Source organism: Fulvia fulva, chromosome 3, assembly GCF_020509005.1.
Source record: "Fulvia fulva chromosome 3, complete sequence".
In the NCBI taxonomy this organism is placed as follows: Eukaryota; Fungi; Ascomycota; class Dothideomycetes; order Mycosphaerellales; family Mycosphaerellaceae; genus Fulvia; species Fulvia fulva.
The window spans coordinates 1,119,023-1,243,585 of NC_063014.1; the positions used below are offsets into that span (position 1 = coordinate 1,119,023).

Here is a 124,563-nt window from a genome sequence, read left to right on the forward strand (position 1 = left end):
AGTATAGTAGCCACCTAGGTCAAGCCCTTAGGTCTAGTAAGACCACTCTCCTACCTTCTCTATAAGAAGGATCATCTAATTAAGGACTGCCCTAGTCTGCCTAAGGCAAGAAAGGTCCTTAGATCTCATTCCTAACTACTATCTTCCTAGAATATAACATATATTAAGAAGAAGAGAACTCTACTACCCACTTTAAGGAGGACACTAAGAGAGAAGTCCTCTATAGAAGAACTTAAGAAAATAGTAAAGAAACTCAGCTCTAACATACTATCGCTCTAGAAGAACTAGGCCTAGTCTTATACCTTTAAAGTAAAGAAGACTAGAAAAAGTTTTTCCGCCTAAGAGTCACGTGACTCATACAGCTCATCCCTAGAGACAATGTCTGATAATGATAAGTATAATAAAGTGGCTTACTTAACTATAGAAGTCTAAGGTAAGTTCCCCTCGTTAGAGTAGTTACTTAACTCCTATACTTCATCCTATATAACTAACTAAAGCTACCTCTTTAGATCTATAACTCCCTTAATAAGGAGGAAATAGATCAAAGTAGGAGGTAGGTTTTTATTAGCTACTTATATTAGGAATGTAGAGATGAGTAGGAGAGCTAGTAGAAAAGTTGTTTTAGAAGATGTCCTACTTATACCTAAGCTAGGAGTAAACCTGGTTTTATAGAACTAGTTTAGTAAGTAGTTTAGTGTTCAACCTCTATTATTTTCTCTTATTTCCCCCTCTAGTAAGACTATTGTCTAGACAAAGCTCCTTAGGGGGGTTCTATTTATTAATAAGATTTCTCTTCTCCTATAAGAACGGGCATATTACTTGTTATATACACTACTAATAGAGAATGCCTTTAGGACTGCTTGATTAGAGACCGACCTAAAGCAGTAGGAGCTTTAGTATAGAAGATTTATATACTTTAGGAAGAATTTGCTCTAGAATCTTTATAAGGTAATAGACTTAAAAGAATCTATTCCTATCCCTAAGAATAGCTTTTACTAGTATAGAGTATGTTCAATAGTAAAGATAAAGAAGTATGAAGGCAAAGTTATAGAGAGAAGACCTAAAAGACTTGCCCTTATATCTATTAATATATATGGCCTACTACTAATCTCAAGACTAGGATTTAAATACTAGCTTGAGATTATTAACAACTTCTCTAGGAAGAAGTGGACCTTTCCTCTTAGGAAAAGAGAAGATGCTCTAGTTGCTCTCTAGAACTAGAAGATCAAAGTAGAGAGGAAATTATTAGCGTAGCTAAAAGCAGTAAGGCTTAATAATATAAAAGAACTTATTATATTAGTAAAGCAGTAGGAGAAGGATTTAGGGATTAGACTCGAGCCGACTAAGGCATAGAACTCTCTATAGAATAGACCAGTTAAGAGGTCAATATAAACCTCAGAGGACTCTATAAGGGCAATGCTTAAAGAGGCTAAAATGCCGGTTGAATTTTAGCCTAAAGTACTAGAGGCCTAAACTTATATAAGGAACAAACTACTAAATAGCCTAGATTACGATAGGTTCAAGGTTTTACTAGATAAGGCTTTTGATAGTATCAAACCGACCATTAACTATTTGAAAGTTTAGGGATACAAAGCTGTTGTCTATATAGACATAAGATCCTAACCTTAATAGGCAAGAAGTGACAAGCTAATAAATAGGGGTAAAGAAGTAGTGTTTATTAGGTATATTAAAAACATAGCTAAAGCCTAGCTCTTTTAGGAACTAGACATAAGAGCTATTAAATAACACATATATACAGACTTCTTTAAGGACTAGCCTAGAGGTAATATAGGTCTTAATGTTCTAATATTGAATCTACTAAGTAGTGTACTAGCTAGGAAGCCCTTAGGAAGGCCGAGGAAGAATGTATCCTTAGGACAATCTACCTACTATTTAGGCGTCTATTAAAGCACCCCCGAAATAGATTAGCTAATTGAGAGCCCTAAAGTCGCTTAGCCGAGAAAGCTGTTTATATAACTTTCCTAACCTCTAGAGAACGTAGAGGAATTTCAGAAAATCGATTAGCTAATTAAGAGAAGCTCCCTAGATCCCTAGGAAATAGACGTTACTAGGTTATAAGTGACGGTCCCTAAATTATCCCTTAGAAAGAGAAAGGCTAACTATAATGTTAAGGGCTATAACATGAAATAGAAACCCTAAAATCTATAGTCCCTAAGCCCGAACTAACTACTAAAGTAGGAGAAGTAATAGACCTCTTAGAGAACCTTACTACTTTTCACTAAGCTTTCTTTGTAGCTATATAATTAGTGGACAGTTCAATACTATAGGATAGCGAATTCCTAGAAGAAGTTGAGGAAATGGCCTTTATAGTAACTATAGAAGCTATTGTATATAAGCAAGAGGTCCTAATTCTAAAATCCTATAAGGACACTATAAATGACAAGAAATAGGGAGATCTTTAGAAGGAAGCAATCTAAAAGGAACTAGATGCTCTATAGAGTAACAACACCTAGGAAAGTTCTGTTCTACTAAAAGGAGCAAATCTAGTTACATCAAGATGGGTCTTTGATATTAAGAGAAGCATTAGTAGAGCTATTGAAAAGTTTAAGGCTAGACTAGTTATAAGGGGCTTCTTATAGAAGTTTAGTATTGACTTTATAGAGACATTTGTACCTATAGTAAGACAGGACACCCTTAGGGTGTTTATGGCTATTGTGTATAAGAAGGATCTTTATCTTCACTAAGTAGATATAAACAATACATTTATAGAAAGCACCGTCTATAAAGACATCTTTATGTTACTACTACTAGGAGTTGAGCTTCTACTAAACATAGTGTTCAAAATCCTTAAAAGCTTATAAAGACTTAAGTAAGTAGCTAGAGATTAGAATCAACTCTATGTATCAAAGCTCAGAGAGATTGGATTCATATAGTCAGAAGTAGATCCATACCTACTTATCTATAAGAAGAGGGAGATCATAATCCTTATATATATAGATGACATTCCAATTGCTATACTAAAGTTAACAGATGTTCTCTAGTTTAAAAGAGGACTTAGCAAGATCTTTAAGATCAAAGATCTAGGTGAACCTAAAAAGATCCTTAGCATGAGAGTCATAAGGGACAGGAAGAGAGGAATCCTAAAACTTGACCAAGGACACTTTATTAGGGACAGCCTAGCTAAGATAGGAATAAACTATAAGAAGGCAGTACCTACACACTCACCTATAGACAGCTATAAGGCCCTTAAACCTTCAAGCTATATAGATAAGAGGTGTGACAAGGCAGAGTACTAGAGTATTAATAGTACTTAGATATAGCTAGTAACAATCACACGGCTAGACATTACTTTTGCCCTAGGAAGGATGAGCTTATTTGTGAGTGACCTATCCACCTACCACATAAAGGCTTTAAAGAAGATCACTAGGTACCTAAGATCATACCCTGATCTAGGACTTTAGTTCTTAAAGTCTAGAAAAGGACACCTTATTAGATACTATAATTCTGATTATGTAATAGACAAAGTAGACAGAGTCTTAATCCTTAGGTATGTCTTCTTCCTCTATAGGGCACCAGTTTCTTAGATGAGCAAGAAGTAAAAGTCTGTAGCAACATCTATAATAGAGGCTAAATATATAGCTATAAATGTATATACGAAGTAGGATTCTCGCTTAAAGACGCTATCTTATATAATAAGGTAAAACTGGTGGACTATCGATCTCTACGCCAAAACACGACACATTCGAAAGCTCCTATCAAGGCCATTCTAACGATATATAAAGCAGGCCACTGCCCCTAGGACTAAGGGAGTTCTACCTTATTTAATCTAGACAGCTTAAAGCTCTCTTCACCCTGTTTCTTTAGCTCTAAACGCCGCGGAGGTGCCTAGCTACATTAGGCAACTCCTAGGCAATAGTAGCCTAGGCTACGGCACTAACGGCGCCTACGGCCCTATAGGCGAAACCCCCCTAAGACAACTAGTAGCAACTTATAGAGGACGTAAAAAGTATAGAAACTAACGATTAGCTCCCTTACCGGTCTCTATAGGTAATAATCACTTAGCTACGTACGGCGCTTATACTATCGTATTACCGAGGGCAACAAGAAATAAGGACGACGTCCTAGGCGATTAGTAAGGCCACCCGGAATCAACACCCCTATAGCTAGGCATCGGTCGCGGTATCGATACTAGGCCCCCGCCTAACGTACGATATAGTTACGATCCGTATTGTAGCAAAGGAAGACTAGGCCGAAGTTACGAAGCTATTAAACAAGGAGCTCGCCTAACGAATTAACTAACTAGGGGTGGTCGTAGTGAACTAATAGTCTAACGGTACTCTATAGATCTATACTAGCTCTACTACTACTAGGAGGCACCTAGAGGCATAGCTATAGTAGGTATCTAAGGTTACGGTATTAGCGAAGGTCTTAACGAAGCAATTTACGATCCTAGTCCACGATATACCTAAGGAGTTTGACCTAACTAACTAGGGTCACCTACGCGCTCTCTAAGAGGACAACCCGGTCACTCTTAACTCTCTAATCTAGAAGGCGACTTGGCTCTATAGGAAATGGCTAGAAGGCAAGAAGGCCTCGGCGCTAATAGTATAGCTATAAGACGCGAAAGCGGCGGATCTAGCGATAGAACAAGGCCTAGTCTAGTAATATAGCCTTAAGATAGTAGAAAAGCACTCCTTATCCTTTCGTGTCCTCTAATGCTTTAAATGCTAATAGTATAGACACCAAACCTACACGTATATAAACAAGCAGGCCTACTCGAACTATATAGGAGACTATATATCTAGGGACTATACATCGACTACGAGACGGTACGCGAACTGTCCGGGGTACTACCTATCGTATAGTACGGAATGCCTATAGCGGAAACTAGCGAAAAACAAGGCAATCATAAACAGAACCGTCGCCCTAAGATTCTACGGCGACCGTAAGGCTAGCCTATACCGGAACTAACTAGCGGCGGTCGGGTATAAGCGCCCTAGGGCCGAGAACGATATAAAGGATACGTAACCTAGGGCGTACGGGAGGCTACGTACTCTACTAGCTACGGCGAGGGAATCTAACTAGGCCCGGCTCCCCTTTAGTATATAGCCGATAGGCGTAGACTAGGACGTATAGGGTAGTAGGATATAGGACGCTATAGAGGAAATGATTGTCGATACCGATAACTAGCCTCGACACGCTTAGTATTATCTAGTATAACGTTAACTATAGTAAGGATATAGTCTAGAACCATTTCCTATACGAGGCGGACCCGCGCGTCTACTACGTCCTTATAATCTAGGACCTATAGATTAACCCGTACTATAAGAGACTAACGACCTATAAGTCACTAGGCTATACGACATACCTACGAGGCGACGGTAGACCCCGTACGTGCTTCTATGTCAGTAAGGACATACTAGAATCCGACTAGGAGGTAGTATACTACGTAGACGAAGAAGGCGGGGGCGATATTACCTCCCTCTACGTAGGTAGCACCTAGATACACAACCTATATAAACAACCGCTAGCCTCGAGGTCTAGCCGCGACCTAGGGGTCTATAGACACCTAGACAGTACGCTTAAGAGACAAGGGTGCCACATCGTAGTAGGAGACTTTAATATACACTACCCTTCCTAGGAAAGCCTTATATAGCCGCACCCTATAGCCGACGAAGTACTCGACTTAATAGCGAGTAACGTAATTACCCTTAATACCCCGAAGGACCTAGGTACCTAGAAGAGAGGGGGACTCTAAGGCACGATCGACCTCTCCTAGATCTTAGATAGCCACTACTACACGGTAACCTACTATAGGATCGAATATGAACTCGAGGCGTCGTTAGACTATATACTAGTCAGGACCTCTATTACGATATAGATATAACGTACACTAGCGAGAACCCCTAAGCTAAACTAGGGAAAGGCCTACTAGGCCAATATCTAGGTATACCTCGATAACTCTAAGAGGCTAGTCTAGATCGCGTAGTAGTAATACAATAGTGAAGACGAGATAGACGAAGTAGTCTAGGGGTTGATAGACGAAATAAGAAAAGCGACCTTACTTTACGTTCCGCTTGCCTAACTAACGACATAGTCTAAACTATACTAGACGCCGGAGTGTACTACGGTAGTAAGAGAAGTAAGGAGAGCCCGCCGGGTGTAGACGAGTAGCTATAGCGAGGAGGCCTAGAACGTATATAGGGAGGCATACTAATAGAAGAAAGCTATAATACGAAGGGAGAAAGTAGTCGGCTAGAGGGCTATAGTAGAAGAAATCGCCGGTAAGCTAGAGAGGATATAGAAGCTAGCGAAATAGGCCCGATAGGACCCTATATAGGGCCCCTCCTTCTCTATCCTAGCGCTATAATCGCCTAGTAGCCCGGTTAGCGACCCCGAGGCCAAGGCGCGTCTACTAGCTAGCAAGTTCTTCCCGCCCCTAGTCGAGGCTAATCTAAGCGACATAAATAGCTCTACTCCCCTAGCCCCTAGCATCGCGGTCTAATAGGAGGTGTCCGAGGGAGAAGTTGCCGCTATACTAAGGAAGTTGCCGGCGAAGAAAGCCCCGGTGCCGGATAGGATCCTAAACGAGCTACTAAAGAAGTGTAGAGATTAACTAGCCCTAGTAGTTATAGCGATCTTTAACGCCTACCTATAGACCGGGTACCACCCGATAGCTTTTAAACAATTAACGATAGTAGTCCTACGTAAGCCGTAGAAGGAAGACTATACGTAGGTGAAGTCGTACCGCCTAATTACGCTCCTTAACACTCTTAGGAAGGCGCTTAAGAAGCTGGTTATAACGAGACTCTCCGAGGCGGTAGAGGAACACTCCCTACTCCCGGATACCTAGATAGGTACGCGCCTATAGCGATCGACGCTATCCGCGATAGAACTTATTACCTCTTAGGTAAAGGCCATCTAGTATAAGAATAGGGACAAGGTGGCTTCCTTACTTAGCCTAGACATATCGGGAGCCTTCGACTACGTGTTATACCCGCGGCTACTCTATATCCTAAGGTCGAAAGGACTCCCTAAGTGGCTTATTAACTTCGTACGGTCCTACCTCCAAAACCGTATTACGTCGATCCTAGTCGGCTAGTATAGAAGCCCTTTTTAAGCAGTCTATACTAGAATCCCGTAAGGCTTAACGCTAGTACCTATTCTGTTCCTCTTCTTTATAGCGACGCTACTCCTAGCCCTAGAATCCTAGAACACCGCTACGAGCGGCTTCGTAGACGACACGAATATCCTAGCGTAGTCTTCCTCGACTAAGGAGAACTATAGGCTATTAGAAGAGAAGCACAAGGTCTACGAGGACTAGGCTAGGAGGCACGGGGCTCGGTTTGCCCTAGAAAAGTACAATCTAATACACTTTACGCGCCGGCTACGGTTCTATAATATGTAAGCTTCTATCTAGATATAGGGGTATACGACTAACCCGGCAAATTAGCTTAGGATCCTCGGACTATAGGTAGACCCGGCGCTACGGTAGAGGAAGTACGTATAGGTAATATTACGGAAAGCTAAATAGAATATAGTATTATACTAGAGGCTCACTACGTCTATATAGGGGGCGGACTTCCGGTAGTCACGACTTCTATATACGGCTATTATACGGCTAGTCCTTACCTATAGTAGCCAAGTGTAGTCCTTAGGCGAGAGGGCCTACCTATCGAAGGGACTCGTCGCGCCGCTAGCGAAGATCTTAAACTAATGCCTAAGGAAGGTTACCGGGGCATATAAGTCGATACTAACGAGGATGCTTAAGTACGAGACCGCTATACCGCCGATCGACCTATATATCTAGGGACTACGGACCTCCTACTTAGGCAAGTCGGTATAGTACCTAGTATAGAAGGTCATCGCTAGTGTAGTCGTAAGGGCCCGCGAATCAGTACTAGCGTATAAGGGCATTCGACCCGGAAACGAGCCGAACTACCGGGCAAGGGACGAATAGCTAGTAATATAATAGGAAGGTAAGAAATCGTTTATAGAGCAACTATAGAAAGAGAGGTGGAACAACTAGGTTGTAGGGTATAGTGGACGCCCTTAGCTAGCGGGACAACCTAAGGAATAGTTAGCTACGAAATCCGCGAATAGGTACCCCCTAAAGCTTATCTACTACCGCCTTATAAGGGTATAGAGTAGTATAGTAACCTAACTACGAAGCGAACACATCGGCCTCTAGGGGTACCTATTATAGAGGAAGGTTCTAGGATACACGAATACTAGCTGCCCCTACGGCTATTGCTCCTAGAACGTACGGTACGTACTCCTCGTCTATCCGAGGTAGTCGCTAGGAAGGGGGGAGTAGATAGTAAAGGCGAGGAACCGGACGATTAGGGCACTTCTTAACAACGCTAAGGACCTACGGCGCATTACGAACTAGATACTAGAGAAGGGCTGGCTAGAACAGTACCGCCTAGTAGGAGCAGTATAGGAAGAGAGGATACGACGTAGCGCGACGAGACCGGCTAGGAGCGGGGGCTAACGGGGTAGTAATATAGACTACGTACGTTTAGAGGGAAAGCTAAACTAGATAAGGAGTAGTCGGGGGCGGGAAGGGTTTTCACCTATTCGGGTTTCCCTTTGTATATAACAATAGATATATACCTATATAGGCCGGATAGGGTCCTAGAGTAGGGGAATAACAAATCTATCTATCTATATACGAAGCAGTCCTAATTCCTAGCTTTACTACTAAGAGAAATAGATTGTCTAGAGTTAGTAGGAGACTGTTCCTATTAACTAAGAATCACTAGAAACTAGGAGACTGTATCAAGTTTAAGACCAGTCTAATTAAGAGGTAATAATCAAGCTGCCCTCACCCTAGTAAAAGATGTACATGTTAATAACAAGTCGAAGCACATTGACATTGCCTATAACGCTATTAGGAAACTTTAGTAGAGGAGGCTTATTGCTATTAAGTACACCCTAACCTCTAAGATAGTTATAGACGGGTTTATAAAACTAAAGACTAGTCTATACTTCTAGAGGTTTGTAAGCTAGCTTAACCTGTCATAAAAAGGTCCAAGTACTATTAACAGGAAGTGAGCAGACTATAACCTCCTATACGAGATGAGTAGGAGTGTTAGGATATAGCATCTTAAAGGGAGTTAATAATTAGGAAGTGATCTAGTAGCCTAAGGTATCTACGATAACTCAGCTTGTAGGGAGATACCTTCTCTCCCCTTTAGCTTAGATAGATATCTAATATAATCAACACATTAGTTCCTAATATGTTGCTATATACTCGTGCTATTAGTCAGTTAAAGATTGATCTCTTACTCTACTCCGCTACTATCTACCCGTACCTATTTAATAGAAAGCACGAAAGCGTAAGTATATTTAGTCTAGAGGGTCTCTAACCTTCGATAAGGCGTCGTAATTAATATCTCTAGAGGATACTAGGAGGTAGGAAGTAAGTAGAGAGTCGCTAGATAGTATTTAGCTAGTACTAAGGCTACGACGCTATAAGCGATATAGCGAGTCGGGGCATAACGTACGTACCTATTAAGTAGACTCGCTAGATAGTGAAGAATCTAAAGAGGAATTGTCCTCCTAGTAACAATTCTATAGGATGTCGTTATATTAAGATACCGTCGTAATTAAAGTAGAAGTAGTATAGTTCTTAGTAAAAGTAGCCCGCTCGGTAGTATAGCCTACTCGGTAGTAAAGTACGTTACTATATACTTAATCGTAGCGGCTTATATTAGGTACTACGAGTAAGTATATAGTATATCTACTAGCTAGCGCTTACTTTCTCGTAGCGATACTAAGAGACGGACCTTAGCTAGTATATATAGTCTACGTAGCTAGTAAATACCTATTTTAAGAACCTATAGAAATGATATACCTATTACGAGGCTACAGTACGAGAGTACAGGGGTGTAATATTAATAAAGTCGATAGCTATTAGGGCGAGAGCCTAGCCTATAAGATATAAGGGTGAAAGCGAGAATGTAGGTACGAAGTATAGATGTAAAAGGGTATAGTATAATTACTACACAAAACGAAAGACGAAGAAAGTAAGAGAGGCCTAGGGAAGGCTAGATATTTATACGCGACCCTCGCGAGTACGTGTCCCCGTATTAATAGGGCTAACCCGTATAAAGCCGCGCTTAGTAGCTTTGCTTAAAACCTTATTCTAACCTGCCCTACGTTCCGAGTCTTCTACGTGCTTCTTCTAGGGTCTAGCGTAGTCGCGGGTGCTCGCGGGAGTGCCGTAAGTTATATAATTACGAGCCGAAGTGAGTCTGTTAAGATTTAGTAGAGGGGTGAATCTAGAGGGCTAGGTCCCGTAGTAGATATTACGGGGTATATAATTCTTAGCGCTTATACACTAAGCTAGACTGTTACTTCTTAACGACTTCTAAGTACTCTAAGGCTCTTCTGTCCCTACCTTCTATATACTCTATAGGGAGACTATAATAGTAGCCCCCCCGAATAAAGCTAAGTTCCTACGAAGCCGTAGTAGTTCTATATATCGAGGATGTTTAGCTTTAGTACTAGGCCTAGGCCTAATGTCATAGTCGATATACTATTAGTAAGCCCCGTCGAAGAGCTTAAATTCGAAGAGCCTACCGATATTGACTTCTAGGCCGTCTACGCGGGCGTAGTATTCTTCGATTGCTTAACGATTAAAGATGATATATTAGATAGGTTCCTATAAGGTATCCTACTTAGGGCAACCTTACTATTCGACTTTATACTTAATCGGCGGTAGTCCTTTAACGTCGTTAGGCTCTACGCGGATTCCCCGGATCTTACGGACGGTATAGTCGTTAGAAGGTAGGTTAATAGGCTCGTCGACTTCTACTTCATCGGGAGGACCTAGTATATCTTGGTTTTAGTTCGGGAATAGGTCCTTAGCCGACGGCCGAAGGCGTACGGGATAGAAGACGTCGTAGATCTTTATATTCGTAGGAAGAGCTAGACGGTAGGCGTATAAACTAATACGCTCGGTGATCTTAAAAGGACCTAGGTTCTTCAAGTTCAGCTTCTTAGAGGGGCGGTCCGTCTTAATGTTCTTAGAGTTTAGGTAGACTATATCGCCTACTTAGTAGTCGGGAGCTAGCTAGCGACGACGATTAGCTTGATCCTCGTAGATTGCTTATACGTACACTATCTCGTCGTGAACTTCTTTATAGATCTATAAGAGTATAGTAGCGAACTCGTCTACTACTTACTCGTTTACGTCTTCGGTAGGCGGGAGAGGTTCTTCTAGTTCTATACCTATACGAGGGTAGTAACCTCTCGTAGTATAGAAGGGAGAGTAGCTAGTAGTCTCCGAGTCCTAGTTACGAGTAGCGAACTCTACCGTAGGGATATACTAAGGCCAATCCTTCTAGTAGTAGTCGACGAAGTAACGAAGGACCTACTCGAGGATAGCGTTCGTAATTTCGGTCTAGCCGTCCGTCTATAGCTAAAAACTAGTCGAGAGGTTATACTTAATACCTAGGATAGTATATAGACGCTTCTAGAAGTACGAGATGAACTAGATGCCTCTATTAGAGGTAATGCTATCCGGGAGGCCTTAAAAACGCTAGACGAATTCGTAGAACAAGCGAGTAGTCTCCTTTACGGTTATACTCTAGTACGGGATTATATACCGGTCCTTAGAGTAACGGTCTACGATTACTAGAAGGGCCTTTACTTTTACGCCGCTAAAGGTCTTACCGTAAGGAAGATCGGTAATAAAGTCTATAGTGATGTACTTCTACGGACGATTAGGAGCCGGGAGAGGGTGTAAGAGACCGTAGGGGCGGTAGCGGTTAGCTTTAGCTCTTCGGTAAGTAGCGTAGTTTAGTACGTAGCGGCGGACGTCCTTCTAGGAATACGGCTACTAGTAATACCTAGCGAGGAGCTTATAGGTCTTAGCTACGCCTAGGTGACCCCTAGAGGCGGAGTCGTAGATAATTTGAAGAATCTTAGCTCGGATATTAGAGCCTTCGGGCTACGGTACGTAAAGCTTCTTACGGAAGTAGACCGTACCTTCCTAGAGCTCGTACTCGGATAGCGAGAAGCCCGGGAATGTCCTCGCGCTAGATTTAAGGGCCTAAACTAACTCTTAGGCGTCTATATCGGCATCGTACGCTATTCGTACTCGTACTATAATGCCTTCGGGCTACTCCTTATTATTAAACCCCTTAAAGTCTAATTCGGATAAGCTGTCGGTCGTTACTAAGCCCTCTTTATCGTCGTTTAAGTCCTTAGCGTCCGAGGCGTATTCTTTAGGCTCGGATTGATCGTCACTCTCGTTAAGGTAGGTAGGAGCGAGTACGAGAGTAGTAAAGGAAGCGGCGAGCGTAGGCTAGCCGTTCGATAGGTACTCTCGAAGCTTAGAAGAGAGGTTGTACTCTTTAATGACTTGTTACTCTACGATTTGCCGGCCCCCTCTTCGATTAACTAGAGAGTTACTAGGGCGGCGGGTAAGGGCGTCGGCTATCGAGTTGGCCTTACCGGGCGTATACGAGATTATAAAGTTGAACCGGGAGAGGAACTCGCTCTAGCGGGCCTAGCGACGATTAAGTAGCTTGCTCTTTATAAAGTAGACGAGGTTCTTATAGTCGGAGCTTACTTAGACGGGTATAGTAGAGCCTTCGAGCTCGGGGCGCTACTCTTCGAAAGCTTTGACGATAGCGAGAAGCTCCTTATCGTAGATCTCGTAGTTATACTCCGTAGCGGTCATCTTCCTAGAGAGGAAGGCGATAGGTAACTAGGGAGATTTAGGCGAGCGGCGTTATAGTAGGATACCGCCTACTACGCCGTCGGATACGTCGGTCTCTATACGGGTCTCTAGTTCGAAGTCGAAGTGCTATAGAAGTAGGTTCTTATAAACTTCGCTTTAAGTAAGTCAAAAGCCTCCTAGTATTCGTCGGTCTAGGCGAACTTCTTACCCTTACGCGTAAGCTTCGTTAAAGGGCGTACTACGCCCGAAAATGCGTAGATAAAGCGGCGGTAGAAGTTAGTAAAGCCTAGGAAACCCTAGACCTCTTTAACGTTCGTAGGAGTATCCTATTCGACGATAGCGTCGATCTTCTCTTAGTCTATCTTAATGCCGTCTACGGTAATAATCAAACTAAGGAACTTGACTTCGGTCTTCTTAAACTCGTACTTATCGATGTCGAGCTACAAGCCGGCGTCTACGAGCTTCTAAAGGACCTTATAGATATACTCGCGGTGCTCCTCCTTAGTCTCGCTATAGACTAGGATGTCGTCGATATAGGTAGTATAGAACTAATCGAGGAACTCCTAAAGGATGTCGTTAATAAAGTTCTAGAAGGTACTAGGCCCGTTACAAACGCCGAAGGGTATAACGAGCGACTCGAATAGCCCGTAGCGAGTACGGAAGGCTATAAGATACTCGTATCCTTCTACTATTCGTAACTTGTTGAACGTAGCGATAATATCGAGCTTAGTGAAGTACTTGGCCTTAGAGAGGCGCTCGAGCGTCTCCTAAATTAACGGTATTAGGTAGCGGTTCTTCTTTATAATAGCGTTTAAGCCTCGGTAGTCTACGTAGAAGCGTAGACTACCGCCGGGCTTCTTAACGAACATAACGGGACTACTAGCGCTAGAACAGCTCGCTCGAATGAACCCCTTCTTTAGGTTCTCTTCGAGGTATCTCTTAAGGACGATAAGCTCTTCTCGGGACATAGAATATAGCGGTCCGAACGGTGTCTCTACACCTTCTTCTAGCTCAATCTTATAGTCGTAAGGGCGATAAGGAGGCAGCTCGTCTACGGCTTTAGTATTAAATACGTAGAGGATGTAGTGTGCCTAAGGAGGGACCTCCGTAGTAGGGTCGGTAGGTATACGCTTCTTATCGAGCTTCTCGAGGGCGATGTCGATATCGCGGAGAGAGGCGACGAAGACTTAAGCTTTAGGCTACTTAGTAGTAGTAGTAAAGGTAGCGGCGTTTACCTAGAAGATCTTAGTATACTTAGGACCGCGCTAAGGCGGCGGAGAAGGCGGAGGTGCCGGAGGAACTTCTAGAGGGAAGCTAATAGTAAGGGAAGTCTAGTCGATAATAGGTCGGTATCGTCTAAACTAGGGGAGGCCGAGGATAAACTTCTAATACGGTAGGGACGTAAGGAAGCTAGTGATCGACATACGCTTACCTCCGAGGGTGATTAACGTATATATAACATAAGTAATCTTACTAGTAGTAGTCTCCGTACCGTTAAAGAGTTTAAGGGTACGAGGGTACTTTAGTTCCTAGGGTTCGAGGTTAAGAGAGGTCGCGAGTTTATAGTCTATAAAAGACTCGCCTAGTACGCTAGTGTCTATAAGAGTGAGATTAGAAGAAGAGAGTTTCTTTAAGCCGATATTTATATTCGTAACAAACGGTTTATAAGCGTAGTCCTTACCCGTCTCGTCGTATAGGTCTAGCTATACTATATTGATCCTTAACTTCTTTCCTCTCTTTACTTTCGGTAAACGTTGTTCTTAGTCTTTATCGCGTCGATAAGGAAGACCTAGGCTTTTTCCTACTTAGCGGGAGTAGTAGGAGTAGGCTCGATAGCGCCTATAGCGCCGCGAACCGGGTTACGGGCGTTACGGGTAGCGAGCTACGGATAGTTAGCTACGATATAGCCTAGACCGCCGTAGTAGGTATAGAGTCCGGCCTAGCGACGGCGAAGCTTCTCTTTAGGAGTAAGCTTACCGTTAACGAGGCCCTAGACTCGAGGGACGGCGGTACTAGCGCTAAGATCTATAGCGTTACCTATAGAGACGGGAGGGAGAGCCGTAGGAGCGGCGGCGCCTAGTAGAGTAGCGAAGTGGCTTCCGGGACTACGAGGCTAACGACCTTAAGAACGGGAAGCGAGGAGAGAGGCGGTATATTTTATGTTAGAGTCGAGGCGCTAGTAGGTCTCGACGAGCTTACGGAAGCTTATAGTACCGACGTCCTTGTCCTCGAGGGCTCGAAGAAGCTCTACTAACAAACCACGGCGGAGAGTGCTCTTCTTAGTCTCTTCGTTATAGCCGGTAAACCCGATGTCGCAGTTAAAGGCCGCGAGGTACTCGGCGAAGCTCTTATTCTTCTAGAGGAGATTATAGATAGCGTTCTAGGCGGTAGCTCTACGGTCTAGATTACTAAAGGTAGTACGGAGGTCCTATATTAAGGTAAGGACGTCCGGGCAGCCGATAGTCTACGTAGCGTTATTAATATAGTATTATACCTAAGCCGCGGCGTCTCCCCGAAGGAGGGAGAAGACGTACGTAACTTTGTCCTTCTCTTACGGAAAGTGGTCGGTATTAGCTAATAGCTTAACAGTAAGCTATGTCTTAAATGCCTTAAACTTGCTCTTATTACCGTCGAACTCGTCTAGGTCGTTAACCTTCTTAGAGAAGTACTAGCGGCGGTTATCGTCGGCGTACGGGGCGAGGTTCTAGAAGGTGTTTATAATACCTTAAAGGTATATTACTTAGTTGTTTACTTGCTCGACCTACTAGGCGGTCTCGCGGAAAGAGGAGACGGTACGGTTAATAAGAGCGTAGGCGGTATCGGGGTTAGCGTTTACCTAGGTACCGAAGGTAGCGGCGTTCGAGAAGGGGATGTTAGTCTACTTACTAAAGTGGAATAGAGTGTCTTAGTTATCGAGGTTAACACCTCTATCGGTAGCGTGGTCACCTATAAGGATGACTCGAGTGGTTGACGGTTTGTTAGTCTTTTGTAATGTTAGGACGAGAGCCTAGCCTATAAGATATAAGGGTAAAAGTAAGAATGTAGGTACGAAGTATAGATATAAAAGGGTATAGTATAATTACTACACAAAACGAAAGACGAAGAAAGTAAGAGAGGCCTAGGGAAGGCTAGATATTTATACGCGACCCTCGCGAGTACGTGTCCCCGTATTAATAGGGCTAACCCGTATAAAGCCGCGCTTAGTAGCTTTACTTAAAACCTTATTCTAACCTACCCTACGTTCCGAGTCTTCTACGTGCTTCTTCTAGGGTCTAGCGTAGTCGCGGGTGCTCGCGGGAGTGCCGTAAGTTATATAGTCACGAGCCGAAGTGAATCTATTAAGGTTTAGTAGAGGGGTGAATTTAGAGGGCTAGGTCCCGTAGTAGATTTTACGGGGTATATCATTCTTAGCGCTTATATACTAAGCTAGACTATTATTCCTTAACGACTTCTAAGCACTCTAAGGCTCTTCTGTCCCTACCTTCTATATACTCTATAGGGAGACTATAATAATAGCTAAAGAGAGAAGTAGGTTCTAAGGTCGAGACCTATACTTAAGGGCCGAGGTGTTACGGGTCGGCTTCGGGCCGAGCGTCACGTGATCTGAGGTCACGTGCTCCTTTGCCGATCCTTTACTTACGGAGCGGCCGTAACACTACCCCCCCTTAAAACACCTTTGTCTCGAAGCGTATATCCTTAAATCTTCCTTAGTATATAGATAGATAGATAGATTTGTCATTCCCCTACTCTAGGACCCTATCCGGCCTATATAGGTATATATCTATTGTTATATATAAAGGGAAACCCGAATAGGTGAAAACCCTTCCCGCCCCCGACTACTCCTTATCTAGTTTAGCTTTCCCTCTAAACGTACGTAGTCTATATTACTACCCCGTTAGCCCCCGCTCCTAGCCGGTCTCGTCGCGCTACGTCGTATCCTCTCTTCCTATACTACTCCTACTAGGCGGTACTGTTCTTGCAAGCCCTTCTCTAGTATCTAGTTCGTAATACGCCGTAGGTCCCTAACGTTATTAAGAAGTGCCCTAATCGTCCGGTTCCTCGCCTATACTATCTACTCCTCCCTTCCTAGCGACTACCTCGGATAGACGAGGAGTACGTGCCGTACGTTCTAGGAGCAATAGCCGTAGGGGTAGCTAGTATTCGTATATCCTAGAACCTTCCTCTATAATAGGTACCCCTAGAGGCCGATGTGTTCGCTTTATAGTTAGGTTACTATACTACTCTATACCCTCGTAAGGCGGTAGTAGATAAGCTTCGGGGGGTACTTAACCGTAGATTTCGTAGCTAACTATTCCTTAGGTTGTCCCGCTAGCTAAGGGCGTCTACTATACCCTATAACCTAGTTCTTCTACCTCTCTTTCTATAGTTGCTCTATAAACGATTTCTTACCTTCCTATTATATTACTAGCTATTCGTCCCTTACCCGGTAGTTCGGCTCGTTTCCGGGTCCAATACCCCTATACGCTAGTACTAATTCGCGGGCCCTTACGACTATACTAGCGATGACCTTCTATACTAGGTACTGTGCCGACTTACCTAAGTAGGAGGTCCGTAGTACCTAGATATATAGGTCGATCGGCGGTATAGCGGTCTCGTGCTTAAGCATCCTCGTTAGTATCGACTTATATACCCCGGTGACCTTCCTTAGGCATTAGTTTTAGATCTTCGCTAGCGGCGCGACGAGTCCCTTCGATAGGTAGGCCCTCTCGCCTAAGGACTACACTTAGCTACTATAGGTAAGGACTGGCCGTATAATAGCCGTATATAGAAGTCGTGACTACCGGAAGTCCGCCCTCTATATAGACGTAGTGAGCCTCTAGTATAATACTATATTCTGTTTAGCTTTCCGTAATATTACCTATACGTACTTCCTCTACCGTAGCGCCGGGTCCACCTATAGTCCGAGGATCCTAAGCTAATTTACCGGGTTAGTCGTGTGCCCCTATATCTAGATAGAAGCTTATATATTATAGAACCGTGGCCGGCGCGTAAAGTGTATTAGATTGTACTTTTCTAGGGCAAACCGAGCCCCGTGCCTCCTAGCCTAGTCCTCGTAGATCTTATGCTTCTCTTCTAATAGCCTATAGTTCTCCTTAGTCGAGGAAGACTACGCTAGGATGTTCGTGTCGTCTACGAAGCCGCTCGTAGCGGTGTTCTAGGATTCTAGGGCTAGGAGTAGCGTCGCTATAAAGAAGAGGAACAGAATAGGTACTAGCGTTAAGCCTTACGGGATTCTAGTATAGACTGCTTAAAATAGGCTTCTATACTAGCCGACTAGGATCGACGTACTACGGTTTTAGAGGTAGGACCGTACGAAGTTAATAAGCTACTTAGGGAGTCCTTTCGACCTTAGGATATAGAGTAGCCGCGGGTATAACACGTAGTCAAAGGCTCCCGATATGTCTAGGCTAAGTAAGGAAGCCACCTTGTCCCTATTCTTATACTAGATAGCCTTTACCTAAGAGGTGATAAGTTCTATCGCGGATAGCGTCGATCGCTATAGGCGCGCACCTATCTAGGTGTCCGGGAGTAGGGAGTGTTCCTCTACCGCCTCGGAGAGTCTCGTTATAACTAGCTTCTTAAGCGCCTTCCTAAGAGTGTTAAGGAGCGTAATTGGGCGGTACGACTTCACCTACGTATAGTCTTCCTTCTACGGCTTGCGTAGGACCACTATCGTCGATTGTTTAAAAGCTATCGGGTGGTACCCGGTCTGTAGGTAGGCGTTAAAGATCGCTATAACTGCTAGGGCTAGTTGATCTCTACACTTCTTTAGTAGCTCGTTTAGGATCCTATCCGGCCCCGGGGCTTTCTTCGCCGGCAACTTCCTTAGTATAGCGGCAACTTCTCCCTCGGACACCTCCTATTAGACCGCGATGCTAGGGGCTAGGGGAGTAGAGCTGTTTATGTCGCTTAGATTAGCCTCGACTAGGGGCGGGAAGAACTTGCTAGCTAGTAGACGCGCCTTGGCCTCGGGGTCGCTAACCGGGCTACTAGGCGATTATAGCGCTAGGATAGAGAAGGAGGGGCCCTATATAGGGTCCTATCGGGCCCATTTCGCTAGCTTCTACATCCTCTCTAGCTTGCCGGCGATTTCTTCTACTATAGCCCTCTAGCCGACTGCTTTCTCCCTTCGTATTATAGCTTTCTCCTGTTAGTATGCCTCCCTATATACGTTCTAGGCCTCCTCGCTATAGCTGCTCGTCTACACCCGGCGGGCTCTCCTTGCTTCTCTTACTACCGTAGTGTACTCCGGCGTCTAGTATAGTTTAGACTATATCGTTAGTTAGGTAAGCGGAACGTGAAGTAAGGTCGCTTTTCTTATTTCGTCTATTAACCCCTAGACTGCTTCGTCTATCTCGTCTTTACTGTTGTATTGCTACTACGCGATCTGGACTAGCCTCTTAGAGTCATCGAGGTACGACTAGATGTTGGCCTAGTAGGCCTTTCCCTAGTTTGGCTTAGGGGTTCTCGCTAGTATACGTTGTATCTGTATCGTAATAGAGGTCCTAACTAGTATATAGTCTAACGACGCCTCGAGTTTATGTTCAATCCTATAGTAGGTTACCGTGTAGTAGTAGCTATCTAAGATCTAGGAGAGGTCGATCGTGCCTTAGAGTCCCCCTCTCTTCTAGGTGCCTAGGTCCTTCGGGGTATTAAGGGCAATTACGTTACTCGCTATTAAGTCGAGTACTTCGTCGGCTATAGGGTGCGGCTATATAAGGCTTTCCTAGGAAGGGTAGTGTATATTGAAGTCTCCTACTACAATGTGGCACCCTTGTCTCTTAAGCGCACTGTCTAGGTGTCTATAGACCCCTAGGTCGCGGCTAGACCTCGAGGCTAGCGGTTGTTTATATAGGTTGTGTATCTAGGTACTACCTACGTAGAGGGAGGTAATATCGCCCCCGCCTTCTTTGTCTACGTAGTACACTACCTCCCAGTCGGATTCTAGTATGTCCTTACTAATATAGAAGCACGTACGGGGTCTGCCGTCGCCTCGTAGGTATGCCGTATAGCCTAGTAACTTATAGGTCGTTAGTCTCTTATAGTACGGGTTAATCTATAGCTCCTAGATTATAAGGACGTAGTAGACGCGCGGGTCCGCCTCGTATAGGAAATAGTTCTAGACTATATCCTTGCTATAGTTAACGTTATACTAGATAATACTAAGCGTGTCGAGGCTAGTTATCGGCATCGACAATCATTTCCTCTATATCGTCCTATGTCCTACTGCCCTATACGTCCTAGTCTACGCCTATCGGCTATATACTAAAGGGGAGCCGGGCCTAGTTAGATTCCCTCGACGTAGCTAGTAGAGCACGTGGCCTCCCGTACGCCCTAGGCTACGTATCCTTTATATCGTTCTCGGCCCTAGGGCGCTTATACCCGACCGCCGCTAGTTAGTTCCGGTGTAGGCTAGCCTTACGGTCGCCGTAGAATCTTAGGGCGACGGTTCTGTTTGTGATTGCCTTGTTTTTCGCTAGTTTCCGCTATAGGCATTCCGTACTATACGATAGGTAGTGCCCCGGACAGTTTACGTACCGTCTCGTAGTCGATATATAGTCCCTAGATATATAGTCTCCTATACAGTTCGAGTAGGCCTACTTGTTTATACACGTGTAGGTTTAGTGTCTATACTATTAGCATTTGAAGCATTAGAGGACACGAAAGGATAAGGAGTGCTTTTCTACTATCTTAAGGCTATATTGCTAGACTAGGCCTTGTTCTATCGCTAGATCCGCCGCTTTCGCGTCTTATAGCTATACTATTAGCGCCGAGGCCTTCTTGCCTTCTAGCCATTTCCTATAGAGCCAAGTCGCCTTCTGGATTAGAGAGTTAAGAGTGACCGGGTTGTCCTCTTAGAGAGCGCGTAGGTGACCCTAGTTAGTTAGGTCAAACTCCTTAGGTATGTCGTAGACTAGGATCGTGAATTGTTTCGTTAAGACCTTCGCTAATGCCGTAACCTTAGATGCCTACTATAGCTATGCCTCTAGGTGCCTCCTAGTAGTAGTAGAGCTAGTATAGATCTATAGAGTGCCGTTAGACTATTAGTTCACTACGACCACCCCTAGTTAGTTAATTCGTTAGGCGAGCTCCTTATTCGATAGCTTCGTAACTTCGGCCTAGTCTTCCTTTACTATAATACGGATCGTAACTATATCGTACGTTAGGCGGGGGCCTAGTATCGATACCGCGACCGATGCCTAGCTATAGGGGTGTTGATTCCGGGTGGCCTTACTAATCGCCTAGGACGTCGTCCTTATTTCTTATTGCCCTCGGTAATACGATAGTACAAGCGCCGTACGTAGCTAAGTGATCATTACCTATAGAGACCGGTAAGGGAGCTAATCGTTAGTTTCTATACTTTTTACGTCCTCTATAAGTTGCTACTAGTTGTCTTAGGGGGGCTTCGCCTATAGGGCCGTAGGCGCCGTTAGTGCCGTAGCCTAGGCTACTATTACCTAGGAGTTACCTAATGTAGCTAGGCACCTCCGCGGCGTTTGGAGCTGAAGAAATAGGGTGAAGAGAGCTTTAAGCTATCTAGATTGAATAAGGTAGAACTCCCTTAGTCCTAGGGCTAGTGGCCTGCTTTATATATCGTTAGAATGCCCTTAATAAGAGCTTTCGAATATGTCTTGTTTTGGCGTAGAGATCGATAAGCGTTTTCCCTCCTTAGTATATATACGAAGGCTTCGTTATCTTCTATACCGTCCGTCTTATCGAGTAGCTCTATCTAGGCCGTTTTAATTATATCCTCTATCGTTATATCCCTCGTTATATCTATTAGCTTACCGTAAGCCCTTATGTCGCTTACGCCCTCCTACTATACCGGCGGGTAGTCAACTTAGCCTATACGAGCGTATAAAGGTATAGTCGAGCTAGTACTCTCGCTTAATAATATACTAGAAGTAGGTACCGAAACCCCTTTAATATTACCTATAGTAATATTAGAAGGCGTATAGTTACTAATAGGAAGAGCTATAGCACTAGTGCCGTTAAAGGGAGGTCGTGCGACTATAGTTACCTAAGGTACTAGATCAATACTATATATATCTACTTTAGGTCTTATATCGCGTAATGTTTTATTCGGGATCTAACTAGGTAGCGGATAAAAGTTGACCGGTATAGACTTTGCTAGGTTATTATACTAGAAGTCTATAACTACCTTCGGTATATCTTTATATACTACGCCCGCGGGCTCCTAAGTAGACTTACTATCTAAATATCCCTACTACTTCACTAGTATAGTAATACCTCTACCCTTCGGCTTTGAATCTAGAATACGCTCAATCTCCTACGTTTTGAACGTATTACCTATATTATCTATAACCTTAATTAGCGGGGGACGTACATTATCCTCGGGATCCGCCGGTCGTAGAAAATTCGTATAGAACGAGTTATATACTCGTATACGGGTCTCGTCGAGGTTGACTCTATATACGTTCTGTCCTAGTATAGCGGTAATAGTGACCGGTCCGTACTACTTTACGTTAAGCTTCTTAGATAGTCGCGATAACTTCTAGTTCTTAGTATTAATATAGACGCGGTCGCCTTCCTAGTATCTAGGCGGTACGGTACGGTATATATTTGTATTTTTAGCTTATAGGGCTTAATTATAACGGAGGCACTCGTATAGGTACTCGTAGAAGTCCTTTATCTACTATACGAAGCGCTCCGCTTTCTTAGTACTAATACGTTACTTAGTAGGTATAAGGCGCCTCGGCAAGTTACTATTAAAGTTACTAGTACGCGGATTACGGCTACGCTCGGCGAAGAATAGCGGAACACCTATAGCTTCGGTGATATAGTTGTTCTTTACGAATTTAGTAAGTAGTAGCCAATCTACCTAATTGTTCTAAGCGTAGTTAGTAAAGGCACGGAGGTACTTTTCTATCTCCTTATTCGTATTCTCCGATTAGCCGTCCGTTTTAGGATAAAAGGCGGTAGACAGTTTGTGATCTACGCTAACGAGCTCGTAGAGCCTACGCTAGAAAGTAGAAAGCTATTAGCTGCCCCTATTAGTCACAATCGATAGAGGTAGGCCGTAGAGACGGTAGTAGTCCCGTACGAAGATATACGTAATATATTCTACGGTCATCTCCTTTACTAGAATTATATAAGAGCCCTTACCCGTACGGTTAGTAATAGTTAAAACATCCGTATATATTACACCGTCGTAGCTACTCGTACTTTCTAGTAAGCTAACTACGAAGTCTATTACGATCTTATCCTAGAGCTTAAAGGGAATTAGTAGTAGTTTTAGTAGCCTAGGGTATTACGTCTACGAGGGTTTCGATAAGCGGTATTTATAGCACTTAAAAATCTTGTTACGGACGTATTACGATAGACTAAGCTAGACGAAGTCTCTAGTAATAAGCTCGTAGGTCTTCGCTCGTCCCGGGTAGCTAGCGGAAGGTATACTATAGTAAGCCTAGAACACCTTAAAGCGTAGATTAGGTACATCCGGAACAAAAACGTTATAGCCGCCGTATCTATTCTTAATATATATTAATCCGCCTACGGCTACGGTATTAGCCCCGTCTATACGGTGTCGCCTTAGGAGCTAATATAGTTCTCTAGTATCTAGCTACCGTAACGCTTACTATATCTCTAGTTTACCGTAGGCTATACGTAATTCTGTTATTAGGTTATTAACTTGTCGCCCGGGGTGAATTTCTATAGGTAAGATATTAAGGAAGCGATGTTTAGGCAGTAGCGTTTGTTCTTAGTACTGTCGCCGTAGGTCGTTATTACTAGCTAGAATGTCTTACGGACGACGAGTAAGCGTGTCGGGCTTAATATTACTTTTGCTAGGGATGTACACGATCTTAAAGTAGAACTATAACAAGAATTTAGACTAGCGTACCTACCGGCGGTTTAGTACCTTCGTGCTTATAAACTATTCTAGGTTCTTATAATTAGAGTATACGAGGATAGGCTTGCCGCTCTCGTTAGTAAGGTACTCGAAGTCGGTCTTATCGCCGTCGATATCCCTAGATATAAGCTCCGGTTTCTATTCCTTAAACGCCTTAACGATAGTAAGTAACTCCTTATTATAGATGTTATAGTTACATTCTTATAGTAACATCTTCTTTAATATAAATGCAACCGGGCGCCAAATGCTATTATTACCCTTTTACGACATAATAGTAGCCGTAACGAAATCCGATACGTCCGTTTTAAGTTTAGTCTCTCTACTAGCTACGAAATGCGCGAGTACGATATCATCTTCTATAAAGGCTAGCTTTATACGGTCGAAGGCTTACTAATAGGTATCATCCTATAGCTAAGGTACGTCCTTCTTAGTGAGTTGTGTTATAGGATACGCGATACCTAAGTAGTTACGAATAAACCTACAATAGAAGTTATAGAATCCTAGGAATAACAAGATGTCCGTTAGGTTGCGAGGGGTCTCCTATTCCTAAATCGTAGCGATCTTCTCCTTATCTATCTTGATCTTATTAGCACTAATAATAAGGCCTAGGTACTTAGTCTCCTAGACGTAGAACTCGTACTTGTCGATGTTAAGCTAGAGGCCGGCCTCCTAAAGCTTAGCTATTACCTTGTATATATACTCGATGTGCTCCTCGAGAGTATCGCTAAAGATCAGAGCGTTATTAAGGTACGCGGAGGTAAAGTCATCGAGGTACTCTCGTAGGGCATCGTTAATATATAACTAGAACGTACTAGGGGCATTATATAATCCAAATGGTATAACTAAGCATTCGAACTGCCTATACCGTGTTATAAAGGCAGTCTTCTATTTATCGCCTTCTATAATACGTAGGCGATTAAATACGGCGATAACGTCGAGCTTAGTAAAGTACTTCTTCCTACTAATCCGGTTTAGGGTGTCTTAGATAAGCGGAATAGGGTACCTAGACTTGACTATAATAGTATTTAAAGCTCGGTAGTCAATATATACTCGTAGACCGCCGCCCGGTTTGCGTATAATAATAACTAGCGAAGCGGCCGGTAAATTACTACGCTAGATATTGCCTTTCTCGAGCTAGTCGTCGACCTAAGCTTTTACTACCTTAGACTCTTTGTTAGATATTAGATATAGGCGTTTAAAAGGTGGTCTAGTATCCTGCTTCAGCTTGATCTCGTGATCTAAGCCTAGCCGATACGGAGGTAGCTTACTTGATTCTACTTTTAAGAAGAGGTCCTTTCTATACTAGTAGTAGACTAGCAACTTCGCCATATCGGCTTCCTTCTCCTTCCTATATAACTTCTCTATAAAGACATTGTAATCTACTACACTTATAGCGTACACTTCCGCCTAGTACTCTTAGCGGTGTCGTAGTATACGGTAATAGGAATCTTCGACGTATATAGCGTAGGCGAAGGTAGCTTTACTACCTATAACTTTTCGTGCTGTTATAGTATATAGGCCTAATGCTTATGTAATTACGGGGTTAGCTACGCTCTTACTAGCGTAAGTCTCGCGCGGGTTAATCTATATCGTATAGACTTTAGCCCCCTTTATACGAGATAGCTTACGGAGTCCGTAGAGGCTGATTTACTTAATATCGCCTTTACTCGTATAGTACCTAATACGCTCTACGCTAACTCCTTCGATAGGTTAATAGACCGGTATAGCGGAGATGTCTAGTCGTTTAAGGCTATTATAGTCTAGCGGAGGGATTGCTAGTGTTTCGATAGGAGGTAAGACTATAGGTAGTATAATATCCTAGTAAAGGGAGTAGCTACGGTAGCTAGTATCATTAAATATAATTCTGTGTCGCTTCTAGTCCTTATAAGGGCTGTGTTTTACGTACTAACCTAAGCCTAATACGATGTCGTAGTAAGTGTCGGTAACTAGACACTTCACGATTTCGGTATAGCCCTATAGGTTAAGCTCGATATTTATTACTTTTGAAATAATAGTAGGGGCTTACGAGCCGTCCCCTAGTCCGAGAGTAAAAGGTTTAATATTATATAAGTAGAAGTTGTGTTTTTGCGCGTAGGTAGTATTTACGAGTTTAGAGTTAGTACCGTTATTGAGAAAGGTATATATATAATGTCTATCTGCCCTACCCTCTACTATAAAGTAATACGAGACTTCGGGTCCTTTATCTACTTCTATAGAGGGTGTGTTCGGACGGGCTTATAATGGAAATGCCTATACTGTTCTTATACCGTAATGTTTATGTTCGTGTTCGTGTTCGTAAGGTAAGTAATAGTGCTTATACTAATATAACACTTCCTATGTCGGACTATTATCTATTACGCTTAGATAATAGTCTAGGCGTTTTCCGCCGGTAGTACTACTACTATAGCGGTTAGACTATTATTAGCGGTCTTTCGCTTTAGGCGCTCGTAGGGGTCGAGTAGATAGCTAGCTACTCCTAAGGCGTGTCCGGTGCCGCGGTACCGTAGGTAGCTACCGCTTATAATAATCTAGGTACGCTAATCTTAGGTAAGTAGTACGAGGTTCTTATATTGCTTAGGCCGGTCCTTCTATAGAAGTAAGGCCTAGTTAGTATACGGTAAGCGACTAAGCGGTGTACTAGTATTAGCGGGAATCGCTAGCGGTATTACCTAGCCGATAGTAGGCGTAGTTATACCTAGCGTCGCGCCCGGAGGCTTGCCGCTAGATAGCTTCTTGTTATCCTTATTATCGTTAACCTTTCGAGGTAGGTCGATATCGAGCTAAGCTATCTCGCTCTCTAGGCGATAGTATTACGAAGCTAGGCCCTCGACTATCTTGAATTCCGTAAGTCCTATAAGACGGGTACGGTACTTAAAGCTAAGCTTCTTCTTTAGCTTAAGAGTTTCCTACCTACGGCTTAAAGCTAGTAGTAGGCGAGCGCGTTCCTTCTAGTACTTAGCGTAGAATAGAGAGAACTTGTCTAATTCTCCTATCTTTAGAGCGTCTATATTATTACGTACCGTACCTTCGGAGTTATAGTCGCCGAAGTTACGGTTAAGGAACTTAAGGGCTTTCTATACGGACTTAAAGGGCTTACTAACTATATACTTTCCGATAAGGATCTTCTATAGAATGTGGTTTCGAAGTATCTACTATACTAATCCGGTAGTATATTCTTAAACAAAGCAAAGGGCGGATAGTACGTCCTTAAAAGTCGAGACGGCGAACTTGTTACTAAGTTATATAGTCTACTTATCAAGGCTTAGGGAGTCCTTACTATAGTTCTTACTAGAGAACTTAGGCTTCGGTATATCGACGTAGCTACTAGTCTTAAAGTCCTTAGATATAGTAGGATTATAGCGGACTACGTCGACGCTAGTATCTACTATCTCGTAGTCCTCCTTAATAATAACTAGTTCCTTACTCTTCTTCTTATCCTTCTTCTTACCCTTACTCTTACGTAGAGGTAGATCGACGTCGGAATCGGAGTCGGAGGATAAGTCGGATAAATCTAGATTAGATAAGTCGTAGACGCGCTACTTACGGTACTTACGGGCGGTAGGCTACTCCTTAGTCCCCTTATTAATAGGCTTACCGGCGGGCGTATTAGTAGGCTTATTACCGCGGCGGCGTCGTGACTCGGAGAGGGAACGAGCACTACGTTCCTTTAGTTTCTCGGTAGTACGGCTACGCTTAGCCTCCTCGAGTTCCTACTAGAGCGTCTAAATCTTCTATTATAGCCCTACTATATCTATAGTAGTAGGTACGGTCTTATTAGGTACGAGGCTATCGAGTCCGGCTACCTTAGCCTTAAGTATACTAACTTCGTTCTTAGTGGACTTAGTATAATTATACTATTCGTTAGCCTACTTCCTATACTTAGTTACGTCCTACTTTACCTTACTTAAGTCCTCGTTTACTTGTTCGAGGTCTTACTTATATTCCTACTTATACTTCGTAGTATATTATAACTCGGTATATATATCCTTAAACTTCTTCTTATTCAGCTCGTTAGCCTTATATAACGCCGCCCTATCTAGGATAGCTTGGCAATAATCGGCTTCGAGCTTACGAAGTACGTATAAGATAGCTTTTAGTTAATTCTTAACGTAATCGTAAAGCTAGGTCGAGTCGAGTATACGTAGCTACTCGAGTAGGATACGCTAGGTACTACCGCGACCCTAGGCGTCTATAAAGTCAACGGCGAAGTCTTTTCGAGTATTATCGTAGGACCTATAGTCGTTCTTATACTTAATAATGTCGCCCTCGTATAATAACGTAGTAAGGTTAAGAGTATCGGGGATTTCGAGCTATATCTCGTTACCTTCCTCCTCTTCTAGAAGCTAGTCGAGAATCTCGCGCTCCGTATTAGCGTACTTAGTATAGGAATCTAGTAGGACGGAGTTATCGGACTAGGTATACTAATCGGCTCGCGTAAAGAGTTCTAACTTTCGAGTTAGTCGCGTATAGCGTACGATACGTTAAGTGTTTGCGCCGCCGCTAGGGCCGGTGCCCTACGGTCTCGCTATACTATAAGTATAGTACGCCCTTCTAGCGTCTTTACTAGAAGGGAGAGAGAGAGAGCACTACGCTTCTACGCTAGTACGGGTCGGGAATTTCGAGGAGTCGCGCTATCGCGATTTTTGAGCTAAGCGGCGCTAAATATAGTAGCGTCCTTATTAATAAGCTATCGAAGTGTTACGAGGCTATAGTACGAGAGTATAGGGGTGTAATATTAATAAAGTCGATAGCTAAAGAGAGAAGTAGGTTCTAAGGTCGAGGCCTATACTTAAGGGCCGAGGTGTTACGGGTCGGCTTCGGGCCGAGCGTCACGTGATCTGAGGTCACGTGCCCCTTTGCCGATCCTTCACTTGCGGAGCGGCCGTGACAATACCTTATAATACGATTTACGTAAGTACTTAATATATAGTAGATACGTCTACTAAACGAGACACTAACTATTCTATAAACTAACTAAACGAGACATCGATATATCGACTAATAGATAAACGGACAAACAGACTCTATACCGCTATTTTTGATAAACTTGACTAACTAGGCTTCCGCCGTCGGCTAGGTTCTAGTCTAGCTTCGTTGTACCTGGCTAAGTACTCGATAGGTCATGCATCCATCACATGGAGTCGATAATATCTCGGACCGGCTTAAGAGCCTCATCGCGTCTCACCTTGTGTCCGTATACTGTGGTTACTCGTCTTTCTCCATCCTTCTGGACAGTGGCATCCGTCCGTTTATCACACCGTCACTCACTCCACATCCCCTACCCCACCTGAGCTGGACCCTGCAGTCACCGACCACAAGCTCTAGGTTCGAGTTTAAACATGTCACAAACACCGACAAACAAAGCTCTCCAAAACACACAGAACCCTCAAGACCGACTAGCACAGCTCGCAGGCCAGATGGGATCAATCAGCAACGCCACCTCCTTCACCCAGGATGTCGTTCCTCAGGCACCCGAGGACCCGCTCTTTGGGCTGATGGCAGCATACCGCAGAGACACCGACTCGAAGAAGGTGGACTTGGGCATTGGAGCATACCGTGATGACAACGCCAAGCCATGGGTCTTGCCAGTCGTCAAGCAGGTGAGATATCCGCGGTGAGAGAGGTCAAGTGCCAGCGACTGACACCACCCACAGGCAGATGAGCGTCTACGCAGCGATCCAGACCTGAACCACGAATACCTCCCCATTGCTGGTCTCCCAGACTTCACTTCCGCCTCACAGAAGCTCATCCTCGGCAAGAAATCGCCCGCCATCCAAGACAAGCGAGCAGTCTCATTACAGACCATCTCAGGAACTGGTGCTGTCCACTTGGGAGCACTCTTCCTCTCCAGATTCTACAACCCCAAGACACCAGAGGCAAAGGCAGTCTACGTCAGCGATCCAACATGGTGAGCCGTCGTTGTAAAACCTACTCCACCAGACAGCATGACTGATATACATAGGGCCAACCACAACCAGATTTTCAGCAATGTCAATCTAAAGATCCAAAAGTACCCATACTTCTCGAAGAAGACCAAGGGTCTCGACTTCGACGGCATGCTCAGCACTCTCAAGTCTGCTCCAGAGGGCAGCATCATCCTCCTTCACGCCTGCGCACACAACCCGACTGGTGTCGACCCAACACAAGAGCAGTGGAAGCAGATCGCCGAGGTGATGCAGCAGAGACACCTCTTCCCATTCTTCGATACCGCATACCAGGGCTTCGCCTCTGGATCGCTTGAGCAGGACGGCTGGGCTATCAACTACTTCGTTGAGCAGGGCTTCGAGCTCCTGATTGCTCAGTCGTACGCCAAGAACTTTGGTCTGTACGGCGAGCGTGCAGGCTGCTTCCACTTCGTCACATCACCAGGCTCTCACGCCACCGAGACTGTCACTCGTGTCGGCAGTCAGCTTGCGATCCTGCAGCGCTCTGAGATCTCCAACCCACCTGCCTACGGCGCACGCATCGCATCGCTCGTGCTTAACGACGACAAGCTCTTCGCACAGTGGGAAGAGGACCTCCGCACCATGTCTGGCCGTATCAAGGAGATGCGTAAGGCTCTTCGGAGCAAGCTGGAGGAGCTCAAGACTCCAGGTACCTGGAACCACATCACAGATCAGATTGGCATGTTCTCCTTCACTGGTCTGGCTCCCGATCATGTCACCAAGCTCCGTGAGGAGTACCACATCTACATGACTCAAAACGGTCGCATCAGCATGGCTGGTCTGAACATGAAGAACATCGACTACTTCGCCAAGTCGGTCAACGCCGTCGTGAGCGCCTAGAGAGGTCGCTGTTGCATCATCCAAAAAGCATCATGGCAAAAAGTCACGTCTGGCTCCAATCGAGCTGTGAAAAGATCTGTATAGTAGCGTTAGCCTGGTTGCTGCCTCGTTATACGACAGAGCACATAGATGTGTGTGATCAATGCAACAAAAGTCCATGCTCTAGCTTATGTTCCTCTCTTTCTGCCACTACTCTCAAGAATCTATCTGTGCACGACTGAGGCTCATGGTCATAGCCTTCTGGTGCCAGCATGGCAATGCGACGCAGTCCGTGATTCTGAGCTCAAGGAGCTGCTCTTGTGAACCATTGCACAAGCGTCGCGAACAACAGATACCAAAGTCCTTTCGACTAACAATAGAATGTTCTCGGTACTTCACCTATGGTCTGTATGCATTTCCGAGAATCGATGCAGGTCCCGCCTGATCGCCTGAGTGGTTTAAACCTTGCATGGCGAGACGGAAAGAGGCAAAAAGGAAAGGACGTATGCGGACATATTGTCACAACCACTTCCTAAGAAGCATTGTACTGCCCGCCGGACTTGAACCGGCGACTGTGATATTGGTTAGATGAATCTCGATGGTATGTGGTCAGAGCAACGCTTACCCTTCAGTGGACACAATAGGCGGCGAGGCCAGGTTGTTAGACTGACGTGATAACCAACTACACCAGGGCAGCTTAAGAGCTAATTGGATGGACGAAGAGTCCTTAAAGCTGTATATATTGTCCCAAAATTATGTGCTGGAGCTGAAACGGCAGGACATGACTTCAGACCAAGCCCAAGAACACAAGAAGCATTGAGACTGGTGCAATGTAATCAATAACATTGAACACGAAACAGTGTGGCTCACGAGGCATCGACGCTCAAAGCTCTTTCCAAATTGAAAAGTCTCCCCGCTGCCGTTCTTCTCGGAAGTCACACACGAAGCATTGCAACTCCTTCCCACTACAACGATGAAAACCTAAGGTCTAGAAATCGTCCCACTGCATCACTTACAAAGTGACTCAACGCAAATGCCAACGCCGCGGTCAGTGAGGCGCTGCTTCGAAGATGACTAGAAGGAGTCGGGTCGGTTTTCCGTCCGGAGTCACTCCCAGGACAGTGCGAATTTCTTCGCACAGCGACTTCTGGCGATGAAAGGTGATGAGGCAGGAACAAAGGGCACTATCCTCTTGAGAGTGACGCAATTTTGACCGTGAGATACATATGTAGTGATTACTGATCGACGAGGACTGCAACTATGCCAGACCCAACAAGCTGTCGAATGACCACCGCCTTCCGTGTGATGAACCCCACGTCCAGCAATCGCGACGTTTCTAAGAAACTTCGGGGCAAGGACCTCGTACCAGGCTCCCCCAGGGCTCAGCACAACGGTTACTTCGTTGACGTACGTTGAGAGCGCCCCAGCGATGTCGCCGAGGTATCGGAGAATTACCGTTGCCTGCTCACATTGCTTGAACACACGAAAGACGTGCAAGTCGCCGTGGATGCACGAAGTGGTGTCGCGACTTCTACGCAGATGCATAACATGGCTGGATTTCCATATAAAGGCATCTTCAGGCCTGAGGTGGGCTTGATGGAACAGGTGAGGAGTGGGAGCGATTATTGGGAAAGATGGCCGCGGCAACAGTGCTGAGATATCGCAAGATCGAAGTCCAGATATGGTCACCTGGTAATCCTATACAGCGTCTCGAAGAGTCAGCACGCTATCACCGCGTCCGCTCCCCGCTTGAAGGGGAGGAGTCATTCGCCCATCACGGCTCTTCGTTGGCATACGCGGTAGAACACAAGTTCCATTCAGCTTCACAACAACTGACTAAGGAGCTCAGCAGAAGAGCGAAATAACGCGAAGTAGAACTTGTTCTCTTCTTCTCTTGACGAAGCGGACAAGAGCGGCCGCACCAAAGCCAAGCTTCCTTCGAAGCTTTAAGATATGGCAACCCTAGACGCGGTCCCTTTAGAGTTCACTCAAAGGCCCTGGGGCTAAGATGTGCTGGACGCCTTATCTAATTGATATAAAAGCCAGCTCAAGGGAGGGTTGAAGCTTACGATGATCACTTGTGCATCCATTCCTTTCACTTTACCCTAGTTCACATCGCTCGAAATGGCTCCGACGACCATCGTCTCCGTGGTAAGTCGTGCAAAGCACTGCACTGCTGTTACAGGTATCAACTAGCCTTAGACATTAACACAACGTCCCGTAGCCAGGAGCATAGCACAACCCCGAATGCTACGTCAAAGTCTACACGCCCCTCCAACACCACGGCTACAATACCGTCCGCGTGCATCTAGCCTCCATCGACCCTTCCCACCCCATCCACGACTGGTCCGAAGACATCTCCCGGATCCGATCAGCCATCGAAGAAGCCGCCAACTCTGGCCACAACGTCCTCGTCGTAGGCCACTCCTACGGCGGCCTCCCCAGCAGCGAAGCAATCGCCGTTCTAGACCTCGCCTCTCAAACATCCGCAAACCTGCCCGGCGGCGTTACGCACTTGTTCTACTGCTGCTCCTTCGTCCTGTCCGAAGGGCAATCTCTCGACTCGGCCTTCGCTAGCGCTGTGATACCCTGGTATGACGTTTCCGCGGATAAGATGTTGTACAAGTGCAAGACTCCCATCGAGATGTTCTACAACGACTTGCCCGAGGAGGAGGCGAAAGCTGCAGTGGCGATGTTAAGGCCGCATGCGTTTCAGATAACGTTTTCGAAGGTGACGTATGCGGCGTGGAAGCATGTGCCGAGTACGTGTCTTTACTGTACGGCGGATCAGGCGATTCCGTATGAGGTGCAGAAAATGATGGTGGAGGAGGGAGCGAAGGGGTTTGGGATCAGGACGGAGACGGCGGAGGTGAGCCATAGTCCGTTTTATTCGAAGCCTGAGGTTATGGTGGATGTGATACGGAGGGCGGCTGGGGAGGATGTTTAGGTCTCGTCTGTCATGGTATCATTGCAGCAAGCGTATCCCATGCTATCCCATGCTATCCTCAGGATTTTCCTCAGTAGAAACTGCGCACGGCCGAGTATGGAGTTCTGCAGCGGCGCGTCAGCTCGATATCGAGAAAACTTGCAGTAAACATCGCCACCGAAGTGTGATCTACACTGTCGAATGTCGGCCCAGCTCCTCACAAAGCGGATGTGATCACGGTACCAGCGTATCCGACCGCGAAAGTCACGCCCCGAGTCTGCGATGCACATCAAGCGAAGCTCATGATCCTTGACCAGACAATTAAGACCATGCAGCCGTTGAAGGCGCCAGAATGTTCCATTGAACCGTATCGCATCATAAGACGATTTGCACAGAACACAGCGTCAAGTGCTTCGTGGCGAATTTGGCGATTGATCTGAAGCAAAGAGTGCACTAGACATCCGGTCGATGCTACCACGACTCTGCCCAGTGTGTCGTGTTCCTCCTGGTCTGACTTCGGTTCGTATGCTGTCGGCCGATCGTCTGCTGCCGCGAAATACCAAATGTTCATGCGCAGATCTGCCGGAAGGCTCAGTAAAGTCCTGGTCGTCTTCCTTGAAGGTGCGCTAGCATAGTACAGGAGTACTGCGAGCAGTGCAATGCGCGTGACACTCTGTATTGTTGTCATGGATGCTTGTCGGATGGTGAATACCCGGTTGACCTCACTCTGTTCTGCTCGACCGAGCTCAAATAAGAGCAGCGCACTTGTTTGCTGCTGTGAGACCGAGACATTTGGGCTTGGTCTTCCGCAATTTCACCAACGGTCCGCTGCAGGCGAGCTGATAAGTGTGATTCAGCTGTCCCAGATATGATCTTACTTCTAGGTGCCGGTCAGAAGGTCGTAGTGGTGAGATCTTTACCACAAGGGCCTTAGGTGCCACTCAGGGTCTCGTCTTGCAGGTTGACCACAGCTTTGTCCCGATGGAAAATGGTAATCATGCCTAGATCACCGACAGCAATCATCCAAGTTCCATCCGGGCTCCAAGCAATCTGCGAAGTCGCGAAGTGGCGCAGAGTTCCTTCGACTTTCGATAGCTCTGTCTTTGACTCTTCGGTGTGATGAGGCTTGATCAGTAGATAAGGATCTGCAAGAGCATACTCTCGCTCGGCGGTCACGGTGGACGACGCATCTGCTGTAGTCATATCAGCAACGAAGTAACAAATGCAGCATGTTACGTACGAGTGGTGCTCGGTGTGACCTCTGCGACACTTTCACTCCGCCTAATATCTCCGAGTCTCTGTAGGTTGTTTGTCGCGGAGACTGTCTTGGTTTTCCGGCCCCTTGATTTCTTCAGCTTGGCAGCATACTTGGGATCAAGTCCTTCATCCAATCTCTGCAGGTCCCAAAAACAGAATTTCGACTTTTGATCACCCATGGCCAAGATAGGTCTCATCACAGGGGCGTGAAGGAAACCGAATCGTTGGTAGAATCGGTCGGTATGTGGCATGTCCAACGTCAGCAGCCGCTTGAATGCAAGGCCTTCATCAGAGGTGAATGATGTGCGCGTTCGCCGGAGGCCTTCAGGTATAGGCGGCTGAGAAGGTCGCGTAGCTTCAGGGTCGAAACCTTCGATTCTCCAAATTAAGATCTCATTTCTGTCCTGGTATTTCGGATCTCGTGCCGCACGAGAGATGATTAGATCGTCGTAGAAGGCAAAGCTGTCAACGTAGTTGGAATGTACCTCCTTGGAGAAGAAATGTGGGTGATAGACAACCATCGGCTCCTGGTCAGGCGGGCTGCCATCTTCTCTTCGCAACTCTTCGAGATCTGGCACAGCCCACAAGCACACCGCGGTATCGATGCCACCGGTGAGCATCCACTTGCCGTTCGGATGTAGGTGCATGGCTAATACAGGCGACTTGTGACCCTCGCCGCCGAAGAGCGCCACACATGGTTGCTTCTCGTACTCAGGCTCGAGGTTCCATAGGCGGATCGTGTTATCTTCTGCAGCTGAAAACAGGAGGCTGGTGGAGAGTGGGGATACCGCAAGGTCATTGATGCCTTTTCCATGCCCAACAAGATTCCGAACTGGTCTGCCAGTTTCCACGTCCAGGATCTTGATATGCTTCGGTTTGTGACCCGCGATGCAAAGCAGCGGCTTCCGCGTTGTGGGGTGTTTGGTCCATACAAGACTGTTGTAAGACGCGATTGATTCCTTTGTGGGTCCGTCAGCCGTCGAAGCAGGTCATGGGGCGGGATAGTCAATTACCTCTTCGTCCACGATCCAGCTCAACACCTCAAAATGCGGTTCTGAGCCCAACTTCGTGCGGCACACGGCCACCTTTGCCCAAATTAGCCTTGTGCATGTTGTTACACCGCGCAGCACTTACTCACACATTCTTCAGCAACCAAGGCAAAAACCTGGTCATCGTCGATGGTGTTGTACGGGTAAAACTTGACGTCGTAGATGGTTCTTATTTGAGGACCCTTGTCTCGCTCGAGAATCAGCTTGCAGCGTAGTGATGTGACACGATGTACATACCTGTTGATACCGCTGTCAACCTCGAGCTAGTCAGAAGCGCAGGAAAGACATCGTCGATTGGCATGTTGTCGGTATCGGGCCCGGAACCGCCGAATGTGCCGACTGTGTGAGAATACCTGGACCATCCAAAGCTAGGGCTCGCGGACCACTGCCGAACAAGTGCTCTATGCCAAGATATGTATACAGCAACACTGCCGGCCACCCAGTCTCAATATGCAGAAGCTTTAGGCCTTCGACAACACTGTCTTCGGAATTGCTCGGGTTCGCGACGAAAACCAGGCACGACGAACGTGTGCTGAGCGGCCGCTGAGGAGCCGGTGGAATGAAGGACGAGGGTGACGCCGTTCGGCTGTCATCGACGATGTTGATGCAGGCTGTCGTCTGCGGTCCGCGGCTATGGTTTGGTGGTTTGGCCTGGCGGGTCCTGCAGCAAGCCTCTAGTCTTTGTGTCTGGTTCTCAAGTGGCGTTGCACTCACACCGAAAGCGCCACTTTGCAAGGCTCTTTTCTTCCCTTGTGAGTAGTCGAGTGGTGGCTCCTGAAGAAGCCCAACAGCATCAGCAACTCTCCGGCGCAGACGTAATCTTTAAGACATTCCGAGCGTGGGAAGCTGCAGGTAAAGCGACTCCCGGGCAAGGCGCTTTCCTCCTCCAAGTCCCGGCAGCTGGTCCACAAGACACTCGCCCGGGTTGTAACGTGTCACTTATGTGTGCTTCCAGGCGAGCGTTGTGGTGAGACTGCGAGTCCACTCTGTGGAATTGCTTGAGCGCGAGTTACAACGCGCGTGCTCGTTCAACAATCAATGGCGGCTTCTGGCTGTTTCAGGCTATTGGAGAAAATAGGCGCGAGCCGTTCAAGAAAGTGGGACATACATTAGAGCAGCGGCTAGTTGGCGAGGAACGACGAGCATGCACACTGAAGTGATGGCGTGGGACGCGGACGCGGTGAGACGGAGGATGCTGTTGCTGCTGCTGTGATCGCCTCGCCTCAACGTACGCCCGACGTCGTCTTTAAGCAGTGGCCTGACATCCAAGGCGAGCAAGGCAGGTGCAGGTGCAGGTACAGGTAGGGATCGAGAGGGAAAATGATATCTCACTTTGCCTGACCCGATTAGGCTTAGTGTGACATCAGTATTTATCGCTGAAGTGATATTATTTTCACTTTACACTAAACACAACTTATAGGCTATTCAAGATTGAAGTAGACTCTAACAATATATAATATTAAAGTAAAAGCTTATATATAAGTTACTATCTATTAATGTACTTAATAATACTCTTCTATTAAATATGAAAACCATTTAGGTAAATTAATAAGAATATTTACTATTTAATTAGCGCTCTTTACTATAGAAGTAAAGTAGAGTAGTAATGATATAAGTTATCTAACTTATTATATATATAGCAATCTAAGAGTATATAATATACTTTACTACCAAGCGGGCTATACTACTAAGCGGGCCACTTTTACTAAGAACTGTACCACTTCTATAGATACAGCTAGATAACTACTATTATAGCGTATATTATCTTTAAACGAGGCTAAACTGACCTTAGCTATCTAGGCTACGAAACGCGACGTAATAATTACGAATCGACTTGCTATTAAGGTATACGACGCGTCTCGAACTATACTAGGGTATCGATTGAATAGACGACCTTCTCGGAGTAACTACGAGCCCAATTCGAAGAAGCTTATAGAGCTAGAAGAGAGGGTAATACTTAAGTATATATTCGAGCTAGATCTTAGAGGCTTCCCGCTATTAAAGGCTAGTATACAAGTAATAGCCGATTTATTACTATAAGAGAAGGATCTTAAGCCCGCTAGTCCTAATTAGATAGACAGGTTGATTAGGCGGTATCGTAAGCTAAAGATTCGTATAATATATAGATACGATCGTTAGCGAGCCTTAATAGAAGATCTAGACGTTATCGAGAAGTAGTTCTTACTTATACGTAATATAAAGGAGAAGTATAGTATTCTTAACTAGGACACCTATAACTTCAACGAGATAGGATTTATAATAGGTGTTATTACGTCTTAGAGCGTCGTTACGGGTTTAGAAAGGCGTAGTAGAAAGAGGAAGGTCGTTTAATAGGGCAATAAAGAATAGGTAATAGTGATTAAGACTATCTATATAGACGGAATAGCGCTCCTACCTTACGTTATTCTTATAGGTAAACAGTATATTAGTACCTAGTACTAAGACGGTAACTTAGGTCTAGACTATACAATCGGACTAATAGAGCACGGCTGGACTAACAATAAGTTTGGTATACGGTAGCTAGAGTATTTCTAGAAGTATACTATAGCTCGTACGACTAGGATATAGGGACTACTTATTATTAATAGCTACGAGAGCTATAACTCGAAGGCATTCTAGAATCTATATAAGGAATACAAGATCTTAGCCCTATATATACTATCGTACGCGTCGTACTTACTCTAGCTATTAGATAAGTTACTATTCGCCTTTAAAGAAGGTATACGGTACTTAGCTCTCGGGCTTAGTACGCTAGTATATTACTTATATCAATAAAGTAGAGTTCCTACGCGCCTTCCGGGTAGCCTTTAACGCTATATTTAGACAGGAGAACATCCTATCGAGCTTTAGAGGCGCTAGTTTAGTTCTATTCAATCTATAGGTAGTGATAGATAAGCTTAATATTAAGCTACGTACGCTAACCCCTCTAGCTCCGGACTCTACCTCTTAGGAGTCGAAGACACTACGAACTATAAAAGAATTCGACTCTTAATCGACACTAGTAACGAACAAAGTACGTGCCCGGGTAGGTTTATTGCTAAACTCGTTATAGGAAGGGATGTATTAGCTTATAAAAGGGAGTAGAGAGATAGCGTATTAGATAGCTCTTATACGAACCGAGATTAGTAAGCTACGCAAGTCTAACGAGGCCCTTATATAGCGGAAAGTACGAAAGCGCAAGTATATTTAGTCTAGAGGGTCTCTAACCTTCGATAAGGCGTCGTAATTAATATCTCTAGAGGATACTAGGAGGTAGGAAGTAAGTAGAGAGTCGCTAGATAGTGTTCGGCTAGTACTAAGGCTACGACGCTATAAGCGATATAGCGAGTCGGGGTATAACGTACGTACCTATTAAGTAGACATACTAGATAGCGAAGAATCAAAAGAGGAATTGTCCTCCTAGTAACGATTCTATAGGATGTCGTCGTATTAAGATACCGTCGTAATTGAAGTAGAAGTAGTATAGTTCTTAGTAAAAGTAGCCCGCTCGGTAGTATAGCCCGCTTAGTAGTAAAGCACGTTATAGGTAATAGCCTATTATTAAAACTTAAGGCAATATATACTAAGAATTAGGTAACTAACTAGTTACTAATAGCCTCTTTAAGAGTAATACTAATCTATTCTAGATAGATATATATAATATATACTCTACTTTTAAATTACTCTATATAAGCCTATATAGATAGATAGATATCTCATTTAAGCTATTGTAGTGCCCTTTGGCCTATATAGCTATACTATCTTATTTTCGTATATATAGAGGAGAAACCGTTTTAGTAAAAACCCCTCCTCCTTCTCGCCTATCTTTTCCCCCTTATTATCGCCTTAGATTTCCCTTATTAGGGGTACGCTAGTATTATAGGCCTACCCTAATAACTATCCTATCTATAACCTCCCTAGCTTCCGCCTCTTATCTATCTAACCCCCCGTCTTACTAGCGAGGCTAAACTACTAAAGGTATCCCTAGTATAGTATCTACCGAGCGATTCGGCGAATGTTACCTTTGTCCCTAATAATTGACTTATAGTTTCTCCTTCCCGCTTAGTACCTCTAATTTCCCCTACTACTCGCCTACTACGGGTATCGTAGTAGTATATATTCTAGGTTTTACGATAGGTAGCTATACTAGTAGGCTAGGCTTTAGATGTCTAGTACGCGTCTCCTAACTAGGTAGGCCCTTAGTCTAATATGTTCGGACCTAATTTAGATCGCTATACTTACCTCGGCCCTTATAAGGTCTCTATATAGCTAGTAATTATGTCTCTAGAAAGCTCGGAGTACTATCGGGCCTATTGTCTTAGGGAGCTTTCTTTTCTAGTCCTACTCCTACAGGTAGCTCGCTATCTATTCCGCTAGACTTTAGGTCTTAGCCTTACTCCCGCTAGGCTAGCGGGTCCTACCCTCCTCCTCTTTTCGTACGAGCTATTCGGTGCTTATCTATACGGCTATATAGGTAGTAAGGTTATCTTCTTTTTAGCTTGTCCTATATCCGGCCCCTCTCTAGTAGCGGCTTTCTATCTTATTCCTTACCTCCTAGATCGTAGTTTATACTAGGTAATCTATCGTCTTTGCCGCGTATTCAATTCTTATTCCCCGGATATATTAGCCGATTAGTAGTATTCCCGTCTCTATTTCTACCGTGCTTATTAACGTTATCTTATATACGCCTAGTATTCTATATAGGTTACCTACCTAAGTCCTATTTAGGGGTTACTCTATCCGTTTTAGGATCGGCTTACCTACGCCTCCTATACCCTAAATCTATGCCCTATATAATATAGCTAGTCTAACGATCGCCTTATATATTACCCTTACCTTTTCGAATATTACTCCCTATACAGACGCCGTAAGCCTCTTTATCGAGGCTTCGTTAACTTACGCTCGACTCTAGGCTTTCTTAATCTATACGTTCTAGCTTAGCTTCGGGTCGAGCTAGATCCCTAGTACTCGTAGCTCCGCTAATAGCTTAGTCTCGTAGCCTTAGATTCTTACTACCGCCTTGATATTATAGTATGTTCTCGCTTTACTAAAGTGTATAAGCTAGTACTTTTTAGGGGCGAACCGGGCACTATAGTTCTTTATCTACTCCTCGCATTTCTTATACCTATCTTTAAGGAGGCGACAGTTCTCCTCTATCGAGTCTAACTAGGCTAGAATGTTTATATCGTCTACGAATCCTAATACTAAGGTTTACGGAGAGGTGAGTAGGGGAATTAGATTGGACATAATTATTAGAAATAGGATAGGGGAGAGAGTAGATCCCTAAGATATTCTAGCCTCTACCTTTACCGGGTCGGACGTATACCTCCCTAGGACTAGGTATATCGTCCGTTCCTAGAGAAAGGAGTAGACGAACTTTGTTACCTACTAGGGGATGTCTTTCTATTATAGAATATATATTAGCCTTTAGTATAAGACGTTATCGAAGGCCCCTACAATGTCGAGGGATAGTAAGGACGCCGCTCGGTTCCTACCGTAGTACTAGAGGGTCTAAATTTGCCCCGTAATTAGCTCTATTACTATTAGTGTCGATCGCTAGCTTCTTCCCCCTATCTATATTACTAGGAGTACGTAGTTGTCCTCGGCTAGCTACGTAAGTCTCTAGGCTACTATCTTCTCTAGAACCTTCCCTATCGTATTTAGAAGTACAATTAGTCTATACGATTTGGGCTAAGTATAGTCCTCCTTCTATAGCTTACGTAGCACTACTGTTATAGACTCTCTATACGGCTTCGGGTGATACCCTAGCCGTAGGTACGCGGTAAATAGGTTTATAAGGCTCGGGCGATCTCTTCTCTATACTCTTTTAGTAGTATATTTAGTATCCTATCTAGGCCTAGGACTTTTCGTCCTTTTAGCTTACTTATAACTCCTATTACTATATTAGAGCTAACCGCCTAATCTATGTCTAGGGGTTCCGGGTATATACTCGGGTCGATATCCGTAAGGTCTACCTCTACTTACGTCGAAAGGAAATGGTCGGCTAACGCTTTTGCCTTACCTAGGGGCGTAGTCTAGGCAATCCCTTCGCGGTCTACGATTAGAGGGAAGTAAGGGGTTCGTTACTCTTTAGGTAGTCGTGCCTATTTAGCTAGTCTTTATATCTATTCCGGGTTTTCTATAACGAGCCCGATCGTCGCTCTCTAGTCCTATAGCTTATCGCGTCTTATCTATACCTTCTTCTCTTATATTACACGATAGTATTACTCCTACGTCTCTTAGGTATGCTCCTTCGTCTACTGTCGCCTTGCCCTTCTAGCCTCTTTTACCTTCGTAGAGTATTTAGGGGTCTAGAAGGCCTTCTACTACGTTAAGGGCCGGAGTAATAGCGTATATTGTTCCGCTACTTACTATATAACCGAGGTAATCTGTTCCGCTACTTGATCTAGCTAAGCTATCGTCTCGAGTTCCCTATACTACGGTAGGTTTACTATTAGGAAGTCTCTTATATCGTCCTAGCGTACCTTCTCCTAGTTACGGCGTAGTTCGCTTACTAGCTCCTCTATCGCCTTCACCCCTAGCGTTATTTAAATAGGGATATAGTCTAAGGAGGCCTCTAGCGCGTAGTTCGGTCTATATTAGACTAGTGTCTCTTTAAGTTCTCGTAATAGAAAGTATAGGTCGATTATACTTATACTTATACGGGCCTTCTACGTCTCTATTCCCTTTAGTATTACTAAGGCCATTCCGTAGCGTACGATTATGTCTAGTAGCTTTCCCCCTAAAAACGTGTACGCGGGAGTGAAGTCGAATCCCTACTATAGGTAGTAGAGGTTAAAGTCGCCGAGGAGTACTTACTTCGTGTCTTAGCTTAGGGTCCGCTCTAGGTAGGCAAGGGTTCCTAGTTCCCTACTCGTCCGACCCCGCGGTAGCGGGTTATAAACGTTATAGATCTAGATAGAGCCTTATATCGTGTCGATCTAGATTAATGTTACGTCTCCTAGGTTACCCTACTACGGTAGTATAACCTTCTACGACTTAAGGTCTATAGTCTTACTTACGTATATATATGTCCTTAGGATAACGCCTCGTTTACCCGCGATTACGGTATAGTATTTCCGGTTATTATAAGTAGCTAGGAGTCCTACGTAGGGGTCGATCTATAGTTCCTATACCGTAATAACGTAGTACCGTAGCGGGTCTAGCTCTTATAGAAAGTAGCGCTAGACCTTATCCCTACTTTTGTTTACGTTATACTATACGATAGTAATGTCGTCGTATAGTATTATTCGTTATCCGTAAGGTCTATTTCCGTACTAACCTACTATATCTCCTAAGCCTACATCCCGCTATCCGGCTAGCTATAGGACCGCTAGGGCGCCCTAAAGATTTGTATTTCGCCTAGTTCGTTAGTAGCCTAGTTAAGGTGTCGAGGACTACCGAGAGGTAGATACGTTTAAGGTTAGGTTCCCTTAATTATCTCTTCTACCCTCTTCCTCGTACTCGGCTTAAAGCCCTTATATACGGTAGGTCCCTCCTACTATCGTTAGGGGCACCTAGCTAGTATAGAGATCCTTACTTATCTTACTCGTTCTTATACTACTATTCTAGCTAGGCATTAGTTTAAATACGCTAGGTACCTTCTACCGTAGTATATATACCTACTCTCCTTTTTTAGGCATTCCCTTCCCTAGTATAGGCCTACGTAGTAAGGGTACCTTAGGGTCTTCTCCCCGTATTTTAGGGCTATATAACCGTACTGTTAGTATTAGAAGTATTGTAGTACCCTATAGCTACTCTAATAGATCTCCGTGTCTATTCTCTCGTAGTTCTAGAATAGCCTATTGTCTAGTATCTAGTTAGCTTGTTCCGCTGTCTCTACCTAAATAATAAGCGATAAATACGTCTTTTCTCGGTCTACGGTCTTATATAGCTATGCCGCCTTCGTTAATCGTACTCCTAGGGAGGTGTTCTAGTTCTATACTTAGAGGTAGGGAAGGTCTTCGACCTTGAATGTCCTAGGGACCCCGTAGGCGATGACGGTATACTATTAGTAGGAGACTCGTATAGACTTCGCGACTTTAGTAGTCTACTCCTTATAGGTCTCTAGCTTTCGTCTATTAGACTCTTATACGGTAAAGAGTCTTACTACGCCTATTATCTCTACCTTCGCTCTAAGTACCTCCTTTTAGCCGATTCTATCGACAATCTCCTTACTTATTAGTGCTACGATTTCTTGTTTCTCCGCCGGATTAGTAATATATAGGCGTACCGTATTACTTGCCTTCGTAGAGGGTTAATTCTTGTCTACTACTACTAGGACCTATATAGTTAGTCTCTAGGCTACCTTCTATATTACTTATTAGATTGTCTTCGGGATTTAGTATAATAGCGCTTTCAGCGCTCCTAGTAGCTATACTATAGTATTCTTATATACCCGGGCTAGGTGTTCGTTATCCCCTAGTAAGTTTTCCGCCTCCCTATATAGGGTTGTCTACGCTATATTATTTGTCGTTAGCCTCTACTTTCTATATAGTAGGCCTTAGCTTATATCCTAGGGTTTTCCTTAGTTTATTCCCCGGTTTAGCTCTTAGTATAGAATGTTCGTAAGGCTATAGCTCTCGTTAGTTACTCTTCTTCGCTACTATTCGGAGTGAGGTCGCGCTTCCTAATTCGGTAGTTATCCTCTATAATCCCGTAACTCTAGGGTCTACCGTTAGGGGAACGGAACCTTAGTTCTAGGGTTCTTTATACTACGATTACGTCGCCGCTAGCGTAGGCGGGTCGCTACTACTTAAGTAGATTACTCGTCTTAATAAGGGCTGTCGAATAGATAGTCCTCGTTAATGTTCTGCTCTAAGTTTTTACTAGGGATATATAAGAAAACGTTAATAAGTACGGTAGAAATCTCCTTATTTAATAGCTTCGTAACTTCGGCCTAGTCTTCCTTTACTATAATACGGATCGTAACTATATTATATATTAGGCGGGGGCCTAGTATCGATACCGCGACCGATACCTAGCTATAGAGGTGTTGATTCCGGGTGGCCTTATTAATCGCCTAAGACGTCGTCCTTATTTCTTATTGCTATAGGTAATACGATAGTACTAGCGCCGTACGTAGCTAAGTGATTATTACCTAGAGAGACCGGTATAGGAGCTAATCGTTAGTTTCTATACTTTTTACGTCCTCTATAAGTTACTACTAGTTGTCTTAGGGGAGCTTTACCTATAGAGCCGTAGGCGTCGGTAGTACCGTAGCCTAGGCTACTATTACCTAGGAGTTGCCTAATATAGCTAGGTACCTCCGCGGCGTTTAGAGCTAAAGAAATATAGTAAAGACAACTTTAAGCTATCTAAATTAAATAAGGTAGAACTCCCTTAATTCTAGAGGTAGTAGCCTACTTTATAGATCGTTAGAATAGCCTTAATAAAGGCTTTCGAATGTGTCGTATTTAGCGATGCCTTAATAATATAGCGTCCTAGTACTATAGTTACTAATAACAATATAATAAACGTCTTAATACCCATCGTTATATATAGCCGTAGTAGGCTACCTATCGACCTCGATCTATATTATAAGTAGAATACGGAACTTATCGTAAGTAATATACTATACCGCGAGATTTTATAGGGTTTAAGCTATAACGTGCTTTACTACTAGGCAGACTATACTACCGAGCGGGCCACTTTTACTAAGAACTATACTACTTCTATAGATACAGCTATATAACCACTATTATAGCGTATATTGTCTTCAAACGAGGCCAAACTGACCTTAGCTGTCTAGGCTACGAAACGCGACGCGATAATTACAAATCGACTTACTACAAAGGTATACGACGCGTCTCGAACTATACTAGGGTATCGATTGAATAGACGACCTCTTCGGGGTGACTACGAGCTCAATTTGAAGAAGCTTATAGAGCTAGAAGAGAGGGTGATACTTGAGTATATACTCGAGCTAGATCTTAGAGGTTTCCCGCTATTAAAGGCTAGTGTACAAGTAATAGCCGATTTATTACTATAAGAGAAGGGTCTTAAGCCTGCTCGTCTTAATTAGACAGACAGGTTTATTAGGCGGTATCGTAAGCTAAAGGTTCACATAACACGTAGATACGATCGTTAGCGAGCCCTAATAGAAGATCTAGACGTTATCGAGAGGTAGTTCTTGCTTATACGTAATATAAAGGAGAAGTATAGCATCCTTAACTAGGACACCTACAACTTCGACGAGACAGGGTTTATAATAGGTGTTATTACGTCTTAGAGCGTCGTTACGGGTTTAGGAAGGCGTAGTAGAAAGAGGAAGGTCGTTCAATAGGGTAATAGAGAGGGAGTAGAGAGATAGCGTATTAGATAGCTCTTATACAAAGCGAGATTAGTAAGCTACGTAAGTCTAACGAGGCCCTTATATAGCGGAAAGCACGAAAGCGTAAGTACATTCAGTCTAGAGGGTCTCTAACCTTCAATAAGGCGTCGTAATTAATACCTCTAGAGGATACTAGGAGGTAGGAAATGAGTAGAGGGTCGCTAGATAGTGTTTGGCTAGTACTAAGGCTACGATACTATAAGCAATATAGCGAGTCGGGGTATAACGTACGCACCTATTAAGTAGACTTACTAGATAGCAAAGAATCTGAAGAGGAATTGTCCTCCTAGTAACGATTCTATAGGATGTCGTCGTATTAAGATACCGTCGTAATCAAAGTAGAAGTAGTATAGTTCTTAGCAAAAGTAGCCCGCTCAGTAGTATAGCCCGCTCGGTAGTAAAGTACGTTAACTATAGAGTCTATATTACCGTACTAAGCTTTAAGCGGAGGCTCGATAAATAGGGGCTATCTAAGGTTAATATCCGTATAAAGTTCGATAAACGGTAAGAGTAGTATCTATAGAGTAAGATCGAGTATAACTTTTAGTAATGTTCCGTATTAGATAATAAGCGGATAGTTAAGATATTAAAGCGAGATAGATATAAGCTATCGTTAAATTAGTATCGATATATACGAAAGTTAATAGAACTTATAAGGCGTATACTACCTAAGAACGAGGAAGAGATTAAGTAGACTATCTACAAAGTTCTAGAGGTTATAATTACTCCGAATAACTTATAATATATAATAGAGGTTATTGTACTATTATAAACTACTTACCTAGAAAGAATTGTTTTATTAGTAGGTACGTAATTATCTATCTATTAAGGCCCTCCTTTCCTAGAATAGTATTATAAAGTACTTACTTGTAGCCGCTTATATTAGGCGCTACGAGTAAGTACTTTATACTAAACCCCTAGGAGCGTATTTATATTAGACCTAGCCTTAATCTCGCGGAGGGAGCCTAGCTATAGTCCTATATAAAGTACTTACTCGGAGTAATACTAGCCGTATTATACGAGGTACTTACTCGGAGCGATACTAGCTATTATATAAGGTACGACTAACTATAAGTACGAGGATACGGCTACGGGGCTATATCTATAATATACTTACTCGTAGTACCTATTCTAAGCCGCTATAAGTAAGTACTTTATACTATATATCCGGCGCGGTCGACGACGAGAATCACCTATACGTAGTGTCGGCTACGAACCTCTCGTCTTACTACGAGAGAGCTAATTATTCTTACGCTAGAGCGTCGTAGGCGCGACGGGCGCGTAACGTAGGCGAAGCCGCGGCGAATAGAGGACTACTAGTAAAACGGGTATAAAAACTATCCGACGAGCGTGTACTCGTGTCGGGAGCGAGTCCCTCTTCTTTCTACGTATAAGAAGGGCGCGGAACTATAGCCTATACGCTCGATAGGACACCTCTAGTATAAGTATAGAATTTTCACCTCCGGAGACCGTAAACCGAGCGGGCTAAGCGACGAATATTAGACGAACGGACTATAGAACAACAACTAAGCGGACTATACGACGGCGTCGAGCGGACTACGAAACAATCTAGTATTTACTAGCGGGTAATACGGTAGGTAGGTAGACACGCGACGGAGCCTATAAGGGCCTATTAAACACCCGGTATAGGAACGAGGGTTTTACCTAAGGCACTACCTATCCCGCTACATAACGTACCTAGTCTAATATAGTAGATTACGACGAGGAAAAGACGATAGCCTAAGTAAGGAAAAGACGGCTTTTAGGACGGGGAAAAGACGTATAATATAAGTAGATTAGTTCTATAATCGAGGAGGATCGAGGGTAGGGTAATAAGGAACTTTATATTAGTTAGTAGGTAGAAACGTAAGGAGTACGCTACCCGGCGTAGTGTGTGCCCCGAGCAAGCCTACGAGGTATAGACGGCCGCTTTCTAGAGATAGGCTACGGTAACGCGAAGGGCGTCAAAACCTAGGGCGTAGTATATACTAGTAGCGACGGCTAATACTGTCTATATAGCCCGAGAGGACGGATGCGCATGTCGGTCAATAGAGAGCACTAAAGGGCTCAGGCCTATAGAGGTGGATATTGGCTCAAGGAGCAAACAGGGAGGGAGGGCGTAGAGGGAAGCTTTTGCTCCGGGCTAACCTCTCGAAACGAGGCTACACGGTGGTGCTAGATGAGTAGGAAAGCGCGGTTAAGACTTGTCACCTTATCTCGTAGCTAGCTTGCTAAATACGATTCCCTCCTTGCCAGAAGGCAGTCAACAAAATCAGGAGCCAGTGCACAAGAAGGCACAGACAAGCAAGACCCAATCCAGCCCCACAGAAGCAGCAGGACCTGCAGAAGTTCAAAGAACTAACAGAACAGCTGCACCTAGCCCAGCAGGAACAGGACAGAAGGGCTCAAGGGAGAGGATCAGCAGCCAGCCAAGGGAAGAAGCAACAGTCTCTAGCTAAAAGGATGGCAGGACTCCTCTAGAAGACTGAATGGACAAGAACCCCACAGAGGCCAGGAACCCTAAAGGCACTCTAACAGTTTGGTAGCCACAACTACCTACTGTACTCAGACCTGACCAGGTCAGAAGCAAGCATAGTAATACAAATCCGCTCTGAACACATCGGAGTTAGGGCATACCTGCATTAGAGAAAAGTCCTAGGTATCGAAGACAAGAGTTGCCTATGCGGCTACCTGTCCTAGAATGTCGAACATAGACTTCTGGTTTGCAAAGAATAGAGTACAGGGAGAGGTGAATAGAGGGCAAGGGCAAGGAACAGAAACTTCTAAGCCATGATCAGCAATAAGGGAGACCTCTAGAGAATTATAAGGTGGATCATCCGCCAAAGATTTTGGAGCAGTTCTCTCTTACTAGGGAAACAGAGAGATGGATTGAGGAGAGAAAGAAGGAGGAGGAGAGCAGGAAGAGGGGGACAACTCTAGGGTTGTAGACAAGGTAGTCAGAGGCTAACCACTATGACACTAGTGCACCCTAATAGAAGGAAAACTGAGAACTCATGGCAAGGAAGCTATTAGAGAAGGAGAGGAGGTTTTTACCTAGGAACAGGTTTCCTACCTTATACAGTAACATATATAGACATAAACCCGTATAGACCGGAGGGCACTATAACGGGTAAATGAATTATCTATCTATATAGATGTAGTAAGCCTCTAGTATAATGCTATATTCTGTTTAGCTTTCCGTAATATTACCTCTACGTACTTCCTCTACCGTAGCGCCGGGTCTACCTATAGTCTAAGGATCCTAAGCTAATTTACCGGATTAGTTATATACCCCTATATCTAGATAGAAGCTTATATATTATAGAACCGTAGCCGGCGCGTAAAGTGTATTAGATTATACTTTTCTAGGGCAAACCGAGCCCTATACCTCCTAGCCTAGTCCTTATAGATCTTGTACTTCTCTTCTAGTAGCCTATAGTTTAGGAGCGTAATTAGGCGGTACGACTTTACCTACGTATAGTCTTCCTTTTACGGCTTACGTAGGGCTACTATCGTCGATTATTTAAATACCGTTAGGTAGTATCCGGTCTATAGGTAGGCGTTAAACATTACTACGACTACTAGGGCTAGTTAATCTCTATACTTCTTTAGTAGCTTGTTTAGGATCCTACGGCCCCGGGGCTTTCTTCGCCGGTAACTTCCTAAGTATAGCGGTAACTTCTCCCTCGTATATATCCTATTAGACCGCGATACTAGGGGCTAGGGGAGTAGAGCTATTTATATTACTTAGATTAGCCTCGACTAGGAGCGGGAAGAACTTACTAGCTAGTAGACGCGCCTTAGCCTCGGGGTTACTAACCGGGCTACTAGGCGATTATAGCGCTAGGATAGAGAAGGAGGGGCCCTATATAGGGTCCTATCGGGCCTATTTTGCTAGCTTCTATATCCTCGCTAGCTTGCCGGCGATTTCTTCTACTATAGCCCTCTAGCCGACTGCTTTCTCCCTCCGTATTATAGCTTTCTTCTATTAGTATACCTCCCTATATATATTCTAGGCCTCCTCGCTATAGCTGCTCGTCTATACCCGGCGGGCTCTCCTTACTTCTCTTACTACCGTAGTATACTTCAGCTAGTAGAGTACGTAGCCTCCCGTACGCCCTAGGTTTTGTATCCTTTATATTATTCTCGGCCCTAGGGCGCTTATACCCGACCGCCGCTAGCTAGTTCCGGTATAGACTAGCCTTACGGTCGCCGTAGAATCTTAGGGCGACGGTTCTATTTATAATTACCTTGTTTTTTGCTAGCTCCCGCTATAGGTATTCCGCGCTATATAATAGGTAGTACCCCGGATAGTTCGCGTAGCGCCTCGTAGCCGATATATAGTCCCTAGATATATAGTCTCCTATATAGTTCGAGTAGGCCTACTTGTTTATATACGTATAGGTTTAGTGTCTATACTATTAGCATTTGAAGTATTAGAGGATACAAAAGGATAAGGAGTACTTTTCGACTATCTTAAGGCTATATTACTAGATTAGGCCTTGTTTTATAACTAGATCCGCCGCTTTCGCGTCTTATAGCTATACGATTAGTATCGAGGCCTTCTTACCTTTAGGCCGTTTTCTATAGAGCCAAGTCGCCTTCTAGATTAGAGAGTTAAGAGTAACCGGGTTGTCCTCTTAGAGAGTACGTAGGTGACCTTAGTTAGTTAGGTCGAACTCTTTAGGCATATCGTAGACTAGGATCGTAAATTACTTTATTAAGACCTTCGCTAATACTGTAACCTTAGATACCTAATATAGCTATACCTCTAGGTACCTCCTAGTAGTAGTAGAGCTAGTATAGATCTATAGAGTACCGTTAGACTATTAGTTTACTATAACTACCCCTAGTTGACTAATTCGCTAGGCGAACTCCTTATTTAATAGCTTCGTAACTTCGGCCTAGTCTTCCTTTACTATAATACGGATCGTAACTACGTCGTACGTTAGGCGGGGGCCTAGTATCGATGCCGCGACCGATGCCTAGCTATAGGGGTGTTGATTCCGGATAGCCTTACTAATCGCCTAGGACGTCGTCCTTATTTCTTATTGCCCTCGGTAATACGATAGTACTAGCGCCGTACGTAGCTAAGTGATTATTACCTATAGAGACCGGTAAGGGAGCTGATCGTTACTTTCTATACTTTTTACGTCCTCTATAAGTTGCTACTAGTTGTCTTAGAGGAGCTTCGCCTATAGAGCCGTAGGCGTCGGTAGTACCGTAGCCTAGGCTACTATTACCTAGGAGTTGCCTAATATAGCTAGGTACCTCCGCGGCGTTTAGAGCTAAAGAAATATAGTAAAGACAACTTTAAGCTATCTAAATTAAATAAGGTAGAACTCCCTTAATTCTAGAGGTAGTAGCCTACTTTATAGATCGTTAGAATAGCCTTAATAAGGGCTTTCGAATAGATACTTTATATACGAACTAATAATCCGCTAGAAGAGTCCCTCCTAAATCTATATATTCGGTTTATAGTAATATTAGTATAACGACGACGTTATATTTACCTAATAGGAGTAGCGAGAGGCCTATAGCTATATATATACTAAAGACGAAGACCTCTCTATTACCGGTCTCGAAGTTACTACGGTATAGAATAGTATCGAAAAGATTACCTATACTAAGATAACCTTAGCTATATCGGTAGCAAAAAAATAATTCGCTATATTACGTCTATAGTACTACTCGACCTAACCTACCGTCTAGACCTACGCTAGAGCTAGGACTACAGATACGTATTCTATACTCTAGGTAAGATCCGCGCTATAAAGAGAGTCTAGATTAAAGAGAGTATCGTACGCGTTAACCTTAAGTATTTCTACGTATTAGGCTTTACTATAGCTAAGCTAAAGGACCTTATTTAGGGTATAGATAAGGAGTAGCCGGGCCTAACTAACTATATTAACCTATATAAATCTAGTCCTAGTATAGCTACTAATATAAGGGGTCTCGAGATATTAAAGCTTTAGCTACGTATTATAGACGGCGAGATAGCTATATAGGATATAATTACTAACCCTAGTACTAGTACTCGAGACTCTACGTCTATTATTAACGTAAAGGAGTCCTTCTATAACGCTACTAAGTATAAGCTCGCTAATACTAACTAGCTCCGTAATAGACATATTTAGGAGCTTAAGGACTACGCTACGGAGGTATTCAAAGTCCTTAATAACCCTCTACTATATAAGAAGCGCTACTTGATCGTAATAGTAGTAATACTAGTCTATAAAGCTCTTAATAACGGATACTAGACGCCGGAGATAGTTCTAAATCGTAGTAGGTTTATCTAGACTAATTAGACCCTAAAGAATACTCTCGATTTAAAGAAGTTATCTCTAGACCCTGTTCTATACGAGGAGGTTAAGCTATAGCTTATAGGACCTTAGTAGTCGCTAGGCGAGATATAGGACTTTATTAGCCTCTACGAAGAAGGCCATAAGCGTAATATAGAAGACGTAAAGGCCTGTAATAAGGCTATAGCTATAAAGAAAGAAACTCGCGACGATACTCTAGACGAGTTATAATAAGGTTTATAGTACCGTCTTAGTATAAGTATATAGGATAAATTAAGGCGGCTAATATATAGCTATTTCTAACTATATAATTAAGAGTATAACACTTATACCGCGATAGACTCTACGTCTATTACTACTATACTTATACTTACTCAATTTCTATACTCTTAGATATACTATAACTACGATAGCGTAGTCTTTTACTCTCGGCCGGGGGATTTTAATACGGTAGTAAGTACGGTATAGTATAGGTATATACTTCGTAGCTTTAGATAGATACTTATAAGGAATATATATATAATATATCTTAAGACTCTATTAGATTACCGGTCCCTAGACTAGGAAGTCCTAGAATACCTTTCCTTCTCTTAAAGCGGATCTATACTATAACCGGCGATACTATACTTTGATATACGCTATCCTATTAGGTCCTTCTTTATTATATAATTCTCCGACTTCTAGAGCTACGTAATTCGTATCTATACTTAATAACTACTACTATTAATAGTTACTAGTACGTACTAAGTATCTATAAGGAAGTCGTGATAGTACGTATATATAATAAGGTAAGCTACTTATAGTATAGTATACTTACTAACTTATAGCTCTAGTTATAGTAATTATATATAATAAGTAGTATTATAACTAGCGCCTATAAATACTAACGTACTTTACTACCGAGCGGGCTATACTACCGAGCGGGCCACTTTTAATAAGAACTATACTACTTCTACTTTAATTACGACGGTATCTTAATACGACGACATCCTATAGAATCGTTACTAGGAGGACAATTCCTCTTTAGATTCTTTGCTATCTAGTAAGTCTACTTAATAGGTACGTACGTTATACCCCGACTCGCTATATCGCTTATAGCGTCGTAGCCTTAGTACTAGCCGAACAGTATCTAGCGACTCTCTACTTACTTCCTACCTCCTAGTATCCTCTAGAGGTATTAATTACGACGCCTTATTGAAGGTTAGAGACCCTCTAGACTGAATGTACTTACGCTTTCGTGCTTTCCGCTATATAAGGGCCTCGTTAGACTTACGTAGCTTACTAATCTCGCTTTGTATAAGAGCTATCTAATACGCTATCTCTCTACTCCCTCTCTATTACCCTATTGAACGACCTTCCTCTTTCTACTACGCCTTTCTAAACCCGTAACGACGCTCTAAGACGTAATAACACCTATTATAAACCCTGTCTCGTCGAAGTTGTAGGTGTCCTAGTTAAGGATGCTATACTTCTCCTTTATATTATGTATAAGCAAGAACTACCTCTCGATAACGTCTAGATCTTCTATTAGGGCTCGCTAACGATCGTATCTACGTGTTATGTGAACCTTTAGCTTACGATACCGCCTAATAAACCTGTCTGTCTAATTAAGACTAGTAGGCTTAAGACCCTTCTCTTATAGTAATAAATCGGCTATTACTCGTACACTAGCCTTTAATAGCGGGAAACCTCTAAGATCTAGCTCGAGTATATACTCAAGTATCACCCTCTCTTCTAGCTCTATAAGCTTCTTCGAATTAAGCTCGTAGTCACCCCGAGGAGGTCGTCTATTCAATCGATACCCTAGTATAGTTCGAGACGCGTCGTATACCTTTGTAGTAAGTCGATTTGTAATTATCGCGTCGCGTTTCGTAGCCTAGACAGCTAAGGTCAGTTTGGCCTCGTTTGAAGACAATATACGCTATAATAGTGGTTATATAGCTGTATCTATAGAAGTGGTACAGTTCTTAGTAAAAGTGGCGCGCTTAGTAGTATAGCCCGCTCGGTAGTAAAGCACGTTAAGTAGAGTATTCCTTAATATCCTTATTAGATTAGCGGCCGCTATAGCGCTACTATTAGATAGAGAGGGGTATAGATAGGTAAAAATATACTATTAGCGGTTATAAACCTCTAGGGGTAAGCGTAGTAGTATAAAGCTCTATTAACTAGCCCGGCCTTTAAGGAGGGCGTAAAATATACGCCCGGCTTACTATCTAAGTTTAGCTAATAGTATACTCTACGATATACTAGTATAGTCTTAAATACAAGTTTACTAATAGGTATAGCTCGATAGGTTACGTATTTCTAGTAACTTAAACTAGTTATTCCTAAAACTTAAATTTAGCTAATTATAGCGCACTAAGGAGTTCTGAGGGCTAGTAATAGAGCTCTACTCCCTCCTCGCTAACGCTACTACCTATACTTAAGTATTTATAAGCTTATACGTTGCTACGGTAGTAGCTAGCGCTCGTCGGTCGTTACGCTTAATAAAGTATATTATTAATAAAGGTAGGGAAATCTCTTATAACATATATAGTAGCTAAAGTACCATTTTTAATTATATAATATCTAAATATAGCTAGGGTACTTTTCTAGCTAATAAGACTATTAGATTCTTAGTAGCGTTAAAACATTATAATATACTGTTTATAATAGTTAATTTGTCGTTGTTTTTATATCTCTAGGTGCAGGTATTGTTAGAAGCTGCACAAGGATAACAGGAAGGAAGGCGTTATGATATTCCACGCGAGAAGAACGGTGCACCCATTGCTCTTACCCTTGCTCTTCTGGCGTCACCGTGCAGCACTGCAGCGCAATTGTAACGACAAGGGTCCTTGAACGTCTCTGGCCGCGCTCGATTGGTTGGCAAAGCACGAGTTGAAGAAAACATCGTGCCATCCACAATCAACGCACCCTGTCCATACCGCAATACCGTACACATTTCACATTTTGACCCCTTGCGCAGCTGCTTGTGCTTCGAGGGTCCCCTGCGGCAATACTGGCCTCAACACCACCGCGAAACAGCCCAGTACTGTACCCACGACACGAGCCGGCGTGCGTGCTCACCCTCCACCCGCTAACTTGACGACTTAAGCAACAGTTCACCCTACTGCTGTTCGCTGTTCGGACCAGCTACAGGCCCGTATATAACTCCACTTGCCACTCGCACTGTCCTGGCCGCCACACCTCACCTTCAGGACCCTTCGTCGAGCCAACACCTCCCTGCATCGAGCAACAGCAGACACTCACTCGCCGCCAGGTGACTGAGGAGTCCTTGCCAAAGGCATACATCGCCCCGATTTCCCGCGCGCACCCCAACACCGGTCGTGCACGCGTTCCTGGACGGCAGCGCTGTCGTTGTTTGAGTTGGCGATGCGTGATCAGGACTGAACGAAACTTCCATTTCTCCCGACATCTTTGAGCGGCACTGCCGCCACCGCTGTTCACGATGGAGACGACATTCATCTCGATCCACGGTATGTCTTGCTCTTCGACGCAGTGATGCTCGCAGCTTACCAATATGTGACCAGACCTTACCGACAATGCCACCATACTGTACTCTTCAGATTCTGTGGTCGACATCCTGGGCTACACCCCAGATGAGATTGTCAACCGCTCAGCTTGGGAATTCTTCTCACTAGATGAGCTGCCCTTCGCCAAAGACTTCTACCAGAAGCGCGTAGCCACCGACAAAGCTGCTGTCCTGGGCTACTGCCGTGTCAAGGATAGCCATGGCAATTACGTTGGCTGCGAGTGCTGTTTCACCATCGTGTACGATGTCATGGTCGTGTGTACCAGTATCTACCGACGAGGACTACAAGCCGACAGTAAGCTTACCACCAGCATGGTCGATGCCTGTACTGACATCAACCAGAGCGAGCCGCCGAAGCCCCGGTGGTGCGACGCATGTTCTCATCGTCACCCAAAGATCCACGATACCACATGTTGTCACATCTATCCACCAAGTTCTCCCAAGCATCGAAGAACCAGGATCACGAACCTCGCGCAGCTCTGTTCCTGAATCGATTCACTCGGACACTGACCATCATGTACGCCACCAGTGGTTTGCAGGATGTCATTGGCATCCCCGCTGAGACGATGCGTGGACGAAGCTTCTATTACTGCATCTCCGAGAACTGTTTGCCAGATGCCGTCAAATGCTTGGAGAACGCCAAAGGCAACGACTCAATAGCCTATCTTCGCTTCTGGTTCCGTGACCCGCGCATTGACGACGATGATCCAGCGGTGACCGAGTCTGAGGACAGCGATGAGGAGATGACCACAGACACGAGTGTGGATGGAGGTGTCAACCTCGGAGGCGAGCCCACATCACCTGGTGCTGCGATGGACATCGATAGCGACGAGTCCAAATACGGCTCTAGGCATTCGTCGGGGGACTCGACACGCGGACCTGACACACACGAGGCCATCTTTGGTGAAGCTAGGCGTGCTGAATCATCGACTTCGTCTCTAGCAGCGTCGCCAGAACGCGGAAGAAACTCGCCGACGAGGGCACAGGAGGACCACATCGAGCTCGAGGCAGTCATTTCGTGCACATCAGATGGCCTGGTAGTTTGCTTGAGGAAGGCACGACCGATGATTCCACACCCAACGCAACGTCCAGCGCGTCCCGTCTACGAGCGTGGTCTGTTCGCAGCACCTTGGGCATCAGAGCCAGTCCTGCCACCTCTGGAAACTAGAGGTGCCGCTGGCTTTGGATCATCTTTCGCACCCTCGCTTGGGCCACACGGCGCGCGTCGCAGCAGCAATGTGGCCACTGCGCATGGTAACGGCAAAGCTCCCGAGCAGTCCGACTTCATGAACGCGATCCGCGAGCAAGCCATTTTCGCCTGGGCGCTGACCGGCATCAATGGTTCACTCGCCGAGTACGGACAAGGTCGACCATCTGGCGAATCGTTGCCTCACGATGGCCTGCCCGTGTGGGCTAGTGATCCACGCTACGCAAGCGATAGTGATCGTGGCAGCAGTGACTATCGCAGCGGCTCAGACTTACCTGAGCCGAACAAGATCGATGGCCGCTCAGCAGGACCTCACATCTTCGGCGACCCTGGGCTTGGGAGGAACAGTAACCACAGCAGCCTTGGTGTGGGTAGCGGCACCAACAGCGCCAACCATAGCTCCAATGGCACTCCATATACTGGCCCTCGCTGAGTGTGACCTGGCTGAGACGGACGGCTCTGTCATGGACTTTGGCATGGAGTGACCCCGATATCGACACTCACATGCAAACCTGGTCAACCAGGATGTCAAACTTTGCGTTGGTCGCTGATGATGCGGCTATCATCGAGACCTGGACTGTTTTCAAGGCGTAACGAAAGCGATGATCGCAAGATACCACGGAACCCATGCGTTCGATGAGCATTTTAGCGTGTATGCATTCAAAAGGAGGAATACCACTCTGGCGAGGCGTTCTGGGATGGCTTATATGGAGTGACTTTGCTAATGAAAGATATGGCTTCTCGATGACCGAGACTGATGCACACCTTTGCTGCACACACAATGAGATTATGATGGGAGAAACCGTCAATTTATCCAGAAACCCTTTACCTTCGCTCCTTCCCTGCTCCTTGCCTATCAAACCAGTTTCGCATTCATCACCTTCCCAGCCAACCAGAAAGCACGAATACAGATAATGTTCGAAGCCCACCAAAACACGCCCCTAGCCAGCGCCAGCCTCTCATTGCCATTGAAAATGTACGAAGCCGAGTACAACACTCTCGCAACAGTGTAACTTAACCCTACCCGATTAATCGCCGCATTATCCACCCCCGCCACATGAGCGAAAATTATCGCAGCAACGAAGACAGTGTAATGCTCCACGGAGTTCGCATGGCAGTTCTCGACACGTCTAATCTGGTCGAGTAGCGGTTGCGTTATCTTGCCCTTCCTACGAGAGAAATCATCAACTTAGATCCTCGCCGAGGTGAGAAGGCTACAGTATTTTCTTTGTTGAAAGAGGTTTGGTCGGGAAACGTACTGCACAGCGATAGGTCCATACTTGATTAAATCGTCACGGGGCGAGACATTGTGGTCGAGTTTGTAGTGGATTTTCCACGCGCGCGAGGAGAGGACCACGTAGGCCCAGATGAAGTGGAAGATCATGTAGTGGGCGCCGTAGGAGGGGGGTTGATGGGAGTGTAGGCCAGTGGCACTGAGGCCGAGGGCTGTGGCGAGGGAGGACATGGTGGGGTGGTGGGTGTGCTACTGTGGTGCGCTGGGCTGTCGGTTTGGGGGAGATGGGCTGAGCGATAGTGGATTTTGGTCTATGTTTTGATGCCTCATGGCTCATGGAGGGAGGTGTCGCTGGCGTTGCTGGCGCCGAACGCGAAAGCGACGCCGTTGGACGCCATGTGGTCTTCGGGGAGAGAATAGGTGGCATTCGTGTTGAAGAGCAGCATCCTATGGCTCCGTCCCGGCTGACAGTTAGTAGTGTTATCGCTACCTAAACGACATGATGCCCTCTATGCAAGCAAGAAATCGATCATCTTTGATCGCTGCCGCATCCCAGCAATGAACAAACCTCATCGACCCCAACTCTGGCCATATGTCGTCGTCGCAGCATTGCTCAGCCGGAACAAACATCCTCAGCTCGCCGACTCCGTGGCTGCTTCCACATTTTCTTCATAATTCGTGATGAAGTCCCTGACACGAAGTCTAGATATGCCGTCAACGCTAATTTCCGTCTTCCTGCGCCGCTCTACGGCATCGTGCGTGAAAAAATGTCGCGGCTATAGGTGCTCCTTCGCGTACATGATCGGCATTGCGACCCCTCGGTGCGTTTTCCATACTTCACACCCGACTGCACCGACTCCGGACGTCATCGCAATGTCGGCCGGAATCAGCGAGCGAGTTATGGAAATGCCAGTGTATACGGGTACAACGGCCTGAGCAGCAATGTTTTCGCGGACAATACCAAATCACACTAATGCAGCAGCGGCGAGGGCCTGTCTTAACGCCATGTACCAGCTATGTCTGGAAGTTATTCGTCCTGTTCTCTCCGCTATGGCACACAGCCTTCGAGATCATTACCAGCTTTATGCTGTGCCTGGCCATCTTCTGATCATGATGGGCCGTTCCCGACTTTGTTGACATGATGCATCATGTTCTAACGTCGACTGAGCCTGCCCTTTCGAGCGTAGTCCTCACGCCTAGCTAAAGGTAATAGCACTGCAACATTTGGTATATCAGCGACAGCCTTGCGTGTCCAAGCACACACGATGCACGAGCACGCAGTGTCTCTTACGTCGATCGTCCTCATTCAACTGTATCGCATCGTATCCTTGTTGCCCATACCCCATACCATTAATACAGCTCTCGCCGCACCCCTGCGAATTGGAACATCAGTCAAGGCCGAGCATCGACCATGCCGCCCCGCACAGCCGATAGGAGCATTACAACATGCCGCAATTGCAGGTACGACCGCGTACAATGCTCGCTTAGAGACAGCGCGCATGGTGGCTAATTTGGGGTTGATTAGAAGGCGAAAGATACGCTGCACCCGTGAGCGTCCGAGATGCAGCAGATGCAGAGAGAGTGGCGTTCCGGTAACTACCAGACCCCAGAATGAGATTGGTCGGAGCCGCATTCGCATAGTGATAATCTTGGAGTCTCGATAAGACGGTGCAAACCGGCAGTCGAGCTTCTGGTCCACATTTGAGGCTCCAAATATGGCGCTAGAAAGGCTGACAGAGTCGTTCGCAGTGCATCTACGAGGACATGATACCACGGCAGTCCAGGAGATATCAGTTCGTGAGTACGCGCTGAGGCCGTGACGTCCAGCGTGAGCGAAAGAGGCTGACAGACTGCAGCTGAGACACCAGGCAATGCACTTCGTGAAGCATTTGACACGGGAATAAATAGCCAGAGTGCCACGGTGCCAATGCCATCCGACAGACTGCACACCATCGAGACACATATCGACAACCTGAACGAGATGATTCAGGCTCTACGAGCGCAATGGCTTGCTGGGAGTCGCCACCCCGGACCGCAGAGGCCGATATCCAGCACCCAGGAGTCGACTCTGTCCAGCGAATCGACTTCAGAATCCGCTGAGTCGAGCTCTGACACTAGCTACACTAGCTACGTGGACCTGGCTTTCTTGACATCCCTGTGTGATGAGGTTGCAGAGCTTGGCGAGGCGCTTAGTAACCAAGCCAGGTACTTGCTGGACTTGGAGCAAACATCGCCCACGGAAGCAGAGTCAGAGCCAGAATACCAAGCAGAAGCGGACTCTCGTCGGCCTCTCCTGACTCAAGGACACCTCTTCGCACCGTCCTCGTTGCAGACCGGCGTTGAACCACGACCCATACCGGTTAGTCGACGGGCGCCTGTGGCGTCGGCTATGCCATGGGATGCCACTTCGGACGTGGTGATGGACCAGACTGGCATCGACTGGGCTTACTTTGATCAAGTTCTACACGAGAACGGCCACCAAGAACCAGATCCCGGCCCTCAACTTTGAGCATCGCTCGAGCATCTGGATATGACCCTTAGCATAGAACAGAGTCCTGCTTTCATGGCGCAAAGTATAAGTCGAAGTCTTGCATGTATAGCATAGAAGGAATTCTGCCGTTCAAATAAAGAAGTCCCAAGCCACGAGAAATGTGCAAAATCCAGCGGTCGACCAGAATAGCATCTGTGCGGTACTTCGCCGTTCACTCGCTTTCTTGAGCTCCTTGTTGCCTCGGCCCACATTCTCAGTCGTAAGGTATGAATCCTGGACCAGTTGATCGATATGCTCGCTCTGCTGCTGCAAGTTCGCATGTAGCGTACTATGCAGCTCGCTGATTTCGAGAATGCTCTTCTCCGCCGTCCTGACCTGGTCCAGCTGATCCTCGTAATGCTTCAACAGCTCATTGTTTTCCTCAGCAAAGACTTGGAGCTGCTCCTGCGTAAGCTGTTGCCGCATTCCGTCTTCTTGCGCTTCATCCCATGATCCCTTCGACCCGTTCGGACGATTGTGGTTCCCTGCACTGCCTGACCCTGTACCCTCGTCTTTTACGTAGGGAATCGTACCGCTCGCCGCACTCTTCGCCAATATACTCTTCGACTTCTCCACCTCCCTCCTCAACCTCACATCCATCATCTCGCTCTGCACCCTTCCTGCCTCTTCTAACTTCTGCTGCAGGTAAAGGATAATGCTCTCCCTCACAGCGCTCACGGTCTTCCTCGCAGCATCTTCCATCTCCTCCTCTGGTGACTTTGCTGTTATTGCACCGCCGGCTGCCCATCTTGATAGGCCTCCTAGGCCTCCCTTGGCGCGTTTCGAGAGAGCGACTGAATCGGCAGTCTGGTTCCGAACATCTTCGGCTTGTTTGAGGCCGGTGATGGCGTGGTTGAGTTGGCGGAGTAGGGTTTTAGAGTGGGCGTCTATGGCGTCTCGTTCGTTGTCGGTTAGAGGTCGTGCTCGGTCATGAGTGGAGGAGTCGAGTTGGCGGCGGCGGGAGGGTTGAGTGGTGGAGAGGTATGAGGGGCGTATGGAGCGGAGTTCGCGAGTGAGTTCGGTGATGCGGGCATTCTGGTATGGTTGGTCAGGAAGGATACATCAGCGGGGAGCGTTACATCTTACTATGCTGTAGGCTTCTTGAAGGAAAGTGTTGATGGCGTTCAAATCGTATGCCTTCTTGAGGATAGGCTGAGCGCCCTTCTCCTTCAGACATATGCTGAAGTCTGACGTTATGTCTGTCATTATTGTGTGTATTGCATTGCACTGAGAACAATTTCAGGTGCAAGTTGTGTATAGACAGATTGCATCATGGAGAGCAACATCATGTACATGTGTGCTCGGCTAGACCTGCCAGTTGGCCTTTGATGACAGATTTACTGAGCGTCTCACTGATTTGGCATGGTCTCCCTGCTTCTCTTCTGGACGTCCTCCTCTGCCTCATATCACCCTACATCTCGATCTACCCAATCCCCAAGCCGCGAAAGTGATCATGTATTACCACTGCAGGAGGCATGGCATGTGGTCGATGCCGATCCCTCGGCGATGACGGCGCTCGCCTCGGGCTTAAGATGAGCACACCGGATAGACGGCGCAATAGGTACATGTATGTATACCTGCAGAGCTCTGGCGATGGACCTGCTTCGAGCAGTGTCGCCTGTCGCGCTTGCTGTCAGTATAGTGCCGAGCTCTCCACTATCGGCATCATGTGCTGTCTGATAAGTTGCGATCGCTCTCTTTGCACCGCTATGTGCAGTGCTTCCTAATTGAAAAATGTGTTGCGAGGCGGCGGAGCCAGTCCTCGTAAGCGCCGAATCTCTTCAATCTACATGTCGTTAACGGCTATGTTATATACAAAAAGCTATCTGGTTCGTGTTCTACTGCTAGAGGTTGTACTCGTCTATCCGGCTCGAGCGCTATCTGTTTCCTGTTGCTAGTACCGACTACCTCTATCGCTGTTGTTTATATCCGTGTCTTTGTTTCCGGGGGAGACCCCCTAGACCCCCCTTTGCCCTTGCCGGGCGGGCGGCGCGACGTGTTTATGCCGCTCCGCTGGGCTTAGCGATCTCCGCTCGAGGGTTCGCAGGCTTACACGTCGCTATAGTGCTGCGCGGTGGATGGCTGCTCCTATATAGTATGGCAACTGCAGTCCTCGCAAGCTCGGAGCGCAGTCTCCACACCCCATGGAAGCAGCCAATGGGCGAGCTGCACCGGAAAGCTAGCGCTGATTAGAACGCTAGCATAAACACCTGGTGCACTCGGCTTTCCCGGTCCGCTGAATCGCGAGTTTTTTTTAAAAAAAAATCAGAAAATAAGATATAACTTCGTAGTATAGCTAGATACGAGAATATAAATTTCTAGAAATATAGACCTAATATAGATCTATCGATAATTTGAGTTTCGTAATATTAAATATACTGTAGTAGGAGTTATAGCTATATATACAAAAAGGTCGACGACGAGAATTACCTATACGTAGTATCGGCTACAAACCTCTCGTCTTACTACGAGAGAGCTAAGTAATCTTACGCTAGAGCGTCGTAGGCGCGACGGGCGCGTAACGTAGGCGAAGCCACGGCGAACAGAGGACTACTAGTAAAACGGGTATAAAAACTATCCGACGAGCGTGTACTCGTGTCGGGAGCGAGTCCCTCTTCTTTCTACGTATAAGAAGGGCGCGGAACTATAGCCTATACGCTCGATAGGACACCTCTAGTATAAGTATAGAATTTTCACCTCCGGAGACTGTAAACTAAGCGGGCTAAGCGACGAATATTAGACGAACGGACTATAGAACAACAACTAAGCGGACTATACGACGGCGTCGAGCGGACTACGAAACAATCTAGTATTTACTAGCGGGTAATACGGTAGGTAGGTAGACACGCGACGAAGCCTATAAGGGCCTATTAAACACCCGGTATAGGAACGAGGGTTTTACCTAAGGCACTACCTATCCCGCTATATAACGTACCTAGTCTAATATAGTATATTACGACGAGGAAAAGACGATAGCCTAAGTAAGGAAAAGACGGCTTTTAGGACGGGGAAAAGACGTATAATATAAGTAGATTAGTTCTATAATCGGGGAGGATCGAGGGTAGGGTAATAAGGAACTTTATATTAGTTAGTAGGTAGAAACGTAAGGAGTACGCTACCCGGCGTAGTGTATGCCCCGAGCAAACCTACGAGGTATAGACGGCCGCTTTCTAGAGATAGGCTACGGTAACGCGAAGGGCGTCAAAACCTAGGGCGTAGTATATACTAGTAGCGACGGCTAATACTGTCTATATAGCCCGAGAGGACGGATACGTATATTAGTCAATAGAGAGCACTAAAGGGCTTAGGCCTATAGAGGTAGATATTAGCTTAAGGAGTAAATAGGGAGGGAGGGCGTAGAGGGAAGCTTTTACTCCGGACTAACCTCTCGAAACGAGGCTATACGGTAGTACTAGATAAGTAGGAAAGCGCGGTTAAGACTTGTTACCTTATCTCGTAGCTAGCTTACTAAATACGATTCCTTCTTTACCTCTAGTACTACGGTAGGAACCGAGCGGCGTCCTTACTATCCCTCGATATCGTAGGAGCCTTTAATAACGTCTTATACTAAAGGCTAATATATATCCTATAGTAGAAAGGCATCTCTTAGTAGGTAATAACGTTCGTCTACTCCTTTTTATAGGAACGGACGACATACCTAGTCCTAGGAAGGTATACGTCCGACCCGGTAAAGGTAGAGGCTAGAATACCTTAGGGATCTACTCTCTCCCCTATCCTGTTTCTAATATTTATGTCTAATCTGATCCCCCTACTTACCTCTCCGTAAACCTTAGTATCGGGGTTCGTAGACGATATAAACATCCTAGCCTAGTTAGACTCGATAGAAGAGAACTGTCGCCTTCTTAAAGATAGGCACAAGAAATAGGAGGAGTAGGCAAAGAAGTATAGTACCCGGTTCGCCCCTAAAAAGTACTAACTTATACACTTTAGTAAAGCGAGAATACACTATAATATAAAGGCGGCGGTAAGAATCTAAGGCTACGAGACTAAGCTATTAGCGGAGCTACGAGTACTAGGGATCTAGAATATATAGATTAAGAAAGCCTAGAGTCGAGCGTAAGTTAACGAAGCCTCGATAAAGAGGCTTACGGCGTCTATATAGAGAGCAACATTCGATAAGGTAAGAGTAATATATAAGGCGATCGTTAGACTAGCTATATTATACGGGGCATAGATTTAGGGAACAGGAGGCGTAGGCAAACCGATCCCGAAACGAATAGAGTAACCTCTAAATAGGATATAGGTAGGTAACCTACGTAGGATACTAGGCGTATATAAGACAACGTTAATAAGTACGGTAGAAATAGAGATAGGAATACTACTAATCGGCTAGTATATCCGGGGAATAAGAATTTAATACGCGGTAAAGACGACAGATTACCTAGTATAAACTACGATCTAGGAGGTAAAGAATAAGATAGAAAGCCGCTACTAGAGAGGGGCCGGACACAGGACAAGCTAAAAAGAGGATAACCTTACTACCTTTACGGCCGTATAGACAAGCACCGAATAGCTAGCACGAAAAGAGGAGGAGCGTAGGACTCGCTAGGCCGGCGGGAGCAAGGCTAAGACCTAAAGCCTAGCGGAATAGATAGCGAGCTACGTATAGGAGTAGGACTAGAAAAGGAAGCCCCCTAAGATAATAGGCCCGATAGCGCTCCGAGCCTTCTAGAGACATAATTACTAGCTATATAGGGACCTAGTAAGGGCCGAAGCAAGTATAGCGATCTAAATTAGGTCCGAACATATTAGATTAAGGGCCTACCTATTTAGGAGACGCGTACTAGACATCTATAGCCTAGCCTACTAGTATAGCTACCTATCGTAAAACCTAGAACATATACTACTACGATGCCCGTAGTAGGCGAGAGGCAGGGGAAATTAGAGGCACTAAGCGGGAAGGAGAGACTACAAGTCAATCGTTAGGGACAAAGGCAACATTCGACGAATCTCTCGGTAGATACTATAGTAGGGATACCTCTAGTAGTTTAGCCTCGCTAGCGAGACGGAGGAGTAGATAGATAAGAGGCGGAAGCGAGGGGGGTGGCAGATAGGGTAGTCATTAGGGCAGGCCTATAATACTAGCGTACCCCTAATAAGGGAAATTTAAGACGATAACTAGGAGGAAAAGACAGGCGGGAAGGAGGAGGGGTTTTCACTAACACGGTTTCCCCTCTATAGATACAAAAACAAGATAGTATAGCTATATAGGCCAAAGGGCACTATAACAGCTTAATGAAATATCTATCTATCTATATATATAAAAGTTTATCGTAAATTATCGACGTCGATAAGCGCTAAGACTTTACTATTCTTTACTCTCGGGAAAATAGACTCTTAGTATAACGTAAAGCACTAGTAAGCTAGGAGTACTAGTAAGCTAGGAATTTTGTCTTAGTACGACTAACTTATAGTCTTTATTAATCGTTTTTACTACTATAAAATAGAGAACTAGTAAACTCAATACTCTTATCCGGTTTAGAATTGTTCTCTTTGTCTTCCTAGTATATTTATATATTATAGCTAGTCCGACCGTAGTTACTATACCGCCGTCTACTTAGCTAGCCCTCTTTTATACCCTCTGACCTACGACTCTTCTTTGACTATTCTATAGCCTTTAACGACTCGATAACTACCTATAACGAGCCAACTCTGAACTCTAAGACCCCGCCGTACTAGAGACGCTTTTGTTTACGAGATTAGCGCTTTATAAGAGTCTTAACTTATTGTTTAAGCTTAGAGTTACGAGCTCTAAGAAGCGTATTCTCTTATAGTATTACTTTGCCGCCTTTTATAAGCTAAGAGAAGCTATTATAAGCTGTTTTAGAGTTGCTTAGTATAGCGTCGTATATAAGCTTAGATTATAACGTAAACTCCTTTGAATTACTCGGAGTTTAAGACTACTATAATGTCGTCTAAGGCGAGGGTAGTCCTAGCGGGGTTCGTAGGTATATATTAAGGCAATTAAGTACTACTTACGCGTTAATAGGAACTAATCCTATAGCCTTAAAGGCCTTCTTATAGTTTAACGTAGTAAATACGTCGAAAAATGCGTCTTTAAATACCGGAAGGAAGGTTTCTTTATTAATATAGAAGACGCGCTAACGCGCTAGGTCCTATACGCGTTATAAGTACTTTAGCTTTAACGGCGTAAAACAAACTACGTTAAGAGGCTATAGGATATATAACAAATACGCCGGTATATAGAGCGTAAGGATCTTATAGTCTAGATAGTAGTCCTTAAAACCCTAGTTTAAATAGCTCTTATAGCCGTCTAAAATAGGTAACCTATAGCTACCTATAGAACGCGCCTCTATATACGCGTTAAAGTGCTTTAACTACTCGAGGCTAAGTACGTTATTTGTCTATCTATTCTTAGAGACCATAAGCTTCTAATTCCGCGGTATATCTACCTCTTCGTACTATACTAAAATGTAGACGCGCCCTTTATAGATGATAAAGGGCGGGGTCGAGTAGCTAGCGGTATAGATACTCTAAATAATTATAACCTACTCTCTATTACTAGGCTAAGTAGCCGTAGGGCGAGAGCGTTGTTCTAAGCTAGTAACGACTTTTATAGAGCTAATTACGCCTATTTAAAAGCCCGTCTTATCGAAGTTATAGATATCCTCGTTATATACGCTATACTTAGTAATTGTCTCTTATATAAACTTAATATTATAATCCTTACTTGATCGTAGTAGTATATATTCTAGGTACCGAGACCGAAAAACACGATACATTCGAAAGCTCCTATTAAGGCTATTCTAACGATATATAAAGCAGGCCACTGCCCCTAGAAGTAAGGGAATTCTACCTTATTTAATCTAGACAGCTTGAAGTTCTCTTCACCCTATTTCTTTAGCTCTAAACGCCGCGGAGGTGCCTAGCTACATTAGGCAGCTCCTTAGTAATAGTAGCCTAGGCTACGGTACTAACGGCGCCTACGGCTCTATAGGCGAAGCTCCCCTAAGACAACTAGTAGCAACTTATAGAGGACGCAAAAAGTATAGAAACTAACGATCAGCTCCCTTACCGGTCTCTACAGGTAATGATCACTTAGCTACGCACGGCGCTTGTACTATCGTATCACCGAGGGCAACAAGAAATAAGGACGACGTCCTAGGCGATTAGTAAGGCCACCCGGAATCAACACCCCTATAGCTAGGCATCGGTCGCGGCATCGATACTAGGCCCCCGCCTAACGCACGATACAGTTACGATCCGCATTGTAGTAAAGGAAGACTAGGCCGAAGTTGCGAAGCTATCGAACAAGGAGCTCGCCTAACGAATCAACCAACTAGGGGTAGTCGTAGTGAACTAACAGTCTAACGGCACTCTATAGATCTATACTAGCTCTGCTACTACTAGGAGGTACCTAGAGGCATAGCCACAGTAGGCATCTAAGGTTGCGGTATTAGCGAAGGTCTTAACGAAACAATTTACGATCCTAGTCCACGACATGCCTAAGGAGTTTGACCCAACTAACTAGGGTCACCTACGCGCTCTCTAAGAGGACAACCCGGTCACTCTTAACTCTCCAATCCAGAAGGCGACTTGGCTCTATAGGAAATAGCTAGAAGGTAAGAAGGCCTCGGCGCTAATAGTATAGCTATAAGACGCGAAAGCGGCGGATCTAGCGATAGAATAAGGCCTAGTCTAGTAATATAGCCTTAAGACAGTAGAAAAGCACTCCTTATCCTTTCGTGTCCTCTAATACTTCAAATACTAACAGTATAGACACCAAACCTACACGTATATAAACAAGTAGGCCTACTCGAACTATCTAGGAGACTATATGTCTAGGGACTGTACATCGACTACGAGACGGTACGCGAACTGTCCGGGGTACTACCTATCGTATAGTACGGAACGCCTATAGCGGAAACTAGCGAAAAACAAGGCAATTACAAACAGAACCGTCGCCCTAAGATTCTACGGCGACCGTAAGGCTAGCCCTTACCGGAACTAGCTAGCGGCGGTCGAGTATAAGCGCCCTAGGGCCGAGAACAATATAAAGGATACGTAACCTAGGGCGTACGGGAGGCTACGTACTCTACTAGCTACGGCGAGGGAATCTAACTAGGCCTGGCTCCCCTTTAGTATATAGCTAATAGGCGTAAACTAGGACGTATAGGGTAGTAGGACATAGGACGCTATAGAGGAAATGATTGTCGATACCGATAACTAGCCTCGATACGCTTAGTATTATCTAGTATAACGTTAACTATAGTAAGGATATAGTCTAGAACCATTTCCTATACGAGGCGGACCCGCGCGTCTACTACGTCCTTATAATCTAGGAGCTATAGATTAACCCGTACTATAAGAGACTAACGACCTATAAGTTACTAGGCTATACGATATACCTACGAGGCGACGGTAGACCCCGTACGTACTTCTATATTAGTAAGGATATACTAGAATCCGACTAGGAGGTAGTATACTACGTAGACAAACAAGGCGGGGGCGATATTACCTCCCTTTACGTAGGTAGTACCTAGATATATAACCTATATATATAACCGCTAGCCTCGAGGTCTAGCCGCGACCTAGGGGTCTATAGACACCTAGATAGTACGCTTAAGAGACAAGGGTACTACATCGTAGTAGGAGACTTTAATATATACTACCCTTCCTAGGAAAGCCTTATATAGCCGTACCCTATAGCCGACAAAGTAATCGACTTGATAGTAAGCAACGTAATTGCCCTTAATACCCTAAAGGACCTAGGTACCTAGAAGAGAGGGGGACTCTAAGGCACGATCGACCTCTCCTAGATCTTAGATAGCTACTACTATATAGTAATCTACTATAGGATCGAACATAAACTCGAGGCGTCGTTAGACTATATACTAGTTAGGACCTCTATTACGATATAGATATAACGTATACTAGCGAGAACCCCTAAGCTAAACTAGGGAAAGGCCTACTAGGCTAATATCTAGGCGTACCTCGATAACTCCGAGAGGCTAGTCTAGATCGCGTAGTAGTAATACAATAGTAAAGACGAGATAGACGAGGTAGTCTAAGGGTTAATAGACGAAATAAGAAAAGCGACCTTACTTTACGTTCCGCTTACCTAACTAACGATATAGTCTAAACTATACTAGACGCCGAAGTATACTACGGTAGTAAGAGAAGTAAGGAGAGCCCGCCGGGTATAGACGAGTAGCTATAGCGAGGAGGCCTAGAACGTATATAGGGAGGTATACTAATAGAAGAAAGCTATAATACGGAGGGAGAAAGCAGTCGGCTAGAGGGCTATAGTAGAAGAAATCGCCGGCAAGCTAGCGAGGATATAGAAGCTAGCGAAATAGGCCCGATAGGACCCTATATAGGGCCCCTCCTTCTCTATCCTAGCGCTATAATCGCCTAGTAGCCCGGTTAGTAACCCCGAGGCTAAGGCGCGTCTACTAGCTAGTAAGTTCTTCCTGCTCCTAGTCGAGGCTAATCTAAGTAATATAAATAGCTCTACTCCCCTAGCCCCTAGTATCGCGGTCTAATAGGATATATACGAGGGAGAAGTTACCGCTATACTTAGGAAGTTACCGGCGAAGAAAGCCCCGGGGCCGTAGGATCCTAAACGAGCTACTAAAGAAGTGTAGAGATCAACTAGCCCTAGTAGTCGTAGCGATCTTTAACGCCTACCTATAGACCGGATACTACCCGATAGTATTTAAACAATCGGCGATAGTAGTCCTACGTAAGCCGTAAAAGGAAGACTATACGTAGGTAAAGTCGTACCGCCTAATTACGCTCCTTAAAAGTCGTACCGCCTAATTACGCTCCTAAACTATAGGCTACTAGAAGAGAAGTACAAGATCTATAAGGACTAGGCTAGGAGGTATAGGGCTCGGTTTGCCCTAGAAAAGTATAATCTAATACACTTTACGCGCCGGCTACGGTTCTATAATATATAAGCTTCTATCTAGATATAGGGATATACGACTAACCCGGCAAATTAGCTTAGGATCCTCGGACTATAGGTAGACCCGGCGCTACGGTAGAGGAAGTACGTATAGGTAATATTACGGAAAGCTAAACAGAATATAGCATTATACTAGAGGCTTACTACGTCTATATAGAGGGCGCACTTCCGGTAGTTACGACTTCTATATACGGCTATTATACGGCTAGTCCTTACCTATAGTAGCTAAGTGTAGTCCTTAGGCGAGAGGGCCTACCTATTAAAGGGACTCGTCGCGCTACTAGCGAAGATCTAAAATCAATGCCTAAGGAAGGTTACCGGGGTATATAAGTCGATACTAATAAGGATACTTAAGTACGAGAGCGCTATACCGCCGATCGACCTATATATCTAGGGACTACGGACCTCCTACTTAGGTAAGTCGGTATAGTACCTAGTATAGAAGGTCATCGCTAGTATAGTCGTAAGGGCCCGCGAATTAGTACTAGCGTATAAGGGCATTCGACCCGGAAACGAGCCGAACTACCGGGTAAGGGACGAATAGCTAGTAATACGATAGGAAGGTAAGAAATCGTTTATAGAGTAACTATAGAAAGAGAGGTAGAACAGCTAGGGTGTAGGGCATAGTAGACGCCCTTAGCTAGCAGGACAACCTAAGGAATAGTTAGCTATAAAATCCGCGGTAAAGTACCCCCTAAAGCTTATCTACTACCGCCTTACGAGGGTATAGAGTAGTATAGCAACCTAACTACGAAGCGAACATATTGGCCTCTAGGAGTACCTATTATAGAGGAAGGTTGTAGGATATACAAATACTAGCTATCCCTACGGCTATTACTCCTAGAACGTACGGTACGTACTCCTCGTCTATCCGAGGTAGTCGCTAGGAAGGGGGGAGTAGATAGTATAGGCGAGGAACCGGACGATTAGGGCACTTCTTAATAACGTTAGGGACCTACGGCGTATTACGAACTAGATACTAGAGAAGGGCTAGCTAGAATAGTACCGCCTAGTAGGAGTAGTATAGAAAGAGAGGATACGGCGTAGCGCGACTAGACCGGCTAGGAGCGGGGGCTAACGAGGTAGTAATATAGACTACGTACGTTTAGAGGGAAAGCTAATCTAGATAAGGAGTAGTCGGGGGCGGGAAGGGTTTTTACCTATTCGGGTTTCCCTTTATATATAATAATAGATATATACCTATATAGGCCGAATAGGGTCCTAGAATAGGGGAATAACAAATCTATCTATCTATTTCTACTATTTTCTAAATAAGGTTATCGTCGATAGTAGCGGAACTAGCTAGTATATTAAGTATACTAATCTTAGGGATTAAGCGCGGTATCTACTTTATAACTGACTAATAAAGCTACGGTAAAGTAAGTAGAAAGTTCGTATATACGGCCTTCTATCCTTCTTTACTATTAGCGATACTTATCGCCTCGTCTAGTATCTTTTAAAAGCGCCGAAACTTCTTAGGCTACTTCGGATAGAGCCTATATTTCTTATAAACTACCTTAGTAACTAACTCTAGGAGCCCCTAAAGTAGAAGACGGCTACGGGAGCTATTATCGAGGTCTTCGGGATCAATTAGGTTACTAGAGGCTACGAAGAGACGGATAAACTCCTTTATATCCTGTTCCTTAGGGCTTTTCCCTTTCTCGGCCCGGACTATCTCTTTAAGATATTCTCGACTTCCTAATATTAAATAGGTATCGAATCTCGAAAATTCAGCTAAGAAGGACCTCCTAAAGGTGCTCCGCCTTACTTACTATCCCTCTAACCTTATTACTAAACGTCGGATAGTGGTCTCGTAGCTACGCTCGAAACGACCCTAGAAGTTGTCTTTCTTAATTAATAGCCTTAGTAGATACTAGTCTATAAGACTATTAAACCTCTCCTAGAATTTAGTAGCGTTCCTACTATTAGAGAGGGGGCTTTCCGGACTCCCTAGAGTAGGGTAGCGAGGTCCTACATTTTCTATAGTAATAGTAAGACGGCTAAATAAGGCTACTATCGTATCTAGACTATAGAGCATTCCTAACGTTATAGTGCCCTTATTTAAGTCATCCTCTTCTTAGTCACTTCGTCGTGCTCTTTCCTTACCCTTATTAGAGTCTAAAGCCTCCGGGGTATTATCTTCGTTACTATCTAAGTCTTCTATCCCTTCTAGGATTATAGCCTCTCTATAAGGCCTAAAGGCCTTCGTCAGACTTTCTAGTAACTCTTAGCTAGCTCTAATACTAGTAAACGACTCGAACCTCGATAAAGATATAACTAAAACTTATAACCTTATTCGTAACCGTAACCTTACTCGTAACGTTATACTTACTTTACTTAATACTAAGAACCTTAACCTTAGGTACCTTAATACCTTAAGATTTCGACTTCGAGTCGACCTTAACCTTGATTTAGCTAAAATGTACTAATAATACTACCGAGTAAATACTTAAACCCCCCCTTATTAACTACTAAATTATAGACGACTAACTACCCTAGTAAGTAAGGGCGCGCCTAGTGACCTTAGGATAGCTTGCGCGTAGGTGTATATACTTAACGGTCTACGGGCCGTGAAATATATATAGTGATCTTAAAAGATAATAAATCTGAAAATTTTTAGATTCCCGTATTTTCGCCTTATAGAGAGATTCTTCGTAAATCCTAGCTTCCTACTAAGGTCGCCTCCTAACTATATATATCTTAGTAGTATCTCTATATATCCCTACTACTTAATTAACCGTTAAAGGTTAACGAGATTCGACGCGTAAATTTCAGGGTCTAAAGGGGGCCCTTAGCTCGTTAATACTACTAGCGCCTATAATCGTCGAACGCGAAGACTAGGTATCGGAGGAATATAAAGTAGAGGATCTAGTAGATTCTAAGATTAGGTATAACAATATATAGTATATAGTTAGTTAGATTACGCGGATAGAGGACTATTCAATCGATAGCCCTTATTAAGACGAGTAATCTACTTAAGTAGTAGCGACCCGCCTACGCTAGCGGCGGCGTAATCGTAGTACAAAAAACCCTAAACCCGAGGTCCCTTTCCCCTGAAGGCAGACCCTAGAATTGCGGAGTTACGGAGGACAACTGCCTAATTAGGAAGCGCGACCCCGAACAGTAGCGAAGGATAGTAACTAACGAGAGCTATAGCCTTACGAACATTCTATACTAAGAGTCAAACCGGGGAATAAACTAAGAAAAAACCTAGGACACAAGCTAAGGCCTACTATATAGAAAGCAGAGGCTAACGACAAACAATATAGCGTAGACGATCCTATATACGGAGGCGGAAAACTTACTAGGGGATAACGAACACCTAGCCCGGGTATATAAGAACACTATAGTATAGCTACTAGGAGCGCTAAAAGCGCTATTATACCAAATCCCGAAGACAATCTAATAAGTAACACAGAAGGTAGCCTAGAAACTAACTATATAGGCAATAGTAGTAGTAGGCAAGAATTAACCCCCTCCGAAGGCAAGTAAGGCGGTACGCCTATATATTACTAATCCGGCGGAGAAACCAGAAATCGTAGCCCTAATAAGCAAGGAGATTGTTAATAGAATCGGCTAAAAGGAGGTAGTTAGGGCGAGGGTAGAGGCAATAGGCGTAGTAAGACTCTTTACCGTATAAGAGTCTAATAGACGAAAGCTAGAGACCTATAAGGAGTAGACTACTAAAGTCGCGAAGTCTATACGAGTCTCCTACCAATAGTATACCGTCATCGCCTACGGGGTCCCTAGGACATTCAAGGTCGAAGACCTTCCCTACCTCTAAGTATAGAACTAGAACACCTCCCTAGGAGTACGATTAACGAAGGCGGCATAGCTATACAAGACAGTAGACCGAGAAAAGACGTATTTATCGCTTATTATTTAGGTAGAGACAGCGGAACAAGCTAACTAGATACTAGATAATAGGCTATTCTAGAACTACGAGAGAATAGACACGGAGATCTATTAGAGTAGCTATAGGGTACCACAATACTTCTAATACCAATAGTACGGTTATATAGCCCTAAAATACGGGGAGAAGACCCTAAGGTGTCCTTACTACGTAGGCCTATACTAGGGAAGGGAGTGCCCAAAAAAGGAGAGTAGGTACGTATACTACGGTAGAAGGCACCTAGCGTATTTAAGCTAATGCCTAGCTAGAATAGTAGCATAAGAACGAGCGAGACAAGTAAGGACCTCTATACTAGCTAGGTACCCCTAACGATAGTAGGAGGGACCTACCGTATATAAGGGCTTCGAGCCGAGCAAAAGGAAGACGGTAGAAGAGACGAATAAGGGAACCTAACCGTAAACGTATCTACCTCCCGGTAGGCCTCGACACCTTAACCGGGCTACTAACGAACTAGGCCAAATGCGAATCTTTAGGGCGCCCTAGCGGCCCTAGGGCTAGCCGGACAGCGAGATATAGGCTTAGGAGACATAGTAGGTTAGTACGGAAATAGACCTTACGGATAACGAATAATACTATACGACGACATTACTATCGTATAGTATAACGTAAACAAAAGTAGGGACAAGGTCTAGCGCCACTTTCTATAAGAGCTAGACCCGCTACGGTACTACGTTATTACGGTATAGGAACTATAGATCAATCCCTACGTAGGACTCCTAGCTACTTATAATAACCGGAGATACTATACCGTAATCGCGGGCTAACGAGGCGTTATCCCGAGGACATATATATACGTAAGTAAGACTATAGACCTTGAGTCGTAGAAGGTTATACTACCGTAGTAGGGTAACCTAGGAGACATAACATTAATCTAGATCGACACGATATAAGGCTCTATCTAGATCTATAACGTTTATAACCCGCTACCGCGGGGTCGGACGAGTAGGGAACTAGGAACCCTCGCCTACCTAGAGCGGACCCTAAGCTAAGACATAAAGCAAGTACTCCTCGGCGACTTTAACCTCTACTACCTATAGTAGGGACTCGAATTCACTCCCCCGTACGCGTTTCTAGGGGGGAAGCTACTAGACATAACCGTACGCTACGGAATAGCCTTAGTAACACTAAAGGGAATAGAGACGTAGAAGGCCCGTACTAGTATAAGTACGATCGACCTATACTTTCTATTACGAGAACTTAAAGAGAGACTAGTCTAATACCGACCGAACTACGCGCTAGAAGCCTCCTTAGACTATATCCCTATCTAAACGACGCTAGGGGTGAAGGCGACAGAGGAGCTAGTAAACGAACCACGCCGTAACTAGAAGAAGACATACTAGGACGATATAAGAGGCTTCCTAATAGCGAACCTACTATAGTATAGAGAACTCGAGACGACAGCTTAGCTAGATCAAGTAGCGGAACAGATTACCTCGGTCATATAGTAAGTAGCGGAACAATACACGCCGTTACTCCGGCCCTTAACGTAGTAGAAGGCCTTCTAGACCCCTAAATGCTCTACGAAGGTAAGGGAGGCTAGAAGGGCAAGGCGACAGTAGACGAAGGAGTATACCTAAGAGACGTAGGAGCAATACTGTTACGCGATATAAGAGAAGAAGGCACAGATAAGACGCGATAAGCTATAGGACTAGAGAGCGACGATCGGGCTCGTTATAGAAAACCCGGAACAGATATAGAGACTTACTAAATAGGCACGACTACCGGAAGAGTAATAAGCCCCTCACTTCCCCCTAATCGTAGACCGCGAAGGGATTGCCTAGGCTACGCCCCGGGGTAAGGCAAAAGCGTTAGCCGACCATTTCTTTTCGACGTAAGTAGAGGTAGACCTTACGGACATCGACCCGAGTATATATCCGGAACCCCTAGACATAGATTAGACGGTTAGCTCTAATATAGTAGCAGGAGTTATAAGTAAGCTAAAAGGACGAAAAGCCCTAGGCCTAGACAGGATACTAAACGTACTACTAAAAGAGTATAGAGAAGAGATCGCGCCGAGCCTTATAAACCTATTTACCGCGTACCTACGGCTAGGGTATCACCCGAAGCCGTATAGAGAGTCTATAACAGTAGTGCTACGTAAGCTATAGAAGGAAGACTATACTTAGCCCAAGTCGTATAGACTAATAGCACTTCTAAATACGATAGGGAAGGTCCTAGAAAAGATAGTAGCCTAGAGACTTACGTAGCTTACCGAGGACAACTACGTACTCCTAGTAACATAGATAGGGGGAAGAAGCTAGCGATCGATACTAATAGCAATAGAGCTAATTACGGAGGAAATTCAGACCCTCTAGCACTACGGTAGGAACCGAGCGGCGTCCTTACTATCCCTCGACATTGTAGGGGCCTTCGATAACGTCTTATACTAAAGGCTAATATATATTCTATAATAGAAAGACATCACCTAGTAGGTAATAGAGTTCGTCTACTCCTTTCTCTAGGAACGGACGATATACCTAGTCCTAGGGAGGTATACGTCCGACCCGGTAAAGGTAGAGGCTAGAATATCTTAGGGATCTACTCTCTCCCCTATCCTATTTCTAATATTTATGTCTAATCTAATTCCCCTACTCACCTCTCCGTAAACTTTAGTATTAGGATTCGTAGACGATATAAACATTCTAGCCTAGTTAGACTCGATAGAGTAGAACTGTCGTCTCCTTAAAGATAGGTATAAGAAATGCGAGGAGTAGATAAAGAACTATAGTGCCCGGTTCGCCCCTAAAAAGTACTAGCTTATACACTTTAGTAAAGCGAGAACATACTATAATATTAAGGTGGTAGTAAGAATCTAAGGCTACGAGACCAAGCTATTAGCGGAGCTACGAGTACTAGGGATCTAGCTCGACCTAAAGCTAAGCTAGAATATACAGATTAAGAAAGCCTAGAGTCGAGCGCAAGTCAATAAAGCCTCGATAAAGAGGCTTACGGTATCTATATAGGGAGCAATATTCGATAAGGTAAGAGTAATGTATAAGGCGATCGTCAGACTAGCTATATTATACGGGGCATAGATTTAGGGAATAGGGGGCGTAGGCAAGCCGATCTCGAAACGGATAGAGCAACCCCTAAACAGGATATAGGTAGGTAACCTACGTAGGGTACTAGGCGTATATAAGACAACGTTAATAAGCACGGTAGAAATAGAGACAGGAATACTACTAATCGGCTAGTATATCTAGGGAATGAGAATTTAATACGCGGTAAAGACGACAGGTTACCTAGTACAAACCACGATCTAGGAGGCAAAGAATAAGATAGAAAGCCGCTACCGGAGAGGGGCAGGACATAGGACAAGCCAAAAACAGGATGACCTTACTACCTTTACGGCCGTATAGACAAGCACCGAATGGCTAGCACGAAAGGAGGAGGAGCATAGGACTTGCTAGGCCGGCGGGAGTAAGGCTAAGACCTAAAGCCTAGCGGAATAGATAGCGAGCTACGTATAGGAGCAGGACTAGAAAAGGAAGCCCCCTAAGATAATAGGCCCGATAGCGCTCCGAGCCTTCTAGAGACATAATTACTAGCTATATAGGGACCTAGTAAGGGCCGAAGCAAGTATAGCGATCTAAATTAGGTCCGAACATATTAGATTAAGGGCCTACCTATTTAGGAGACGCGTACTAGACATCTATAGCCTAGCCTACTAGTATAGCTACCTATCGTAAAACCTAGAACATATACTACTACGATGCCCGTAGTAGGCGAGAGGCAGGGGAAATTGGAGGCACCGAGCGGGAAGGAGAGACTACAAGTCAATCGTTAGGGACAAAGGCAATATTCGCCAAATCTCTCGATAGATACTATAGTAGGGATACCTCTAGTAGTTTAGCCTCGCGAGCGAGACGTAGGAGTAGATAGATAAGAGGCGGAAGCGAGGGGGGTTATAGATAGGGTAGTTATTAGGGTAGGCCTATAATACTAGCGTACCCCTAATAAGGGAAATTTAAGACGATAACTAGGAGGAAAAGATAGGCGGGAAGGAGGAGGGGTTTTCACTAACACGGTTTCCCCTCTATATATACAAAAACAAGATAGTATAGCTATATAGGCCAAAGGGCACTACAACAGCTTAATGAAATATCTATCTATCTATATAGTTAGTTCGAAGGATCGTACGCGGAGCTAGGCTAAGTAGTTAGCTATACTACCTAGATATAAAGAACTCGCGATCGCGTTCTACTAGCGATACCTAGACAAACCTAAGCCTATCTTCGACGCACTCGATTAGCCGGTAACTTAATACGGGCTAGCGCTAACCCTCGGACCGTATATATAAACGCGGTATAACTATAGCTTCCTTAACAAAGCTCTCGAAACTAGTACCGGTATTAGTACTAGCGATAGCCCTCTATACGCTCCGAGTATTAAACGTAGAAACGTCGTAGGAGCTCCGTATTCGAGGAGGGAGGGTACTATTACGAGATAGCCCTTTTTACGAACTGCCTCGTAATATAGTATTATCGGCCGTACGCCCGCGCGCTAGCGGCCGCTAGTACCCGCTAGCTCGATTCGCGCGACTTTATCTTCTCGCGCTTCTCGCGCTCTCTTAGACAGCTCGCGTAACTATATATATCTTTGCCCGACCCTATTATAGTACTCTCGCCCGTAATATAACGTCTAGATCTTCTATTAGGGCTCGCTAACGATCGTATCTACGTATTATACGAACCTTTAGCTTACGATACCGCCTAATAAACCTGTCTATCTAATTAAGACTAGCGGGCTTAAGACCCTTCTCTTATAGTAATAAATCGGCTATTACTCGTATACTAGCCTTTTATAGCGGGAAACCTCTAAGATCTAGCTCGAGTATATACTTAAGTATTACCCTCTCTTCTAGCTCTATAAGCTTCTTCGAATTAGGCTCGTAGTCACCCCGAGGAGGTCGTCTATTTAATTAATACCCTAGTATAGTTCGAGACGCGTCGTATACCTTTATAGCGAGTCGATTCGTAATTATCGCGTCGCGTTTTGTAGCCTAGATAGCTAAGGTTAGTTTAGCCTCGTTGAAAGACAATATATACTATAATAGTAGTTATATAGCTATATCTATAGAAGTGTATTACGAGACTATAGTACGAGAGTATAAGGGTGTAGTATTAGCGAAGTCGATAGCTATTATAGTCTCCCTATAGAGTGTATAGAAGGTAGGGACAGAAGAGCCCTAGAGTACTTAGAAGTCGTTAAGAAGTGAAAGTCTAGCTTAGTATATAAGCGCTAAGAATTATATGCCCCGGAATATTTACTACGGGACCCTAGAAGAAGCACGTAGAAGACTCGGAACGTAGGGCAGGTTAGAATAAGGTTTTGAGCAAAGCTACTAAGCGCGGCTTCGTACGGGTTAGCCCTGTTAATACGGGGACACGTACTCGCGAGGGTCGCGTATAAGTATCCGGCCTTCCCTAGGCCTCTCTTACTTTCTTCGTCTTTCGTTTTATGTAGTAATTATATCATACCCTTTATATCTATACTTCGTACCTATATTCTCGCTTTTACTCTTATATCTTATAGGCTAGGCTCTCGCCCTAATATTACGAAAGACTAATAAACCGTTAACTACTCGAGTCATCCTTATAGATAACTACGCTACCGATAGAGATATTAACCTCGACAACTAAGACACTCTATTCCACTTTAGTAAGTAGGCTAATATCCTATTCTCGAACGCCGCTACCTTCGGTACCTAGGCAAACACTAACCCCGATACCGCCTACGCTCTTATGAACCGTACCGTCTCCTCTTTCCGCGAGACCGCCTAGTAGGTTGAGCAAGTAAACAACTAAGTAATATACCTTTAAGGTATTATAAACACCTTCTAGAACCTCGCCCCGTACGCCGACGATAACCGCCGCTAGTACTTCTCTAAGAAGGTTAACGACCTAGACGAGTTCGACGGTAATAAGAGCAAGTTTAAGGCATTTAAGACATAGCTTACTGTTAAGCTATTAGCTAATACCGACCACTTTCCGTAAGAGAAGGACAAAGTTACGTACGTCTTCTCCCTCCTTCGGGGAGACGCCGCGGCTTAGGTATAATACTATATTAATAACGCTACGTAGACTATCGGCTGCCCGGACGTCCTTACCTTAATATAGGACCTCCGTACTACCTTTAGTAATCTAGACCGTAGAGCTACCGCCTAGAACGCTATCTATAATCTCCTCTAGAAGAATAAGAGCTTCGCCGAGTACCTCGCGGCCTTTAACTGCGACATCGGGTTTACCGGCTATAACGAAGAGACTAAGAAGAGCACTCTCCGCCGTGGTTTGTTAGTAGAGCTTCTTCGAGCCCTCGAGGACAAGGACGTCGGTACTATAAGCTTCCGTAAGCTCGTCGAGACCTACTAGCGCCTCGACTCTAACATAAAATATACCGCCTCTCTCCTCGCTTCCCGTTCTTAAGGTCGTTAGCCTCGTAGTCCCGGAAGCCACTTCGCTACTCTACTAGGCGCCGCCGCTCCTACGGCTCTCCCTCCCGTCTCTATAGGTAACGCTATAGATCTTAGCGCTAGTACCGCCGTCCCTCGAGTCTAGGGCCTCGTTAACGGTAAGCTTACTCCCGAAGAGAAGCTTCGCCGTCGCTAGGCCGGACTCTATACCTACTACGGCGGTCTAGGCTATATCGTAGTTAACTATCTATAGCTCGCTACCCGTAACGCCCGTAACCCGGTTCGCGGCGCTATCGGCGCTATCGAGCCTACTCCTACTACTCCCGCTAAGTAGGGAAAAGCCTAGGTCTTCCTTATCGACGCGGTAAAGACTAAGAATAACGTTTACCGAAAGTAAAGAGAGGAAAGAAGTTAAGGATCAATATAGTATAGCTAGACCTATACGACGAGACGGGTAAGGACTACGCTTATAAACCGTTCGTTACAAATATAAATATCGGCTCAAAGAAACTCTCTTCTTCTAATCTTACTCTTATAGACACTAGCGTACTAGGCGAGTCTTTTATAGACTATAAACTCGCGACCTCTCTTAACCTCGAACCCTAGGAACTAAAGTACCCTCGTACCCTTGAACTCTTTAACGGTACGGAGACTACTAATAGGAAGATTACTTATGTTGTATATACGTCAATTACTCTCGGAGGTAAGCGTATATCGATTACTAGCTTCCTTACGTCCCTACCGTATTAGAAGTTTATCCTCGGCCTCCTCTAGTTTAGACGATACTAACCTATTATTAACTAGACTTCCCTTACTATTAGCTTCCCTCTAGAAGCTCCTCCGGTACCTCCGCCTTCTCCGCCGCCTTAGCGCGGTCCTAAGTATACTAAGATCTTCTAGGTAAACGCCGCTACCTTTACTACTACTACTACTAAGTAGCCTAAAGCTTAAGTCTTCGCCGCCTCTCTCCGCGATATTGACATCGCTCTCGAGAAGCTCGATAAGAAGCGTATATATACCGACCCTACTACGAAGGTCCCTCCTTAGGCACACTACATCCTCTACGTATTCGATACTAAAGCCGTAGACGAGCTGCCTCCTTATCGCCCTTACGACTATAAGATTAAGCTAGAAGAAGGTATAGAGACACCGTTCGGACCGCTATATTCTATGTCCCGAGAAGAGCTTATCGTCCTTAAGAGATACCTCAAAGAAAACCTAAAGAAGGGGTTTATTCGAGCGAGCCGTTCTAGCGCTAGTAGTCCCGTTATGTTCGTTAAGAAGCCCGGCGGTAGCCTACGCTTCTACGTAGACTACCGAGGCTTAAACGCTATTATAAAGAAGAACCGCTACCTAATACCGTTAATTTAGGGGACGCTTAAACGCCTCTCTAAGGCCAAGTACTTCACTAAGCTCGATATTATCGCTACGTTTAACAAGTTATAAATAGTAGAAGGACACGAGTATCTTATAGCCTTCCGTACTTACTACGGGCTATTCGAGTCGCTCGTTATACCCTTCGGCGTTTATAACGGGCCTAGTACCTTCTAGAACTTTATTAACGATATCCTTTAGGAGTTCCTCGATCAGTTCTATACTACCTACATCGACGACATCCTAGTCTATAGCGAGACTAAAGAGGAGTACCGCGAGCACGTCTATAAGGTCCTTTAGAAGCTCGTAGACGCCGACTTATAGCTCGACATCGATAAGTACGAGTTTAAGAAGACCGAAGTCAAGTTCCTTAGTTTAATCATTACCGTAGACGGCATTAAGATAGACTAAGAGAAGATCGACGCTATCGTCGAATAGGATACCCCTACGAACGTTAAGGAGGTCTAGGGTTTCCTAGGCTTTACTAACTTCTACCGCCGCTTTATCTACGTATTCTCGGGCGTAGTACGCCCTTTAACGAAGCTTACGCGTAAGGGTAAGAAGTTTGCCTAGACCGACGAATACTAGGAGGCTTTTGACTTACTTAAAGCGAAGTTTATTAAGAACCTACTTCTATAGCACTTCGACTTCGAACTAGAGACCCGTATAGAGACCGACGTATCCGACGGCGTAGTAGGCGGTGTCCTACTATAACGCCGCTCGCCTAAATCTCCCTAGTTACCTGTCGCCTTCCTCTCTAAGAAGATGACCGCTACGGAGTATAACTACGAGATCTACGATAAGGAGCTTCTCGCTATCGTTAAAGCTTTCGAAGAGTAGCGCCCCGAGCTCGAAGGCTCTACTATGCCCGTCTAAGTAAGCTCCGACTATAAGAACCTCGTCTACTTTATAAAGAGCAAGCTACTTAATCGCCGCTAGGCCCGCTAGAGCGAGTTCCTCTCCCGGTTCAACTTTATAATCTCGTATACGCCCGGTAAGGCCAACTCGATAGCCGACGCCCTTACCCGCCGCCCTAGCGACTCTCTAGTTAATCGAAGAGGGGGCTAGTAAATCGTAGAGTAATAAGTTATTAAAGAGTACAACCTCTTATCCGAGCTTCGAGAGTACCTATCGAACGGCTAGCCTACGCTCGCTACTTCCTTTACTACTCTCGTACTCGCTCCTACCTACCTTAACGAGAGTAATAATAAATCCGAGCCTAAAGAATACGCCTCGGACGCTAAGGACTTAAACGACGATAAAGAGGGCTTAATAACGACCGACGGCTTATCCAAATTAGACTTTAAGGGGTTTAATAATAAGGAGCAACCTAAAGGTATTATAGCACGAGTACGAATAGCGTACGATACCGACCTAGACGCCTAAGAGTTAGTTTAGGCCCTTAAATCTAGCGCGAGGACATTCCCGGGCTTCTCGCTATCTAAGTACGAGCTCTAGGAAGGTGTCGTCTACTTCCTAAGAAGCTTTACGTACCGTAGCCCGAAGGCTCTAATATCCGAGCTAAGATTCTTCAAATTGTCTACGACTCCGCCTCTAGGGGTCACCTAGGCGTAGCTAAGACCTATAAGCTCCTCGCTAGGTATTACTAGTGGCCGTATTCCTAGAAGGACGTCCGCCGCTACGTACTAAACTACGCTACTTACCGAAGAGCTAAAGCTAACCGCTACCGCCCCTACGGTCTCTTATACCCTCTCCCGGCTCCTAATCGTCCGTAGAAGTACATTACTAAAGACTTTATTCCCGATCTTCCTTACGGTAAGACCTTTAGCGGCGTAAAGGTAAAGGCCCTTCTAGTAATTATAGACCGTTACTCTAAAGACCGGTATATAATCCCGTACTAGAGTATAACTATAAAGGAGACTACTCGCTTGTTCTACGAATTCGTCTAGCGCTTTTAAGGCCTCCCGGATAGTATCACCTCTAATAGAGGCTCCTAGTTTATCTCGTACTTCTAGAAGCGTCTATATACTATCCTAGGTATTAAGTATAACCTCTCGACTAGTTTTTAGCTATAGACCGACGGCTAGACCGAAATTACGAACGCTATCCTCGAATAGGTCCTTCGTTACTTCGTCGACTACTACTAGAAGGATTGGCCTTAGTATATCCCTACGGTAGAGTTCGCTACTCGTAACTAGGACTCGGAGACTACTAGCTACTCTCCCTTCTATACTACGAGAGGTTACTACCCTCGTATAGGTATAGAACTAGAAGAGCCTCTCCCGCCTACCGAAGACGTAAATAAGTAAGTAGTAGACGAGTTCGCTACTATACTCTTATAGATCTATAAAGAAGTCTACGACGAGGTAGTATATATATAAGTAATCTACGAGGATTAAGCTAATCGTCGTCGCTAGCTAGCTCCCGACTACTAAGTAGGCGATATAGTATACCTTAACTCTAAGAATATTAAGACGGACCGCCCCTCTAAGAAGCTAAGCTAGAAGAACCTAGGTCCTTTTAAGATTACCGAGCGTATTAGTTTATACGCCTACCGTCTAGCTCTTCCTACGAATATAAAGATCTACGACGTCTTCTATCTCGTACGCCTTCGGCCGTCGGCTAAGGACCTATTCCTAAACTAAAACTGAGATATACTAGGTCCTCCTAATAAAGTAGAAGTCGACGAGCCGGTTAACCTACCTTCTAACGACTATACCGTCCGTAAGATCCGGGGAATCCGCGTAGAGCCTAACGATATTAAAGGGCTACCGCCGATTAAGTATAAAGTCGAATAGTAAGGCTGTCCTAAGTAGGATACCTTATAGGAACCTATCTAATATATTATCTTTAATTATTAAGTAATCGAAGAATACTACGCCCGCGTAGACGGCCTAGAGGTCAATATCGATAGGCTTTTCGAATCTAAGCTCTTCGACGGGGCTTACTAATAGTATATCGACTATAATATCAGGCCTAAGCCTAGTACTAAAGCTAAATATCCTCGATATATAGAACTACTACGGCTCCGTAGGAACTTAGCTTTATTTAGGGGGGGCTACTATTATAGTCTGCCTATAGAGTATATAGAAGGTAGGGATAGAAGAGCCTTATAGTGCTTAGAAGTCGTTAAGAAGTAAAAGTCTAGCTTAGTATATAAGCGCTAAGAATTATATACCCCGTAATATTTACTATAAGACCCTAGAAGAAGTACGTAGAAGACTTAGAACGTAGGGTAGGTTAGAATAAGGTTTTGAGCAAAGCTACTAAGCGCGGCTTCGTACGGGTTAGCCCTATTAATACGGGGACACGTACTTACGAGGGTCGCGTATAAGTATCCGGCCTTCTCTAGGCCTCTTTTACTTTCTTCGTCTTTCGTTTTATATAGCAATTATACTATACCCTTTATATCTATACTTCGTACCTATATTCTTACTTTTACTCTTATATCTTATAGGCTAGGCTCTCGCCCTAACAATAGCTAAAGAGAGAAGAGAGTCTAAGAACGAGGCCTATACTTAAAGGCCGAGGTGTCGGGCGTCGGCATCGGGCCGAGCTTAGTTATCGGGGTCACGTGACCCGGGGTCACGTGATCAGATTCGAATCCTTCACTTACGGAGCGGCCGTGACCAAGTGGTATAGTTCTTAGTAAAAGTGGCCCGCTCAGTAGTATAGCCCGCTCGGTAGTGAAGTACGTTATATATATCACTATATATAAGCGCTTCGTTATTACCTAATATACTGTTTTGTTTAAAACGTAGCGGTTTAACGCGACGATCGAGGAAGCCGAGTGCACTAGGTGTTTATGCTAGCGTTCTATATATAGTATTGCTTAAAGTCGTTGTTCGGCTCGGAGAGATATCCACCCCGTAGCGCAAAGCCCTAGCTACTCACAGCGCTGCGCTGTTCGAGTTTTAACCAATCAAAAGTGTCGCTATCTACATCGCTAAGGCGGAGATACATACAGCACGGGCGCAATCTTTCAACATTCACCGACCGCGACGCAATTGGTATTCGAATGCATGTAATTATCGCTCGGCAGCCCCTACACTCACCCGCCTATCGTGGCCCTCCGCAAGCTTCGGGACGACGGCGGGTTCGTTTCGGGTGCCTTCGCTCAATGAAGCACACTATGCGGCTGCGTGCTAGGTACCCGTGGACCATGATGCGCATAGTGTGAGGTAGCGAGGCGTAGGAGTGGTGATGTTTTGGCTGGCAAATACGTAGGTAGTGGTTCTAACGAGAAAGAGTCTGTGGACGCGAGAAGTCCCAAGCGAAAGGAAAGCACGTGGCGGGTGTGGCCCGAGCTTGCAAGGATCAAACACGTGCTAGGATCGTTGCGGATTCCCGGTGGAGTTCTACTCTCCCACGCGCTCTCCACGACAAGATGATGCGGGGTGAGTTTGGCTGGGACGTCTTCCAGAAACATGTCGTTCTTCCTCGTGCTGAGCAATGGCTGCATCCCGAGCAGGAGACGTATCCAACAGGGATGACGACAGCCAGACCACCGCTCGTGATCCGGACGGCAAATTGGCTACAGCAGGCAAAAAACGAACCAGAACAGGCTGCTTGAACTGTCGGCGAAAACGACGGAAATGTGAGGGGACTATTCTCTCTCTACATCATGTATGGGCCTAACCATGAACCAGGTGACGAAATAAAGCCGACTTGCGAGGGCTGCCAGGCGCGGAAGGAGACCTGCGAATGGGGCGTCAGGGTTACATTTCGTCCTGAAAATGCTCAAACGATGGGACCTGAACATCCATCGATGCGTCTGGCGTTGGCATGTGCCCGGGGTCAAGGCTTCCAGGTTGGCCTCATCAAGATGCTTCAAGAAGACCGCTGAGCCTAACGGACGTCCTAGATCATCAACGTGACGAAGGAGGTCATCCGAGACTACTTTGAAGAGACCGCCCATGATGAAGTGGATGAGATGCGGGTGTCTGATGTTCCTTCGAGGCATCATCGTCCATCGACACGTGGATCTGTGTCTACACAGCCGTCTCATACATTTCAGTCACCTGTGGCAAAGCAGGCTCATGTCGTCAATCAGCCCATACCAGTCGTCATCGAGCCGGAACAGTATCACAATGAGCACGCTGCCCAGACGCCCTTCCTCCCGGAGGATCTGTTCTTGTCGCCGCAATACAGTGATTCTGCATTCGAAGACGGCATCTTCCTTCCTGGGTCAGAATACCAACAGTTACATGCTGCTCTGCGGAGCCGCATCATTGATACCGCCCGGTCGACTGCGCCCTCGAGGCTCGCAACTCCAGAGCCTGCCGACGAGAGGCCCAGTTTGCAGCGCTCAGACACTGCGGAGACCGAAGACGAAGAATCTCGAGCTCTTGCTCACTTGAGTGCCGAAGAAGAGTACTTCCTCTGGCAGAACTACATCGATGAGGCTGCACCCTGGATGGATAAGTTCGACATCAATCGGCACTTTGAACTGGTCCTTCCCATGCTCGCGAAGCATCATCCGCATCTACGATACTCCTGCCTCGCATTGTCTGCACGACAGCTAGAACGTAAGTCACAGATCAACGACAACTCACGCAGCCTGGCCCTCTACCAGCACGCCATCCACCTGCTGTCTCCTTTGCTGCACCAGAGGACATCAGTCGTGTTGGCATCATGCGTTGTACTTTGTGTTCTCGAGATGATGAGCTGCTCGCCAAAAGCTTGGAGACGACATCTGGATGGCTGTGCTGCACTTATCCAGGCACTGGGCATGAACGGCAGCAGCGGTGGGCTAGACGAGGCACTATTCTGGTGCTTTGCTCGCATGGACATTTGTGGGAGTCTAATATCTTCTGAGAAGACTCTAATCCCTATGGACAAGTGGATCGGGCCTGGTGAGCTTCTGACCGACTACACCTTGTTGCTGAATCGAAACAGCATGTTCGACATGTATGCCAACCGAATGGTATACCTGTGTGGCCGAGTTGTGGACCTGCTTTGTTCTTCCGGGAAATGGGAGCAGCGACATCATCACACGACCCATGCTATGGACGGTAACGACTATCTGCAGCAGTGGTCCCGCCTGTTCGAGGTTCTGGAACAATGGTATCTGGACCGACCAGAAGAGATGAAGCCACTACTGACGATCAACTCTCCCTCCGGTGCACTCGGAGCTGCAAGTCCCTTCCAGACGCTGCTGTACGGGAATGGACCCGGTGTCTCTGGGAACCAGATGTACCATACAGCGGCTTTGCTCATGCTCAAGTTCAAGCCATCGCATGTGCAGTTTGCAAAGAAGCCTCATTCGATACTGTGGCATGCTCGCATGATATGCGCGATTTCGATCTCGAACAGTCACCATGGCTGCTGGACGAACAGTGTCCAGCCTTTATGGATCGCAGGGCAACATATGAGCCACCCGAGCGAGCATCGAGCGATATTGAGCATATACGAACGTATTGAGCGCGAGACTGGCTGGGCGACGAAGTGGCGTGCTGATGATCTGAGGGAGTATTGGGGCGAGTGCGAGGACTGAAGTGATTTGGCGTCATCGGGGTTCTTCGTGCGAAGAATCACGACATCTTCGACACTGATGCCACGACAGTATTGGCGCGTCTTGACGCGTCTTGCCACGCGCCGCTTTCTGAGTCGCGTTCCATTCATTGCACGACGCTGAGAAAGTTCAAAATCGAGATGGCCGCAATCGTGTCAATGAATCATACCGATGTGAATCGTCGAGTCCTCCGAGGTGTGCTTAGCAGCCTTTCAAAAATGCCTGCTGTGTCCGCGTTGAAGCTGCTGGAGCTTGCTGACCAAGGTGAGCCGGCCACATAGCATTGCACCACTGCGTGACTGACAGGGAGCGGCAGACCTGATGGACTGCGTCTCCCAAAAGTCCGTGACCTTAGCCATGCAAACACGTCACAGCCTTGGGAGCGATTCGGCATCATTGTTGGACAGTCTTCGAGGCGCAACGACGCAGCAAGCCAAGGACAAAGAGCAGCTTATTGCATAATGCATTACTACCCGTATGCGCGAGCATATGGAGTCTTCTGAAAGTTCCCAATCAGAGTCTGAAGCCTATGGGGAGGACGAGTTCTACTTTGCACCTGGGTCCGTACCGCAACGTGGTCGAAAGCGCAAAGCCGATGAGGTCGTGGACCTCACAGACACTTCCGGTCTCGAGGCAGTAACAACACAAGAGCCAGCGAAACCTCCAAAGCAGCAGAAGACCTCCACCAGCACTGCTCCACTTCGTCGCCCTACCCGTCTGGACGCATGGTATAGCCACCGGACTTCAACAGAGGAAAACTGGAATAAGCTGACTCCTCAAATGAAGCGCAATCTCTCAAACGTAGGCTACATCCAGGAGACCGAAGCCGGCATGTTTGCTCCAGAACCTTGCAGGCGTTGCCGGTACATGTCGCTCACCAACATAAACAAAGCTGGCGGTCCTGCGAGCGAGAGGTTAGTGTGCATGGTCTATAAGCCTGAAGTCGCAAAGCAGTGTACCAAAGCTCAGGGGCAAAACTGGAGGAGCTGTAGCTCTTGCTGGAGTAAAGGAGCAAGTTGCTGCTTTGTGCGCGATGCGCAGGATTAGGTCATCGATGCAGAACTTACCGCATACTTGTGTGTGTGTGTGTGTGTGTGTGTGTGTGTGTGTGTGTGTGTGTTACCTTCGCCGTCAAATGCCCCTCCCCTGTACAACTGAACGTTCACCCCTAGAACTCCTCGGCAACTGCCAAGGTGGCATGCGCAATGTTGGTGGAGGAGGGAGCCGAGCTATAGCAGAAGAAGAGAAGACCCGTGAAAAGGAACTGCGCCTAGTGTGTCGTCCCTGTGGGTAATGCGCGACGCCAATATGGAAAACATGAAACGCCATGCCTTGCCCGCAGCCTACACCCACTTCAGTCCCCACGTTCTATTACAGGTTCCTAGTTTGAACTCGTTCTATTGTCTCGGTAAGCGATACCTGTGTGGGTTTTAGGAGGATGGGAACGTCTGTGTACTCTCTAGAGCGACTCGTGTACAATGGCAACATCATCCCAACCCTCGTTTCTCGCTTGGATTTTCATGCTCTCGAGTACTCGGCCTTTCGCATTCTTATCTCTGACTTCCGTCCCAACGAATGCTCCGTGGGTGCTCTCGAAGTGGAATGGCTTGAGGGCTTGCCACATCTTGAGAATCTCTTTCGGTGGTAGTGGTATCATGTTTGGCATGGACCACATGAAGGCATACGAAGTCGTGCCTGGCGGTCGGTCGACGTGATATAAAGCGGACTGCATGGTCAGACGAATACTGATGGAGGGTCGTTGAGGTGAAGCTTACCGGGACTGTGACTAGAGTATCTGCAACAAACAACTTCCTGTCCCAGAGTAGACATAAGCTGCCGGGGAAGTGACCGCCGGTCTGTGAGAATACTTAGTCCTGATAGTGACATGAATAAAGCAGAACACTCACCTTGATGGCAACGACATCGTTCACGATCTCCTTGCTAACGTCCGTGAACAGCTTCCGTCTACCCTCAGGATCTGGCTGATTGACCCACTCCTCATCATCCTTTGCAAAGTATACAGGACGGTCGAACGTCTTCACCCAATCAAGATGTGTTATGTAGTAGTGAGGATGCGAGATAACAATGGCTTTCAAGCCTCCCTTCGACATGATGAAGTCCACAGTCTCCTGGTCCAGACACGCGAGACAGTCCCAGAGTACGTTGCCGGCCGATGTCTTCAGAAGTATACACCTTTGACCAATGGCGAATTTGGGCTCGGTGCAAATGGAAGTCATCGGTGGCTCGATATCGTCCTGCTTGAATGTGTTCCGGTACTTGCCACGCATCTGGGCGAGACTTGTCCATGACTGACCGGTAGGTGGGACGAATTGGCGAGGGTCCTGTCTATAGTCAGGCTGTGTTGGAACATGTCGTTTGCCAGTCAAGCGATCTCACATCGCAAATGCGGCATGCTTTCAATGGTGGATCGGCTGGCACATCGAACTGTGTCCCGCAAGCCGCGCAGATCAGAAGGTCTTCTCTTGTCTGCATTGCTGCTTGTCTCGAAATGAAGCAGGTTGAGATCCGATATTCTTCAAGCTGGACGTGGTGATGTTGTCATTGCCCGACGTTGGCCGTGCCATGATGCCGAAGAGGAGTCATGGTAAGCATCGCTTCACCCACTTCCGCCCACTCTTGGGACCAAGAACCAGCGAGACTGTACGCTGGGCATCGGGACCTAGTGTGTTTGTCGAAAACGATGTCGACGATGACAATGTGGACGATGTACAATGTTGATGAGAACTTGATGGTTCACCCATCGAACATTGATGGCCACCCCAATCTGGTTTAGTGAGCACTCTACGCGTTTCGCGTCACCCTCGTTCCGCAAGGTCCACCACCATCACACTAACAAACAACACGACCTTCACCCAACAAAATGGCAGACCAAACACCCGCACCAGACCACGCAGCGCCCTCCGTCCCCAACTCACCACTCCCCAAGCGCACCAAATACACAGAAGCAGCCCCAAGCTTAACAGTAGCCTGTACGTCCCCTCCCCCTCCCCCTCCCACCTCATCGACAGCCACAACCACTAACGCGCTCAGCAATCCTCAACGACCAACCCCCCACACCCACACCCGACTCCCTCCCCAACCCCCTCTCCGAAATGTCCACAACAACCACCAACAACGCCACCGCCCTCCCCTCCATGCCCTCAATCCCCGCCATGCCGCCCATGTCCTTCGAACCACCTCCACCAGCCCTGCAAATCAAACGCCTCTCGCCCTCCGCAAAGCTCCCCACGCGCGGCTCCGAGTACGCAGCCGGCTACGACCTCTACGCCTCCAAGGAAGCTGTGGTGCCCGCCCGTGGAAAGGTGCTAGTGGATACAGACATCAGTATTGCGGTGCCGGCGGGGACGTATGGACGTGTTGCGCCACGGAGTGGGCTGGCGAGCAAGTTTAGTATTGATGTGGGAGCGGGTGTGATTGATGCGGATTACAGAGGGCCGGTGAAAGTGTTGCTGTTTAACCTCAGTGATGTGGATTTTGAGGTGAAGGTGGGGGAGAGGGTTGCGCAGTTGATTGTGGAGAGGGTGAGTGCGATGATCCTATCCACGAGGCGCTTTCTTGCGCGTGGTACTATGGTTGCCATTGTGAGAGCTCTATTCGCTGACTAGAGCTATCAGATTTACACCCCCCAAGTGCTAGAGGTACAGGAACTCGAAACCACTGTCCGAGGCGCTGGTGGCTTCGGCTCGACGGGAGGGTTTGGTGGAGCGCTTCCTGCAATGGCTGCTCCAGCAGTGCCAGGTACTGCTCCGCTGCCATAAGATGAGTGGCATACACAAGAGGTGTGATCGTTCATACGGAAGCTGAAGGATCTCTCAATTGCTCCGCACGCTGTCCGATAGCTTGGTGGATGTTTGCGAGACTGGAGATGAGCCGCGCGCATCGCCGTGCTGGAGCAGCAGAGCGCTTCGTACCAGGCCACTCCGCGCTGCTGATGCAAATCTTTGCTACTGCTGCGCCCACGAGTTGAGATGCTCAACCTGCGGCGGACTGGCACGACGCGCTTCGAAGACATACGAATATGTGACACGATACTGTGCGTTGGAGAGACATGCTCAGCGCTCCAGCATTACGAGAGAAATGAAAAATTCCCCACGAGAACACATGACTTTCAAGACCCTCCCCTTATCCCGTATAACACTACGACTGCGTCGGCATATTAACACTAGCCCTCGTATTCGTCGCATCCTCACTCCTCCACAAACTCGTCACCGTCTTCTGCTGCGTATAAAACTGCAACCCACTCTTTCCATAAAACGTATTTGCACCTCCACCCGCGATACTCTTCTTGTTGCCCGTGAAGCTGAACACTGGCAACGGCACTGGGATAGGGACATTAATCCCAACTTGTCCGGCCTCGATCTCTTTCTGGAACTTGCCGGCGGTGGCGCCGTTGGAGGTGAAGATGGCGGTTCCGTTGCCGTATTCGTTGGCGTTGATGAGTTCGATGGCTTCGTCGAGGGTTTGGACGTTGAGGCAGACGAGGACGGGGCCGAAGATTTCTTCTTTGTAGCAGGTCATGTCTTTGGTTACGTTGGCGATGATGGTGGGGCCGACCTGGTCAGTATTGTTAGTGGATTGTGCTACAGGGGAGGCTGTGGATTAAGGTGCTTACCCAGTTGCCGTTGGGGTACTTCTCTGGCTTCTGGCCTCGTCCATCAAGGACAATGGTTGCGCCCTCCTTCTCGGCGCTGGCGATAAGGCTCTCGATTCTCTCCTTGGCTTGTGGTGAGATGACTGGACCGAGATCTGCGCCCTCTTCGAAACCACCGTTCATGCTGAGACCCTTTGCACGCTCGGCGATCTCTGGTGCCCAGTCCTTGGTCTCGCCAACGAAGACGAGGGTGGAAAGAGCCATGCATCGCTGGCCTGCTGCACCGAACGCAGCACCGGCAATGGCGTTGAGAGCCTGGTTCTTGTTGCAATCTGGAAGGACTGCGCAGTGGTTCTTGGCTCCCAGGTTGGCTTGCACACGCTTGCCGTTGGCGCTGCAGCGGCTGTAGATGTACTCACCAGCCTTGTTGGAGCCGACGAAGGAGACGGCCTTGATGCGTGGCTCGTCGATGATGAAGTCGACGGTCTTGGCTGAGCCGTGGATGATGTTGACAACGCCAGGTGGGAAGCCAGCCTTCTCAGCAAGCTCGGCGAGGATCATGCAAGCTCCTGGGTCACGCTCGGAAGGCTTGATGATGCAGGTGTTACCAGTGATGGTTGCAATTGGGATAGTCCAGAGTGGGATCATAGCCGGGAAGTTGAATGGGCAGATGGCAGCAACGACACCCAATGGCTCCCTGTACGAGCGGGTCTCCATGTCCTTTGCGACCTCGAGCACCTCGCCAGTGATCTGAGTCGTAATACCGCAAGCAGTCTCTGCGACTTGCAGACCACGCAGAACATCACCTTTGGCATCTGCAAAGGTCTTGCCCTGTTCCAGTGTAATGCTCGCCGCAAGACGGTCCCAGTGCTCACGAATGAGTGCCGTGTACTTGAACATGATCTGTTGTCTTGCCAGCACGCTCATTGCCTTCCATCCTGGAAACGCCTTCTGGGCGCTGTCCACGGCAGCCTTCAGCTCGGCATCTGTAGATTGTGGGACGCGAGTGACGAGGTTGTTGGTCGCTGGGTCGTGGAGGTCGATCCATTGCGTAGCGTCCGAGGCCACGAACTTGTTGTCGATGAAGTTCTGGGTGTTCAATGGCTGGTCAACCTTCTCGTGAGTCGTAGGGTATTGCTGCGGAGACGATGCTGCTGTAGTGGTAGCCGCAAGTTGCTGCGATGTGGCATGGAGCCTTCGCACGGCATTGGCAGTCTCGTTGCCGTTCTGCGGCATCTTGCTGACGACTCGTGAAGCTCTGGTGACAGTCGGTCGAAGGGTCAAGCTCTGCAGTGTGCGGCTCGAGATCGCGCGTCGAGCTGCCATCGTCAATATGAGCGGTATAACTCTCCAGAAGCTTTCTGAAAGCAATGTAGCTCAGGACGAGTCGGTATGTCTGCTCCAGTCCTGTTGATGTGCTCGCAGTCGTCTACCCAAAGAGACGCGAGAAAGGCGGAAAGAGAGCAATAGTGTACAAAGACCGAACGAGTCTCACATTCGAAAGCTGCAGTGTCAATGCGGCGGCTGTAGGCTGCCCTAAGCCGTGGCTACGGTATGCATTCTACCCGAGGGTCGGCGGCGAGATGGAGAGAGTTCAAGGATCTGGTGGGGATCTGCCCAGCAACGTCCAGTCGGCAAGCCTTTCCCTATCAAGACAACAAGTGCAGACATAGACGTATACAGCAACGATCGGGTAGCATGAGTCTTCATTCTCACAGATCACGGCAAAGCATGCTGTGTACTGTTCTTCCAATGCTTGCGGTGTCGCCCAATCCATTATACATACACTGTTACCACTATTGCAGCAGGAATCGCCGAGCTCTTTCTTACACACACGCTTAAAACTGCAGTACCAACCTCATGCCCGACATCACAGCCTGTCGATAACACCAAACTTCTCGACTTTCAGAAACGCTCAGAGTTCGCAACCTCAAGACAGAATCCCTATTCCTGCTTGCGTTGACCACCTTTCGCCGTCTGCTTGCCCGTCTGTTTTGTGCCAAGATGCATGAGAACCATGCTAACGTCCCTCGCCATCTCTCCAGCTCGCCTTGCTGCCTCTGCTGCGTGAATTGAGGCTTCAGCTGCGTTACGAGCGAGCTGCGATATGAGCTTCGTGGTGTCAGGATTCTTCAAATCCAGATCGCCAGATTGCAGCATATCGGCCACGTTCACCAGATCCTGACTGGCAGAAGTAGCAGCATCCTTGCCTTTCGACTTGGACTTGGATGCATTAATCATGTCTTGTAGAGGATTTTCTTGCGGTCTTTGGCTTATTAGCGAGTCCAATTTGGCTTCAAGCCGCTCCATGGCTGGTGCCATCGCTTCTACGGTTGCGCCGGTAATGATCTTGAATGCATGGCTGCCTTCATCCTCGGTGAGCTGCTCTGGAGGTGGGCTAGGCACTCTCATCACCGCGGTACTTGCTCCAGGTCCTGTATTGGAAGCTCCAGCAGTAGCTTGGGCTTCTGCTCCTCGGGCTGGGGTTGACGCTGGGAAGTTCGGCGAAGGCATTGATCGCCATGACTCTGCAGCCGGTGATCGATGGTCTGCCACGGTGGGAGACACTGGACCATATTGCTCTTCGATGGCTTGTTTTGATGCTTCGGCCGACTTTTTGCGCACCATCTCGTCGACATATGCTTCCTTAGCCGCCTCGATATCTGTGTCTCCAGCTTCTGATAGCTCGGAACCGCTCTCTGCTGAATTCGGTGCGCGCTTGGCCATCGGATGCTTGAGGGCAGAGCTCTTCGGTTTCTTTTGCCCATAGCTGCCGCTGTCGTCACGATCATCTGCTTGCTTTCTGCGCTTCGAAGCACGCTCAGCTTCCTCCAGGTCGGCCTGCTCAGCAGCGGCTGCCGACGTTATCGATGCCCGTCTACGTTTGTTACCGTCCACGGCTTCGCTGTTGCCACGGCTGAAGCTGCTACCAGATACACTGTCGTTCGTAACCTTGTCGTCTCTCTGACTGCCGTAGCCGCTGTCGATGGAGCCTTGAGTGGCACCGACACCAGGAGTCTTATCTTTGTCCTTCTTGGCTGCGCTGACCTTCTGTTGTTTGTTGGCGATCTGAACCTGCGGACTGCTTTTCTTGGAGTCTGCCTGCTTGTCGTCTTTTCCCTTTGTGTCTCGTAGCTTCCTCTTGGCTCGCCTGACATATTCTTGGAATTCTTCATTCTGCTTGGCAGTTGCTTCCTGGGTAAGGATAGCTTCCAGCAGAACGCGAAGCCGCATGTCTATCAATGCATCAAGGTAGATCTGGTTGACGGCTTGAGCAAGATCAGGCTTGCCCACATCACATGCTCGCTGCTTGGCGGCCTCAACCACCCGCTTCAGTTTCTCCCCATCATACTCGAAGTTTCTGCTCTCGGTCTGGCTGGTGCGCGGCTGGTCCTTTGCTTTGCGTGGAGGTGTCTTTTTGGCAGAGCCCTGGCCCGACTTCTGGTCGATCCTTTCACTGGCTGCTACCCTCTCTTTCACTTTTGCACGAAATTCTGAGGGGACAGCGTCGAAGTTGCCTTGGTTCTGGCCCGGGTTGGTGACGAGGTGCTGCCAATGGTCCAAGAGTCGTGCATCCCAGGTCTCGGCCCATTGGTCCATCAAGATGTCGTATGGCGATCCCTTTTCATGGCCTTTCCGTCGGCGCTTCGTGAAGCTGTCGCACTCGATCTGCCATTGCTGGACTTCGGTGTCACAAAACTCCTCGAGCTCGTCGCCTTGGGGCGTGGGCAGGTCGGGATATGAGAACTGGTCTGCAACATGGTCCCAGAACTTGCGGATGTCAGGATCCGGGAACTGTTCGTGAGTCTTGAGGAGGAATCGTAGCAGCGCGGTCTTGTAGTCGACGCTGTTTCTCGAGACGGGCATTTTGGCAGCGCTCGTTGGACTCGGTCGCGTGGGCACGCCGGCCGGTCTGCTGTCACCTTTCACAGGCGGGCTGCTGGTGAGACACAATGGTGTATTCAATGCATGCGAGATGCGCAGGTTCCAGCTATGGCATACTCTGCATTGTCGATGATTGGCGGGCCGGATGTGAATGTCGAAGGCGGAAGACGGTCGAGGGCTGGCATTCGTACTCCCTGCACATCGCTCTTGTCAGTCAGCCACTAGTTCTGGCTCTACTGCGGACTGCACTCCGCATTTTGGCGCAGACTCTCAAACAGTCTTTCGTAGCGCGTGCGACACGCGACGTGAACTGACCTGCTCTTGCATCGATATGACATGCACATGCAATGCTGTGATGCACCGAACAGTGATGGCCAGCACCACTTTTCACGCCCCGTAGGATACAAAACGTGTGAGTACTTACTCGATCTCTCCTCATCACAGCGTCATGTCTGCTTTTCGACCACTTTCCACCAGAACGGCCCGTCTTGTCCTGCAGCAAGAACACATTGTGACGACAGCATCCAAACGCTGTATATCATCCCATACTCTCCCTCAAGCTCTTTCCTACTCGAGCACATCAACCTCACTTCGTCCCCAAACCATCACAACGACTTCACCACAGCACAGACTCCAACACCTCACCCGCCACTTCACCAACATGGTATCCGACGACGCACGCCAGCACAACAACCAGGAGTTCCAGCTCTCCAACCTGTTCAATGTCGAGGACAAGGTCGCCCTCATCACTGGCGGTGGTTCAGGCATTGGCCTTATGGCCGTGCAGGCTTTGGCTGTGAACGGTGCCAAGGTTTACATCTGTGGCCGTACACAAGAGAAGCTCGACACTGTTGCGAAGACCTTCAGCCAGGACATCTCCGGCCAGATCATCCCTATCGTTGCCGACGTCTCGAAGAAGGCCGACGTAGCGACTCTCTACCAGGAGATCTCGCAGAAGGAGAAGCACCTTGACATCCTCATCAACAGTAAGTCGCCCACCACCTAGGCCTCTTGACGAAAGATCTGGCCACCTCTTCAATGGCATTGGAGCGAGGGGCGCTTCGATGCCCCACCTTAAGAAGTCGCTACGGTGCTGCTGTGGTAGCTATTGAGAGCTAACAATATTATAGACGCCGGCATCTCCACATCGACCTTCAACACCGAAGCTGGCAACGCCGAGGAGCTCAAGAAGGCTCTATTCGACAACGAAGATGCGACTTACGAGGACTGGGATGCTGTATACCGCACCAACGTCTCTCAGATCTACTTCATGACCACCTGCTTCCTACCACTACTTCAGAAGGCTTCCGAGAGCACCAAGGGCTGGTCAGCATCTGTGATCAACATCAGCTCTATCTCTGGTGAGTAGAAGATCCAACAGGGCATACAATCGTGGTGGAGCTCGCAGTGTCTCCAAGCTGCTTCGTCATCTCATACACACGATGATGCACACCACAGCAGACCCCGATGACGTTGTGCTGAGAGAGGCTGTTGGTTTTGCTGCGACTGTCCAGTCACTCATTTGATGCAATGTACTGACTTCTCAATCTTCTAGGCCAAGTCAAGACCTCCCAGCACCACCCACAATACAACGCTTCGAAGTGTGCTGCCATCCATCTCACACGCATGCTTGCCAACGAGATCCAAACCAACGGCCTCACAATCCGTGTCAACGACATCGCCCCAGGAGTCTTCCCATCAGAGATGACCGCAGGCGAGAGCGGCGAGAATCAGAAGTCGCACATCCCTAAGGAGCAGCACGAAGGCAAGACACCTGCTGCTCGCCCTGGCCACGACCGTGACATGGCTCAGTCGGTCCTGTTCGTTGCTGCTAACCAGTTCCTGAACGGCCAGAGCATCACTGTCGATGGAGGCTACACTTTGATGGCTGGCCGCTAATCGAGGCTGGATGGTCATCGATGACATGTACTTGTAACGAAGAAACGACCAAAATGGCCAAAATGGCATAAGGAGTGTAGCATAGCACTCTAGAAAGCGCGTAGCATAGCTTGAGGGCGTTTAATAAAAGAGTCGATCGCCGCACTGCTAGATAGCAACAGCAATTGCAACTTGCGTCGATCGCTTCGAGCACCTTGGACTTCGTTGCTTCAACGCCTCCCCTCGACGATATATCGATCGCTGTGGTGCAGTACTGCTTTTGTAGCACATAAGAGCTCGTTGTGTTCTTGCACAGGCGATCATGTTTTCTGTCGAGGATCCTTGCTCGCAGCTAATAGATGTCGATCAATTGCATCGCTGTACATTATCCACTTGAAGCACTCTGTACATCGCGTGTCAAAGTCGCGATCGTGATGATGCCCACGTGCTTCAACCGTTCGTCACCTGGATCTCTGCAAGCACAAGCTCCAAGCTCACTCCAAAGTTCAACTTCCCAGCTCCAGAGTTGAAACATTTCTCCCCCTACAACCTGTCCTCCTCCTCCCAACACCACAACCGCCACAAGTCCCCACCATGGCAGACACCAACTCACCCAACAAGAAACTGAAAGCAGACCACACCAACGGCTTAGAGCCCACCAACAACAACGACGACTCCCTCATCACCTCCACCGACCCCTCCCATCCCGCAAATTACATCTCCTCCCTCTGCCGCCAATTCTACACCCACGGCTGGGTCACCGGCACCGGCGGCGGCCTGTCCATCAAACATGGAAAGCACGTATACCTCGCGCCCTCGGGTGTGCAGAAAGAGCTCATGAGGCCTGAAGATATGTTTGTCATGGACCATGAGAGCGGGGAGTATCTGCGGCGGCCGAAGGTAAGACAATAATCCCAACACACAGTGTAGAGGGCGAGGTGGCTTTGAAGGTAAGTTGCTAAGGTAGGATTTCTTTCTATTACAGGCTCTCAAACCCTCCGCCTGCACACCCCTCTTCCTCTCCGCCTTTACGCAACGCGGCGCTACATGCTGCATTCATACCCATTCCCAATGGGCCGTCCTCATCACCCTAATCTGCGAAGCCGGCCTGCAGAACCACCCCGACGGCTCTAGCAGAGACTGCTTCGCAATCCGCGAAATCGAGCAGATCAAGGGAATCTCCCGCGGCGGTGTCGGATCTCAAGTCATTCTCGAGGGCGGACGTAAGGCAGGCAATTTGAGCTACTTTGATACCATGAAGATTCCGATTATTGAGAATACCGCGCATGAGGAGGATTTGAAGGATACGTTGGAGAAGGCTATGGTGGAGTGGCCGGAGACGTGTGCGGTGTTGGTTAGGAGACATGGACTGTATGTGTGGGGGAAGGATGTGGCGCAGGCGAAGACGCAGTGTGAGAGTTTGGATTATTTGTTTCAGTTGGCGGTGGAGATGCACAAGATGGGGTTGAAGTGGGTGTAGGTGCAACCCGTCGCTGGTATGCAAAGTGGCATGCGTCAGGCAAAGGGCAAACTTACACGCAGTCGTCTTCGGCGTGGCATACCATGTCAGCAGCTGTTGTAACTCACGCATCTACTTAGGACGCAAGGTTTCACGTAGGACAGACAGCTTCGTGCTAATCGTGGCTAAGAGTGTTACACCGCAGCTGCACTGCGCCAGCTGGACTACGCCTACCAATGTACAGCCTTTGAACACAAGCTGTTCAGCTTTCGTTTGACATCCGCTTCTCCTTATATCCTGCTCATTCGCGATCGTCGCGGCTTGTCACGCCATTAGAGACGAACTTGACACACCCCTGCTGCCAGTCAGCTGGGGAGAAGTCGATGGCACGAAGATCGATGATGACGGCATCTGCTGCTTCACCAGTAGACAAACGCGTGAGCCTCGATGGGCTGCTTCTGAGCGTGGCCAGGTCGAGAGCTTTAGGAGAGACACTCGCGACGCATCCGCAATGCGTTAGCTCTAGGGGAATGTTGCGAGCCCATGAAGCCAAGGGCAAGGTTCTAGACGGGGGCTACGAAGATGCCCGGCATGCCAGTACGAGGACCGCTCCGCCAAGCACCTATGCAATGCAATCACTCGACCGAAACGAGAGGGCCATCGTGTTCCAGCATAGCAGCAATGATCATTCGATGCAAAGCCGGAGGCGTCAAAGGTGGGCAGTGTGAGGTGCTGCTTCTGTTACGCCTTCTAGTCGTTGCAAAGCCCAAGACCATCATAGCCCACACCACTGTTCCTTGGCTTATGTGAGTATCCTATCGCTATTGTTGGCACAGCCCCCGTCATGCCTCACGATACCATTGATGTAAGCCTTATCAGTCCAATCTATGTGCAGGCGCCCAGCCGCCCAACGTTCCAGCATATATATCATGTCGGCAATTGTGATCGAAGATCCAGACATCCCAATGTTAAGATGTCTCCCCCTGATCCGACCCCTCTCATCTTCCAGTGTTGCCTCGATGTTAATATGGTCGGAGGTGTTCGAAAGTAACGCGCTCTGCCAGCTGCCGGCCGTGGAGCGTGGCTTGGTCGAAACATGGCAATAGCAGCTTCTACTTGTCGAGGGCCTATGCTGTACCATCTTGACACATCGTCCAGGGCCGATGCCACGACAAATCCAGTAGACTCCGTCGGTCGGGTCGTCAGATCTCAACACCATATTGTGGATCGAAGGGTTCCAGCCCCCTCGACAGTCTGGACTGCGGTACTTCTTGGCTTGTTTGTTCGTGGGTTGAAGCATCGCACGTGTCTGCAAGAGTGAAGACTTGTAGAAGGCCGTCCTCCACGCTTTGCTCACGCGCTGTGATGGCAACAGTGTCCGGATGTCCAGGTGCGACATTATGAGCGTGAGCAGTTCGCCTGTCTCGAGTACCTCCGAGGCCGATGCCGACGATGGTGAACTGACTTGAAGAAGAGTGCCGTTCGTGTTCATTTTGGACGATGATGTATAATGAGGTATCGTCGATCAGCAAAGAGGATGCTTCGATGAAGCAGACAGCAAGGTCTGCTAAAGCAGAAAAAGTGATCTGGTAATGGCCAGCAGTTCAGTGGCATACTTGTTTCAATGTGACGCACTTTTCGGGCAACCTCACCTCCTTCACACAAGCGCGACACCCTCTTAAGTCGGTCTCGAAAACATCCTGATCAGACCGTGGGCCCTGTGACTCTGGCCTTCTGTAGCGGTATGGAAGTAACATCTTGGCCGATCCGGACTTTGACCTCCTCGAAGTTGACCTCCAGCTTTCCCATCTGCTCAAGGACAGCACTCGAGACCGCTTGATGCAACCCACCATGCTTCGCAGGCTGTGCGGTAGGAGACTGCAAAGACCAGGCGACACTGATGTGAAAGGCTTCGATGGGCGTATTGGCCGACTTGTCCGCGCTGCGTGCATGCTTATTTTGGTACAACAAAGGCTGGTCGAAGCCAGCGGCAGTATCGTTGGAAGCGCCGAGCATCTGCTGCAGTTCATCTCCAGCAGGCCTCTGAAGCTTCAGAACCAAGAACCATCTTGTGCGATCTTCATTCGGGTGCCAGATCAGATTAGTCGGGGACACTGCGAAGGTGCGCACACCAGTGCCCGAGATGGCTTTCTTGAGCTCCGCCAAGAAGGCGTCCTTTTGCTCGGTCTTGAGTGCTAGCGGCCGGGACAATGAGATATGCAATGGCAGCTGCACCCCAAGATCATTCTGCAGTAAGCTGTGCACATTATCGACGCCGTCCTCGAGAGTGTGTTGAACATCTCTCAGCGCCAGGCAAAGCACCTTGTATGCATCTGTCTCTGGAAACCCTCCTGCAAGTCAGTACTGCTACTGCACATACCTTTGAACTGGCAATGGACCATGTCATTCTTACACTCGAGATAGACGTGTGTGGGCCAATTGCCGGCGACATGTGGGATGACGCGCTTCCTCCCGGCGTGGAGAGATGGATCGTCTTGGGTGCTCGTTCTCACCGCCGATGAATACAGATTCCGGAAGCTGGCGGGTAGAGGAGGCAGTGCAGTCGCGTCGTCCTTCTTGTCGCCCAACATCTTTCTTTTCTTAGCCGGCGTCTCGTCGCGTGCTTCGTCTTCTGAATCAGAGTAGTCGACGAGGCCCATGTTGGCGTTGCGACTGCCTTCTTGGCGTCGACGCGACAAGACCAGACGACGACGTCCGCGGAGCTACTAGAAAGATGGCGTGTGTTGTTCCTTTGGGTGTGTTCCTGGATGGCCGCCCAGCTAGCGTGGTTCACCGGCACACAGGGCAGTAGCGGGTCCGGTTACAAGGAGCCGGGTACGTCACTCCTGGGAAGGCTGGCACGGCTGGCAAGCGACAAAGTGGGACGCGTGTCACACATGTACATGTAGCTATCACTTCTGCCTGGGACCGATCCAGCGGCACCGCGTATCCTGCTCTCCCTCTGTTGAAACACTCAGCATTCACATCTTCGCCACTGCAGAGACTGTCTTGGAGCACACTTTCACCGCATTGTAGGAGCATTGCAGCAGCTAGACATCATGTCTGCGGCTGTCGACTCTAAGACGTATGCAGCTCTCCGTCTGTGATGGCGTCAAGGAATGCTAATCATATGACCTCTCAGCGCTGCCGCATATCTCATTGATCCAATGAATGCCCCCGAACCATCACATGAAACAGGTCCAGGCACACACTTCGGCAGCACATTCGCTCCAGCAGCCTCGTCGTCCAATGCTCCACTCTCTGCGTCACGAACGTCGATTGGCAGCAACAACCCATTCCGCGACAGCACCGAGAAGCGACGATCGCCCAAGCAGTCTCCCCCGCTCGAGAAGGGCGGAGCATCAAGTCATGCTCGCCATGTGAGCAGTGGCAGCAGAGGCAGCAGAGGAAGCCCGCCAGCCCAATTTCCTGCGTATCGTGCTGACGCATTCGGCGACTACAATGACACGCGACCACGTCGATCGGGTAGCGGGGGACGACCACCTCCATCGTACGAGGAGGCCAACTCAGGCAACAACTCCCCAAATCAAAAGGGACACCGTCGCCGAACAAGTTCGCTCTCGGCGCGCTACCCTGGGGATGATAGTCACAAACCGTTGGACGTGCTTCGGAGGGACAGCAAGAAGGCCTATCGTTCGCCACATCTGAAGAAGCACCACATCCCGGGAGCAGACACTGTCGACCGCCTTGATCCGGCTATTGGTGGCAAGGCATATCACCACGAAGGCCCATACGACGCAGCGCTGCTGGCGAGGAATACTAGTTACAGGAATTCGCCGGTCGCAGCGCTGGAGACTAGCAACCAGGAGGCTCTCAAGGCTACGCCACGAGAAAATGTCCAAGATGCTCTGGAGCGGCACAAGCCCCTCGATGGCGTCGCTGTTGTTCCTCCAGGCAGTAAGTATTTCCTAAACTGCTTCAGTATGAATCATGCTGATGACTTTTCCAGTGCCCGATCGATTCGGCAGAGTGTACAACTATGAGGAAGGGGCGGATTTGATGCACGAGGAGAACAACGATGGTCCGGGCTACAAGAGATGGCCAGACAAGGTTCGTGAAGCTCTAGACATACCACTTGTCTTTCCGCTAACATACTTGTAGGACTACTCACCAGATGATCTCAAGGGCAAGGGCGACACTTTCGAACTCGACAGAGCCCTGAGGGCACACAAGATCAGCGACGATGGAGGCATCGAAATGCAAGACGGTCGCAACCTTCGCAAAAGCTACGACCAGCAGCAGCGCGCAGGCGCTATCGACAGCCGTGACCCAGTCGAAATCGCTGGCGGCCAAGACAAGTACGTCGAAATGGAGTTTGCCCACACTCGCGACGCCGATGCTCGTGTAAAGCGCAGCGGCAGTCTGCGTGATGGCTTGAAGAAGCGCATTGGCAGCTTGCGCAGGAAGCACCACGACGACTAAGCACCTCAACCACTCAACTCCTTTTATGGTGGGTTTTACTAGATTGATTGTACGGAATATGGGATATTGATGGAATGATCGGCAATGGGCAGCGAATCGGCTCTGGTGAGTCATGGCTGAGAATATAGAGTGTGTACACTGAGATGCAGTCACGAATGTTTATAGACACATGGCATATGCCGAAACTTCGACAAAGACAGCCTCATCACTTAGAAGAGCTCCTTAGCTGCCGCATGTCTTGCCGTGCCGGGAAACATCCAACAATGTTGAATGTTCGCATTGTTTGCCATGACTGGCATGGTGAGTATTCCCTGCGCTATTCACGATCCTGAAGGTTTCGGTCATGCTGGTGTGGCTAGTAGTCAACAGACTTCGAGTTCGAGCTCAGGACCATCTGCTAGTCCTCCTGTCGAAAAGCCGGTCCTACCAGATGCATCGGACCGCTCTGTCGTAATTTTACCACATCCTCGCCGCGCTTCAAGCGTCATATCCTTCACCTCGACCGACCTCACCGGCAGCCACCACAGCACCTCCCACTCCATCCCCATCCCCATCCCCACTGCCCCTCACCACAAACGCAGCAACAGCAACAGCACACTCACCTCCTCCTCCTCCCCCTCCTGGGGCACCAGCAACACCTCCGCTAGCTGTCTCGACATCAGCGGCCAAATCCCCTACACCATGTGTCAAGGCCAGATCCTCGGGGAGCCGGTCAGCTGAGACAGTCCTGCCCATGTTGATACAAGCCCGAGAGGTGGGGAGCGGCCGTGTGAGGATTTGTGGCCGGGGTTTGGGAGGTTTGGGGCTGTGTTGATGTTGGCGGTTGAGTCAATGCTGATGCTGAGTGTGGTTGAGGTCCACGAGCATGGTGTTGCAACTTGTGAGCCTATTGCCTTAGTATGTGAGTTGTGTGCGTCACCGCCGAGCCCTTGTTTGCATTCACTTGAGATCTCACAAATATGTGGGGCCGCGGGTGACCTTGGCGACTAGGCTCGCAGAGATTGGCCCAAGCTAAAACATCTTGCTCCGCTTGAGGATTCATCACAGCGCTTGCATAACATCCAAGTGTCAGGGTACTGGTGTCAAATCAATCAGTCTTCTCCGATAGTTCTGTCCTGCGCTACTCGGGATCTGTACCAGCCTGTCGCTCTTCAACTCTCACTCGCCTTGCCTCCCGCCACTCAGGGCCCCATTTCTCCAACACCCACAGTATCGGACTCAAAGCAGCAACCACTCCAGCAAAGAAAGTAAAGCACCAGCCTCGTCCCATCGCCTCGATCATGAAGATAATGACGCCCGTAGCGCCAGCGCCCATCAGACATCTGACCAGGTTGTTAGCAGCAGTTGCCGTTGCTGGTGAAAGGGGATACAGATCCACGACCATGACGCTGAGTACATTGAACGCACTCGTGCCACCAAAGCCAGCCAGGAACATGAGTATCAAGGGCACAGCAAGGTTGGTCTCTGCCTGCATCACCCAGCCGTAGCAGAGGATGGCAGCGTCACACAGAAGTACAGCGGGAAGTGCGACCTGGATTCTGCAGCGCTCAAGTGGAAAAGTACGCAGATCGTTTGCTCTGCCCTTGATAATCTCGTAGCCTGTGTTGCGAGCGATGCGCCGGAAGTTCCAGTCCATGATCTTGCCCGTGATCACTGGGGCAATGAAGCAGCCTATACCCGTAGGCAGGAAGCATAGACCGATCTTGAGAGCATCAAAGCCGTAGATCTGCTGCAACAGGCTTGGCGCAGATGCCATGATGTCGTAGAAAGCGCAGTATATGATCGAGTTGTAAAACAGCAGCAGACCGACGTCCTTTTCAAGGATGACGTGGAGGGTCTTCAGCGGGCTAGGCACACGGAGCTTTCGTTTGTTCTTCAGCTGCTCCTGTGCGGTACGATCTGAACGTTGCGACACTGTGCGTCCAAGAGCTGGTCGCGACTTCTGTTGCAGGTAGTTGACCAGACTCATGTTCCAGCCTTGAGGCGGGATGGAGCCATTGCCAACCACGTTCCTTCCTGTCTCTGGGAAGAACAGGACAAATGGGACTACGAAAGTGCCAGCCAAGATGACCAGAAACCAAAAGATCCAGCGCCAGCCGAGGAATTCTGCAAACAGGCCACCTAACACTGGTCCCAGGGCAGGTGCAACCATAGGCCCGGACGTAGCCCATCCCATCCAGACACCACGTTCTGCGGACGTAGCGATGTCCGCCACCACTCCGGAGCCCAGGACGATAGTGCTCGAAGAGCCGCTAGACTGCAGACATCTCAGGATCAGGAGCGCTACGAACGAGTTGCAGCTCGCAATGCCGATACAAGCGCCAAGATAGATGGCGAAGCCGATGATGTAGGCTGGCCGTCTTCCCGCCATGTCTGCCAGGTCGCCGAGTATGGTGGGAGCAAGGCCTTGGAAGATCATGTAGGTCGTGAGTGTCAGGTTCATGACGCTCTCCGAAGTGCCAAAGTCACGAGCTAGTGTGTTGAGTGCCGGGAAGTAGATGTTGGCTGATAGGGGCGAAAAGAATGAAGCCAACGCCACCATGAACACAATGAAGCGCTTCTGCTGTATTGTGAAGACCGACCATGGTTCCGAGTCTGTGGCGGTACTGCGAAGGGCCTCGATGTCGTTTGCTGGTGGTGTTCCTGCTTGGTCCTCCCTGGACGTCGCAGAGGATGCAGAGCTTGAGGATCTTGCTGCCGCTGCTGCGTCCAATCCATGGCAGCCTTTCTCATCGAGTCCTGTTCCTTCATGTTTTCCTACTAGTACTACTACTACTACTGAGGTCTGTATGTCACAGTCAACGGCATCATGCTCGTGGTTAGCCATGATTGCGTCGAAGGCGCGTGTTAACATGGGCGAAGCTGCACCGGAAAGCGACAGCGCTAATTGCTAATTGGGCGAGCGTTAGCGAGTCTAGAACGCTAGCATAAACACCTAGTGCACTCGGCTCCCTCGATCGTCGCGTTAAAAACGCGACGTTTTAAACAAAACAGTATATTAGGCAATAACGAAGCGCTTATATATAGTAATAGATATACCAAAATGCTCGCCTATATATACGTTATCAAATACGTGCCTTAAAATGCTATATACTAAGAGTCTATTTTCCCGAGAGCAAAGAATAGCAAAGTCTTAGCGCTTATCGACGTCGATAATTTACGACAAACTTTTGTATATATGACTTAGCTATAACTCCTACTATAAGTTAGTGTATTTGATATGACGAAACTCAAATTATCGATAGATCTATATTAGTTCTAACTTATAAGTTATTTCTAGAAATTTGTATTCTCGTATCTAGCTATACTACGAAGTTATATCTTATTTTCTGATTTTTTTTTAGAAAACCCGCGATTCAGCGGACCGGGAAAGCCGAGTGCACCAGGTGTTTATGCTAGCGTTCTACATATGCGTATATGCGACAAGTTAGCAGCGTCAGCCCTGGCGTTGACCTGCAATATTGCCGTTGCCCGGCGGCGCCTTCGCTCGTATTTGAGGCAGGTCTCTGCCTCTCTTCAACATTTTATGCTCTTGCGGCCGTAGCTAACCAGAACGCTTGCACATTACTCATCAGGGAGATCAACGAACAGGAAACTGTAGCAATTGCAGAGGCACAACACAACATCGACCAAGAAATTGCTTTCTGCACGATACGCTGAAATGCTCGACACTAAACATTACTATACAGGCTGATCAAGCAGCTATTGCTTGAGATACGACTTATCGTGGAACGCCTTGAACTGGATGTCATGCTCGTACTCGTTGAGATCGCGGAAATTGCCACGCAGAATCTCGATTCCATCCTTCTTCACCTCGTCAAGAAGACCCGACACTCTCTTGGCGATGATCTCAGCATCATAGTTGAAGCGATCATACACATCCTTGCCGACCAGCGACTGGCCAAAAGTGTGCATGTTGTAGCCAGCATCGGCGTAACGCTCCCAACCAGTTGGCGAGTATGCTTCGATGGCGACTCTGGTCGCTAAGCCGAGCACTTGTCTCTTGTACTCCTTTGGCTGGGCGTCAAAGATGCGCCAGCAAGGCAAGCTGACCACGCGTGCCTTGATGCCCTGCTTTGCAAGAACATCACGAGTCTCAACTGAGAATCGCAGCTCAGCACCGGCACCCACCAAGGTCACGTCGGCGTCCTGCTCCTCAATGAACACGTAGCCACCCTTCTGCACACCTTCTCGGCTGGAGTGCTTGGGGTATTGCGGTACCTTCTGTCGTGAGACTGAGATCATGGAAGGAGTGTTCTTCGCGTTGACAGCAGCAATAACAGCACCTGCGACCTCTTCGCCATCGGCTGGGCGGATGTAGTGGAAATTTGGCATAGCTCGGTATAGTGTTGCAAGCTCGATAGGCTGGTGGGTCGGACCATCTTCACCAGTACCGATGGAGTCGTGTGTGGCAATGTGGATCGTCTGGAGACCCTGCAGAGCACCCATTCTTACACCTGGAGCGGCATAGATGTAGAACATGAAGAAGCTGGAAGTAATTGGCAAGAAGGTGCCCTTGTTGTACGCGGCCATGCCATTGGATGCGGATGCCATGGCGTGCTCTCGGATACCCCAATGAATATAGCGACCATCGTAACGACCATTGATGCCACAGGCAGTCTGGAGCTCTGGGTTCTGGAAATCGACCTTGCCCTTCCAGGCCATGTTGACGGAAGGCGTAAGGTCAGCAGTGCCGACCATCAGGTTGCAGCACTTCTCAGCGATCGGATTGATGACCTGGCCAGCTGCCTTTCGCGATGGGGTGGCTTCCGTTGGGAAGTCCTCTGGCTTTGGAACAAGCTTCGTCCAGTCAGCCGGAAACTCGCCCGACACGCGCTGCTTGTACTCAGCGGCGAGGTCTGGGTGCTCCTTGGTGTATCGATCGACCAGATCATTCCAGTCCTTCTCGAGCTGCTGGCCTCGCGGGATGGACTCGCGGAAGTAGTCGTAGACATCGTCATCGACGACGAAAGTCTTCTCTGGGTCCATGCCATTGGCAGTCTTCAGGTACGCAACATCCTTCTTGCCAAGGTCGGCACCGTGGACATCGGCAGTTCCGCTCTTCTGACTGCCGACACCGATGACAGTGCGGATGTTGATGAATGTTGGCTTGCCCTTGTAAGCGCGTGCTGCGACAAGCGCTTTCACAATGCCTTCGACGTCGTGGTTACCATCTTCAATCTCGATGACGTTCCAGCCGACAGCCCGCATCTTCGCATTGATATCATCTGAGGATGCAACGTCCACTGAACCATCGCAGGTAATCTCGTTGCGGTCGAACATAACACAGAGGTTGTCAAGTCTCCAGTGTGCCGCAAGCTGGAATGCCTCCATACCGACACCTTCCTGCAGACAAGCATCACCGATCATGCACCAGGTCATGTTATCCGTGACTGGAAAGCCTTCACGATTGTAAGTGGCTCCGAGGCTCTTAGCGGCCATCGCAAGGCCGACAGAATTTGCAATGCCCTGACCAAGAGGCCCGGTGGTGACCTCAACGCCATCTGCCTCAATCTCGGGGTGCCCTGGGCACACTGAGTCGAATCGGTGAGAGTGGTAGGACAGAAGTTGCTCCCAGCTGAACATCTTGTAGCCGACCAAGTGGAGGAATGTGTATTGGAACAGGCACGCGTGACCGTTGCTGAGGACGAATCGATCCCTGTTGAAGAAGTCTGGATTGGACGGCGAGTACTTCATAACGTACTTCCAGAGTGCGACGCCAATTGCTGCCATGCCCATGGCTGAACCTGGATGACCACAGCCAAACTGGTGACATAGATCTGCGATCAGACATCTGAATGTCGCCAGGACTTTCTGGGTCTTTTCGTTGTCCTCCATCTTGATATCTCCGAGATTGAATGTTCCGTTGGCGCCATTGGTCTTGGTGAGAGGTAGGTGATCGATGTCACCATTCGATACTTGTGCGTGCGGAGCCATCTTTGCTGTTCTGAGTCAATGCAATGCTGGAGGACAGTGCGATTCAAGAAAGAGAAATAGCAGCTCTAAAAGCAATGAAATGCTGGACCTACCCTTCCGCATATGAAGAAGACGACAGCTATATATCTACGTCAGACCCCAGTTCGTCCATTGCAGCTGGTAGAAGGCGAGAGCTTCCAAACTCTATCGTAACATGATCTGGGTATAGCTGTTTGTTGCGAACGAGTTACTCCTCACGGAACAGAGCTCGATCACCACCAGCGAAAGAAACCGTGTCGGAGCAGAGGGTCAGACCAAAGGTACTCTATCGGCTGAAGAGGCAAGTCGAAGCGCTGAGCGTCAGGTTTCGAGCTGCCCTTCTTGGCTGCTCTCCCACTTTTCACGCGTGCAGTGGAACGCGTCTTCCTCCGCTCACCATTCTGACACAAACTGTTATCTCGTCCATGTTCGTTCGATCCACGGGAGGACTCGACAATGCTATCACCGGCTGCTGACCTGTAGCTACTTGAAGCGCTGGCAGACCTGCTTGACTTGTAAGTACGCAGCTGCTTTCCCATCTCCTGTTTCCTTGACAGCACATCTCCACGAAACAAGCAAGATCCATCCAGACGCAGCCAAGACAAACAGCAACATGGCTCCCGGTGCCCTCGTCCAAGATCATGTACTTCCAGCAGGCAACAGACCCGAGTCGCAGCAGACGGAAGCAGATGCGCCTTCACCAAATCTGTTCTCTCTCTCCGGCCAGACCATTGCCATCACAGGTGGAGGAAGAGGTCTGGGCATCACACTAGCCATTGCTGTTGTTGAGGCAGGGGCCAATGTCGCCTGCCTCGATGTTCTCCCGGAGCCTTCTGCGGCAGAGTGGAAACGGCTGCAGGGCCTGGCCAAGAAGACTGGACTTTCTGCGACGTACGACAGATGCGATATAACCAACGAGGCTGAGGTCATCCAAACGCTGGAGACTGTTGATGCAAGGAGCAGGGAGCAAAGAGCACCGTTCTCGGGTCTAATCGCTTGCGCGGGAATCCAGCAGAAGACACCCGCAGTCGATTACCCCGTAGAAGATTTCCAGCGCATGCTCAACGTGAACGTCACTGGCACTTTCATCACCGCGAAGCAAGCGACCAAGATCTTCATCAAGAACCAGGTCAAGGGATCCATCGTCCTCATTGCCTCTATGAGTGGGCAAGTCGCGAACCGGGGCCTCGACTGCACAGCTTACAACACATCGAAAGCGGCAGTACATCAAATGTGCCGGTCAATGGCTCAAGAGATTGGACAGCATGGCATTCGGATAAACACACTTTCTCCAGGTTACATCAGGACTGCGATGACTGATGCGCTTCTTGAGATCGATCCAGATCTCAAGGACACGTGGATGAGAGGTGCGCTGCTTGGACGGCTTGGTGCGCCTGAGGACTTCAAGGCTCCTGCTGTCTTCCTTCTGGCGAGCGGAAGCAGTTTCATGACTGGATCGGATCTTAGGGTTGATGGTGGACACTGTGCTTCTGCGTAGATGCGAGGTGCTTTTGCTAATAGATATAGATCTGGAGCGCTACAGCGACGAGTATGGAGTTTCTCAATGGCAATATCGACACCTTTGCCCCGAAACATGTCGAACGAGCCTCTTTCCCCTCCGCTCGGGAGTTTTACTCCACCAGACCAGATGCTAATCCTCTCTAGCTTCCGGCATCCTTTCGCTGGACCTCGATCCATGAGGTCTTACGGCTGGCATACCCACATAGTCATTACGAGCAGAAATCAACGCTCGTGTCTGCCACGTGCAGGAGCAGCAAAGCACCTGCAGTCTGGAAGGATAAAGCGCACGCGGAACTTCCTTTCTGGACTTACCGAAGGCCCACCTTCTGACAGGAAGCTGCAAGCATGGCAAAGTCGGCATTCTTGCCGTATGCTTGAGTTGCTGCAGCAGAGCTCTAAGCTGCCACGCCACCACCAAGGCACCAGCAGAGCCTCACAGGGACCAGCACCCCGCCTCTACAGTGCTGTTACGTCGGTGTCCCAGGACTCTCACCGCGCTAATGTGGTATGACAAACAAGGTATAGAAGTACCCTTGGGCTGAATAGTCAGGACGACTTACAGTACACATTCAGTAGGCTTGGCAACCGGCGAATTCTGGATCAACGCTACGAGGCGCCGCCGAGGAAGACAAACACGCGGAGCAGCTGATCAAGTCGCCAAAATTAGACGTGGTTGGAAACAGAAGTCAAGGCTGAGATTGTGCTGCATAAGACATGGACCCTTTGGCAGCCCTGCCGACAGAGCTAGCGCTGAAGATACTGGTAGGTGAATCTCCAGGACATGGCTCGTGAACTGGACATGATTTAATCACACCCCTTACGGTCGACCGCTCGTTCTTCCATATAAAGGGACGAGGCACATGCCCTACTAATCGCCGAATAGGAGTGCCTTTCCTTCAGATCAATCGTAGCAGCACAAAGGATCAGCAAGTCATGGCTAAATTTCGTCCGCTCCGAATCAAGTCTCTGGCACCACCTGGACCTCACAAGAGCCAGGCGCGACTTTCCAACCCAATTCACCGTAGACACTGCAATCCGTGTTGCCGCCAAGGAAATAACCGCCATCACTCTCTATGGCGATCGCATGCGTGACCAAGATGAGACATTTGAGAAAGTGGCACAGAGCTGTCCGCTGGAGAAAGTGGCTTTGATGCAGACTGGAGTCATCAACGAAGACCGACAACTTGCTCTAACGCTCCGCGATCTACGAGGTCCGTTACGCGAACTGCGTATGCACGCTTTGAATTCCCACCCTGTTAAGCTCCGCTCTCTCTACATCGAACCGCATATCGACACTCTAGAGCTTCTCGACATCGACGGGTACCAGGTCATGAGCGACCACTTCTTGACGAACTCCACGTTCCCGCGTTTGCACACTTTACGTGTTGCAGCGAAGGGCCAGCAAGGTTCAGGGGTTGTCGGTATTGGGAGCAAAGCACATCGATATACTGTACTGCGGAGCTTGGAGATCAGCAATATAGACAAGAGACGGAACCCTTCTGCCTTCTCAGGATTCACGAACCTTACGCGGCTGGATCTGCGACATCATGTCATTTCAATGCGAGCTCTGAAACTACCTCCTTCTCTCAAGACCTTGAGATTGGATGCACAGGTGTCGATCACGGCAGACGAATCCCAAGAAGGGGAGCTGAGGTTCGATCTACCGCATCTGGAGTGTTTGGAGCTCTCTCTCATAGGTATCACACTCAAGGATATCGACAAGTTCCTGTGTGCAGCGCCTGGTAGGGAGGGTGAAGCATCGTCCAAGGGGTCCAACTTGACAACTCTCCTCCTCTCGCACCTCGAAGAATCCAGTTGGGCCGACGTACCGGTGCCTTTCACGCATCCACGCTTGCAACGGCTTCGAAATTTGAGGATACACGATACAGTTAGTCTTGAAGATGCGAGACTGCAGATGGTGGTCGATCAGCTGAAGCACCTTCAATGGCTAGACGTCTGTCGGTCGAGCATTACAGATGCCGGTGTCAGATATGTGGTCGAGCACAGTGGCGTGAAGATGCTGCACCTGCGTGGTTGCGAAAGCGTCGGCGACGAAATAGTGGAGTGGACGAGAGGTCAGGGTGTCAACGTAGGACGTTGAGTAAACAGTCAGGCATGACATTACCCCAGTACCTCTACTAGCTGCTGCTACACTGCCTTCCTCGCTTATCCTACATCCTCTGCTTCGCCAAGCCCTGCTTTCCAACCAATGTCTCCCATCTAAGCCTTATGGACAACACTCCGGCTTCAAAGTGCAGCAGTTGCAAACCGGGCCCTCTGATCCCCATCCCGCACACCACGCCCGAGCAAGTAAAGCAGCTCTCACGCTTAGTGATATGCTCTTGAGTCTCCTCATCGGTTAGGCCACTAAGAGCGCGTGGACGGCGTCCAGTATGTCAGGCATGGCGAGGGCGTCATCATCGCGAGGAGCAGCCTTGATGGGGGAGGCTGCTGCGAAGAGGATGGTTATGAGGGTGAGTGCTGTCTGGGTGTTAGAGACTGGGTAGATGGGGAGGAAGGCGAAGGAGAGGACAGACATTTCATGTCTGTGGTTCGGTGAGTGGTAGGTGGGGAGGAGGTGTGGTATTGGTGTTGATGTCTTGGATTTGGAGCTGCTGTTGCTGTTGTTGTTGCTGATCATCTGTCTTCCTTCTAACGGATAAGAGGCATGCTCTTATACCTGTCGTTCGATCTGAACCTGTGTCTCCAATGCCTCGTGACATACAGGGTCTGTCCGCCGCGTAAGGCTATTATCCAGGCTGGAACAAGTGTTGTAGCAAATCAGAAGCCCGAGGCCCTGGCATGGGCACAAACATGATAACTAAGCGCGTACGCTGTACGATGTCATAGCGGAGGGTTGCTCGAGAGGGGATTGAAGCCTCGCGCCATAGTGCATGGGACTGTCCCGTGTCCTGTACAGTGTCTCATCGTGATATGCCTTCGATCGCGATTGTCAGGCGACTCATCCCCTGGGACGTTGCATTCAGCTCAGTGAACTTCACGTACTGCGAAGGAATATGGTATGTAGTGACCCATTTGTGGCTTCAAGCGCTGATACGTCAGCCGCTGTTATTGGTGTCACCACAAGCTGCCAGTGTTGTGTTCTTCGAAGTGTACACAGACCAGACTTGGCGACTGAGGTCAAGCTCATGAGTCGAGAACATGCGCAACTGCCGTCGTAGCTTGTGCCTCCGATTCACGCTGAACCAGGCCATGTTGCAGCTAGCATGAGGCGGTGACGCATCGCAAGGTCTGGTAACTTGTCTGGCTCTATCGTAGTGCCAACCATATGGCCCACTTCAGGCACTGGGCATTTGTGAGGTCTCCATGGCTAATGCCTTTGCCCTGTTAGCTTGTGCCTTACAAGCGTAGCGAGCTAGCGAAGAGAGGTGAAGGACTGGAACCCACGGCGTAACGATTTCTCTTCGTCACCTCAACGACACTTAAATGGTGTCTTAGACGTCGTATAGCCAGCCCAGTCGTTCGTATGACCCATCGCGTGCACAGCACGGTTGAGCTCGCCGAAACTGTATTAAGTCTACCGAGACCGACACCGAGTGTCCTCCATGGCGGCTGGCAAGGTGTGCTGTACGATCTTCTTGTTCCCCAGCTCCGTCACCACTCCACTTGCTCATGGTTCCCCAGGAAGCTTGTCTCGTGACAAGCTTTGTCGCTAGTCTGGCACAGCAGCCTCGTGGCCAAGCAAGGTCCTCCATGATCATGGCCTGATCACCTTCTACGTGCACTAGAAGTAGAAGTAGTACGCGGCCGACCGAAGTGCTGCCACAGGGCTGCACGACTCGTAGAAGTTCGACAGCCTTGTCGGAGTGACGTATCGAACAATGATGCAGCGCGGAGCCCACTACCATAACATGGTCACCAAGGAAATTGCTCGCACAGTACAGTACAATGCATCTGCTTCGCCAGCATTCCTCCCAATGCACATAGTCATGCCCTCCAGTAATGATACATGACCAGGCCAGTACTACCGCGCAAACACCGGCACCCTCGGTTCCGTGCCACTCAACTCGACCCTCGAAACAGCTCCCGAGTCAGCTACGCTCGGCGATAAGTGTTGATATTCATATTTTCCACTTTCGATGGCGCTGGGTGGTATCGCCTCATACCCTCGTGATGATGTGTTCGAATGCTCGACTGCGCTGGACGGCACAGCCTCGTACCCGTTGCCACTTCCACTCCTCGCTGAGATCGAGGGACTAGTTACACCCTTGTAGCTGTGAAGTTTGTCCTTCAGCTCGTCCCGTTCCAGTCTGATGCGTTTCATTCGTCTTCGCATGATCTCAATAGCGATGAGAGCGCAGATGAGGAGGACGCCTAAGGTGATTCCTAGAGTGATGGCGACGTTGCGGATCGTTTCTTCTTTGATGCTGAAGTCCCATGTTGTGTCGTCTGTGATAGTTGTGCCGGTGGGTGTTGATGTGGTGTGCGAGCTGGTGGCAGAGGAATATGTGCTGGTGGAGAATGTTGTCGACATGACGGGTCCTCAAACGTATTCGTTCGGATCTTCTGGTAGTCCTGTTCAATGTACTCTATACCGTCGAATGAACGAGAGAATGGAAGAAAGGCAAGTCGCAAAGAGAAGGAAAAGTAGCCATCCATCCTCAAGAAGTCGTCGCCCAGAAAGATCGACACCGGTATGCGGCTGGAAAGAAAAGGTCGCGACCCGACGCTTGCGACCTGTGGCTTTGACAGCAGGGCCGGTGTTTCGTGTGACCTGTTTCAGCAGAATATAGATCGGGCGCGTGGGATGCGAAAGGTACAACGGGTCACGCGCGTGTACCTGAGGTATTGACTGGCGCTTCGAGACTCTTGGCAGCATTTTTAGCCGCCTGTCGTGTAACATCCCTGTGCGGCGCAGTAAGGAGGATGCAGGCTACGCAGGCTACAGCCGCTACGCAGGCTACGCAGCCTCAGCGGCAACGTCATTGCCGATGTGTTGCGCGACCACCGTGTCGTTGTCGCCCTTCGATGTTGGGAGGATCATATGATTTGCGGCCGCGGGGCGAAGTTCCAGCTGCTGCGAATGTGTCTATAGCATCGAAGCTTGAGCGCCGTACCTATCGATGTTCTGCTCCTAGTGTTCCTGTTCTCACCAATGTACACATGACTTACGGTATCTATCGTCTCCCTCCCCATGCTGACGCTATCATACATACTGGCGTGACCGGTGCGACGCTCTTTTGAAGCATCTTCTTCTTCGGGATGACCATCCTTTCGACATCCTTCTATCCCTGCTTCTTCGCTGCCTCAATATGCCAACTCATAATCTTCTCAAAAATGCCCTTCCCGCCCTTCTCAATAACATCTCCATGACACGGCACAATCCTGTCAAAATCCCACCCAGCAATCCTCGCCATGCTCGCATTCATCGCTTCCTTATCCTCAGCCAGCGCATACCACAAAGACCTCTTCTGCCAAATCGCCTCGCCCTTCGTGTTCTGCAGTCCGTTGAAGATGTTTGTCAAGATCCCGCTGGTAGGTGATACGCCGGACTTGCTGAACTGCTCCGTAGCGGGGAGGTTGAAGAGAAGGTCGGCTTCGATCAGGGTTTTGGAGGGACGGTGGTTGAAGACGAGCTCTTTGTTGCCGTGGGCGTGAACGTACTCGCAGTCGAACTCGGCGTCGAATTCGGGCGAGATGGAAATGGGGGTGTTGGGCTTGGTGAGGTGGGTGAAGGGGATCTTGAAGTAGGATTGTTTGTCGCGCAAGGATGGAAGTGTCTCTGGACCTATGAGGAGGGCTTCCGGGTATGCCTAGCAATGAACTTGTCAGCGACCTTGATGGTTGTGTTGATAGGAAGATTAAGTTTCGATGCTGATCTCGTTCCCATGACTCGTTCTTTTGGACTTACCTTGTGCCAGCTCTCGAGGAAGATGTGGTGTTCTTGGTCTGGAGCGACGATGTACTTGAGCTGACCCAGTGTTTCTGTCTCCTTCTTGACGCTCTCGGTCAAGACGACTGGCGAGAAGACGGCGACTGATCCGCTCTGAAGACGAACGAGCGTGCCTCTACCGCCGATCTTGATTCTGCCAAAGCGGAGGAAGGGTGTGCTCAAGGTAACGACATCTGGAGTCACTCGCCGTATCACCATCACCTTCTCCGGATCGCTGGGTATCAGTTTGCTTGCGCCTGAGGCCATTGTTTTTGATCTGGCGGTGATTCAGTGGTAGGAGAGGTACATGTAGTTTTGCGGGTTGAGTTGGTGTGAGAAGAGGAAGGTATACTTATGGTCGGCAAGCAAACGAAAACGAGCTTGATTCCTCACGTCTCACGCAATATCTTTCAGATTCTTTCTGGCTTACCACACTGCTGCGCCAAAAGCTGCCACTCGGATCGAGACGTCACCGTCGTGACGTGCATAATCGTCCACGAGGTCTGCCAGATCGGATGCGACGGCAGGAATTAACTCCTACTTGGTTTTTCCGACTTCCGCAACATCGCGCCCTACGGACTTGTGTTTCTTGCGTATAGCGTCTTCGTACCGCCGAGTTATATTACGTGTGCGTAACTAGGGAGAGTAACTAGGGCTTAGGCTCCTAGCTCATACCTATTCTGCTATACTAAAGATAGCTATACGTAGGAGGCCGAACTAATTTGTCTCTAGCTACTTGACCTTCCTATCTATTATTATATTAATAGTATATAAGTTAGCCGCCATTTGCTTTAATTATAGCCTAATAGCGTACTAGTATACTACTAAAAATATTAAAGAGAGGTAGAGACCTACCTTAAATACGAGTAAAGGCGCCGCCGGGTAACAATAATATTCTAGGTTAACGCTAGGGCTAATACTACTAACTTGTCGTATATACGTATATATATAGTATTACTTAAAGTTGTTATTTGGCTCGGGGAAATATCTACTCTATAGCGTAAAGCTCTAGCTACTTATAGCGCTACGCTATTTAAGTTTTAGCTAATTAAAAGTATCGCTATCTATATTACTAAGGCGGAGATATAGTACGAGCGTAATCTATTAATATTTACCGACCGCAATATAATTAGTATTTAAATATATATAATTATCGCTCGGTAGCCTCTATACTTACCCGCCTATTATAGCTCTCTATAAGCTCCGGGACGATAGTAAGTTTATTTTAGGTACCTTTACTTAATAAATAATAGACTTTACTACCGAGCGGGCTATACTACCAAGCGGGCCACTTTTACTAAGAACTATACCACTTCTATAGATATAGCTATACGACTACTATTATAGCGTATATTATCTTTAAACGAGGCTTAACTAACCTTAGCTATCTAGGCTATAAAACGCGACGCGACAATTACGAATCGACTTACTATAAAGGTATACGACGCGTCTCGAACTATACTAGGGTATCGATTGAATAGATAACCTCCTTAGGGTGCCTACGAGCCTAATTGTTACGGGCGAGAGTACTATAATAGGGTCGGGTAAAGATATATATAGTTACACGAGCTATCTTAGAGAGCGCGAGAAGCGCGAGAAGATAAAGTCGCGCGAATCGAGCTAGCGAGTACTAGCGGCCGCTAGCGCGCGGGCGTACGGCCGACGATACTATATTACGAGGTGGTTCGTAAAAAGGGCTATCTCGTAATAGTACCCCCCCTCCTCGAATAAGGAGCTCCTACGACGTTTCTACGTTTAATACTCGGAGCGTATAGAGGGCTATCGCTAGTACTAATACCGGTACTAGTTTCGAGAGCTTTATCGAGGAAGCTATAGTTATACCGTATTTATATATACGGTCCGAGGATTAGCGCTAGCCCGTATTAAGTTACCGGCTAATCGAGTCCGTCGAAGGTAGGCTTAGGTTTATCTAGGTATCGCTAGTAGAACGCGATTACGAGTTCTTTATATCTAGGTAGTACGGCTAACTACTTAGCCTAGCTCCGCGTACGATCCTTCTAAATAACTATATACTATATATAGTTATACCTAATCTTAGAATCTACTAGATCCTCTACTTTATGTTCCTCCGATACCTAGCCTTCGCGTTCGAAAATTACGGGCGCTAGTAGTAGTTTACGTTATCTAGGTATCTTTTCGGTTACTACGCGGCGTAACTTACTCGTATAGAACACGTTATAGATTTATATTCTATCGCTAAGTTTAAGTTTATACGAGCGTCTACCTACGGCCCTAACGACTCGAAACGGTCTAAGGAACTTATAATCGAGTTTCTTACTTAGGCGTATAGTCTTAATGTTACGGGTATCTAGTAGAACTATATCGTTAGGCTAGTAGGTAGGCGCTAGCGCTCGCCGAGTGTTTACGGCTTCGGCCGTTCGTACTTACGTAAAAGTATATACGTCGCGTAGCTCGTCTAGACGGTCGCGGCGTATAGACTCGAGTACCCGCCGTATTTATGCTTAAGTATCTTATATATTATTAACTAACGCGTTAGCGGCCTTAACGTTAGGTACTTCCCGAGCTATAACTTATAGTTTAGCTAGGCTACTTAACTCTATCCGCGGGTAGCGGCTAGAGTCGGCGAAGAATAGAGTTATTCCGGTACTTATAGACTCGTAATTATTAAGGGCGATCTCGGCGTCGGGTAGTAACTCGACCTAGTTATCTTGTTAATAGTTAGTATAGGCGCGGATATACTATTCGGGTACTTAGTTTATACGTTCTAATTGCCTATCCGTTTCTAGATAGAAGGCTATAGAAAGATTTTAGTAGATACTAAGCCTTACGTAGAGTCTACGGAAGAGCGTACTAACAAATTACGTACCTCTATCGCTTACGACTACCTCCGGTAGGCCGTATCCGGGGAATATATACTTATAGAATAAGGTAGCGGCGTACTTAGCGTTTAAGTTATTAGTAGGGAGTAGCCGTACGCGTTTAGTTAGTATATCGGTAACTATTATAATATATTTATAGATTAGTCTAGTATTAGGATCTTTACTAGCGGGTAGGTCGATAATAAAGTCTACGGTAATATACTTCTATTCGTAACCGGGCGTATAGTATAGGAATAGGGTGCCCTACTTTATTAGTCTTAATAGAGTCGAGCGCCTATATATTAGGTAGTATCGTACGTATCTTACGACGTTACTTACTATACTAGGCTAGAAGAGGTTTTGCCTCTATAGTAGATTAAAAGTGTTACGGGCCTAGGCGGACGTTTAGTAAATAGTAGTCGGTTACGTAACTCGGTACGAGCCGGCCCGTATACCTCGGCTTATATATTAACTTTCCGTACCTCGTACTCCTCTTAGATAGCCTATCTAACAACTTTGTTATTTACCCTATATTAAGAACGGCTCCCTTATACTTTATTAGACCTCCTTTACTAACTATAGAATACGTACTACGAAGGACCTATAAAGTAATAGGTCAAAGATATAGAAACTACGCTTATCGCGAGTTTTCTATACTAACCGCGCGATAAACGCGATAGGTCTAAGTTAATAAGAACAATCGTACCTTTATTAATAAGATGCTAGCTAAGAGTATAGGCGGTAGGTACTCCCTACTTACTAGTCGCCCTAAGATCCGCCGCGAGTCGCTTATATTTAATAGTAGCTAGACTTAAGGTTACTAAGCCTAACCCTAATAGCTAACTAACGAGTAAATATAGTAGCGTATTAAGCAACTAATATAACTAGTTACCGAACCGCCTAAGACAATTAACCTCTCCGACTATATCCGGAACGACGAAATAAAAGATTATACGACTAGATAGGATGTCGAGTTTAATTATAACGATAATATAGTAATAGATAAAGGAGAAGGAGAACAATAGGTAGCTAAGACTTTCCGCTATAATCTAGAGGAGCTAAAGAACCTAGATATAACCGAGTTCTAAGCCCTTATAGCTAGTATACCTAAAGTACTATCTACGATCTATTACCTACTTCGACGCGCCTAAGCCGACGACTATAATATAACCGAGTTATTAAAGATATTCGGCTAGGCGTATAACAAGCTTTAGGATAAGAGAGTAGTAGTTAGGACAGCCTAGGATAAGCTAAAGTAGGATAAGGCCGAGTTTAAGTAGAAGAAGTTAGATATATAGATATTATAGTAGAAGGTAGATAAGTAGATTAAGTATCTTACGAATAAGGTCGATAAGTATAAGAGGAACGAGCCGGATATCGCTAAAGTAAAGGACGATCTAAAGGTAATTATAGCCGATCGCAATAATATCTAGAAGAGCTTAGATAACACGACTAAGGAACGCGACACCGCCGTAAAGGATCGCGACTAGCTAATAGTAGCCCGTGATCTACTCTAATAGTAGGTCGACGATTTTAAGAAACTGCCGCCTACGCCGGATATAGCTAAGAACCGCAAATATATACTTAACGCTATGTCGTAGATTTAAGACAAGAACGTAGAGCTCTCTTAACTTAACGCCTAGATCGTAGAGTATATTAATCGTGTCTAGGACCTCGAGAACTAATAGAGCGACGTTAATAATAAGCTCTCTAACTACAAGTCTACCGCTAAGGACTATAACCGCGAGATCGAGTATATTAAGAAGACTAAGGACGACGAAATTATAGACCTAAAGAAGCGACTTACTAAGAAGCCTAAGTAAGGACGTCGTAGCCGCGGATCGCGTAAGGACAGTACCTAAGATAACAATATATCTAATAGCTCCGATAGCTCGAGCTCGTCCGACTCCGATTCTAACTTCGAGCCTAGCGACGACGAAGATCGCCGTAAGTACCGTAAGAAGAAGTCTAAGAAGAGTAAGCGTAAGAGTAAGGACGAGGAGCTCGACGCGGACTAGGATACGATACTTAATATCGACCTAGACCTTAACGTTATGTTTAAGATAGATAAGACGGAGGTAAAGAAGTTTAGCGGTAATAGGAATAAGGATAATACGCCTATCGGGCTAACGTTCGAGGTGTGTTAGAACACCTTAGAAACTAAGCTATAGAATACTACGTTCCGTACCTCGAAGGCTACGTTAAAGTTTATATATAACTATACTAGTCGACGACGAGAATCACCTATACGTAGTGTCGGCTACGAACCTCTCGTCTAGCTACGAGAGAGCTAAGTATTCTCACGCTAGAGCGTCGTAGGCGCGACGGGCGCGTAACGTAGGCGAAGCCGCGGCGAATAGAGGACTACTAGTAAAACGGGTATAAAAACTATCCGACGAGCGTGTACTCGTGTCGGGAGCGAGTCCCTCTTCTTTCTACGTATAAGAAGGGCGCGGAACCGTGGCCTATACGCTCGATAGGACACCTCTAGTATAAGTGTAGAATTTTTACCTCCGGAGACCGTAAACTAAGCGGGCTAAGCGACGAATATTAGACGAGCGGACTATAGAACAACAACTAAGCGGACTATATAACGGCGTCGAGCAGACTACGAAACAATCTAGTGTTTGCTAGCGGGCAATACGGTGGGTAGGTAGATACGCGACGAAGCCCGTAAGGGCCTATTAAACACCCGGTATAGGAACGAGGGTTTTGCCTAAGGCACTACCTGTCCCGCTACATAACGTACCTAGTCTAATATAGTAGATTGCGACGAGGAAAAGACGATAGCCTAAGTAAGGAAAAGACGGCTATTAGGACGGGGAAAAGACGTATAATATAAGTAGATTAGTTCTATAATCGGGGAGGATCGAGGGTAGGGCGATAAGGAACTTTATATTAGTTAGTAGGTAGAAACGTAAGGAGTACGCTGCCCGGCGTAGTGTGTGCCCCGAGCAAACCTACGAGGTATAGACGGCCGCTTTCTAGAGATAGGCTACGGTAACGCGAAGGGCATCAAAACCTAGGGCGTAGTATATACTAGTAGCGACGGCTAACACTGTCTATATAGCCCGAGAGGACGGATACGTATGTCGGTCAATAGAGAGTACTAAAGGGCTTAGGCCTATAGAGGTGGATATTAGCTTAAGGAGCAAATAGGGAGGGAGGGCGTAGAGGGAAGCTTTTGCTCCGGGCTAACCTCTCGAAACGAGGCTATACGGTAGTGCTAGATAAGTAGGAAAGCGCGGTTAAGACTTGTCACCTTATCTCGTAGCTAGCTTGCTAAATA

At 47.0% G+C, this 124,563-nt stretch overlaps 23 protein-coding genes across 23 annotated transcripts; 12 read left to right on the top strand and 11 right to left on the bottom strand.

Moving 5' to 3' along the window:
• Window positions 1-28,888: 28,888 nt before the first annotated feature.
• Window positions 28,889-30,334, top strand: CLAFUR5_07994 (Aspartate aminotransferase, cytoplasmic; the record flags this gene model as incomplete). The annotated part of the gene is made up of 3 exons (XM_047907142.1): window positions 28,889-29,149; window positions 29,204-29,457; window positions 29,512-30,334. 3 exons carry the CDS (start codon window positions 28,889-28,891, stop codon window positions 30,332-30,334), a joined length of 1,338 nt encoding a protein of 445 aa, XP_047759039.1.
• Window positions 30,335-32,437: 2,103 nt separating this feature from the next.
• On the top strand, window positions 32,438-33,260 carry CLAFUR5_07995 (Alpha/beta hydrolase nvfD; the record flags this gene model as incomplete). Its single annotated transcript, XM_047907143.1, has 2 exons — window positions 32,438-32,464; window positions 32,550-33,260. The coding sequence occupies 2 exons, from the start codon at window positions 32,438-32,440 to the stop codon at window positions 33,258-33,260; spliced, it is 738 nt and encodes a 245-aa protein (XP_047759038.1).
• A 909-nt stretch (window positions 33,261-34,169) lies between these two features.
• On the bottom strand, window positions 34,170-35,846 carry CLAFUR5_07996 (Polycomb protein esc; the record flags this gene model as incomplete). The annotated part of the gene is made up of 5 exons (XM_047907144.1): window positions 34,170-34,432; window positions 34,480-35,455; window positions 35,510-35,581; window positions 35,635-35,732; window positions 35,783-35,846. The coding sequence occupies 5 exons, from the start codon at window positions 35,844-35,846 to the stop codon at window positions 34,170-34,172; spliced, it is 1,473 nt and encodes a 490-aa protein (XP_047759040.1).
• Window positions 35,847-55,607: 19,761 nt separating this feature from the next.
• CLAFUR5_07997 (uncharacterized protein) lies at window positions 55,608-57,331 on the top strand (the record flags this gene model as incomplete). Its single annotated transcript, XM_047907145.1, has 3 exons — window positions 55,608-55,635; window positions 55,690-55,986; window positions 56,034-57,331. The coding sequence occupies 3 exons, from the start codon at window positions 55,608-55,610 to the stop codon at window positions 57,329-57,331; spliced, it is 1,623 nt and encodes a 540-aa protein (XP_047759189.1).
• Window positions 57,332-57,754: 423 nt separating this feature from the next.
• CLAFUR5_07998 (uncharacterized protein) lies at window positions 57,755-58,363 on the bottom strand (the record flags this gene model as incomplete). The annotated part of the gene is made up of 2 exons (XM_047907146.1): window positions 57,755-58,067; window positions 58,158-58,363. 2 exons carry the CDS (start codon window positions 58,361-58,363, stop codon window positions 57,755-57,757), a joined length of 519 nt encoding a protein of 172 aa, XP_047759550.1.
• Window positions 58,364-59,847: 1,484 nt separating this feature from the next.
• Window positions 59,848-60,641, top strand: CLAFUR5_07999 (uncharacterized protein; the record flags this gene model as incomplete). The annotated part of the gene is made up of 2 exons (XM_047907147.1): window positions 59,848-59,929; window positions 59,989-60,641. The coding sequence occupies 2 exons, from the start codon at window positions 59,848-59,850 to the stop codon at window positions 60,639-60,641; spliced, it is 735 nt and encodes a 244-aa protein (XP_047759549.1).
• Window positions 60,642-60,752: 111 nt separating this feature from the next.
• CLAFUR5_08000 (uncharacterized protein) lies at window positions 60,753-61,868 on the bottom strand (the record flags this gene model as incomplete). The annotated part of the gene is made up of 2 exons (XM_047907148.1): window positions 60,753-61,697; window positions 61,749-61,868. The coding sequence occupies 2 exons, from the start codon at window positions 61,866-61,868 to the stop codon at window positions 60,753-60,755; spliced, it is 1,065 nt and encodes a 354-aa protein (XP_047759126.1).
• A 24,858-nt stretch (window positions 61,869-86,726) lies between these two features.
• CLAFUR5_08001 (Transcription activator AMTR1) lies at window positions 86,727-88,770 on the top strand (the record flags this gene model as incomplete). Its single annotated transcript, XM_047907149.1, has 3 exons — window positions 86,727-86,871; window positions 86,924-87,084; window positions 87,139-88,770. 3 exons carry the CDS (start codon window positions 86,727-86,729, stop codon window positions 88,768-88,770), a joined length of 1,938 nt encoding a protein of 645 aa, XP_047759127.1.
• A 158-nt stretch (window positions 88,771-88,928) lies between these two features.
• On the top strand, window positions 88,929-89,250 carry CLAFUR5_08002 (uncharacterized protein; the record flags this gene model as incomplete). The annotated part of the gene is made up of 2 exons (XM_047907150.1): window positions 88,929-89,052; window positions 89,105-89,250. 2 exons carry the CDS (start codon window positions 88,929-88,931, stop codon window positions 89,248-89,250), a joined length of 270 nt encoding a protein of 89 aa, XP_047759125.1.
• A 997-nt stretch (window positions 89,251-90,247) lies between these two features.
• Window positions 90,248-91,281, bottom strand: CLAFUR5_08003 (uncharacterized protein; the record flags this gene model as incomplete). The annotated part of the gene is made up of 4 exons (XM_047907151.1): window positions 90,248-90,514; window positions 90,564-90,644; window positions 90,696-91,130; window positions 91,186-91,281. 4 exons carry the CDS (start codon window positions 91,279-91,281, stop codon window positions 90,248-90,250), a joined length of 879 nt encoding a protein of 292 aa, XP_047759765.1.
• Window positions 91,282-91,669: 388 nt separating this feature from the next.
• Window positions 91,670-92,567, top strand: CLAFUR5_08004 (putative deoxyuridine 5'-triphosphate nucleotidohydrolase; the record flags this gene model as incomplete). The annotated part of the gene is made up of 3 exons (XM_047907152.1): window positions 91,670-91,778; window positions 91,840-92,330; window positions 92,424-92,567. The coding sequence occupies 3 exons, from the start codon at window positions 91,670-91,672 to the stop codon at window positions 92,565-92,567; spliced, it is 744 nt and encodes a 247-aa protein (XP_047759130.1).
• A 379-nt stretch (window positions 92,568-92,946) lies between these two features.
• Window positions 92,947-94,726, bottom strand: CLAFUR5_08005 (Methylmalonate-semialdehyde dehydrogenase [acylating], mitochondrial; the record flags this gene model as incomplete). Its single annotated transcript, XM_047907153.1, has 2 exons — window positions 92,947-93,363; window positions 93,422-94,726. 2 exons carry the CDS (start codon window positions 94,724-94,726, stop codon window positions 92,947-92,949), a joined length of 1,722 nt encoding a protein of 573 aa, XP_047759766.1.
• Window positions 94,727-95,344: 618 nt separating this feature from the next.
• CLAFUR5_08006 (uncharacterized protein) lies at window positions 95,345-97,267 on the bottom strand (the record flags this gene model as incomplete). The annotated part of the gene is made up of 1 exon (XM_047907154.1): window positions 95,345-97,267. One exon carries the CDS (start codon window positions 97,265-97,267, stop codon window positions 95,345-95,347), a length of 1,923 nt encoding a protein of 640 aa, XP_047759128.1.
• A 679-nt stretch (window positions 97,268-97,946) lies between these two features.
• CLAFUR5_08007 (Rhamnolipids biosynthesis 3-oxoacyl-[acyl-carrier-protein] reductase) lies at window positions 97,947-99,184 on the top strand (the record flags this gene model as incomplete). Its single annotated transcript, XM_047907155.1, has 3 exons — window positions 97,947-98,271; window positions 98,416-98,646; window positions 98,841-99,184. The coding sequence occupies 3 exons, from the start codon at window positions 97,947-97,949 to the stop codon at window positions 99,182-99,184; spliced, it is 900 nt and encodes a 299-aa protein (XP_047759129.1).
• Window positions 99,185-99,757: 573 nt separating this feature from the next.
• CLAFUR5_08008 (Methylthioribulose-1-phosphate dehydratase) lies at window positions 99,758-100,643 on the top strand (the record flags this gene model as incomplete). Its single annotated transcript, XM_047907156.1, has 2 exons — window positions 99,758-100,063; window positions 100,149-100,643. The coding sequence occupies 2 exons, from the start codon at window positions 99,758-99,760 to the stop codon at window positions 100,641-100,643; spliced, it is 801 nt and encodes a 266-aa protein (XP_047759132.1).
• Window positions 100,644-102,326: 1,683 nt separating this feature from the next.
• Window positions 102,327-103,282, bottom strand: CLAFUR5_08009 (U6 snRNA phosphodiesterase; the record flags this gene model as incomplete). The annotated part of the gene is made up of 2 exons (XM_047907157.1): window positions 102,327-102,970; window positions 103,036-103,282. The coding sequence occupies 2 exons, from the start codon at window positions 103,280-103,282 to the stop codon at window positions 102,327-102,329; spliced, it is 891 nt and encodes a 296-aa protein (XP_047759133.1).
• A 399-nt stretch (window positions 103,283-103,681) lies between these two features.
• On the top strand, window positions 103,682-105,065 carry CLAFUR5_08010 (uncharacterized protein; the record flags this gene model as incomplete). Its single annotated transcript, XM_047907158.1, has 4 exons — window positions 103,682-103,707; window positions 103,765-104,540; window positions 104,593-104,693; window positions 104,745-105,065. The coding sequence occupies 4 exons, from the start codon at window positions 103,682-103,684 to the stop codon at window positions 105,063-105,065; spliced, it is 1,224 nt and encodes a 407-aa protein (XP_047759667.1).
• Window positions 105,066-106,185: 1,120 nt separating this feature from the next.
• Window positions 106,186-107,892, bottom strand: CLAFUR5_08011 (MFS-type transporter M6; the record flags this gene model as incomplete). Its single annotated transcript, XM_047907159.1, has 1 exon — window positions 106,186-107,892. One exon carries the CDS (start codon window positions 107,890-107,892, stop codon window positions 106,186-106,188), a length of 1,707 nt encoding a protein of 568 aa, XP_047759666.1.
• An 875-nt stretch (window positions 107,893-108,767) lies between these two features.
• On the bottom strand, window positions 108,768-111,002 carry CLAFUR5_08012 (Dihydroxyacetone synthase; the record flags this gene model as incomplete). Its single annotated transcript, XM_047907160.1, has 1 exon — window positions 108,768-111,002. The coding sequence occupies one exon, from the start codon at window positions 111,000-111,002 to the stop codon at window positions 108,768-108,770; it is 2,235 nt and encodes a 744-aa protein (XP_047759669.1).
• A 631-nt stretch (window positions 111,003-111,633) lies between these two features.
• CLAFUR5_08013 (Short chain dehydrogenases/reductase) lies at window positions 111,634-112,518 on the top strand (the record flags this gene model as incomplete). Its single annotated transcript, XM_047907161.1, has 1 exon — window positions 111,634-112,518. One exon carries the CDS (start codon window positions 111,634-111,636, stop codon window positions 112,516-112,518), a length of 885 nt encoding a protein of 294 aa, XP_047759668.1.
• Window positions 112,519-113,255: 737 nt separating this feature from the next.
• CLAFUR5_08014 (uncharacterized protein) lies at window positions 113,256-114,642 on the top strand (the record flags this gene model as incomplete). Its single annotated transcript, XM_047907162.1, has 2 exons — window positions 113,256-113,303; window positions 113,425-114,642. The coding sequence occupies 2 exons, from the start codon at window positions 113,256-113,258 to the stop codon at window positions 114,640-114,642; spliced, it is 1,266 nt and encodes a 421-aa protein (XP_047759671.1).
• Window positions 114,643-116,526: 1,884 nt separating this feature from the next.
• Window positions 116,527-117,036, bottom strand: CLAFUR5_08015 (uncharacterized protein; the record flags this gene model as incomplete). Its single annotated transcript, XM_047907163.1, has 1 exon — window positions 116,527-117,036. One exon carries the CDS (start codon window positions 117,034-117,036, stop codon window positions 116,527-116,529), a length of 510 nt encoding a protein of 169 aa, XP_047759670.1.
• A 751-nt stretch (window positions 117,037-117,787) lies between these two features.
• CLAFUR5_08016 (uncharacterized protein) lies at window positions 117,788-118,701 on the bottom strand (the record flags this gene model as incomplete). The annotated part of the gene is made up of 2 exons (XM_047907164.1): window positions 117,788-118,315; window positions 118,414-118,701. The coding sequence occupies 2 exons, from the start codon at window positions 118,699-118,701 to the stop codon at window positions 117,788-117,790; spliced, it is 816 nt and encodes a 271-aa protein (XP_047759672.1).
• Between the last annotated feature and the right edge of the window lie 5,862 nt (window positions 118,702-124,563).